This window comes from Ovis canadensis, chromosome 6 (genome assembly GCF_042477335.2).
Source record: "Ovis canadensis isolate MfBH-ARS-UI-01 breed Bighorn chromosome 6, ARS-UI_OviCan_v2, whole genome shotgun sequence".
Classification (NCBI taxonomy): Eukaryota; Metazoa; Chordata; class Mammalia; order Artiodactyla; family Bovidae; genus Ovis; species Ovis canadensis.
The window spans coordinates 110,685,708-110,829,886 of record NC_091250.1 but is presented as its reverse complement, the minus strand read 5'-3'; the positions used below and the strand labels follow the sequence as shown (position 1 = coordinate 110,829,886).

The following is a 144,179-nucleotide window of genomic DNA, read 5'->3' as shown; positions in this document are numbered from 1 at the left end:
TGCATGTTAAAGTCAGAAGCAGGAGAAAGGCATAGTTTTCAAAGATAAAAATAGCACAAAAAAGGTTGCTGAGTCATTTAAACTAAAAATATACTCCTATCTGTTTATCCTATCAGTTCAGTTCAGTCACTCAATCGTGTCCGACTCTTTGCGACCCCATGAATTGCAGCATGCCGGGCCTCCCTGTCCATCACCAACTCCTGGAGTTTACCCAAACTCATGTCCATCAAGTCGGTGATGTTTATCCCATAGTGGGCATTAAAGAAAAATATTTATTATTATTATTTTTTTTACTTTACAATACTGTATTGGTTTTGCCATACATTGACATGAATCCACCACAGGTGTACATGAGTTCCCAACCCATCTGAAAAAAATAAAATAAAATAAAATTTAGTGCATAAAAAAAAGAAAAATATTTTAAATTCTCTAAATTAGTGTCCAAGATAATCAATTCACAAAGCACTTTTTATCCATCTCTAAACTTCTTGTCTACCAAGAATGTCAACATTTTAATTTGCCAAAAGTTGATCAGGCTTTTCTACACATGTTGTGAAGGAAGACAACAATTATTCATATAATTGCATAATTGTTTGGTTGAAATAAAGAGATGAATCAAGTTCCTCCTTACTTGCATACTGTAACATTGCTACACTGCTGGATTCCTTTACATAAGCTGGGGGTGTGTTCACTGCAGATGGTACATCTGACTTTAGAGCAGGTGGTGTAGCAGGCCTGGTCCAGAGCATCCTGATGCTTAGCACCTGGACAGTTTCCAGCCACAGATTGGACTTTGAGTTTTTGAGGAGATTGTCAGGGAGATTGATAGTGTGAGCCATATTGGAATTACCTATGATAAATGACACAATTTCCTCCAATCTTCTCAAAAGACAAGCTGTGAATCACAAGATTGTTCCCTTGATGAGTATCTCCTTCCATGTGGAAGTTGCCTGAACACATTCACACCCAGACTGGGTCAGGTGAACAAATCAGGGCACCTAAGCTTCACTGACTCACTACTGGCATGTGGAAACCAACTAACCGAGTACAATCCAAGATTTTCAGACCTGAAGGATATTTGTGGTAAAAATTCTGTGATTTAATTTGGCAGCTGTTACCTCTTTCATCCTCAGCACTGTGTCAGATTTTATTAGTTAGGTTAAGCTGGGCTGCAGTAACAAAGTCTGAGCTCTCAGTAGTTCAAAACAGTTTTAGAACTTATTATTTAACAGCTCGATGACATTGATGAAGTGTAGAAGGGGACAGTGGTAGAATCTGCTCTGAGTAGTCATTCAGATACACAGATTTTTCTATCTCACTGCCTCCAAACTTAACCAGTCCCCAGAATCATTGTGGAAGAAGAAACTGATAAATGATAATTAAATGTGGGATAGACTTAGAAATAATCTATCAGTTATACCATATTCATTGTATATATATAATTTTTTAGTCACTCAGTCATGTCCAATTCTTTGCAACTCCATGGACTGTAGCCTGCCAGCCTCCTCTATCCATGGGATTCTCCAGGCAAGAATACTGGAGTGGGTTGACATTCCCTTCTCCAGAGGATCTTCCTGATCCAGAAATCGAACCCGGGTGTCCTGCATTGCAGGCAAATTCTTTACCATCTGAGCCACCAAGGGAAGCCCACTATTCAACATACTACATGCCAGATTCTACTATTCATTAGACATTTAAGATACATTTAGAGGTAGACTTTCAAGATTCACTAATAAACAACAGAGCAAAAATCCCTGCGTTGGTGGAATGTTTATTTATTAGTAAGATGAAAGTCATACATCTAAGAAAGAAGTAAATTATATAGAATTATGGAAGTGTAGAAAAAAGAAAGAGTAGGATAGAGGTAGAGGATTGGGGGAGGCTGAGAGTTGCATTTTAGTCACAGTGGTGTGGGTAGACGTCTCTGCGTATCTCTTCCTCCCTTTCTGCGCTCCCTAAATTAGTTGAGAACATCACTGTCCACCATGACACTCACTGTTAAATTCATAGGTTGATAAAGCCCTGGGATCCGTTCCTTCTTTTGCATTCCATTTCCCCAAACCACAGCCTCCTTGCCTCTCATTCAAATTATTCAACAAACTCCTACAGTTTCTTTTTCTTCATTATTTCTCAATTATAAATTGTTCTTCGCCCTTAACCTGAGTTTTCACTACAAGTGACAAACATAGACAGGCCACTCCTTTGCTCAAAAACCTCTGTAATTTCTGTAATGTCTGCAGATCAACATTCTGACACTGAGTATGGGCCTCTGACGTCTCCCCAAGTCTGACACATGGCTAGGTGAGGCACCTCATTATCTAAAATTTTTGTCATGTAGATTGTGATTTAAGCCCACCAGACTAACAAAGCCCTACAGAAAGCATCGTCTTTGTCTTCTTTCAGACTGTTCAAATTTTGTGACTGATGATTCCATCTCTCTCCTCACCATACTTTCTGCTGTCAAAATCCCATCTATCTCTAAGGACAGCTCAAATTCCCCTTCATTAGGAAGAGTTTCCAGCTTCCTCTCAGTCATTCCAAATAAATGTTCCATTGTATGTCCTCCCATGGGATTTTGTTTAATCTTCTCTTTTGGCATCCAAGGTTTTATATTTTCATCCTGGACAATTCTGTCTATAATTATTACAGATTATGACAGATACTAGACTATAAGCATCCTCCAGACAGGAATGCTATCCTGCTTTTTTACCTGGCTCAATATTTTTTTACAGAGTGAACTCTCACTAAGCATTGAATTTATGTTATTTTCTTAAACTCTAGTTTAGAAAGAGTTTTTTTTCCTGGAGGTCAGTGTATTAGCAGTCTTATTCATAGAATTAACACGATGGATAAGAGCATTTTTAACAAGCATCTTTTAATAATTATAAACGCCAGATTTCATCAGAAGCCTAGAGCAAGTATTATCACTGTGAGACAAACTAAATGCTACATGTGTCAATATTTACACAAGCAGATTACAACAGTGTGGTCTCATCAGTTCAGCTATTGTGTCTTGTGAGCTTAACTAAATTTCAAACTCCATAAGGAACTGCATTTTCCCCTGAAGTTATTAAAGGGTAGATTTCTTTTAATTAAACTCATTTGCATGACTAAATTAGATTTAATTACTCTCATTCATTTCACTAATACCTTTCTTTGATTGGAGAAGGAGAACTTTTATAATTGATTAAAATAGGATGCTCTGGCCTTCTCTGTTGATCCTGGAGGATAGTTCTCATTTATTCTTTTAAAGGACCAGGGCGACAGAAATTTCTTTGATCTAGTTCTACTTCAAACATGCTCCTTGAACCTGGGGTGGACATAGGATCACACTGCTCCTCCATTTCTCCATCAAATTAGCACTGTAGTACCAATGTCAGTGATATCTGTTTTGGCCTCCAATGAAAACACAGATTGTGCTTTTGATGTGAAAGTCCTTGAAACATTTGTATAAATCCTGAACTATGAATATTGTTTAAAATATTAATATCATAAACTAAAGGTTTTCCTCTAAATTTTGACCCAAAAAAAAAAAAAAGAAATTTCTCATTACTTTTTGGGTAGTAGTCGTTGTTTTCATAATCTGATTGTTGAAATTTACCATCACATTCATTCATTCACTCATGCCTACATGAATTCACTCAACACAAATTCATTTTCACACACTATTCTAGACATTGTGATTATCCTTGGATAGAATTCAGCAAACCTGTAAGAAGTCCAATAGCTCTAATAAAGTATCCTCCTCCCTTAGGAGTTCTTAGAGAACAACAAAATAAACAAATACATTTCAATAGGTAATAGAATCACATAAATGGTTCACAGTTTTAAGGGGAACTTTTCAACTCCGCTTAAAGGTATTTAAAATAGATCCTGTGAGATAAGTTTAAGATGAGAAAGGAAGGTTATTCTAGGACAAAGGAATTCTGTGTTCAAAGATACTCAAGCAAGAATAGAATGACACATTTGGAAAACCTTAGCTTAGTTTGGCTTAAGTTTTGGATTTGAGTGTGAAGTGAGAGAGAACAAGTATGGAGGAAAACTACCATTTCTATTTATTAGAAAGATAATGAAGTAGCAATATGGAAAATAAACTAGATGGAGGTAAGCCCACTTAGGAGATTTTTAGTGTAAAAATAATATATTTCTGAAATGATGTAGTAGCAATAAATTTGCAGAAGAAAAATAAAATGTAAATATATTTCATGGGGTTTTATAAAACAGAACTGAAAAGTAGAAGTTTAAAATTTTCTATGTTTCTGCTTTGGATGATTCTTTAGGTACTGGTGGCACTACTGAAAACAATAAAAGAAACGCATTTTTGGGGAGGAGTATAAGGAATCCTGATTTAAGTTCTGGGCATGTGATTTTGAAATACTTAAACGGCAACCCACTCCAGTATTCTTGCCTGGAGAATCTCATGGACAGAGGAGCCTGGCAGGTTACAGTCCACGGGGTCGCAAGAGTCGGACATGACTTAGTGACTGAACCACCACCACCATATTCATGACAATAAATATATTGGCCTGGATCTTAGAATAATGATATAGAAGAAATATATAGATTTAGGAGTTCAAATGGAGGTTTTCTCTTTGCTTTAAATCTGTTTTTGTGTGTGTGTTCTTTACTTCATTAATTTTCCTACATCATTAATTCTGATTAGACTATCAATCAAGGGCATTGCCTACCCTCTCAAGGTTGAGGGTACATAACCCAAGCCAAGCCAACTAGAAAACAAAACTAAGTACTGGTATTAGTATTAGTATTAGTATTAGTATTAGTATTAGTATTAGTATTAGTAAGGATTCTGGGAGGAAGGACTTATGTTCTCTTCATCAGGCTCATTAGCTGTAAGAACAAAGTCTGGAGCAATTAATGGCCAGCTTTGTCCTCATATAGGTAGTCTGCAAGTGAAGCCGATGCAGAGGAGCGGGGGGGGAGGGAGAAAGGCTAACAAATAGAGAAAGACAGAAGTCTGTTGATATTTTTGAATTACTGGATCCAGCCCAGCCTTTAGGTAACGTTTGCTTGAATGTTTTAGTCATGTGAGCCCATAAAGTTGGAGTTTTATGTCTTATACTTGCTTCTGTTTTATTTCTGTGTTTGTATCCAAAAGAATCCTAACTATTTTGGGGGTTTACACCAAGGGAGTTGTAATTCATATTGTGGGAATGAGTGCCATAGCTCAGATCAGAACATCGCAGGTGAGAAGAGAAAAAGATCAAGGTAATATAATCAGCAGGAACGTGAAAATTAAAAACTAGGTGGAGGGGAAGAATTCCAAAAAGAGACTTGGGAAAGATTAAACAAGAGGCCAAGAAAAAAGGAGCTTAACAGAAGCCAAAGAAGTAAGGCGAGTGTCAAGAGTAACAAAATGGGGAGAGGAGAGGTCACCCTGGACAGTAAAGAGCAACATGTCTGTTGGATTTAGCAGTCTAAAGGTTTTAGGGGACTTTAGTATGAATTGTTTTCAGTACAGTGGTGGGTGCAAGACATTGAATGTGAAACTAAAGTCAGTGAACTGGATGTATCTCTCAAAAAGATTATCTGTAAAGGGCAGTGAGAAATTGAACCACGTACATGTGAACACAGGCTACAAAGACGGTTTCAAGTTGGGAGAGAAGGCACCTCTGCCTATGCTGAAAGAAAGCACAATTTTCTCCTGTTCTATATTGTTTAACCATGGTACTTTTTAGGAGTAGGACACTGCTACTAGCAGACTTACAGAGACTGAATACACATAAAATGCCACGTAGATAAGGACAGTCGATAAGTATGAATTAGAGGCTTGTTGGTTTCTTTCATTCACTTATATAAGTCTTAGAGGTTCCCATAGTCTGATACTTCATTTTTCTTTCTTGCTAAAAAGGAGAATAGCTTGCTTTCCAGCAAAACCTACATACTGAGCCATGGTGAGGCATACTTTCTGTCTTCCATCCATAACATAACACAAGTATGAGCTAATAGCTGACTCATTCATACATATTTAGAACAATACAGTTTATTTGAAAACTGTTTTATTACTAAACAGAACTGTATTTCCAACAGAAGGTTGTCATGATCCATTTTAGGATATCTGTGTTAGCTTGAGTTGAGATAACTTGATTTATTTCAATAAACTAAGCTCAAAGCTTTGCTTTATTAGTTGGTGACAGTTCTACTGATTAGATGTCATTTTTTTCACCCTTTTATTACAATGTACAAGTAACATTGAAAGAGCCACTTGGACATGCATACCTGTCAGTTTCATCTTTCTCTAAAGGTGTCAACAACAAATACAGAAAAGAAAATTTAGAAGGCAAAGAACAACACCGCTTCATATGTATTTGTGACCTCATGGACTGTAGTCACCAAGCTCCTCTGTCCATGGGATTTCCCAGGCAAGAATACTAGACTGGGTTGCCATTTCCTTCTCCAGGGAATCTTTCTGACCCAGGGATCGAGTCTGGGTTTCCTGCTCGGCAGGCAGATTCTTTACCATCTGAGCCACCAGGGAAGTCCTGTAAGTGGCTTATTATTCATTAAAAAAAGAAAGGTCCTCAAATCTCTCATTACCACAATGTTCTAACAGTCTTTTCTGACTCTGATGAAGACGCAGTGGGAGGTGAGCACCTTCCCTTCAGTCTGCATTTGGATATTGGGCTTGGGTGTATACAGTCATAAAAGGGAATGTGTCATGAAAAGAAATGGAAACAAACAAATCACAATACCAAAAGGAAGAAAAAAAATCCCTCAAATCACACTTTCACAGTCCTTTATTTATACTAGCACATTCTGGGAAAATCACTCAAAAACCTGTTGCTAATCATTTAAACCTTAGGCTGTCGACATTTCTCTGCTTTGCTAGCCAAACAGTCATGTGCAGCAGCTAGAGGGTTAAAAAGCCAGACTTCCTGTCCCAGACTGTAGCTTTGTGTGAGCAATGTGGAGGACTGCACCATCGCTGCAGAGGCTCCTGTTGAACATGAAGGGTCTATCCAGGCAAAAATATGTGCAGCCTTCTGGGCCAGATTTACTCTGTCGGGGCTTCTAAAGTTGGCTGTGCAGTGGACTAAGCTGTCCAGACCTGCTGTTCCACAAAGGCCAAGATTCTCCCTCTGTGTGCCTACTTCTCCAGCCAGCAGACCGTACAAAGCCTGCTTTGCCTGGGTCCAGACACCCTCCAGACCTCTGAGAAAGTCTTTGTGCTGTTTTTGGAAGTACAATATACAATCTAATAGAAATTAGATTCTTAGGATTAGGGTGGACCCAAACTGGAAATATTCTCAAAAGGAAATAAATGAAACAGAAAACGGAATTAGATAGTCTCTAAGATTTCGACTGGAGAAAACAAAAAATGTTTTTATTTTTATTAAAAAAAAAAAACTTACAGTAAGTCAATTGTACAACAAATCATGTCTCCAGCAGCCTACTGGCTGTGTTTTCATTGTATTATTTAAATGAAAGACTTTTGATATGCTGATTATAAGTGCTGTATTCAAAATCATGCCAAAGGAATGAGAAAATAACCCTCTTGAGATCCCCATCAACCGCTACCCTTGTACTTTGTCACCTAGAGTACAGAATTCTTGATTTTAATTTTCTCTACCTCTGTTCATTGGATTCACTGTCATTCATACTTGATTAACAGAATATGGACAAAAATACTGAAAACAGGTAATATTTTGTGGACAGTTATTAGCATTTTTTTAATCAAAAAAAATCAAACTTCAAATTCTGTTTGTTAAGAAATCTGTCCACACTACTTTCTTCTATAAAGTTTCTCACTGAAAGTATCTGGATTTTGAAAATTTTGTCTCTGACAGAACAAAAGGCAACAGAAATCTTTAAAAACAACAAGAGAAACTCCTGGTTTGTTTCACACATTGCCTATGCCTGAGGATGGTTCTCATCAATACCCATTGTGATGTAGTCATTGTGGCCAGAAACTTGAAGATAAACCTTGCACAAAACCAGTGAAACATTTGATTCATCTTCACCATCTGAACATCTGAACATCGTATCTTTTTTGCTCAGAAATCTTACTGACCTGATCTCACTGAGTCTCTTGCTGTCGTAATCAAAGCTCAGTGATCTAGTGGAGATAAAATCTGACCCAGGATTAACACAAACTACTGTTGGTCCTTGGAGTCAGACTCCAAATCTTAGATTCCATCATGTCCTTAATTATCCAATGTGTTTCCTGTGAAGAAAGGAGTACTGTTTAAAATGTTTGATAATCTGACAAGGCCATAAGGCTTAATGGAATTGATGATTACACACAGATGGACGATTAACTCTCGAGGTTTAACATTAAAAAAAAAAGAAGTAACTGTGCTGGATTGCTACTTAATGGAATTACACTGCCCATATGGAAAAGAACTATACCCTAAATATACCCAGAATGATGGAACAGGTGGCAGAATCTGGGCAAGACTGCTTGGAATGCACAAAAGCATTCTGAACTTGTAACTGCCAGAAAAGATTTCTGAAGGAAAAAAAAAGAGAGACAGGGAAATCTTTGCAACAATGTTAACTTTCCTACATTTTGGAAATAAAAATTGAAAAAATAATTAGAAGACTGAACTTCCAGTAGGTGCTTTTTTTGACCATTATTTTTCAGAAGCCTGCAAACTATGCTGTTTGTGACTGAGCTAAAGGTGGATTATTAATTAGTGCCAATATAAACTCAGTGAGGGCAGAAACCACATTTTCCTTGATAGCAGCTATATCCTACAGAAGATATTATTGGGGGAGTGAGATTGAAACTATTAATTATAGGAGGGATTGAGTGCTAATTTCTGGATTTTCTTTTATAATGATTAATGTCCCCAACTTCACAGATAAACAATAGCTGCATATGTGAAAATAATGGAGGGATATGAACACTAGTAAGCATTTACATATAAACAAGCAAATGATTTTGACTTCCTGGGTGGCTCAGACAGTAAAGCGTCTGTCTACAATGTGGGAGACTCGGGTTTGATCCCTGGGTAGGGAAGATCCGCTGGAGAAGGAAATGGCAATCCACTCCAATACTATTGCCTGGAAAATCCCATGGACAGAGGAGCCTGGTAGGCTACAGTCCATGGGGTTGCAAAGAGTTGGACGCGACTGAGCGACTTGACTTCACTTAACTTAAGCAAACGATAAGGGAGCATAATGTCAATTGATAAACAATTGCTGGGGACTTTCTTAGTGGTCCAGTGGTTACGAATCCTCCTTGAAATGAAGACGACATGAGTTCAATACCTGGTCTGGGAACTAAGATCCCACATGCCAAAGAGCAACCAAGCCCATGTGCTGCAACTACTGAGCTGCAGGCTACAACTTGAGAGTCCGTGTGATCCTGCATGCTGCAACTAAGACTCAATGCAGCCAAATACATTATAAATAAATACATAAATTTTATAAAGAACAATTGCTGATAGAAGCTGATTTATTTGTAAACTTTTTTGCTCCAACTCATGAGAAGATTTATTTTAAATATTAATAAGCTTTAAAATAAGAGAAAACTCTGTCTTCTGGGGCATACAGGGCATGTAGACAGAATGTAGTAGGCCTTAGTAGTGATAAACTTGGTAGATAAGCTGCATTGAGCAGTTAGTACATCCCAAGAATGAACTGCTTTATGTACATCATTTTATTTAATTCTTAATAAGATCTTTTTAAGTTTTTTCTCATTTTACAGATGAAGAATCTGACTGAGGGGCATTAAGTAAGCTTCCCAAAGTCACAGAACTGTGCTTGATAAAGTTGGGACTGAAAAAGAGATCTGTCTTGCTAGAGTCCATTCACATATAAGCATTCTGGCCAATGCCTGTTTACCATGATCTCTGCCTGCTTCTGTGCCTCACTTTTCTAGCTTTGCATGTCTGAGTATTCCTGGACTCCTCTTTGCACCTGATGTCTTCTATGAGACTTACATATCCAAACTGTTTGCAGGCTGATATTAGGACCCATAGAAAAAAACAAAGAGGGAAGAGAGCAAGAAGCACTACTCACCACAAAACGGTTAATTAAGAAATTAAAACTGGGCTTCCGTGGTGGCTCAGTGATAGAGAGTCCACCTGCCAATGCAGGAGACGCAGGTTCGTTCCCTGATCCAGGAAGATCCCATACGCCACAGAGCAGCTAAGCCCATGAGCCGCATCTATGGAGCCTGTGCTCTAGAGCCAGAACTAATGAACCCACGTGCTGCAACGACTGAAGCCCACAGGCCCTGAGCCCATGCTCCACAAGAAGAGAAGCCCCCGCAATGAGAAGCTGTTCACTACAGCTAGAGAGTAGCTCCCGCTTGCCACAGCTAGAGAAAAGCTACGTAGCAATGGAGACCCAGCACAGCTAAAAATTATCAAATAAAATTATATATGAAAAAGAAAGCAATACTAAAGATAAAATGAGGGTGAAGAAGTTACTCAGTACTTTATTTCTCCCGCACAAGTTTCTAATTTGTCATTTCTTCTTGAAATACTAAATTCTTAAAAAAAATTTTCTTAGTGTCCCTACTTGGTTGATGACTTGAACACATGCTTGTGATGCCCACTGGGAAATTTGATCAAACTCTATTTTGGGGGCTATTGGACAATTCTGAAAAAATTATGAAAGATTTGTCTTATTTAAATCAGTCATTGCATTTTATTACATAATTTCAATGATTAACACTTTCAGATATCTATTACAACTGTACCATAAAAATAGGACACTCTTATGTGTCCACACTAAAGATAATTTTGGTACAGCCACCCAGACCAACAGATTAGTGCGTGTGTAGACAAACCTGCTTCTAGCTGCTTGATCTTTAGCTTTCCATACATGGGGTGTTTGTTTTTTCAATATAGTTTGGTCTATGTATATTCAAAGTAAATTTCTTACAGTTTGTTCTCTACCCAAAGAAATGTTATTGATGAGAGATAAACTAAAACAGTGGAAAAAATTCTAGTCCAATGAGGCTACCTCCTTTCGGTTTTTAATGCTTTGCCAAGTCATTTCAGTCATCTGGCCCTTTGCAATCCCATGGACTATAGTCTGCCAGACTCTTCTGTCCATGAATCTCTCCAGTCAAGAACAGTGGAATGGGTTGCCCTGATCTTCTTGACCCAGGGATTGAACCAGCAATTCTTACATTTCCTGCACTGGCTGGCAGGTTCTTTCTGACTAGAGTTAACTTTTCTGCTAATTAGTTGTAAACTTTGATATTTTAAATGTTCTGGGTATCTGTTTTTCTCTTAAGATATTTATCCTGCTTACATTACAGGAATCCTGAAACAAATCAAAAAATGAGATATGTGAAATTGTTTGAAAATATAAGAACAGTACATGAGTTGGTGAAGATTGGGATCTGCACCTGTTTTCTCCAGAGAATCCTCTATAACACAGGTGATCAGTTGAGCTTTCTAAGTAATCAATGAATAAAACTGTTGCCAAAATAGATTTTAAGATCCTTGAAGGCAATAGGGCATGCTTTATAGCAGGGCCTCGAAGAATTCTGATTTTGATAAGAAAGCATTCAAAAAACAATAGAGTAGTATAAATGTAAAAGGGAGGGAATATATGTATTCCTGCATCTCACATGCTAGTAAAGTAGTGCCCAAAATTCTCCAAGCCAGGCTTCAGCAATACGTGAACTGTGAATTTCCAGATGTTCAAGCTGGTTTTAGAAAAGGCAGAGGAACCAGAGATCAAATTGCCAACATCCGCTGGATCACAGAAAAAGAAAGAGAGTTCCAGAAAAACATCTATTTCTGCTTTATTGACTATGCCAAAGCCTTTGACTGTGTGGATCACAATAAACTGTGGAAAATTCTGAAAGAGGTGGGAATAACAGACCACCTGATCTGCCTCTTGAGAAACCTATATGTAGATCAGGAAGCAACAGTTAGAACTGGACATGGAACAACAGACTGGTTCCAAATAGGAAAAGGAGTATGTCAAGGCTGTATATTGTCACCCTGCTTATTTAACTTATATGCAAAGTACATCATGAGAAATGCTGGGCTGGAAGAAGCACAAGCTGGAATCAAGATGCTGGGAGAAATATCAATAACTTCATATATGCAGATGATACCACCCTTATGGCAGAAAGTGAAGAGGAACTAAAAAGCCTCTTGATGAAAGTGAAAGAGGAGAGTGAAAAAGTTGGCTTAAAGCTCAACATTCGGAAAACCAAGATCATGGCATTTGGTCCCATCACTTCATGGGAAATAGATGGGGAAACAGTGGAAACAGTGTCAGACTTTGTTTTTCTGGGCTCCAAAATCGCTGCAGATGGTGATTGCAGCCATGAAATTAAAAGACGCTTCCTCCTTGGAAGGAAAGTTATGACCAACCTAGATAGCATATTGAAAAGCAGAGACATTACTTTGTCAACAAAGGTCCGTCTAGTCAAGGCTATGGTTTTTCCTGTGGTCATGTATGGATGTGAAAGTTGGACTGTAAAGAAAGCTGAGTGCCGAAGAATTGATGCTTTTGAACTGTGGTCTTGGAGAAGACTCTTGAGAGTCCCTTGGACTGCAAGGAGATCCAACTAGTCCATCCTAAAGGAGATCAGTCCTGGGTGTTCATTGGAGGGACTGATGCCAAAGCTGAAACTCCAGCACTTTGGCCACCTCATGTGAAGAGTTGACTCACTGGAAAAGACCCTGATGCTGGGAGGGATTGGGGGCAAGAGGAGAAGGGGATGACTGAGGATGAGATGGCTGGATGGCATCACCAACTCGATGGACATGAGTTTGAGTGAACTCCGGGAGTTGGTGATGGACAGGGAGGCCTGGCGTGCTGTGACTCATGGGGTGGCAAAGAGTCAGACACAACTGAATGACTGAACCGAACTGAACTGATGGCTGATGTTGAGGTTTAACAGAAAACGGCAAAATGCTGTAAAGCAATTATCCTTCAATAAAAAATAAATTTTAAAAATATACACAAAGATCAATAAACTGCAAATGAGAAGTAAACCACCACCACCACCACCCCAAAAAAAGAAAAAACAATTGAGTAGTGTAGAGAATGCTGAACTACAAATAATTTAGGGAGAAAATATGTATGTGACTTCTCTTCCAGCTGTACCATTAGCATAACAGCCTTTCTTGTTGTGGAGATATTTTCATGCAACATATAGTGCACTATTATCAAAGGATTACACATTATTCTTTACTTATATGACTGCTCATTTGTATTCTGTGCCTATATAAAATTCTTAAGTTGAATACCAATTATAGTGCTTTAAAAAAATTATAATAGTTTCTAGTTTTACATCAGGGTTTCTTCCAAGTCCCAACAAAGAACGTACTGCTAGTGTAATATGGAGTAAGGGAAATATGTTGATGGAAACTATTGTTGAATCACATCCTTATCTTTTTGATAAGTGATAATTATACTTTCAGTAAGGTATCTAAGTGTTAGTGGTGGTTTAGTCGCTAAGTTGTGTCCAACTCTTGTGATCCCATGGACTGTAGCTGTAAGGCTCCGCTGTACATGGGATTTTCCAGGCATTTTCTTCTCCAGGAGGATATCTAGAATCACTGCTTAATACCCTTAAATTATTTAATATGTAATAAAATTGGACATACTTTATTAAATATCTAAGAACACTGGAGTGGGTTACCATTTCCTTCTCCAGAGGATCTTCCTGACCCAGGGATCAAACCATGTCTCCTGCATCAGCAGGAAGATTCCCTATCACTGAACCAGGCAAGCCCCCTATTGTCTAGACAGGTACAAAAGAAATATCTTGACAGCAGGATCTCTATCTGAAGGCACAGTCTTCATCCTGAGAATTCCAACATGTTCTGTTATGTAGATCATACTCATTTTTCGTAGAGGACTAATCATGTTCTTGGAAATGACTCCAGTCACTCACGCCTTGGTCAATCCAAGTGTATAATACCCATTGCTCCTCCAAAGTCCAGACAGCAGAGAAAGAGTGGTGATGCTATTCAATGAGTGGACTTCAAAACCAGAGAAGCAAAAGTGGTTATTTCCTGGTTTTGTATCATCAAACAGAATGGGAAACTGCAGGCTTTGGAGAATATTTTTAAAATCCGTCAACAGTACAGGGAATTATAATCAATATCTTGTAATAACCTATAATGGAATAGAATCTGGAAAAGAATATATATGTATTATCATATATGATATGTATTAATATATACATATATTCTTTCCCAGATTCTATTCCATTATATAGGTTATGGGCTTCCCAAGTGGCCCAGTGGTAAAGTATCCACCTGCAATGCAGGAGGTGCACGTTTAATCCCTGGGTCTAGAAGATCCCGTAGAGAAGGAAATGGTGACCCACTCCAGTAATCTTGCCTGGGAAAATCCATGGACAGAGAAGCTTGGGCTACAGTCTGTGTGGTCGCAAAAGAGACGGACACCACTTAGAGACTAATGACAACAACAGAATGCATATATACAGCTGAATCACTTTGCTGTACACCTGAAACACTGCTTCCGTTTTTTAAAAATTGTTGAAACTATGCTTCAAAAAAAAATGTACATCAGCCAAGGAACAAAGGGTCAGGCAGGATGAACAAAGTTTAGGTTCCCTATATCTGCTGAATGTCCCCACATTAATCAGACATGGTTTTCTCATCAGAGCAGAGGGAAGAGCATTAGTACCATCCTGTCCACTCAGAACTCAATGTGGCAAATTAGGAACGTGTGCTGCGGGGAGACTCGGGGTGGAGAAAAAAGTAAAACATTAAACATATTGACTGAAAGGAGAATTTGCCTACACTGGGTGGGACCTGATCCTGCACCCTATTCTTTAATCTATCCCAGTTCTAGGTGGTAGATGGTGGAAATATCTTCTCCTTCCAGGGTAAATCCCACTTTATTCCCACCCACAAACCCCAGGTTCACAGCAGGACAGTTACTGCAGAACTCTTCAGAACTCTATTCAGAATAAATCAACATCTCTACTTCCTGAAAAAAAAGTAAACATACTGCTACTACTAATGCTTTTGAACCAATTCTCATGTAGTTTAGCCTTCAAAACCCAACAATGAGATGAATATGGACATGACATGTCAGATATTTCCTGTGTAGAACAAGACTTTCCTGACAGTAAAATTGCTTCAGATCATGTGCCACAAAAGCATCCTGGTCATGATTGCTCTGTCCTCATAAGACAACTATGGTTGATCGAAGCAGAAGAGCCATAATATTGTTAAAAACAAACATGATGGTCTGTACTTGTTTTCACACAGCCCCTCCCACATAAATGCTGCTTTCCACTGGGTAATTTTCTGCTTTCTCCCCTTCCTAGTTCTACTATCTTCCCTACACTCCAACACCATCAGCCCAACCATGTATTAGCTATCTCTACTTGCTTTGGTTCTAAATCTCCTAAGTACACTCTGAAATTGCATACTTATATATATGTTATGCATATGTACCTATAGTCCCTCTGTGCACTCACCACTGTTTCACACACACACACACACACACACACACACACACACACTAAAGACGAAGGAAGAAAGAATATCTCAAATCATGATAGGAAACTTCTTCAAGACAAAACTATGAAGATCAGGCCCAGAGAACCTAGCAAAACAAAGTGATTGCAATTTTCCTCTCCTTTGGAGGTTGGCAGCAGAGGAACCAGAGACCAAATTGCCAACATCCACTGGATCATGGAAAAAGCAAGAGAGTTTCAGAAAAACATCTATTTCTGCTTTATTGACTATGCCAAAGCCTTTGACTGTGTGGGTCACAATAAACTGTGGAAAATTCTGAAAGAGATGGGAATAACAGACCACCTGACCTGTCTCTTGAGAAACCTATATACAGATCAGGAAGCACCAGTTAGAACTGGACATGGAACAACAGACTGGTTCCAAATAGGAAAAGGAGTATGTCAAGGCTGTATATTGTCACCCTGCTTATTTAACTTATATGCAGAGTACATCATGAGAAATGCTGGGCTGGAAGAAGCACAAGCTGAAATCAAGATTGCCGGGAGAAATATCAATAACCTCAGATATGCAGATGACACCACCCTTATGGCAGAAAGTGAAGAAGAACTAAAGAGTGTCTTGATGAAAGTGAAAGAGGAGAGTGAAAAAGTTGGCTTAAAGCTCAACATTCATAAAACTAAGATTGTGGCATCTGGTCCCATCACTTCATGGGAAATAGATGGGGAAACAGTGGAAAGAGTGTCAGACTTTATTTTCTGGGCTCCAAAATCACTGTAGATAGTGACTGCAGCCATGAAATAAAAAGATGCTTACTCCTCAGAAGGAAAGTTATGACCAACCTAGATAGCATATTAAAAAGCAGAGACATTACTTTGCCAACAAAGGTCCCTCTAGTCAAGGCTATGGTTTTTCCAGTGGTCATGTGTGGATGTGAGAGTGGGACTTAAAAGAAAGCCGAGCACCAAAGAATTGATGCTTTTGAACTGTGGTGTTGGAGAAGACTCTTGAGAGTCCCTTGGACTGCAAGGAGATACAATAAGTCCATTCTAAAGGAAATCAGTCCTGGGTGTTCTTTGGAAGGAATGATGCCAAAGCTGAAACTCCAGTACTTTGGCCACCTCATGCGAAGAGTTGACTCATTAGAAAAGACTCTGATGCTGGGAGGGATTGGGGGCAGGAGGAAAAAGGGACAGCAGAGGATGAGATGGCTGGATTGCATCACCAACTCAATGGACATGAGTTTGAGTGAACTCTGGGAGATGGTGATGGACAGGGAGGCCTGGCATGCTGATTCATGGAGTTGCAAAGAGTTGGACATGACTGAGTGACTGAACTGAACTGAATTGAAATGAACCTGGAATTATGCTGGTAAAGTAATGCCCAAAATTCTCCAAGCCAGGTCTCAGCAATATGTGAACCGTGAACTTACAGATGTTTAAGCTGGTTTTAGAAAAGGCAGAGGAACCAGAGATCAAATTGCCAACATCCTCTGGATCATGGAAAAAGAAAGAGAGTTCCAGAAAAACATCTATTTCTGCTTTATTGACTATGCCAAAGCCTTTGACTGTGTGGATCACAATAAACTGTGGAGAATTCTGAAAGAGATGGCAATACCAGACCACCTGACCTGTTTCTTGAGAAACCTATATGTAGGTCAGGAGGCAACAGTTAGAACTGGACATGGAACAACAGACTGGTTCCAAACAGGGAAAGTAGTACGTCAAGGATGTATATTGTCACCCTGCTTACTTAACTTCTATGCAGAGTACATCATGAGAATTGCTGGGCTGAAAGAAGCACAAGCTGGAATCAAGATGCCAGGAGAAATATCAATAACCTCAGATATGAAGATGACACCACCCTTATGGCAGAAAGTGAAGAGGAACTAAAAAGCCTCTTGATGAAAGTGAAAGAGGAGAGTGAAAAGTTGACTTAAAGCTCAAGATTCAGAAAATGAGGATCATGGCATCTGGTCCCATTACTTCATGGGAAATAGATTGGGAAACAGTGTCAGACTTTGTTTTTTTGGGTTCCAAAATCACTGCAGATGGTGATTGCAGCCATGAAATTGAAAGACACTTACTTCTTGGAAGGAAAGTTATGACCAACCTAGATAGCATATTAAAAAGGAGAGATATTACTTTGCCAACAAAGGTCTGTCTGTTCAAGGCTATGATATTTCCAGGGTCATGTATGGATGTGAGTGTTGGACTGTAAAAAAAGCTAGCGCCAAAGAATTGATAGTTTTGAACTGTGGTCTTGGAGAAGACTCCTGAGAGTCCCCTGGACTGCAAGGAGATCCAATCAGTCCATTCTAAAGGAGATCAGGCCTGGGTGTTCTTTGGAAGGAATGATGCTAAAGCTGAAAATCCAGTACTTTGGCCACCTCATGTGAAGAGTTGGCTCATTGGAAAAGACTCTGATGCTGGGAGGGATTGGGGGCAGGAGGAGAAGGGGACAGCAGAGGATGAGATGACTGGTTGGCATCACCAACTCGATGGACACGAGTTTGAGTGAACTCCGGGAGTTGGTGATGGACAGAGAGGCCTGGCGTGCTGCGATTCATGGGGTGGCAAAGAGTTGGACATGATGAGCAACTGAACTGAACTAAACCGAACCTGAAACTAAACATTAATACTCTTTTTCTAATGGAAATCTTCGAGACAGTTTTTGTTCATATACACTTAGTCCTTTTTCTGTAGATGATTGTAGAATTATTTTAGGTGTATAAAAGTCACAGTCTGTGGAACCTCCTATGTTTGAATCCACAACGGCAATTTGAACTATAACCCTTCATCCAATAATCAATACCTATAAAATTCAAGCATGAGTTAATTCTAATTCTCGATTTCCCTCATCATGTGGCTCTAGTGGACACAGTGTTTCACAATAATTTGCCTGAGTCATATGTGCTATACCATTCATTTTAATCTGTGTGTTTTATTCTAAAACTCTGGGGAATATCTGGAGAGAATTGATGCAGAAGAACAAAGACTGTGAGTCCCATCATCTCTCTCGGGTTCACTTGTGGGCATGGTAAAGGTTTTATATTAAGAATATTAATTATTTTTAACTAATATACCATCAGAATTTCTTACTAGTCACATATCTTCCGGGAACAAATTACATAGAACTCAGCACAAGACTCTGGTACAGATTTTCATTGCTTTTATTATCACATGTTCCCTTGGTATCTAAACCCAAGACACTATGCAAAAGGTTTACTACTATCAGAAAGGTATTAAACAAATCACCATGCTGATATAATATCCCCTATGTGTAGCTATGTACCTGAAAACAGAACAGGATAGTCACACCAAGGCCCATGACATGCCAAAGAACAAGAAGCAGGTAAGGTCTCTCAACCCTACTCCAAGTTTGAACATACTACTTGAGAGGTGTTCATTTTATTTTTTAACTCTAAGTTATTCTGGGATTTATTTTGTCATTTTTTTGGCTCCTTTTTCTTAGTTAAATCATTTATTTGGAGATTTTAAAAAATTATTTTTCTCTGCCAGTTGTTGATTATTAAATTGTAGTTCTCAGCTTGCAAATGCAATAACAAATGTCTCCTAGCTGGAGTGAGATCACTAGAGTCCTTTTGAACGAATGTAAGGAAAATATACCACTACGGTAGAGCCAAAGTTGTGTAACTCCTAGACAGCTGAAGAAGTCTAATTCAGGATACAAAATAAACTAGAGATGGGTCTTGCGTTTCACGTTAAACCATTGAATGGTTAGATTAGAAATCCAGGAAACAGATTTGAAGAGTTGATGATTTCATCCATGTAAGTTTTCTTTCAAGATTTTAGTTCATGTTAGTTAAAAAAAGGAAAAAAACACTTATTTTTAATGTCCCTTAAAAATTGTTATTGTGCAAGTATTTGTTTATTAGGAAAATTGAGACTGTCACCCCAGATCTCATTCATTATTTTTCGTATAGCTCATCTCCTGATGTGAAACTATATTTAGGTCTGTCTAAACTCAATACTTTTCTATATTTACTTGTTTAATGTAATACTTATTGAGCATCTCTTTATGATATAAAATGTGCTAGAACACAGCATCTGCTTTGTATACTGTATGCTATATAAAGAGATAAATTACAGATATATGGGGAGATACATTTATAAAAAAACACAAACGAATATATAAAAATAAATACAATAAAGTGATAATACAGTGTAAGTATTAAGGGAATAGAGAGCTTATTTTTAAATGCCTTTCATTTTAATATACTTATCATGTTATTTAACAACCATTTATTTGTGAGCCTGGCAATAAAGTTGTCAAAATTCATAAATATTATGGAAACCAAAATAGAAATTACTCATAGATTCTATTTGGTAGTTGAAAATACATACTAGGTTGAATACCAGTTAATGTCCTATGCAAGGAAGTCACAAAAATATTTCTACCAAACAAATCTTAAAGAAGATCCAATCATTCATTTTTTTTCTTCTTAAACAAACTTGTCCTGTTAAAAGTTTTTTATGCTGTACTTTTTATTCTCTAATTTCAGATAATTCCTATTATTTCTTTCTCCAAATACAATTCTTTTCTTTTTTTATGAAATGCTTATTTTTTCTTTTGGATAATCTGAAAGCTAATGCAAGTGCTACACTAATAAAAACATTTCCAGATTTTCCCGTGAAATTCTCCACTACTGCTGTCCATACTGGGCTCTTCCCTGGTGGCTCAGATGGTAAAGCGTCTGCCTACAATGTGGGAGACCTGGGTTCGATCCCTGGGTTGGGAAGATCTCCTGGAGAAGGAAATGTAACCCACTCCAGTACTCTTGCCTGGAATATTGTCCTAATATAGTTCTCTGAGAAAAAATAAGAATAAAAAACAACCAATTCCAGAACATAGTATAAAAAGAAGGAGAGAGGTTGACTCTTTTGTACCATTTGTGGTAAAGTCTCTTTGCTAAAAAAAAGCTCTCTGAAAGTTGTTATTTCTAGTCCATCAGAAATATCCATCATTATATGATATTATTTCCTTTGAAAATTCCCAACTTCTTTATTATTTAGTGAAGATCCTATAGCCACTTAGCAATAAATTATATGACAAGCTATTAATAGCTTCATTCTGAACCCACCAAATAATTTCATGTCCTGTCACAATTCCATCATCTCTGACTCATTAAAAATGCAAATTTTAAACTGTTTGCAAGAAAAATATGCAATCCATTTTTAGCATGCCAGAGTGTTCAACAAGGTGCTGAAAAGCTAGAAATAGAATACTGATCAAAAATTCAACATAATATTTTCTTAAGCCACTACTAGATTCAATACACTATAAACACACATACACACAGAGGTGACTAAGAGGAGCCTAACACTCAAAGGTGGAGAAGATTTCAGAATGCTAGTATGGGATGTGTTTTTAAGATGGATGAAAACATAAAGCAGTGAATATTTTGGTGAAAAGAGACAAATGGTCTGAAAGGTCAGAAGAGAAAAGCAGTTAAAACTTTAGGACATAGATGATACTAGGATTTGGTCTTCCAGGGAAGGCAGTGGGTGAAGATTATTTCAGGCAGCAGAAATAAAATGAGCAACCAAAACAGAAAAGTGCAGATGCCTAATAAATATTTACTGAACCAAACAGTCCTGTGACAGTCAAATCTCTTTATTAAAAAAAAAAAAAAAAAAACTTTGGCAGTGAGTTGGACTTCCACACTTTAAAGTCTCCTAAAATTTTGCATGTTGAGTGCAATTTGTCACCTTTATATAAGTGATTTCTGCAGATGAAGTGGATGTTTATTCCATATCCACCCACCTGCTAAATCAGGGATCATTTTGAAATTGAGTATAAGGAAAAAGAAAAATAAAAGAGACCATGAAGCTGTCTTACATCTTGAAGTGCATTAAAATATAAAAAACAAAAAATAAGAACACACTCCAAATGACTCATCTGTTTTTCAGTATTCCACAACTCAGTGACAATAAACTGGCAGAATAATAATTTCACAGTGTCATCCTGGTGGAACATAGGATTCCCGTAAGAATACATTTCTATCTCCTTCAACATCACCATTAAAATGACTTGTTTCTGATTAATTAGGACCCAGTTTCTTCCTTCTTGGCACTGCATTTTTCCTCCTGTTCAGTCTATCTGGACAGGCTAGATCTGCGTGGGCACGCACCAGTTTGTGAGCTTCTGGATCAGAACTCAGTGGCTTTGCAACAGCGATAAACCTAACTTCTGGTAACTGTGAATTTGTGTTCCAAAGTGCCACAAACCACACGGTAAGATGCCACAAAAAGGAGCAATAACTAGGTCGTGTTTTTGGCAGTCTTCATGAAGCAGGAGTTCCAATGTTGGTTTGCCAGTGATTAAACAGAGCTGAGAAACATTTTTCCCCCTTATCTGCCTTTAACAGAACAACAACAAAAAGCTCAGATTAACTGATAGAGAGTGAAGAGAGAAAAAGCTCTTTGGAAAAAAAAAAAAAAAGGAGTTTAATTGCCAACTACCTAAAGTCCAATTATCTGCATCCTGTAAAAACAGAAGTCCAATAAGGGTACATGCCATAGGTATAGCCAGAATGATGTGTGTGTGCGTGTGTGTGTTGGGGAAAGAGTTTCGTTGGGTGAGGTGGAGGTGAGAGTCTTCTTTCATTTCTCCACAATCCTTCTATTGTGCAATTGCTGGCTGTCAGAGAAAGTGTCCAGAAGTATGCTATTTCTTAGGACTTATCGTTACATCTTAGTTAGGTAATTAGGAAAACACTTAAACACTTGCTATTTTGGAAAAGCAAAACAATATGCTAGGCTTAGTGGTATAACATTAAACTCTAGGAGAGGCTGAGCTTTTTCTGGGCAGAAATTACTCTCGGGAGCCTGATCAGAAGTTCAGCTTAGCATACCCCAAGCAGAACTGAGACTGCTGTTCAGATTTGTCCTGTGCGAAGACATCCACAACTTTTTAGTTCTGAATATATGCTTTCCAGTGAGTACATGATCCCCAATAATGAAACCATGAATATGCAAGGTGAAAAGCTAAGATAAAACTGGAGAAGAAACATTTGGGAGAAAGCATTAAGGAAGCTATTCAACATGCTTTGTAAAATGCCAGAATTATTACCTTTCTGGGTGTTTAGAAAAGAAATTATCTTAAAATATAACACTTCTTTCTCTCTTCATCCTAGTAAATCCAGTCAACAGGATTTAGCACTGGGAAGAAGCCCAGAAGTTTTGAGATTCTGTAAGAAAAAAAGGGTATTTTTAGAATTATGGTAACAGCTGCTAAGAAATGTATTTCTATTTTGTAGTAAGTCGAAGCTGCCTGACATAAATGTGTGGTAGAGAAAGATAACGTAGATAAGGCAAGTGAGGAGAATTATAGCAAAGTGAACACTATCTTTGGTTGTTGTTGAAAGAAAAATTGAGTACTAAAGATGGCATTTTATCAAAATAAAACTATAAATTGTATATCTACAAGCTAAAATTGGATAGCTAGCCCCTCTCAATCTCTCTCAACTTTCTCCTACCACCTTCTGTTTCTTATCCATTTTAAAAATCTTTTCCTAATGGAATCTTAGAGGACATAACATAATAGTTAATGGGAAAGATTGAAGGCAGGAGAAGGGAATGACAGAGTATGAGATGGTTGGATGGCATCACTGACTCGATGGACATGAGTTTGAACAAGCTGCTGAGTTGGTGACGAAAAGGGAAGCTTGGCGTGCTGCAGTCCATGGGGTCCCAGAGTTGGACATGACTGAGGGACTGAACTGAACTGACTGAACATAATAGTATAGATCTTATTAAAAATCACTTTCAAATGCCCTTAAATATGCTTCCACCCTGTCAAATATATAATATGCTATCAAATTTTCACATCAAAAATATCTCACTTAAATAGCCCATTTAAAGATATTTAAATAAAGCTCTGACTTGGTGAGTGAACAATTTTAAAAGTGACTAAATAAGGCAACTATTATTTTCTTGTGATACAATTTTTGTTTCAAGTTTATTATTAAAAAATAGAGCAAAAATAAGAAGAAACACATATATATGCAAATCCTTTCAAATATAGGTATAATACTTAAGATTTTGTTTCTCTTGTGACTGAATTTGTTGAAAAATCATAATATCACATATGTGGGAAATGGTTATCTATTATTGAACAGAATATTTGCATTATGTTTCTAAACCCTGGGCTTCTTTTACCCTTAGAATTGGTGGTGGAAGCCACACCTCCCAACAAAAGCATATGTGCTCTTTTCCTTCGGGGAATTTTATGTTTGATCTCAACTGGGAAACAACTTGGGATTGGCATCAAACTAGGCTACTGGGCATGTGGTTTGTAATCTAGGATTGTTACCGAAATTTAATGTGTTGGATGTCCCTTGTGGTCCAGTGGTTGGGACACCACACTTCCAAGACAGCAGGTGTGGGCTTAATCCCTGGTTGGAGGAATAACATCCTACGTGCTGCATGGTGTGGCCAAAAAATAAAATGAAAAACTAAAAGAAATTTAATGTATTTCATTAATTATACTAATAACATATTGTAGTGATGATTATTAAGAATTACTAAATGAACACTTGGGAGACTCAGGGTTTTAGAATGTTCAAGAAATCTCAAAAACGCTTTTAATTATTCTGTGGTTTAGGATAGCTCAGTTAGCCCTTAACTTTGCTTTCCTAGATTTTCTTGGAAATGTTCTGTAGTTTTCTCTGAAGCTAATACACACATATAGGAGTCAGCACACTATATTTCTCTCATTCATATTCTAGAAAACAGAACACATCTTTATCACCAACCAGCCCTCCTTCTACTCCCTTCCCAACTTAAATTCAGATGTTTATTCTCACTTTGTCTCTCACTGTCCTTCCTGTTGACTGGATGGTCCTCTTTCTTACTCCTAAATCCTTTCCCTTCATTGCCATGTACCACAGATACCTGGGGAAACATTCCTCAGAGGAGCCAAAAAGTTTCTTGCAATCTGTTCAACACGCAGCCCACCTTCAGCTCCCACGTAACAACCTATCCCAGATTTTACAATGTCACCTTTCTCCCCTATTGGCAACAGGAAAAAAAAGTAACTTAAAATAGCGCTGTTCACATATGACCATAAAATATGCCCAGGAACCACTCGAAAAAGAAATACTATGTCCAATCTGGTACCCTGGGGAAAGAAGATTATGGGGCATCTTTCTGCTCGTTTAGAGCTGGGACCAGGTATTACTTCTCCTTATATCAGCAGCATTTATCAAAAGGACTCACACAGCAGGAAATGGTATCATATCTGTGGCACTGAATTTAATTGTTTACATTTCAATTTGGAAATATAAATTGAGCATTTTTATGAGTCTAATTTTCCCAGTCAGTACTGTTTCTGAATTTCAAAACATTTTTTCCCCTAATGTGTTACATTCTGCTACAGAAACCACAAAGTATAAAATAAAAAGGGATGATCAGTTGATAGGCAATAATAGTCCTTTCATTAACAATCAGAATATCTTTCATATATTGAGTATTTCTATATGTCAGGCACTGTTCTCAGTGTTTAACATGTTTACCAAATTTAATCTCTAAAACAAAAATATATGGCAAATATTATTATAATCCATTTTAAAGATGAGTAAATTCAGACACAAAAAGGATAAAAAATTTGCCCAAGATTATACAGGCAGTAAGTGATTGGAGTGGCATTTGAATCAATGAAATCTAAATCTGAGTGTGAACAAGTTTCAAGTTTACATGACAAATTTTAGTTTCATATTAGATATTAACGTGTTTATTATCTCAAAAAGGTCACAAAGTTATATATTAAAACTTTATTATGTACTGTTCTGACTGCCATAATATTCACAAGGAAAATATAAGTAACTTAATAAGTATCTCTGAAATATTAAAAATAATAAATAATACATCTACAGGCACAGAATATTGATTTTCAAAGATATACTTTATGAATGAGATGGAGGTAAGAGGTAGGAAAAGAAAATTCTTGAAAACTTTGAAAACTGAAAGGTTGATTGGGGGATCACACTTATTTGAAAAGAGAAGATTGGAACAATGGCCACAATTTTTCCCCTCCCTGAATTGTGTCCCTCACAAAATAACCCACCACTCTTTCCATCAAGAGAACTCTATTTCTCCACCCTTTGTATCTGAGCTGTCCTCATAACTTCATTTGGCCAATAGAATGTGGAGGAAATTAGGGGCTAATTCTAAGACTAGGTTTCCAAGGGTTTTACCCATGATTCTGCTCTTGATTCTGCCTTCCAACCAGGCAAGTGCCATATGAGCAAGCCCTGGCTAGGCTGCTGGTTGTTAAGAGAGATGCAGCAGGGTGGTGTCATTGCTTTAGCCAATGATCAGCCAACTCCTGGAAGTCAATCCACCAAGCTAACCTGTCAGTTTAACATAGAAGTATGGGCAAAGCCAGTCAAGATCAACTAGGCCCAGCCCTGAATAGTACCACAGCCCACCCATCTGACCCACAAACTTTATGAAAAATAATAGATTGTTACTGTTTTAAGTATCTAAGTTTTAGATAGATTTGCTATACAGTAACAGATAACTGATACAGCACATACAATTGCTGTTGTTCAGTCAGGAAGTGGTGCCTGACTCTTTGACCTCATGGTCAGACCTCACAATCTGCCTGCCTGTAGCACGCCAGGCTTCCCTGTCCTTCACTGTCTCCTGGAGCTTGCTCAAACTCATGTCCATTGAGTCAGTGATGCCATCCAACCAACTCATCCTGTCACACCCTTCTCCTCTTACCCTCAATCTTTTTCAGCATCAGGGTTTTTTCCAATGAGTCGGCTCTTTGCATCAGTTGGCCAAAATAAAGGAGCTTCAGCTTTAGTATCAATCATTCCAATTACTTAGATATTAATGTGTGCTTAGTTGCTCAGTCATGCCCAACTCTGTGCAACCCCTTGGATTGTATCCCACCAGGCTCCTCTGTCCATGGGGATTCTCCAGGCAAGAATACTGGAGTGGGTTGCCATGTCCTCCTCCAGGGGATCTTTCCAACCCAGGGATCGAACACAAGTCTCCTACATTGCACACGGATTCTTTACCATCTGAGCCAACAGGGAAGCCCAAATCTGTGAATCACTGTGTGGTATGTGCTGTAGATATTAATAGTGTTGCTTTAATATACAAATGTGCTTGCTATTTATCTTGATGGACAAGATTTGATCTCACTCTTTTTTAACTGATAAAACTTTTCTAAAAATCATCAAAATAAAAAGAAAGTTCGCTTATATGACAAATTTCATCTTTGCTGTCTGTGGTGGTGGCTTTGCCTGTAATGATTTGTCATGCAATTTTATTTTCAAAGCTCAAAATTAATTATAAACATGAAACAAATCATGGTGTTAAGACATACATTAAGAGAACAAATTACAATCTCAAAATGAATAATTTACAGCTTGGAAAATTAATTGATTAAACACAAAGCACATAAAAATAATTGGAAAAACTGAGGAGTGAACAAACCAATGACAATGTTATCAACTAAACAAAAAGGAATATAAAATGAGCAAAACCACACTCAAAAAACTCAACAGTTATAATTAAACCATAAGACCCAAGTGGAGATAAGTTGAAATCCCAGTTTGGGGAGCATTATTATATTACAGGGATAGGCAGATGACACAAGAAATCAAATCTTGTCTCTTCAGCAAAGTCAATGGAAAAACCATAATGTGGGCCTGAAAATCAGTCATAAGTTTAAGAAATTCAGCTATGTAATAGACATTACACATTAAAGCATTAAAGCAAAACTACAAATATGTAAGCAATTTACTATGTGCTATGTGCTGTGGTGTGCTTAGTCGCTTCAGGCATGTCTGACTCTGTGCAACCCTATGGACTGTAGCCCACTAGGCTCTTCTGTCTGTGGGATTCTCCAGGCAAGAATACTGGAGTGGGTTGCCATGCCCCTCTCCAAGGAATCTTGATTCAGGGATTGAACCAGCATCTCCTGCAGCTCCTGCACTGCAGGTGGATTCTTTACCTCTGAGCCACTGGGGAAACCCAATATGTGTTCTATCTGTTACCTATTAGTTTCTATGCTATTCCATTCAATGTCTTTTCTTTTTTAACCTGGTTTTTGTTAAAGTCTGTATCTATAGAATTTGTTCAAGATATTCTTTATGACCCAGAAATAATAGGAAAAATTAAGCAAATAATGATATAACATCTTCACACTAAAGAGAATTTTGTTCTTAATCTTACATTTTAGAATTATTATTCGTTTGTTGATAACTTATCATTTTTTCTTTTGTATTTAAGTATAGTTGAGATGCATCTTCTCTAGTCTTAACACAAATATAGCCAATATTTTATAATAAATATCAGTGGAATATAATCTTTAAAAATTGTGAATCACTATTTTTATGTGCTGTGCTTAGTCACTCAGTCAAGCCCAACACTCTGTGACCCTTTGGATCATAGCCCACCAGGCACCTCTGTCCATGCGGATTCTCCAGGCAAGAATACTGGAGTGAGTTGTCATGTCCTCCTCCAGGGGATCTTCCCAATCCAGGGATTGAACCCAGGTCTCCTGCACTTCAGGTGGATTTTTTACCATCTGAGCTACCAGGGAAGCTCATGAATACTGGAGTGGGTAGCCTATCCCTTCTCTAGGAGATCTTGCTGATCCAGAAATTGAACTGGGGTCTCCTGCATTGCAGGCAGATCCTTTACCAGCTGAGCTACACTGGGAAACCCTACCTGTATCCTATATAATTGGAGTAGGAAATGACAACCTACTCCAATATTCTTGCCTGGAGAATCCCCATGGACAGAGAAGCCCAGTGGGCTACAGACCACGGGATCGCAAAGAGTCAGACACGACTGAAGAGACTGAGCATGCATGCATCCTACATAATATTGCATATCAACTCTGCTGCTGCTGCTGCTAAGTCACTTCAGTCGTGTCTGACTCTGTGCAACCCACCAGGCTCCCCCGTCCCTGGGATTCTCCAGGCAAGAACACTGGAGTGGGTTGCCATTTCCTTCTCCAATGCATGAAAGTGAAAAGTGAAAGTGAAGTCATTCAATCGAGTCTGACTCTTAGGGATCCCATGGACTGCAGCCCACCATGCTCCTCCGTCCATGGGATTTTCCAGGCAAGAGTACTGGAGTGGGGTGCCATTGCCTTCTCCAGCATATCAACTCTACTTAAAAAACAAAAATAAAAAAACAAAATAACCAACAGACATGATCAGTTTAGTTCAGTCGCTCAGTCATGTCCAACTCTTTGTGACCCTATGAACCACAGCAAGCCAGGCTTCCCTGTCTATCACCAACTCCCAGAGTCCGCCCAAATCCATGTCCATTGAGTCGGTGATGCCATCCAACCATCTCATCCTCTGTCATCCCCTTCTCCTCCTGCCCTCAATATTTCCCAGCATCAGGGTCTTTTCAAATGAGTCAGCTCTTTGCATCAGGTAGCCAAAGTATTGGAGTTTCAGCTTAACGTCAGTCCTTCCAATGAACACCCAGGACTGATCTCCTTTAGGATGGACTGGTTGGATCTCCTTGCAGTCCAAGGGACTCTCAAGGGTCTTCTCCAACACCATAGTTCAAAATCATCAGTTCTTCTGTGCTCAGCTTTCTTTATAGTCCAACTCTCACATCCATACATGACTACTGGAAGAAACCATAGCCTTGACTAGACAGACCTTTGTTGGCAAAGTAATGGCTCTGCTTTTTAATATGCTGTCTAGGTTGGTCATAACTTTCCTTCCAAGGAGGAAGTATCTTTTAATTTCATGGCTGCAGTCACCATATGCAGTGATTTGGAGCCCAGAAAAATAACGTCAGCCACTGTTGCCACTGTTTCCCCATCTATTTCCCATCAAGTGATGGGACCAGATGCCATGATCTTCGTTTTCTGAATGTTGAGCTTTAAGCCAACTTTTTCACTCTCCTCTTTCACTTTCATCAAAAGGCTTTTTAGTCCCTCTTCACTTTCTGCCATAAGGGTGGTGTCATCTGCATATCTGAGGTTATTTATATTTTTCCCAGCAATCTTAATTCCAGCTTGTGCTTCTTCGAGCCCAGCATTTCTCATGATGTAATCTGCATATAAGTTAAATAAGCAGGGTGACAATATACAGCCTTGACGTACTCCTTTTCCTATTTAGAACCAGTCTGTTGTTCCATGTCCAGTTCTGTTGCTTTCCTGACCTGCATACAGGTTTCTCAAGAGGCAGGTCAAGTGGCCTGGTATTTTCCACAGTTCATTGTGATCCACACAGTCAAAGGCTTTGGCATAGTCAATAAAGCAGAAATAAATATTTTTCTGGAACTCTCTTGCTTTTTCAATGATCCAACAGAAAAAACATGATAAGTACTAAATAAAAAGTAATAAGACTCAAAATGGTAAGATTAAAAACAAAATTCTCTCTGGTGTGAAAATCCTATATTGCTACTTGCTGCATAATTCTTAATATTTCTAAGTCTTAGACAATATCAACATGAAATATGCAGATGATGCCACTCTAAGGGCAGAAAGTGAAGAGTAACTAAAGAGCCTCTTGACGAGGGTGAAAAAGGAGAGTGCAAAAGCTGGCTTGTAACTCAACATTCAAAAAGCTAAGATCATGGCATCTGATCCCATCATTTCATTGCAAATAGAAAGAGGAAAATAGCAAATAGAAGTGACAGATTTTATTTTCTTGGGCTCCAAAATCCCTGTGGATGGTGACCAAAACCATAACATCATAAGACACTTGCTTCTTGGAAGAAAGGCTATGACAAACCTAGAGAGTTTATTAAAAAGCAGAGACATCACTTTGCCAACCAAGCTCTGTATAGCCAAAACTATGGTTTTTCTAGTAGTCATGTATGGATGTGAGAGTTGGACCATAAAGAAGCTTGGGCATCACAGAATTGATGCTTTTAAACTGTGGTGTTGGAGAAGACTCCTGAGACTTGAGAGTCTTGAGAGTCCCTTGGACAGAAAGGAGATCAAACCAGTAAATCCTAAATGAAATCAGCCCTGAATATTCATTGGAAGGACTGATGCTGAAATTGAAGCTCCAATACTTTGGCCACCTGATGCAAAGAGCTGACTCACTGGAAAAGATCCTGATGTGAGGAAAGATTGAAGGCAAAAGGATAAGGGGTGGCAGAGGATAAGACTGTTAGATGCATCACTGACTCAATGGACATGGTTTTGAGCAAACTCCAGGAAACAGTGGAAGACAGAGGAGCCTGAGATGCTGCAGTGTGTGTGTGTGTGAGTTGTTCAGTTATGTCTGACTCTTTGCAACCCAGTGAACTGTAGCCTGCTAGGCTCCTCCAAGCTTGGGAGTCTCCAAGCAAGAGTACTGGAGTGGGTTGCCAGTTCCTTCTCCAGGGGATCTTCCCGACCAAGGGATCAAACCTGGGTCACCCACACTGCAAGCAGATTCTTCACCATCTGAGCCACCAGGGAAACCATGATGTAGTATATGGGGTCGCAAAGCATCGGACATGACTTAGAGACCGAACAACAGCAACATGTTTCAAAGATTCACATTTAATACAAATAAAGCATTTTAAGTACCATAGTTTGTATAAAAAGATTCTTTTTAATTTTGTCTAAAATCAATATTACAAAATTGAAGTTAAGCTAAGTTTTCATCAGCTTGCCAATTAATTAAATCCTTCAATTCATAGTCAGGATTTGGCAGCTTTGTAGAAAAATTTTGCCAGTAATTCATCCATAAAATTTGAGTGGACCCAAAACAGATCCCAAGACCAGAACTTACACTAAGGTAGTTTATTTTGGACTGATCCAGGAAGCAAAATAGAAGGAATAGGAAAAGTGAGGAAGGAAGGATAAAATAAATCCATACATATATACTAACTAGCTTTTTGTCATCGTTGGCAACTGGGACTCAATCCTGCTGGGGACATGCTTAGGAACAATGTAAAGTATGGGGTCAAAAATTACAAAGAAAGTGATTACATTTTATAGAAATCCTAGACTCTTAGTCCCTATGGAAAAACTTGATAAACTCCAAGTACCATGTCAATTGAAATAAGCAGCAATAAGAAGACAAAGGAATTATAGGATTAGACAGCAGAACTAAGAAAAATGACCTACACATTCTACTAGGCTAGTTATTTGTGCATTTATTCATTCACTTTTCCACATTTTCCAAGTGCTGATTATGCTAGAGGACACTTGTTGAAGTTTTGATGGTCAAGTTAAACTTATTCTTACACAGTAGACCTATAAACACTTCTTTTATACTCTATTTAAAATTTATGCTATAATATGGATATTATTTAGTGAATATTTTTTGGCTGTGAGTTCTCATTAGGAACTCTGCTAAGAAGGCAATTTGGGGAGAAAAGGACAGTCCTTTTAACAAGTGGTGTTGATATAATTAGACATCCATAAACAAAAAGGAAAAAAAAAAAACCTTCAAATTTTACCTTATACCACACACACAAATTAACTAAAAACAAATTACGGACTTGAATGTAAAACTGCAAATGATAAAATTTTGAGAAGAAAAGTTAAAAATATTTGTGCCTTTGGTTTGTTTTTTGTGCTCAGTTGCTCAGGCATGTCCAACTCTGCAGCCCCATGGAATGTAGCCCCACAGGCTCCTTTGTCCATGCAATTTCCCAGGCAAGAATAGTGGAGTGGCATGCCATTTACCTTCTCCAGAGGATCTTCCCTAGCTAGGGATTGAACTCAGGTCTCCTAGCTGGCAGGTGGATTCTTTACCACTACAGGCATCAGAGAAACTTGACTTTGGGTAAATTTTTTCAATATTATGCAAAAAGAGTGATATAGAAAAATTTTAAATTGATATTTTGGATCTTATCACAATTAATAATTTCTGCTCTTGAGAAGACAGCTTTAGAAGAACAAAAAGCAAGCCAGAGACTGAAAGAAAATATTTGCAAAGCATATATATGATAAAAGAACATGCTTCCAGAATATATAAAGAACTCTCAAAACTCAACAATAAGACAACAATCCAATTTTAAAATGGGCAACAGATTTCACAGCCATATTACTAAAGAAAATATAAGAATGTCAAGAACATGAAAAGCTGTTCAAAATGATTAATCAGTAGAAAAATACAAATGACAGCAACGCTAAACTACCATCACGGGTTTCTCTGGTGGCTCAGCTGGTAAAAAGAATCCACCTGCAATATAGGATATCCCTGTTCAACTCCTGGGTCGGGAAGATCTGCTGAAGAAGGGATAGGCTACCCACTCCAGTATTCATGGGCATCCCTGGTGGCTCAGCTGGAAAAGAATCTGCCTGCAATGCAGGAGACCTGGGTTTGATCCCTGCTTTGGGAAGAGCCCCTGGAGAATGGAACAGCTACCCACTCCAGTATCCTAGTATTCTGACATGGAGAACTCCAAGGACAGTGTAGTCCATGGGGTTGCAAAGAGTCAGACACAACTGAAGGACTTTTATAAACTACCATCACACACCAATTAAAATGGCTAAAATTTTTCAAATTAATCATACTAAGTCTTGGAGAAGACATAGAAAAATTTGAACTTCCATACACTGCTGATGGAAATGTAAAATGGTAAAAATTACTTTGGAAAACAGTTTGTCAGTTTCTGAAAACATAACTACTATATGATCCAATCATGCCACTTCTAGGTATTTTCCAAGAGAATAGAAAGCATGCATCAATAGAAAGAACTGTACATAAGTGTTCATAGCAGCTTTATTTTTAATAGTCCAAAACTGGAAACCATTCAAGTACACATTGACAGACGAACAGATGGACAAAGTGTGGTATTTTCATGTAACAAAATGCTATTCAATAAAAAGGAATGAGCAATGATACGCAAAACAACATAGATAAATCTCAAAGTAATTATGCTGATTGAAGGAATACAGAAAAGACAAGAGCATCCACTGTATGTGTGTGTGTGCTAAGTTGCTTTAGTCAGGTCCAACTCTCTGCGACCCTATGGACTGCAGCCTGCAAGGCTCCCCTTTACATGGGATTCTCCAGGAAAAAAATACTAGAGTGGGTTGCCGTGCCCTCTTCCAGGGGATCTTCCTGACCCAGGGAACTAACCTGCATCTCTTGTGTCTCTTGCATTGGCAGGTGGGTTCTTTACCACTAGCACCACTTAGGAAGCCCACCCACTGTATGGTTCTGTTTATACAAAACTCTAGACATGATGTGATGTGCTTACTCACTCAGCTGTGTCCAGCTATTTGTAACCTCATGGACTGTAGCCCACCAAACTGCTCTGCCCATGGAATTCTCTAAGCAAGAATACTGGAGTGGATTGCCATTCTCTTCTCCAGGGGATCCTCCTGACCCAGGGAATGAACCTGGGTCTCATGCGTTGCGGGCAGATTCTTTACTGTCTGAGCCACCAGGGAAGCCCCAAAACTGTAGAAACAACAAACTGATCTGTAGCAATAAAGATTTTCTTGGTGGTTTCCTGGTGAGAAGGAGTGAGAAGAATGAAAAGAAAGGATTTGAAAGAGATACCAGGAAAATTTGAGAGTGATATGATACATTCTTATCTGGACTGTAATGATGGTTTCACAGATGTAAACATTTGTCAAAACTGTATCTTTAAAATATGGACAGTTCATTGCATGTTAGTCATACCTCAATAAAGCTGTTAAAAAAAAAAAAACTCTCTTCTAGTCTAGGTTATGTCAAACACATATGAAAATGAGTGACCTTACTAATCATAAGACTATTCACAAGCCCAAGCTGAGAAAATCTGATTGTGACTTGAATCTGTCTGCAGGGTGGAAAAACATATGCCCTGAGAAGAGGATATTCAATGACATAGTTAAAAAAAAAATCCAAAGTTAGAAGATAATAGTGGACTAGAGCTAACAGAATAGGTAGGAGGCCCCAAAGAAAAATAATGTCTATCAGAAACACACAGACATTGGCCCTGGTCTGATACTTAAAATCATGCTCTGGGCCATCTTTGACTGCTGCCTCCGGCTCTCACATTGCTGCTGTCAAAATGGTAAATATTGCCATTTCAAGAGAACAATTGTTTTGTTTTTTCCCCCAATGTACAAAGGAATATGTTGCAAATATGAAAGTGCCTAGATTTGCATAAAATGACTTCTTTGTTTTAGAATGTGAAGTGGGATTTGGTGAAAAAACATGTAAAGGTTATCGGAACTTGATCCCTGAGATGATTTTAAACACCACATTTGATAGCTCAGCTGTCAGATTGGGTGCTTCTTGTCCTATTTTCCAAAACCGGTAAGGTAAATCTATTTAAATGATTTACTGAAACACTGTGGTCAGCGGTTGCCTCCAGAGAAAGTGTTCATTTAACACTGGACTGTAAAAATTTAAAACCGATCCATGCTTCTTCCTGACGTATAGCTTCAACATCCATTTCTCTTTCAGCCAAAGCTCTTTCTTCAATTTAATCCTCCTTCAGACTCTTTTAAACAGAGTATTATACCATATTTTGCTGGTAAATCATGAAAAATGATAGAATCTCTACACTTCTTCAAGAGTCATTGTCACATTATACCCTCCAATAGGTAATATACCACTTGAGTCAGTAATTTCGACTATTTGTATGCATTTCAGGTTTGCCAATTACCCTTCCAAGCTGTAAATTGCCTATTTTGAGAGCATAATTTGATTTTTAATGTTTGTCTTAACAGCCTGATTTGTTTTGTCTTTTGATTTGTTTCACATTTTAGTAATTAATTTTAAGCTGACAATGTCTCTTCTAAAAGGAAGGTGGGGACTAAAAGCCTTTCAGAGCTCCAGCAGTTTGATACTAATGTAAATTTCTGTCTAGTGCCAAAGACCTTCAGCAAAAAATGTCAGGCTCTCTCTTTTCTTCTCTGGAAAGGAGTCATCCCTTCTTTTCCAGGAGATATGCCAGCTTGAGTTTCAAATACACACCGCACAAACCTCAAGTTTAAACACACATGAATAAGCAAAATTGGCCATACGAAATAGATTCAAAACAGAAGAGATATTTATGAGATCATCGGTCTAAAAATACAGACAGACATGTGTCTTGGGGTTAGGTAGATGTATTTGACCTCAGATGTCCTCTGAGGTCCATTCTCCATCTTTAGCCTACTGGCACAAACTGTATGGAGAAAGGCAATCATTCTGAGACATCTTGTAAAATTTTTCCTTAAAATTAATTGGGAAACAGCACTGTTGACTTAGATCTACAGGCTTTAATGCTCTCAGGGACATTTTGAGTTGTTTCTATGGGGTCCAATGAGTCTTTCCTTTTGATATATTTTTGAGATAAAGAATAACAATGAAGAAAAAAATAAAAAGGGTAAAAGTACAAGAAAGAGAAGGAAACAGCACTTGAGAGGAAAGGGTAAAATAAGTAAGGGATACTTAAGAATAGAAGTTGGAAAGAAAACTGAATAGTAAAACTTTCCATTACATGTGAGGAAAATGTGAGGGAAATTGCCCCTAAATTGTTTAATAATTCCCTAATGAAACCAAATGGCCAAATTTTGAAAAAGTTGGAATTCTGCCCTAACTTTTGCCAGAACATAGAAAAGCTTACATCTTATAACTGGCAGGTAAAAGAGGATTTGAATTGGAGTTCTTAAAGACATTTAATATCAATATGGTATATAATACATGTGTGAAAAACATGTAGAGTTTCATCCTGTTTACAATGCTAAAATATGAATAAACCATAAAGAAAGAGTGATGTCTGAATGTAATGGCTGTTCCAAAGAGGGAGCATTTTTAAAATTTCAAGTATAATTTAGAAGCATTGACAATGGAAATAGAAAAGTAATAAAATAGTCAGTGATCAGCCTAGAACACAAATGTTCCCTGAGAACTGCTTCTTGGATATTTAACACTTTACTTCAACTTACCAAAATGCAAACATCCCATAGAAAAAAAGATTTGTGTTTTAGGAGTTGAGAGTGAATTTGAGATATGTTAGAAACTAGCTTCTTTTTTCTTAAACTAAAATTTTTACTTTGAAATAACTGTAGATTCACATGTAGTTCCAAGAAATAATTTAGAAGAAATCACACTCACCTTTCCCTAGGTTTCCCAATGATAATATCTTGAAAAGTGAAAGTGAAGTCACTCAGTCCTGTCCGACTCTTTGCGACCCCATGGACTGTAGCCTACCAGGTTCCTCCGTCCATGTGTTGTTCCAGGCAAGAATGCTGGAGTGGGTTGCCATTTCCTTCTCCAGGAGATCTTCCCGGCCCAGGGATTGAATCTGCGTCTCCCACATTGTAGGCAGACGCTTTACCATCTGAGCCACCAGGGAAGCCTTCAATAATATGATAATGATATTCAGTGATAATATCTTGAAAAACTACAATGCAACATCACAACCAGGATACCGATATTGATGGAGTCAAGGCACTACAGAAACTTCCATCATCGCAGGATTCTTCATGTTGTACTTTCACACCCACGTCTCTCCCACCCAGTCCCCTCAATCCCTGGTAATCACCAATCTGCTCTATATTTCTCTAATTTTGTAATTTCAACAATAGCATATAAACAGTGTCATAAGATAAATTACATTGGCTTTATTTTAGGTCATCATTACTCTCTGGAGATGTATCAAGGTTATTATAATGTCATTGCTGAGTTGTATGCCATGGTACGGATGTACTACACCTTATTTAAGCATTCATCCATTGAAGGACATCTGGTTTTATGCATCCTGAATCAAGTTGTCATAAGCATCAGTGTACAGATTTTTATCCTAGTTTACATTTCCCTGGAATCAATAACCAGGAGTATAATTGCCAGGTTTTATGGCAATTGCATGCTTAGTTTTTGAGAAACTCTCAAACTTTTTTCCACAGTTGCTCTGCCACTTTATGTTTACACAAGTTTATCTAGTTTCTCTGTACCCCTGCCAGCATTTAGTGTTGTCACAATTTTTCATTTTAGCCATTCTAATTGGTTTGTGGGAATATGTCCCTGAGACTTTAATTTGCATTTCCCTAACAGCTAATACTTATTTGTCCCTGTACTTATTTGTCAACACTATATCCTCTTCAGGGAAATGACTGTTCATGTTTTTTTCCTGTTTTTATATAAACTTTTCTTGTTTCTGTATAAATTTTTCATGTCTCACTTTTGACTTTTGAGAATTCTTTACATGTTTTAGATGTAAGTCCTTCATGAGATAAATAGCTTTCAAATATTTCTCCTAGTCTTTACTTGTATTTTCATCCTTTGTTTCTCAGAATGGTCCTTGTCCCTCTTCTCCTAGTAAACAAACAGCTCTTGGAAGATACTTGCTAGGGATTGAATGTTTGTGCTCCCACACTCACCAAACTTGCAAGTGGAAATCTAATCCTCGTTGTGATGGTATTTGGAGGTGGGGGCCTGTGGGAAGTGATTAAGTCGTGAGGGTGGAGCCCTCATGAATAGGACTGTGCTGTGCTAAGTCACTTCAGTACTGTCCAACTCTTTGTGACACTATGGACTATAGCCTGCCAGGCTCCTCTGTCCATGGGGTTCTCCAAGCAAGAATACTGGAGTGGGTTGCCATGCCCTCCTCCAGGGGATCTTCCCAACCCAGGAATCAAACTTGCATCTCTTATGTCTCCTGCACTGGCAGGTAGATTCTTTATCACTAGTGCCATCTAAGAAGCTCATGTCAAAGTTAAACCAAAGCAAGTAATTAGCAGCATTTTTGAACCTACAAATGCTCTGCTATTTCTATATATCTGTATTTAGACATTTATTAAATTCCTTCATTTTAAGGGGAAAAAAAAAAGTCATGGTTCAACCTAGCAATTTGTAGAGGGCAAGATGCCCCCAACCTAACATTTGCTGATTATTCTGAGCACATCAGTGATTATATCTACATGGCCTTGTGGCCTCACAATACTTAAATGTAATAGAACTTCTAGAAGAGAATGTTTTAGAACTTCAGTCCATAAGGCTTCAGTTTAGGTGCTTGCTTTTAGCCTATAATTCCTGAGTATGAAAGGAAAATCTCTTTCTTGCTCTGAGGGAATCCATTTTCTTTCTTTCTTTGACATTTTGTTAAGAGATTTTAACTCAGCAGAGGAATATGCCTACCACTGATAGATATTATACTGAGTTAATCACATCTCTAGGACAAAACAAACAGTGTATCCAATTCTCAAATGTTCACACTCATTTCCATGTGTGTCATTGTAAGAGGAGAGAGTTTGTCAACACTAACTTCTTCCTAAACCTAGGATTCTCGTTTGCAGTTGATATTTGGGTTTGCAAGCTGTCTTCTTCCCTCAGCCCCCACCCTCCAACTCAGAACATGCCTGACATCAGACCCTTACTCTGGAGTCTTTTCCCACCTCATTCACCTGACAGCCTTCTCCACAACAGACATCTTATCAGACGTGACTGATTGCTGTAATCTGTACTCTGGGCAGCCATTAAGCAAATTACCTGAATCATTGCAAGGATTAGTCTCATTAACACATGATTAGCATCAAATTAAAATAATGAGTGTTTAACTTCTGATGTCTTCCAGTTGTTTGAACAGCTTGATCAGCCACACCAGGCTGGCAGGGAGGTGGGGGTGTCAAAGAGCCACAGGAAAAAAAAAAAGGGGGGGGGAGGATGCACTGTGCAAGACATCATACAACTAGCCAGCAAAATGAAGAGGATCAGACTCAAAGGATTTGTTTGAAAGGTTTCCTCTAAGCAGCAAAAATGCTGGGTCCAAGAGACGGTTTCTCTCTCTCTCATTCACACTGCCAGCCATTCCTGTGAAGCAAGGTTTTACATACTAATAGTGTACCACCTGACCCCATAAACATCCTGGATATCATTTCTGTCAGGCTTCTTTCTCCCAGAAAACATGCAGTTTTTCTTCTTCCCTTCCCAAATTCTATCAGACTCAAAAATATAAGCCCCAAAGTGCTGGAATTATTAGGAGAATGAAGCTCTGAGCACAATTCCCACATTTTTTCCCTTGGAAACAGGTAAACAAATATCAAAACAAGAGAAAGCTTGCATCATCTCTGGAAGCTATGAAAAGCATCACTCACATGTAAGGAATTTAAAGAATCTCTGCTGGATCTTACACTGACATGGAAGATTTGTCAGAAAGCTAGAGAACCAAGTCACTATTTTCCTCTTCATAGAAGATCAGCATTTGAGAAAAATAGTGGACGTGATACAATGTTGGGTCCTTCAGCTCCAAGACTAATGGCAAATTATCCATCAGGTAGATAGGCAAGACAGCCAGAGAACCTACACGGTCATCAGGCTTCCTGCATGAGCAGATGAATGAAATAAGCAAAGAGCTGCCATGATAAAGTCTTCTGCCATCCCCATGAAAAAGATTAACATGAGAAGGGCAATATTATGAAAGGACCTGAAGGAACCCAGAATATGTCACCCCAAAACATATGTCTTTAACATAAAAATTATTTTGAGCTGAAGGCAATTAAGAAATGGCAAATGCAGGAAAAGAATCCTCTACCCTCCCCCTTTTATGCCTAAGGACAGGATATAATTTTTCTTTCCTAGGGAGGACTTGACTGTTAGTCCAGAGATGACACCAGAGAAATGTGCAAACAAATCTTACTCCTTTTTTACTTTCTTCCAATATGGTTACCTTCCCATAGTCTGCCACCCTTAGAAAACTGAACCTCTGTCCTGTCATTTCTCTATAAATTTATTGTTCTTTGCTGAAGATTCTATATAAGACAGAACTCTAAGCCACGTCTTGGAGTTACTTATCTCTGCGGTACTCCCATGTGTTAATTGCATGGTACACATTAATGAACTTTTTTCTCTTGTTAATTAATCTTTCTGTTGTTGTTGTTATTTTTTGTTAATTAATTTTTGTTACATGGATGGTATGACTAGTAGACTAATATGTCATCCTTTCCTACAAATAATATAAAATCAGGAGAAGGTGTGAAAATTATTACTGCTAATGTAAACATCTGCAGTTAGGAATACTTTTCTTAGTCATTGGGCCCCATAATTCCATAACCATAAAGAGACAAAAAGCAGCATAAATTCAGATTAGACTTTTTCTTTCCAAAATTAAATGCTAAGAAAATTGCTTACAGAATTCTGAAGGGGGAGAGATTGAGATCATAAGTCTATAAATATTTTCAGATATGTTAGAATCACAATGTAACTCAAAATTCTTTGTGAAAAAAAAGTTACTTAAGTATATACTCAAATCAACTAAGAAATAAGTATAAATAAGAAAATCGTTATTTAGAATTCAAATAGTACTATCAAAATAAAGTACATAATATTAAACTAATAATTAATAAACTAGATTCAAAATCTGAGGTTAATATCAGCAAAACTATAATGTGAGGGATAGTTAGAAACCAGAAAATCATGGTAAATATATAATCTGAATCGGGGGGTATGAATAATAATAGTTACAGTTTGGGTATTTTCATTGATGATAAGAGAAAAATGGATTCAAGTAAGTTTTAAAACACTTGCTGCTGCTGCATGGCTTCAGTCGTGTCTAACTCTGTGCCACCCCACAGATGGCAGCCCACCAGGCTCCCCCATCCCTGGGATTCTCGAGGCAAGAACACGAGTGGGTTGCCATTTCCTTCTCCAATGCATTAAAGTGAAAAGTGAAAGTGAAGTCGCTCAGTCGTGTCCAACTCTTAGCGACCCCATGGACTGCAGCCCACCAGGCTCCTCCCTCCATGGAATTTTCCAGGCAAGAGTACTGGAGTGGGGTGCCATTGCCTTCTCCATTAAAACACTTAGAATTAAGCAAACCAGGCTTTCTGTGCACACTTCCCAAATCTCTATAGAAAAAATAAATTTAAATGTGGTATATACTTTAGACAGCAGGTGGAAAGGTGTGGTAGTGCTCAATTGACCAGCCATGTCTGACTCTCTGTGACCCTATGGACTGTAGGCCACCAGGCTCCTCTGTCTGTGGGATTTTCCAGGCAGGCAAGAATACTGGAGTGGATTGCCATTTCCTCCTCTAAGGGATCTGTCTGACCCAGGGATTCAACTGTGTCTCCTGTGTCTCCTGCATTGGCAGGCAGATTCTTTACCACTACACCAAAGGAAACAGAAGCAAAATTGAAATCTCTGACAAGGTAAGTAAAAATAGTAACATTGTCATAATTAATGTAAAAACCTTTAACAGCTCAATTAAAGGTAAAGACACTCAAACTGAAAGTTTTTTTTAGTCTTTTTAACAGAAAAGAATCAAAGGGTAAATGACATAGAAGTACTAAATGTTTTAAATTGCAAAAGTATACCATATAAATACAAAGAAATCAAGAATAGCAACAATAATATACAATAAAATTCAAGATAAAAATTTGCAGAATGGAAAATATAAAAGCTGACTATTAAGACAAAAATGAGTAAGAAGCAAAAAATTATTGTGAATGTTTAGAACAAATTAGGTGAGACATGATAAAAGTCTTTAATATTAAAATTTGAGTCAGGCAAATTAAATAAGTGTTAATATGTTCCAAAGGGACATTTCTGGAAATCACTGTCTCAACTACAATTTAACTAAGCTACAAATTAATTTTTAAAAATTTAAATGAAAATACAAAACCATTTCAAGATTTTTATTTTTTTTTAATTTAAATTTATTTGTGGCACATTCCTACCTAAAGAACTCTTAGATAGAAGAGGCATACAATGTAGACACTAAGCACAATTTAAAAAATAATGTTTCCTTTAATGAGATATAGCTAAGACTCTATTCATAGTAAAATTCTTAGTCATAAACGATTATAATATTGTTCAAAAGACTAGAAACAAATGGAAAATTCAACATGAAAAATTAGACAAATATTAAGACAAATCACGATAATTCAGTGGAGAAAGCAATGGCAACCCACTCCAGTACTCTTGCCTGGAAAATCCCATGGACGGAGGAGCCTGGAAAATCCCATGGCTGCAGTCCATGGGGTTGCGAAGAGTCGCACACGACTGAGCGACCTCACTTTCACTTTTCACTTTTCACTTTCATGCATTGGAGAAGGAAATGGCAACCCACTCCAGTGTTCTTGCCTGGAGAATCCCAGGGACAGGGGAGCCTGTTGGGCTGCCGTCTATGGGGTCACACAGAGTCGGACACGACTGAAGTGACTTAGCAGCAGCAGCAGCAGCAGCAGCAATAATGCAGAAACAAACATTTAACACTCAATACAGGTGAAATTTTTAAAACTCAAGAAAACTGAAATTTAAAAAACTAATAAAGATAAATAGTTTTAAAAGAAAGAAAAAGTAGACTTTATCAATAAACCCAAGAGCTATATTATTTAAGGGTCAATAAAGCAGGTTGATTTAATGCTATGAGAGAGAAGAGATAGAAGGAATATAACAATCCATAAAACAACTGCTATGAAAGTGTAAGGGTAATAAAAATTTAAAAATTAAAAAGATAACTTTTAAATAACTATTTGCCAGTAAATATAAATTTGTTGATAAAATAGATTATTTTCTAGAAAAAATATAAAAGAAAATTATTTCAAAGGAACAAAAGTAAGGAAATCAATATGTAGAGAAAAGAACAGAAATCGTATTCAGAAATTTACTCCAAATACTCAAACTTACTAGCAGTTAAAGAAGGTTAAATAAAAGCATGTTATATTATTTTCACCCACAAAATGTCAAAGCTCTTTTGTTCTGAATTGTTCAGTTCAGTTCAGTTCAGTCGCTCAGTCGTGTCAGACTCTTTCCGACCCCATGAATAGCACGCCAGGCCTCCCTGTCCATTACCAACTCCCAGAGTTCACTCAGACTCATGTCCATCGAGTCAGTGATGCCATCCAGCCATCTCATCCTCTGTCGTCCCCTTCTCCTCCTGCCCCCAATCCCTCCCAGCATCAGAGTATTTTCCAATGAGTCAACTCTTCGCATGAGGTGGCCAAAGTACTGGAGTTTCAGCTTTAGCATCACTCCTTCCAAAGAAATCCCAGGGCTGATCTCCTTCAGAATGGACTGGTTGGATCTCCTTGTAGTCCAAGGGACTCTCAAGAGTCTTCTCCAACACCACAGTTCAAAAGCACCAATTCTTCAGTGCTCAGTTTTCTTTATAGTCCAACTCTCACATCCATACATGACCACTGGAAAAACCATGTCTTGACCAGATGGACCTTTGTTGACAAAGTAATGTCTCTGCTTTTTAATATGCTGTCTAGGTTGGTCATAACTTTCCTTCCAAAGAGTAAGCGTCTTTTAATTTCATGGCCGCAATCACAAACTCAAAGGGACTAAAAAGAACACCATGCATGCACAGTTGGGGCAAATTATGGACCAAAGATGCAAAAAGACCAAAAAACCCAGCTGCCACTTCTGAAGATCCTGGAGCAAAAACAGGGTGTCACGAGCAAAAGCAGGTTACTGAGCACTTAACACCAGCAGCGGGGTGGGCAGAACATGTAAGCCACCTCTTTGGCTCAAACACTGGACACATCCCTAATCTCACCCTATGTAAGGAACAAGCTTGTCTCAGCCATCAAGCCAAGGGAAACTGTTGTTTGTTCTCGCTCCCCTCTGCTGCAGCAGGGGCCCCAATTAAGCCTTGCCTTCACTTCTTGTCTGGTTTCTAGTCAGTTTCTATCAATTCGGGGAGGCCAAGAACCCTAGTTGGTCTCAGATGTTTCCTGATTCTGATAAATCAGTTATTACTCTTCCAATCAGCTTGAGTTACAAATGCCCCTTATTTCTGTATACTGTTTTCCTTGTGGTTTTAGAGCAAGTTTCAAGAGAAAGGGATGTAAAATCACTTTCAAAATGGAGGTACCCTATTATTTAATAAATGAATCTCTAATGCACAGAAACAGTGATTCCATTTACCAAAATGCAATTAAATACAATGTTTCCAGTATATAGTACCTTTCTAGGAAGTGTTCAAGGCAGGTGATGTTTTAGGAATATTTGTGGTTGGGATTTTAAAGAATTTATCTTTTTTCCATAATGCCAACAGAGGAGAAGAATCAAAGCATAAAATTAGATGTCTCCAAAATTGTATGATTTGGGGCCATGTTAGCTGTAAATAGGTGACAGCTAACACACAGGCTGGTCACTGATCCATAGCCTAGATGGCTTTCTATGATTTAGCCATTATCTGTTATAGATCATAATATGTTCTGTCTTCATGAGAATCAAAAAATTTAAAAAAAAAACTTGATTAAAAAATACACAGCTGTTTTATAAAACCTCTTCATCTTAAAATACATTTAAGAAGCAAATTATTTTCTATCTTTTGTTCATAAATTGTGTCAAGATAAAGATTCCATTTTGCTTAAAGGAGAAAGATATGGGGTCAAATATGATGAGAGTAAAGTGCCTATCATGTTAATTCTTTCTGGTTTCTCTCACTTCCCTCTTTCTTTGGGAGTACTGATATTCAGTTGGTCATATTTTTAAGACTGCAAGTTTCTTTCAAGTTACCAAGTTAACATTCATAGTCATTCTAATTTTTATTCCAAAGCCATTCTACTCAGACCATTTGCAATTAACAGAAACTGTGGGAATAGTTTGATGATTTATATATCCCTTAAAATTGGAAAAAATAGCAAAGTTCCCTTTCAAATATGGAAAAAGACAGTCTTGTCTGTTTTATGTAATTATAGTCACATGGGCACATGTAAGCAAACAGGTAAAATATCTTTTAGTGGTAGAGTTTGCTGTTCTATTCATTTCCATTGGTGGGAACACTGAAACATCTTAATGTGAGAACAAAATTATATCGGTGAAAAGTAACAAACACTAACAAACAATGAAAACTCCATCTCTAAAAGATACAGCTGTTCTTTGGTCTTTAAAGATATTCAAGTTCAGTGAATATACATATATTTTAGTTCATTTTATGTGTTAGACATTGTGCTAAATGCTAGATATCCAAAGATTAGGAACCTAATCTTGATCTAGAGAATCAGGCAAACTGTATAAGATAAAGTATTAAGCCTTGGGAATGCTTTACTCATCTGGGGGGAGCCAGGAAACTTTTTGGATAAAGTGATCCAAATCATGTAAACTTGTGAAGGATAAGTGCTGGCCACATAAAGAAATAACAAAAAGGAATTCAAGAAAGAAGAAATTATGAACAAAACTATAGAGGTATTTAGCAATGGGAAGCAAATGAAACAAGAATTTTTATAAAATTATCTATTATATTTTATTTCACTGACCTAGTACTTATTATTTGCCTATTAAGTGTCAGATCTTGTACTAGGCAGTGAAAATCTAAGTGAATAGGATAAACTGTTCCTGCTGTCATGGGGCTTACTATATATCTAACTTGCTGCTGCTGCTGCTAAGTCACTTCAGTCGTGTCCAACTCTGTGCGACCCCATAGACAGCAGCCCAACAGGCTCCTCTGTCCCTGGGATTCCCCAGGCAAGAACACTGGAGTGGGTTGCCATTTCCTTCTCCAATGCATGAGAGTGAAAAGTGAAAGTGAAGTTGCTCAGTCGTGTCCAACTCTTAGCGACCCCATGGACTGCAGCCTACCAGGCTTCTCTGTCCATGGGATTTTCCAGGCAAGAGTACCCTGGCGAGTGTCCTAACCCTAACTTGCTGCTGCTGCTGCTGAGTCGCTTCAGTCGTGTACGACTCTGTGCAACCTCATAGACGGCAGCCCAACAGGCTCCTCTGTCCCTGGGATTCTCCAGGCAAGAATACTGGAGTGGGTTGCCATTTCCATCTCCAATGCATGAAAGTGAAAAGTGAAAGTGAAAGTGGAGCTTACCAGGCTCCTCCGTCTATGGGATTTTCCAGGCAAGAGTACTTAGGACATCTTTATTTTAAGGAATTTTAGTTTCTTGATTATTTTAACATTCACAAGTCTACTCTTTCAGGTATAAGTTAACATTTGTTTAATAAGGTAACATATTGAGGAGAGGATACAGTTATCATCATCACATAAGATTTAAAACATGATTTAATAATAGTTTTCACTACAAATTTTTTAACTTTTTATTTTGCATTGGGGTATAGCTGATTAACAATGTTGTGACAGTTTCAAGTGAATAATGAAGGGGCTCAGACACACATATACATGCATCCATTCTCCCCCAGACTTTACTCTCATCCATGCTGCCACACAACACTGAACACAGTTCCCTGTGCTAACTGTAGGTCCTTGTTGGCTATCCATTTAGAATATAGCAACGTGTCACTGCAGTTTTTACAAACTGATCTAATGAAAGGTTTGGCCCTGAGAAGAGAGAATACTCAGGAAACTTAGGAAGAATTGTTCTGTTTTCAATGAAATATCACACTTTCTCAACTCTAACTTCAAAAAAATCAATGTAAGTTATTTATTATAATTTATAATTAATTACTATAAATAATTATCTATAAGGACTAAAGAAATTCCTATATTGGAAAATCTCCTTTATTATCATTGTATCTTATTATCACTACAGAAATCAGCCAATTCTATAATAACCAATTTGGCAACAAATGTGATTATGAATATTTGGAAACAAATGGCAATTAGAATTGTAATAGTCACTGCTTTTGAGATAAATGTGAAAGCTGATAATGACAGATATTTTATAAATACATATTTATAAATCATATATTGATATGCATAAATCAACATAGAGCTTGTCCCTTCACATTTGTGAGTTCTAATTTCAAAATAGTTTCTGTGGAGCAAATTTATATAGCTTTTGTTTACAACAACTACACCAAATATCCTTAGGGTTTTTGTTTGACTAAGTCAAATCTGGTCTCTAGATCAAGTTTGGATGCTTTGTGGAAGAGATAAAAAAATAACTGCATGTGAATTGTAATACATAAATATCAATATAGATACTTTAGGAAAAAAATAAGTATATCAGATTAGAAAGAGATTTAATTTAACAATTGTTCAATTTAATTTAACAATTAAAGGTTAAATTGATTTCAGGTTTAAACTAACTTAGTAAAGGGAACAACCATCTTTAAAGTCACAAAATGTTGTTATAAAAGTCAAAAGTTGTTCCTCATCTCAACCTAATTTAAGGCAGCATTTATTCAGGCACATAGATGTTTTAAGTCACAAAACAGTAAGCCTCAAAGCAGAAAAAGGTATGGACTTTTTAACTACCATGCCATGTACAGCAAATGACTGTGTTCTAGGCGGTGTTGCTGTGATAAATATTCATGGAATGGAAGACACTGAAACCTGAGCTGTAAGCTCTCTTGCCACCAGCTGAGTTTTGATCTGTCTCCATTGTTTGGAAATGTACTTACAGCAAAATCCACAGAACTATGTCTAAAAAAGAAATGCAGTTCTGTCATCTGTCCACCCTCTGTCTTCCCTATTATATGGCACATATTTTCATATCATTTGTTTATTAGTTCTTCATCTGCTCTTCATCATCTCTTATGAATGCAAATGTCATATATTATGTGACTATATTCAATTTTACCTTGAAAAAATGTTCAGTGTTTATCAGACTAGCAGGTAAATGAGACCTCTGTGCTTTAGTTAAAGAGGTGTGATGTCATTACATAACCTGCAATCTAAAGTTACTTATGGACACGGCTTATTTTTTTTTTCACTGTTATCATTGTTCCTGATTTATCGTCTCTGTAAAAGCATACTAACATATTTATCACCCAGAAAGAAGCGTCCTGGCTGATTAGAGAACTGCAGAAACATTGTATAAAAAGTCAGTTCCCCAAATGCCTGAAAGTACATTTAAAATTTCGTTTTGTTCTGAAGAATTCAATAAAGAGTCTTGAGAAGAGGCCAAAATGAGTCAGCATAAAACTTGCTCAAAAAGCTCAAGAGCCTTCTGGTTAATTTTGGTGCCACAATGTGGCAAAACTATTTAACCATCTCTAAAACAGTTGAGCAACCTCAACAATATCAACATACAGTACATGATTTCTCTACCATGCAAGGTCACGTAATGCAACCTGCGTGAGTGCTCAGTGGCTCAGTAGTGTCTGACTCTTTGCGACCCCATGGACTATACCCTGCCAGGCTCCTCTGTCCATGGGTTCTCCAGGGGAGAATACTGGAGTGGGTTGCCGTTTCCTCCTCCAGGGAATCTTCCCAACCCAGAGATAGAACCCACGTCTCCTGCACTAGCAGGGGGATTCTTTACCACCTGGGTGGTGAGGTCACAAATCAAGACGTCAAGTTAAGATTTTAATTCCATAATCAAGCCTCCATCCAGCTCAGCAGGACACAGAGATCTATTTGAAAAAACTGAGCACACTTTCTGGGCTTCATTTCCTTTAGTCTAGAGTTTCCGAGAGCTGCCTCTGATTAGAGACAGCACGTAGAGGAACATCTGGAAAGTCCAGCTCAGAAACGGAAAGCAGAATTCTCTTTCTCCACTAATTCCATTTTTAATGTTAGATCACATTGTTTCAATTTTGAGTAAACGGAGGATTCAGTAAATAACTACAGATTCTTTATTCTTTTTTGACACATATTTCCCTATTATCACAGAAGAAAACAAGTCATGCCTAGTAAGACATGGTCTTCTCCCTTTGTTTCATATCTCAATTTTGTCAACCTGGCTCAGTTGTGAGTAATGATTCCGGAAGCTACTTGAAAGGCACCAAATGATTCCACAAAAGAATGTTATCCCTTACACATTTTGCTTTCTTGTTTTTCTCTTTGCTGAAAGACAGAGAATTGCTTCATTCTGAGTTCCATGCCCTGTTCTCTCCGAAGTTTCCCTTTCACCAACAGTCACTTCCAGCTGTTCCCCAAGAACTGAGTAAATCATAACTTGACCAAAAACTACATCAGTCTTCAGAGATATATCTCTATCCATCAGAAAGTAGAGATTTTGTTCTGAACCAAACATTCATTTATGAAAATCTCACTTTAAACATCACATTATGCAATCACATGTGCTCTCTTCATGCTCCAAGCTTCAAAGCAAGGCCCTGAGAAAAGCAAGGAACTTACTGAATGAAAGCATACAAAGAGGGTTAGAAAAAAATCTTTAAAAATAATTTTTAAGAGGAATAAAGTGAATTAGAAAAACCCAGTCAGTTTCTGGCATTTGATGTTTTTATATAATTTGTACATGATGGAGCCCAAATGTTATGTTATAATAGTTTAAGTGCTGCTATCACTTGGGCTGTTCAAACACTCAATTTGCATTTTTTAAAAATCTTGGATTCTAAATCTGGTGCTTATTAGTGACATTATCTAAAGTCCATTTGAATAATTTATACTTATTCCTACCACACCTGTTCAATTTGGTATGTTTTATTAACTAAAATATTAATTTTTCTAAAAATATAGAGTGTGTTTAGTATGGTGATGGAGAAGGCAATGGCACCCTATTCCGGTACTCTTGCCTGGAAACTCCCATGGACAGAGGAGCCAGGTGGGCTGCAGTCCATGGGGTCATGAAGAGTCAGACATGACTGAGGGACTTCACTTTCACTTTTCACTTTCATGCATTGGAGAAGGAAATGGCAACCCACTCCAGTGTTCCTGCCTGGAGCATCCCAGGGACGGGGGAGCCTGGTGGGCTGCCATCTATGGGGTCGCACAGAGTCGGACACGACTGAAGGACTCAGCAGCAGCAGAAGCAGCAGCAGCAGCAGCAGCAGCAGCAGCAGCAGCAGCAGCAGCAGCAGTATGGTGATGTTCTCAGCAGCAGCATTATTTACAATTGCCAAAAGTTGGAAACAACTCAAATGCCCATTGGTAGATAAACATACAAATAAAATGTGGTATATACATACAATAGAAATTATTTTCTTCAAGAAATGAAGTTCTGATCCATGCTACAGAATGGCTAGACTTTGAAGACATTATGCCAAGTAAAATAAGTCAGTCACCAAAGGACTAAATGTGATTGATTCCACTTATACAAGGTACCTCATAAGAGTGGTCAAACTCATAGAAACTGAAAGAAGAATGGTGGTTGCTGAGGTTAGGGGAGGGAAAAATGAGAAGTTATTCTTTTATGGGTACAGAGTTCCAATTTAAAAAAATGAAAGAGTTCTAGAGATGGATGGTGGTGATGGTTGCACAACAATGCAAACAAATTTGTTGCCGCTGAACTAGACACTTTAAATATGGTTACAGCGGTAAATTTTATGTTGTGTATATTTTGCCACAATTTTTGAAAGTGTGTTTAGTTTGATACAGGGAACCCAAAGCCGGTGCTTTGTGACAACCTAGAGGAATAGGGTGGGGAGGAAGGTTGGAGGGAGGCTTCAGAGGGAGGGGACGTATGTATAACTATGGCTGATTCATGTTGATGCATGGCAGAAACCATCACAATATCATAATTATCCTCCAATTAAAAATAAAATGACAATTTTTTAAAAGTGTGAATTTACTGTATGACTCAGGGAACTCAAACCAGGGCTCTGTAATAATCTAGAGGGGTGGGATGGGGAGGGAGCTGGGAGGGAGATTTAAGAGGGAGGGGACATATATATACCTATGGGTGATGCAAGCTGATGTTTGGCAGAAACCAACATGATACTGTAAAGCAATTATCCTTCAATTAAAAATAAGATTTTTTAAAGTTCATTTGGTTATTAATAGAGATTTATATTTTAAAACTCACTAATTCTAATAATAACATCTGTAGTTACATGTCACCCTTTAGCAAGATAGACAGTATATATTATCTTCTTTTCACAGATGGAGGGAAAGAGACACAGGATAATAAGCTCCATAAAACCTTAGAGGCCAGCAGAGTCTAGATAAGAATAGTTCTCTGACCCCTTTTTCTCTTCCCAGCATAAGAAATTATGCTTATAACCCAAAACATAAGACATTTTTTTTTGCGTGTGAAATTAAGTTGACCATATGTTCTTTCCTAACTCTTCCCTTTGGGCGACACCTTACCTCTAATGAATAATCCCTAATATGTCATGCATTAACTCAAAGGCAGGGCCCATTCCAACCTCTTCCCCATGCCCATCCCAGTCTCTTCCCCATGCCCATCCCAGTGTCCTGAAAATTCATCCATATCCTCTCCAACACTGAGATAAACCATGGATCTTTCCTGGTCTTTCACCCAATTTTGTCCATAATCCTCAAGGTAAACTAGCCTGGCCTCCTTCTGCCTAGAATTGATCTAATAAGTTAAATTGGGTTCAATTATGAATGAAAGATGACATTATAATGATTCTTTCCAGAAAAATGTACTTATTCTTTTTCCAGTGTTCTCAATCTTTAGATCTAAAGAGGCAATTAATTTGGGGATTCCCCACATCGAGGTAGTCCTTGGTAGGTAAAACTTTCTGAGCATAAGCAACATTTGGCATCACCTTTTAGATGTGTAACTTTCAACTCCACTAAACCTTAGGCTCAAAGTCCTTTACACACTGATCTCTTCCTTAGACTATAATGATCTCTTGTAGTTCATTCAATATCGTTATTGAGGACCCATAAAGACAAAGAGGGTCCATGCTGGGTAATGTGAAAGCTTCTCTGCCTCTTAGAATCTGACAACTGAAAGAGACAAGACACATGTAGTGAAATGAGAGCTATCAGTGTAAGGATACAGAGTAAGGATACAGAGTATTACCAGTTATCAGAAAGGAAAGTAATTATTTTTATGTAATAAATACAGAAAGAATTTATGAAGTAGGTAATTCTCAGATACCCTGCAGTCTCAAAATGTTATTGTGCTTTATATGTACTAAAGTACTTGTCTTAGTCCATCTGAAAGAAAGAAAATGAAAATCACTCAGTTGTGTCTGACTCTTTGCAACACCATGGACTACAGTCCATGGAATTCTCCAGGCCAGAATATTGGAGTGGGTAGCCTTTCACTTCTCCAGGAGATCTTCCTAACTCAGGGACTGAACCCAGGTCTCCCACATTGCAGATGGATATTTTACCAGTTGAGCCACAAGGGAAGCCCATCTTAGTCCATCTGAGCTGATGTAAAACAAATACCATAAACTGGATTATAAACAACAAATGTTTATTTCTCATAGTTCTGAAGGCTAGGAAGTCCAAGATCAAAGCACCAGGAGATTCAATGTCTGGTGAGAATCCGTTTCCTGGTTCATAGATGCGTCTCCCCTCCCAGTGTCCTCACATGGTGGAAGAGACAAGGGAGCTTTCTGGGGTCTCTTTTATAAGGGCACTAATCCCATTCCTAACAACTTGATCCTCATGACCTAATCACCTCTTCAAAGTCCCACATCCCTAATACGGACACACTGAGGATTAGATTTCAACATAACTTTGGGGAGATATAAAAGTCAGTTGTTCCAACAGCAGTACTTTATGTCAAGAATACTTATAAAAAATGAAGTTACATTTTTCTTCTTTTTAAATCTATCTATTTCTTAAAGATATACAGTTGATACTGGATGTTTTAAAATGCACCTTACTAATGGTTTCTTTTGCATTTCTTTAGTCACAAGGAACATGGAACATCTTTTTATAATTGATAATCCTTTTATAATTGATAATCCTTTTTATCTTCCTTTTTAGTGAACTATCCAGTAAAGTCCTTTTCTAAGTTTTTTTAAGAGGAAAGAGAATCTGGAAGCTGCAGGGAATTCACTAGAAATCTAACTGACATCTGTTCAGTGAATGTCCCAGCTTTATGCTAACAAATCCAAGAACTGACTGATCTTAGAGAAATTCCAAAAAAATTTGTAGAATTTTGCATCTATTTATGTACCGACCTGGGGATGACAATTCTTAGTTTGAAGTAGGACTCTGAGAGGAAGTGATGAGTCTTTGGAGGAGAGAAAGGAAAGAGGAATGGAGAAGGAAATCAGAAAAGTGAAGACGGAGTGAGGAAAATATGAAAGACAGGATAAAAAGAGCAGGGGGATAGGGAGAAAGGACACGTTCATGAAGAAGAGAAGGGAAGAAAGAAAAGTATACTCTGAAATAAGTTCTGTTCCACTAGAGTAGTGATGTTAATAATGTATAAAATTATTTTAGGTATAGTTTTTGTGAATTTTGCTTTACAGGCTATCTGCAGAAATATAGGAAGTTTTAGTATATACTCAAAATGTACATCTTTTCTTCTAAGGTATCTGCAAACACAGTTTTCTTGGATGTTTAATTGTTATCTCTTTTTTATTTGGCACAGAATCATGAATAAGCAAATACAATTTAGATCCCTTAAGGTAACTCACTTTAATATCCTTCATCAGATTCCTTTTATGTTCCTGTATTCACATCCTTATGGATGGAGTTAAAGGACAACTCATATTGTGCTCCGGCCAAGAACAAAGACTGTGCTAAAAAAAAAAAAAATTCTGGTGTTTTATTATAACTAGTGTGAGCATATTTTGAATTAAAGTAGGAATTTAGTCATTTTTATATAATTTACAAAGCTTACTAAGTTTCATAAACTTTTGATCATTTTAATTATTCATCTTTATTTGGTGGCTTTTTTCTACTTGCTGTATTTAGTATTTCTGTGTAAGTGCAGTAACAGAAGCAGCAGCAGCATGAGGTCTACACTTTATCCACCTGTGCTTTGCACAAACCCAAGACTATTCCAAGAACAACACATTCCTGAAATTTTAGAACAAAATTAACTGGTTATTAGGCTATAACTTCAAAAGAGAAGATAATTAGCATCCTGGAAAAAGAAAAGTAAGTTCATAAATTTAGAACAAGAAAAATTTTAATTGGCAAAATTTAAAAAAATTGAGGATTTTGAAAGAATTCTTTTTAGAGAAAGAAGGAATTAACTTATTAATCTAGGAATTAAATTATCAACCTTTACCAAACAGAGGCAAGAGAAGGTAACAGTTTTTCTGTGTGATAATGTTGGTAAGATTTGTGAAAGTATGAAGTGATTTAGAAGTCTCACGGAAAGAACTGAGAAATCACGGTCATATTAAAGATGACAAAGGCAGGTGATCTGTCTAGTAAAGTATTTTTCAGATATTATTTCAATATTTTGGAAATAGGTTACTGTGTTGATGAACAAAGAATGTTGGTGGCAAGTTCACACATCAGTGTTTTGGTTGACTGTTCTGACCTCCTTGAAACATAAAGCTTTTTTTGCTTTAACTTGAAAAGTTAAATGCTTTTCTTTGCCTTCTTTTCAAACTAACTCCCACTGGCCAACATCCAGGATTCTGTGTACTACTGAAAGGTCATATGGCAATGCTCCAGCCTGCAAACCTGTCAATATATGTTAATATATGTTCCTGCAAGTGAGATGATTAAGAAAGGATTGTTCTTCAAGCAGATATATTTAGGAACATAACAGAATTGTATTATTACAGATTCAATTGAAAGGGGAAAAGCGCAAAATAGAGAAGTATCTTGGAGGCAGTTTATTGTTTATATATTTATAGGCAACTTATTCTCCTTTCACTTTTAAAAAAGGTATAGCACATATATTATTTAAACCAAGGCTTTCATGAGTCATCTCATAAAAATATATCATCTCCTTAATAAATAATTCATTTCCTTTTAACTGAAAAGCTGCTTAAGCTCTATTTTATGACAAAAAATAATTTGAAATGATTGTGGTGTATGTGTCCTCTAACAGAAAACCCATGGCTTGATACTGACTTTTGAATTTCAAAGAGACTTAACCTGAACAACTAATTTAGAAGATTAGTATACATTTATCAAAAGATATTGTTTACTAGAACATTTGAGAGATCCACTCTTACCATGGAGAAGTAAGACAGTAGGGATAAAACTCAGAACTTTGTTGTTATGCCTTTTGCATCTGTCACTAAATAAATACAGGCTTTAGTTATTTCATCTGTAAACTATAGGAGCTGAACAAATAATTATGTCCCAAATGAGTTCCATGCACAGCTCTGTATATGAAAGTCTGATGAAGCAGCCTTCTTTATGACATACAATATATGTCAACATTAATCATTCAGAAAAAAATCATTCAGAAAAAAAGACAAGCAGAACTTTGCTTACCCATAAAATTCTCTTCAAGGAAGGCTACAAACATCTTAAAAATATGTTTTGATAACAACAAACAGAAAGGAAACTTTTGGTATTTTTTTACCTTTGAAATTTATAATTTAGTTGTTATACAACCAAAATATCTAATTCCTGATATGTAAATGCTCGTATGTAAAATCCAAATAAATTATGTCAAAATTAACTCCAGTTATATATTCTAGTTTTGATCATTCAAACTTGGAGGTTTCTGACATAATGCATTCCTAGAATAGCTCAGTAGTGACTGGAGCCAGGCATAAACACACATCTACTTAAAACCAGTCATTTTTAAATAATCAAATGCATTTTAATGTTCTACTTTTTTAAACAACAAAATGAAGACATTTTGTTTATAGTCCCAAGATCAGACATTAAATTTTATATAATTAATAATAACGAAAGGTTTTCTTCAAAAAAAAACTCACTAGATATTCAAATCCTTTCTTAAATGCTGACAACTTGCCCTTGGTGAGTGTGTTGTTCATACATGAATCAAAATTCTCCACCAGACATTTATACTACTGGGTCTTAATTACAGAACACAAATTCCACTGAGAAGAGATCTCTGGGTGCTAAAAGCTAATCAGATAATCCCAGAAAGTCCCTCTAACTGCCATTTAACATTTAATCATGTGTTAACCATAAATTAAGCATTCAGGCTCTGGCAGCCTCAGAATGGTTTGGAGGTGCAGGCTTGGTATTTACAATTTTGACCTGCCACCAGGCAGTCCAGCCCACTTACAGAAAATGAAAGCCTAAGCAGTTGACTCTTAAATGTTGGCTAGTGCAAATTTAAATTAGTCTTTCAGATACTGATGGATTGTAAGTTTCTCTACATTTTCATTCTGCATCTTTCAATGATTCTACCTTTCTTCCTAATCTATTAAGAAATGAATCGCCAGTCTATGTTCAATGCAGGATACAGGATGCTTGGGGTTGGTGCACAGGAATGATCCAGAGAGATGATATGGGGTGGGCCGTGGGAGGGGGGTTCATGTTTGGGAACTCATGTACACCTGTGGTAGATTCATGTCAATGTATGGCAAAACCAATACAGTATTGTAAAGTAAAGTAAAAATAAAAATTTAATAAAAAAAAGAAATTTATCTATTAAACAACTCATCAAAAACAAAATAAAAATCAAAAAATAAAAATAAAAATAAAAACTACCCTACTCATATTCCATGCTTGTTGTGTCCTGAACTAGGCTAAAACACTCATCCTGTCAAGAAGCAACAGTTAGAATTGGACATGGAACAACAGACTGCTTCTAAATTGGGAAAGGAGTATGTCAAAGCTGTATGTTGTTACCCTGTTTGTTTAACTTATATGCAGAGTACATCAGGAGAAATGCTGGGCTGGACGAAGCACAAACTGGAATCAAGACTGCCAGGAAAAATATCAATAACCTCAGATATGTAGATGACACCACCCTTATGGCAGAAAGTGAAGAGCAATTAAAGAGTCTCTTGATGACGAGAGTGAAAAAGTTGGCTTTAAGCTCAACATTCAAAAAACAAAGATTATGGCATCCAGCCCCACCATTTCATGGCAAATAGCTGGGGAAACAGTGGAAACAGTGACAGACTTTATTTTCTTGGGTTCCAAAATCACTGTGGAAGTTGACTGCACCCATGAAACTAAAAGACGCTTGCTCCTTGGAAGAAAAGCTATTTCCAATCTAGACAGCACATTAAAAAGCAGAGACATTACTTTGCCAACAAAGGTTCGTCTAATCAAGGCTATGGTTTTTCCAGTAGTCATATATGGATGCGAGAGCTGGACAATAAAAAAGGTTGAGCACAGAAGAATTGATGCCTTTGAATTGTGATGCTGGAGAAGACTCTTGGAAGTCCCTTGGATAGCAAGATCAAACCAACCAGTCCTAAAAGAAATCAACACTGCATATTCATTGGACTGATGCTGAAGCTACAATACTTTGGCCACCTAATGGGAAGAGCCAACTCATTGGAAAAGACCCTGATGCTGAGAAAGATTGAAGGCAGGTGGAAAAAGGGAAAACAGAGGATGAAATGGTTGGATAGCATCACTGACTCAGTAGTCATGAGTTTGAGCAAATTCTAGGAGATAGTGAAGGACAGGGAAGCCTAACATGCTGCAGTCCATGGGTTTGCAAAGAGTCGGACACAACTGAGCGACTGACCAACAACAATGCTGTGTGACAAGGGGTTTCATAATGAGTTGAACTCTTAGTTTCCATGTATCATGGCAAGCTAGTTGGTTATCTTAGAAAATAGCTCAGGAAATATTAAATTTTCCCCTTACCTTGAGACAATCTCACATTTAAGAATATTGTGGTAACCTAATTTTTATGATACCTGTATATTCTAAAAGACTCCCTTATTTATTGGTAAATGAATTTTATCTTTTAAATTGCAATCTGTGGGTACTTTTTGTTTTATTAGAGTAACAGCTGCTTGGGGTTACAGAATAAGACAGCTGAAGGATGTTAAGGGCTTCCCTAGTGGCTTGGTCCCTAAAGAATCTGCCTGCAATGCAAGAGACACAGGTTTGATCCTTGGGTTGGGAAGATCCCCTGGAGAAGAAAATGGCATCCCACTCCAGTATTCTCGCCTGAAAAATCCCATGGACAGAGGAGCCGGTACCTCTAAAATCAACAAAGTTACTTTTCAGAGACACAGAGCTCAGTACTTATGCACTGACTACTTATCATTCCAATCTATCAATACATGCTTCCTCTTTCTCATCCTCACACTACCTGAGTGATCATCTATCTCACTCCAGTGTTATTACGAAATTATCATTTTTGGTTTGTTTTGCTTGTTTCTTTAAATATACGTTTCTTAACCTTCCCATCAGGGCCTAGAAACTTACTGTCTCTTGCATGAATTATAGCCACAGGTCCTTCAATGTTCATAAGGCCAAGGTCTCCCATCTCTGCTGCTGCTGCTAAGTCGCTTCAGTCATGTCCAACTCTGTGTGACCCCACAGACAGCAGCCCACCAGGCTCCCCCATCCCTGGGATTCTCCAAGCAAGAACATTGGAGTGGAGTGCCATTTCCTTCTCCAATGCATGAAAGTAAAAAGTGAAAGTGAAGTCGCCCAGTCATGTCTGACTCTTAGCAATCCCATGGACTGCAGCCCACCAGGCTGCCCATGGGATTTTCCAGGCAAGAGAACTGGAGTGGAGTGCCATTGCCTTCTCCTTCTCCCATCTCTAACTTAGCTATTTACAGCATGGCCAGGTTATTCTTTAAACAATTTTTTCATCATGCCATTCTCATAGTCAAAAGGTTAAAGTCTTAGTGACTATTATACATTACACACAGCTTATACATAGGAAATACACTCAGATGTAACTAGGTACCATCTTCAGTTATTCCTACCTTCCACCAACCAGCCCAGTTGCTGTTCTTAACTGTTATCTCCTCGACATTATGCACATCTCTGAGCCTTAGACCAAAACAGATTATTTCTCACCTCTCTTCCTACCTCAGCAGGAGATTTGAAGTTACCAGGCATGACTCAGGTCAAAGTTCTCCCCTTACAAACTTACCTACATTGACTACAATTATTTGCTTTCAAAGATGATCCTCTGCCTGTTTATTGAGACACTATGGACTATAATCCCTCCAGGCTCCTCTGTCTGTGGGATTCTCCAGGCAAGAATACTGGAGTGGGTTGCTGTGCCCTCCTCCAGGGGTCTTTCCAACCCAGGGATTAAACCCACATCTTGTGCAGCTCCTGCATTGCAGGCAGATTCTTTACCTCTGAGCCCCGAAGGAAGCACATCAATTCTATCCAATTGGCCCATCCAATTCTATCCTACTCTAAGAAAGCCTTTCCTTGTTCCAATCTCCTGATTCTCCTTCATCAGTCAGGCTTCTTAAGACAGGTGTCCACACACCTGTATCCACTTGCTTATTGGATATTTGTTTCTAAACATTGGGATCTGGTTTCTGCAGCAGTATTCCACTCAAACTCTTCTAAACGCTGTCTTGCAAAAGGTCACCAATTTTGGTAACCAGATTTGTAAAATGCCCACCCCCAATGGGCTTCCTGCATAGCTCCGTTGGTAAAGAATCTACCAGCAATGCTGGAGACCTGGGTTCAATGCCTGGGTCGGGAAGATCCCCTGGAGAAGGAAATGGCAACCCACTCCAATATTCTTGCCTGGAGAATCCCATGGACAGAGGAGCCTGGAAGGCCACGGTCCACAGGGTCGCAAAAGTTAGACACGACTTAGCACTGTCTTTCTTTCTTTTCACCCCTAATGATCACCACCTTCTGGTATTGGTGCCCTGTGTGATCCCCTCCCCCTAGGGTGACATTGTGCTACCCAATAGGATACTGCGAAGGTAACAGGATGTCAATTCCCTCATTAGGTTTCAAAAGCCTGTGTTTTCTGTCTTGCTAGCAAACTCTCCATATTGCTGCTATGGCCCCCATGATTTGAAGAAACAAACTGCAATGTTAAAGAAGCCCATGTGGCAAGGAACTGACAGCAGCTTCTGGCTAACAGTCAGAAAAGAGGTGAGGTCCTCATTCCAATAACCCATGAAGAACTAGATCCTGCCGACAACCATGTGAGTTTGGAAGCGAATTCTTCCCCAGCTGAACTTTCATATGAAACTCAGTCCTGGTCGACACCTTGACAGAAACCTTGTTAGCCTCTACGAAGAAAATCCAGAGAAGCCGAGCTCATATTCCTGAGCCATAAAAACTGTGAGAAGATATTTGGGTTACTCTAAGTTGATTTTTCACTGTCATTCTGTTAGGTTCTCTTTCTTCATCTCCAAACACCTTGAATGTCTTCCACTAGATTCCCTTTTGTAGACACAATAAATTGAGACAATGCTTATTTAAGAGCTTATTTTCTGTTCTCTTCTCCTCTTACTCTATGTCTTCTCTACTTAGGATTCACACCCCTATTATTTGCACTAACAGTTTCATTCTGAATCCAAAACTCATGTATCTAATTGCTTACTAGAATCTCTGCTTCAAACACAGCATGTGCAAAATGAAATGCATTATTATCCCGTGACAATTTCTCTTCTTTAAGAACCATAACTGACTAGTCATCTAAGGCTGGACAATTCTGTCTCTTGTATCCAAACTTTGTCCAGCATTCTTATTATCTCTGTCCTAGTTACAGCCCACATTACCTCCTGCTTTAATTACTTCATTACCTCCTGACCAAATTCCTGCTTCCATAATTATCCTCTAAATGTCATTCTTAGGAGAGTGAATTATCTCAAAGACGAACCTGATCATGTTGCAGCACTGTCTAAAATTCTTCAATGACTCTGAGCACTTACAGGTTAAAAAAAAAAATACTAATAACTTTCTTAAAAGAAAGACCCCCCCCCCCGCCGCCCTTGTATATTCTCCAGTTTTGTCTCTTCAAATTATTTTCCTTCTTCTACTCCTGGCCCCTGCCCTTGACACTATCCAATTATTTGTGGTTGCCTGAACACAGTTTATTTCAGGACAAACAATCCTCTCTGCTATAAGTTCCATTCTCCCCAAACCCAAAAAGCTCCTTGACTATCCACATTTGCTACCATTTCTATTCAGTTTAGTTCAAGTAAGTAAACACGTGTGGATCAATTTCCTTAGGCCAGGCATGGAAACTTCTTCTGGAGAAACTAATAATCTAATAAAGCATGGTAAAATCAAAAATTCCATGGCAACACCATGTCCAGAATTCTGTGAGAAGGGCCACTGGCCCATTTAAAGGATTCAGGGAAGATGTTCTGGAAGTGGCCTGTCAAAAGTAAGACATGAATGAGTGAGATGACTAGCATACTTCATGAAGTTTACTTTTAAATTTTTTCTCCTTACACATCTCTCTTGGCACCCCACTCCAGTACTCTTGCCTGGAAAATCCCATGGACGGAGGAGCCTGGTAGGCTGCAGTCCATGGGGTCGCTGAGAGTCGGACACAACTGAGTGACTTCACTTTCGCTTTTCACTTTCATGCATTGGAGAAGGAAATGGCAACCCACTCCAGTGTTCTTGCCTGGAGAATCCCAGAGACAGTGGGCTCCCGTCTATGGGATCGCACAGAGTCAGACACGACTAAAGCGACTTAGCAGCAGCAGCACACATCTCTCTCTTCTATCTTCCAAAAATTAGTTGAATGCTCATTATATACTATATCCTCTTCCTTTAACACACTTCTATTGCTGCATTTTGTACTGCCAAATACCTTTCATATGAATCACTATATTCTTTATTTGATGCTTTTGAAAACTGGAACTAAATCTGTGTCATTTCTTTAGCTCCAGTGATCAGCATGATTTTGGTCATTTTATAGATGCTCAAATTCTTCTCTTGTTTAAAGTCAGGTTTATTGAAGTATAATTTATATATAGTAAAATGAAATTTATATACAGTAAAATGCATGCAAATTAACTGTACAATTCAATGAGTTTAATAGTTGCTTCTTGATTAAATTAATTTTGTAAGCCTTTGTCATCTGTGATTTTATAGATAATATTCTATGCATCAAAGAATAAGCCCAAATTATGTCTCATATCATTGTTTGTATATTGTATGGTTTGAATAAATAGTTTTAAAATAAATTAATAAGCCCACAAAAATGCTTCCACGCTATCACTTCATTGTTAGCAAAAGAACAGAAATAATAAAACTTCCATATCTGAAGTAAAAATTGCAGCATTGTCACAGTATACCATAAGCATCTTAAATGCTCAAAAACAGTTTTCCTTGTCTCAGAATAAAGATTAATCAAAAATATTTAAAAGTTATACTTTCTAGCATTTTAATTATATGTAGTAATCCATAAGCTGGTTCAGAATCAAAATATCACTTACCTTCTGCTAATCACAATTTTAAAAATTATTCACAAGTAGACAATTACCTGTGCCAAAAATCACCTACAAAAATTTGGGCTGGGTTTTTGCCAATCAATCTGCCAATTAATTACCCTACAAGGACTGGCTGGCCCTGGATCAAGGAAAGCCTCGGTGATATGCAAGACCACTCCTATCAGAGAGGAGACAGGAAATAAAATGACAAGACTCTTAGATCAAAGAAAGCTAGTGGGAGAGGAAAAGCTACTTCTTGAATGTTTCTTAGAGTCTCAAAAATTTCTAAAGAGTCTAGTCCCACCTGAATAATGAGAATTGGCACACAGACTCATCCTGCAGATGGATCAGGCTAACGTCATCTGAAAGGGAAGCAGAGACCGTAGCTGCCACACAGGTGTTTGGTACTGGGTTTGCCCTCAAACAGAAGGCAGTCTTGGGTAATGGTGGCAGAAGGAAAAAAATGAACAAGTGACATAAATCATAATTTTTCAAAGTGATATGTGTGTCAATTTCCATTCAAGATAAACGAACACTGGAAACCATTATACCCTGGGGTTGATCATTATTTGATTTTGCAATTCAGTTTTGTTATAGTGGAAGTTTTGAGAAAAAAAAATGGTATGACACTTTGATTTTATGCAGTGTGTATTTGGGGGAAAAAAGACCAAAGTGGTTCATTTTGTCTGTTTCTCTTGCAATATCATTATGTTCTCTCAGTCTTGGACAGAAGTACTATTGATTTGCGTTGTTCATGTTTAAGACCCATCTTTCCCAGAGCCTTGACATCTAAGCATTCCCATGATAGTTTGAAAAGGCATTTCATTTTAATATAGTCATTGGAAATCAGAAATAATTCAACAACTAAATCCAACGTACCCCAGGATAAGAACTAGAAGGGTTCCCAGGTGGCTAAGTGGTAAAGAATCTGCCCACAGGAGACACAGGAGACTCGGAGATGTGGGTTTGATTCCTGGGTCAGCAAGATCCCCTGGAGTAGGAAATGGCAACCCACTCCAGTATTCCTGACTAGAAAATTCCATGGACAGAGGAGCCTGGCAGGCTACAGTCCATGGGGTTACAAAGAGTCAACAATAACTGAGCATGCACACACACTCAGGATTGTTTCCTTTACACAGCTCAAGCGAACAAGAGCCAAAATAGAGCCATCTGTTATTAGGAGTTCAGGATTAACAGGTACACAATACTATGTATAAAATAGATAAACGACAAAGACCTATAGTACCAGGAACTATATTCAACATATTGTAATAACCTATTACGGGAGAGAATCTAAAAAAGAATATATATATTAATATGTTCAGTTCAGTTCAGTCGCTCAGTCGTATCCGACTCTTTGCGACCCCATGAATCGCAGCACGCCAGGCCTCCTTGTCCATCACCAACTCCCGGAGTTCACTCAAACTCATGTCCATCGAGTCAGTGATGTCATCCAGCCATCTCATCCTCTGTCGTCCCCTTCTCCTGCCCCCAATCCCTCACAGCATTAGGGTCTTTTCTAATGAGTCAGCTCTTCCCATCAGGTGGCCAAAGTATTGGAGTTTCAGCTTCAGCATCAGTCCTTCCAATGAACACTCAGGACCGATCTCCTTTAGGATGGACTGGTTGGACCTCCTTGCAGTCCAAGGGACTCTCAAGAGTCTTCACCAATACCACATTTCAAAAGCAGCAATTCTTCAGTGCTCAACTTTTTTCACAGTCCAACTCTCACGTCCATACATGACCACTGGAAAAACCATAGTATGTATAATGAAATCACTTTGCTGTACACCTGAAACTAATACAGCATTGTAAATCAATTACACGTCAACAATAACAACAAAAATAATAGCTAAAAAGAACAAAATGTGGGCAAGTCAGTCCATAGATAAACAAGAGAGGATGAGAGAAATCAAATCCCACACACAACTGAAATGCTCTTCATATCATGTTGCAGAACAATGAAGGAAACCACAGATTCAAATATCTCAGCTCAGGCCAAAGCAAGCACCAGGATTAAGGCACTGGTAAGAAACCCAGTGAAAGTTCAGTCCAAGAATCTTTATTTACTTCTGTGAGGAAAGCAACCGTCTTCAATCACAAATGTTAAGTGGAAAACCACAGGTAGCATGAGATCGAGCCAGTGACTACGGAGACAATCCAAACAAAAGCAGGAACTGACAAACTGGAGCAGAAAACACTAATTCTGTTGATCAGGGAAGAAACAGTGGTATAGAAGCAGAAAAACACTCAGCCCAAGGTAACACCTGGGCTTCCCAAAGTGTCTGCCCGCCAATGCAGGAGACATGAGGCATGGGTTTGATTCCTTTTGTCCAGAAGATTCCCTGGAGGAGGGCATGGCAACACACTCCAGTATTTTTGCCTGGAGAATCCCATGGACAGAGGAGTCTGGCAGGCTACAGTCCATGGGGTTGCAAAGAATCAGACATGACTAAAGCAACTTAGCATGCACAAAGTAACACAACACAACTTTGTTATGCAAAGTAACACAGTTCCGTTCAGTTCAGCTGTACAGTCATGTCAGACTCTTTGCGACCCCATGAATCGCAGCACGCCAGGTCTCCCTGTCCATCACCATCTCCCGGAGTTTACCCAGACTCAACATCCTTCAAGTCAGTGATGCCATCCAGCCATCTCATCCTCTGTCATCCCCTTTTCCTCCTGCCCCCAATCCCTCCCAGCAAGAGAGTCTTTTCCAATGAATCAACTCTTTGTATGAGGTGGCCAAAGGACTGGAGTTTCAGCTTTAGCAAAGTAACACAACACACCCACGAAAGCTGAGAGAAGACCTTTCAGCGTTCTGTCCAGAGATCACACCACCTTACTTGAACCATGCTTTCCCAATAAAAAAGACTCTTTCTTTTTTTTTTTTATTTTAGAAAAAGTTGAAAGTCAGATTTCAATGAGAATTTCTTCATGACTAAGGACAACTGCCCTCCTCTGTCATAAATAGAAATGTGCATTTAGGTGAAATGGGACTGAGAATTTATTTGATGGCAGTTTTAAGCACTATTTCTTGAAATTGTTACTGTCTTCTGATGTAGTTTGAGGAAGATATATTGAAGCTATAAGCTCTGACACTTGGGTGATTAGCAGCCATTACAGGCTGTTTGGGAGCATTCATAAGGGATCTTATTTCACCAAAAAACAATCTGCAAAGAAAATCACTAATAAGGATGATCTATGACTGAATACATTGTCATCTGACAAAAAATAGCCTCGTACTGACATTTCCACTCAATGATTTATTTTAAAAGTTTCAAGATCCTTTAAAATCCATATCTCTTTTATATTTTAAAACACCAGATAGCATTGGAGCAAACAGACTCCATAAAAATATCTGACTTTGAAATTGAATAATTTTATTTGGAATTTTAACTCTTCAGCAAAAGAAAGTCAGTAAAATTTAGTAATACATGAGCAAATCTCACCCGTGTCTTTCTCGTATAGTCACATATACTGCTTTTGAAAATAACATTATTCCAGTGCTGTAAAATAAATGGAGGGATCAGAGTGGGAAATTTTTTAATAATTTAATTTTAAAATATTTTATTTAAAAATAAAAATGAAAGTATTAGTTTCTTTATTTCTAGAATTGCATTATAGGTAACATTAAGCTATCTCCCAAAGGAGGCTATTTCTCCCATCCTCTCTCATCTTTTGGAGAAGGCAATGGCAACCCACTCCAGTACTTTTGCCTGGAAAATCCCATGGATGGAGGAGCCTGGTAGGCTCCAGTCCATGGGGTCGCTAAGAGTCACACGACTGAGTGACTTCACTTTCACTTTTCACTTTCACGCATTGGAGAAGGAAATGGCAACCCACTCCAGTGTTCTTGCCTGGAGAATCCCAGGGACGGCGGAGCCTGGTGGGCTGCCATCTATGGGGTCACACAGAGTCAGACACGACTGCAGCGCCTTAGCAGCAGCAGCTCTCATCTTTTCCTTCTTACCTATAAAGTCCATCAGACATCTAAATGTATCTATAAAGCATAGATATCTACAGAGCCTACCAAACACCATCAGCATCTCACCCTTAGATTTTCTGTCTGAGGGTTCTCTGCTGTCTTTTAAGAGACAATAGCTACACCTGTGATTCTAAATGCTTTTCTCCTAGAATAATAGAAAGCCTCAAAACCACATAGCAGATTGAAAGTGTCAAGGAATTAACCCTTCTACCAGAAACCTTAACTAAAGACTCTTGGGAGCTGGCATGTAACTACCTCAGCTCCCTTGTCCATGGGTGGACTAATTTTGATGCACAGGTTTTGAAGTTTTCTAAAGGCTGCCTGTGGGATTAGTTCCAAATGCCTACTGTGTTAGTTGGCTGAATTATGCATCTTTTATTTTATCCATTTCCTTATTGGTATAACACATACTTTCTGAGTAGGATCAGAGCACTCAGTGCTGGTCTCAGGGTCTGCTTCTGGGAAAATCCAAACTAAGACAATCAGTTTGAGGGAAATAATAATTATAAGAAATGTGTGTGGGGGCTACTGCTTTTGATAATGTTGTTCAGTCACTAAGTTGTGAACTGCAGAACCGTGCAGCTTGCAACTCCATGAACTGCAGAACACCAGACTTCCCTGTCCTTCACTATCTCTGAAGTTTGCTCAAATTCATGTCCATTGAGTCAGTGATGCCATCCAACCATCTCATCCCCTGTTGCTCCCTTCTCCTTTTGCTTTCAACCTTTCCCAGCATCAAGGCGTCTTCCAATGAACGGGCTCTTTGCATCAGGTGGCCAAAGTATTGGAGCTTTAGCATCAGTATCAGTCCTTCCAATGAATATTCAGACTTGATTTCCTTTAGGATTGACTGGTTTGATCTCCTTGAAGTCCAGGGGATTCTCAAGAGTCTTTTCCAACACCACAGTTCAAAGGCATCATTTCTTCGATGCTCAGCCTTCTTTATGTTCCAACTCTCAAATCCCTACACGACTACTGGAAAAACCATAGCTTTCACTATACAGACCTTTGTCAGCAAAGTGATGGCTCTGCTTTTAAATACACTATCTAGGTTTGTCATAGCTTTCCTTCTAAGGGGCAAGCATTTTTTAAATTTTGGAGCCCAAGAGAATAAAATCTGTCACTACTTCTATTTGCCATGAACTGATGATACTAGATGCCATGATCTCAGTGTTTTGAATACTGAGTTTCAAGCCAGCTTCCTTGCTCTCCTCTTTCAGGCTCTTCAAGAGGCTCTTTAGTTCCTCTTCACTTTCTGCCATTAGAGTGGTATTGCCTGCACACTCAACACTAAAATATGTAAGAACCAACAAACGAAGTTGGATTGGTCCCATGTCATTATTACTCCCATTGTCTCACCTGCAGAATTTGTTTCTTGCACCCAAAGCTCAGGTACTGTCTGCTTAGAGATTTAGGTTCCTGGAAATATTCCTTCTTCTGGAATCACAAGGAAGGGTTCCATTTAACATCAGTTCAGTTGCTCAATTGTGTCCGACTCTTTGCAATCCCATGGACTGCAGCATGCCAGGATTCCCTGTCCATCACCAACTCCCTGAGCTTGCTGAAACTCATGTCCATCGAATCAGTGATGCCATCCAACCATCTCATCCTCTGCCATCCCCTTCTCCTCCTGCTTCCAATCTTTTCCAGCATCATGGTCTTTTCCAATGAGTCAGTTCTTTGCATCAGCTGGCCAAAGTATCAGAGCTTCAAGGAAGCTTCTAATTATTTGGGTCACTCTGGGCTCCATTAGCTGGTAGTGGGCTGGCAGGCAAAGAATGGAATTGCTGTATTTGTGGGGATAATCTGCATGAGTTATCATAACAAGCTAGGTCTGCTGCTACACAATGGAAACAAGGAGGAGTACAATCAAAATATAAGTGCTTTTAAAACATTTTGCTGTTTCATGCCCAGTGATTACAGTAAAAGTAACTGTAGCAACCAAAGCCAGATGAGGATTAACAAAAAGAACTTTGAGAATACAAATTGGGGTTTATTCCTCCAAGCCAGTAACTCTGACCCACTAAAGTGCTGGCCTGGGGTAAGAAAACCTTTGATGGCACTTGAAGAGGAAGATAATAATACCAATTACATATTCAGGGTCAGACACAACAGTGGAAATAACAACTTCATTTGCTAACTCTGAATATTTCGAGCAGTTGGGAAATGATATTCTTCTTGAAGGACTGGATTACACTTCAGGATGTGGACTTGAAGGACTGGACTTCAATGGTGGAAACAAGGAGGTCATCCTGATTGTAGACAAGATTCAGATGCTATTAGAGGGCGAGCAGAACTAAGTGGCTCAGGAAACAGACTGTACCAGACTCACTACTTCATTGAACACTGGCCTTGCATTCTGGCTAGGGCCATGCTAAGGAGAGCTCTGGGGAAAAACAGAGGGCAATTGTTAATAGTTTCAGAAAGAACGAAGTGGCTGGGTCAAAGCAGAAATGATGCTCAGATGTGGATGTGTCTGGTGGTGAAAGAAAAGTCTGATGCTGTAAAGAACAATATTGCATAGAAACCAGGAATGTTAGGTTTGTGAACCAAGGTAAATTGGATGTGGTCATGCAGGAAATGACAAGAGTAAAAATCTACATCTTAGGAATCAGTGAACTAAAATGGACAGGAATGGACAAATTTAATTCAGATGACCATTGTCTCTACTACTGTGGGCAAGAATCCCTTTGAAATGGAGTAGGTCTCATAGTCAACAAAAGATTCTGAAATGCAGTCCTTGGGTACAATCTCAAAAATGACAGAATGATCTCAGTTCATCTCCAAGGCAAGTAATTCAACACCACAGTAATCCGAGTCTATGCCCCAACCACTGATACCAAAGAAGCTGAAATTGATTAGTTCTATGAAGACCTACAAGACCTTCTAGAACTAACACCAAAAAAAGATGTCCTTTTCATCATAGGGGATTGGAATGCACTCATTTCACATGCTAATAAGGTTATGCTCAAAATTCTTTAAGCTAGGTTTCAGCAGTATGTGAACCGAGAACTTGCAGATGTACAAGATGGGCTTGCAAAAGGCAGAGGAACCAGAGATAGAATTGCCAACATTTATTGGATCAAAGAGAAAGCAAGGGAATTCCAAAACATCGACTTCATTGACTATGTGAAAGCCTTTGACTATGTGTATCACAAAATAATGTGGAAAATTCTTAAAGAGATGGGAATACCAGACCACCTTACCTGTCTTCTGAGAACCTTACATGGAACAACTGACTGGTTCAAAATTGGGAAAGAAGTATGACAAGGCGATGTACTGTCACCCTGTTTATTTAACTTATATGTTGAGTGAAGGTGAAGGTGAAGTCGCTCAGTCGTGTCCGATTCTTTGCAACCCCATGGATTGTAACCTACTAGGCTTCTCCATCCATGGGATTCTCCAGGCAAGAATACTGGAGTGGATTGCCATTTCCTTCTCCAGGGGATCTTCCCGGCCCAGGGATCGAACCCGAGTCTCCCACATTGGAGGCAGACGCTCATGCAAAATGCTGAGCTAGATGATCAGGAATCAAGATGATCAGGAAAAATATCAATAACCACAGATATGCAGATGATGCCATTCTAAAGGCAGAAAGTGAAGAGGAACTAAAGAACCTCTTGATGAGGGTGAAAGAGGAGAGTGAAAGAGCTGGCTTAAAACTCAACATTCAAAAAACTCAGATTATGGCATCCAGTCCCATGAATTCATTGCAAATAGAAGGGAAAAAGTGGAAGGAGTGACAGATTTTATTTTCTTTGGTTCCAAAATCACTACAGACAGTGACTGCAGCCACAAAATAAAAGACATTTGCTCCTGGGAAGGAAAGCTATGACAAACCTGTGTGTTATGCTTAGTCGCTCAGTAGTGTCTGACTCTTTGCGACCCCATGGACTGTGGCCCACCAGGCTCCTCTGTCCACGGGGACTCTCCAGGCAAGAATACTGGAGTGGGTTGCCATGCCCTCCTCCAGGGGATCTTCCTAACCCAGAGATCGAACCCAGGTTTCCTGCATTGCAGGAGGGTTCTTTAATGTCTGAGCCACCAGGGACAGCATATTAAAAAGCAGAGACATCACTTTGTTGATAAAGGTCCATATAGTCAAAGCTATCATTTTTCTGGTAGTCATGTAGGGATGTGAGAGTTGGACCATAAAGAAGGACGAGCACCAAAGAATTAATGCTTTGGAATTATGGGGCTGGAGAAGACTCTTGAGAGTCCCTTGGACTCAAGGAGATCACACCAGTATATCCTAAAGAAATCAACCCTGAGTATTCATTGGGAGGAACTGATGCTGAAGCTGAAGCTCCAATACTTAGGCTACCTGATTCAAACAGGCAACTCAGAGGAAAAGACCCTGATGCTGGAAAAGATTGAGTGAAGGAAGAGAAGGGGGCAACAGAAGATGAGACAGTTAGATATCATCACCGACTCAATGGATGTGAATTTGAACAAACTCCAGGAGATACTGAAGGACAGGGAAGCCCGGCGTGCTGCAGTCCATGGGGTGGCAAAGTGTCAGACACAACTTAGCGACTGAACAAGAAGAAGAAGAATGTCTCACTCTATTTCCACAGTCTTGGAGTCAGATAGCTGTGGCCTCTGCCACAATTATAAACCAAAGGCCATGCCACAGAGGCAGATCCTTGTCTCAGTGGCTGGTAGACACACATTTGTCTCTTACTCAGAACATGGCAATATGAACTTACCTATGTATGTGTGTAGATCAATGTAACATTTTATTTGTTTGTTTTTACTCCGGGTATCAGTTCACAAAAGTTTAAAAGCCATTCATCTGTTATACACCAGGTCTCAAACAGGAGAGAAGGATCAGAATCACGGCAACCATTTCAAGTTCTACTTCCTTCCATATACCTCTTGTCTCCTAGTTTACTTATCCATTAAAATTCTTGCTATAGCACTTGGTAATTACAGATTGTGATAATGCAGGCTGAAGTAGCTTCTGTTTAGAAGTATAAATGAAAATAACTGTGCTAAAAGAAAGACACTACTGATGAGCCTATGTACAGGGCAGCAGAGAGAGCATAGACATAAAGAACAGACTTTTGTACACAGTGGGAGAAGGAGAGGGTGGGATGTTTTAATTGACTAGCATTGAAGCATATACATTACCACATGTAAAACAGCCAGGGGGAGTTTGATGTATGATGCAGGGAATCCAAAGCTGGTGCTCTGTGCCAACCTGGAGGGATGGGATGGGGAGGGAAGAGGGAGAGGGGTTTAGGAGGGAGGAGCCCTAAGTATGCTTATGGTCGATTCATGTTGATGTAGGGAAGTCATCACATTTACAATATTGTAAAGTAATTATCCTCCAATTAAACAAATATGTTTTCTAAATTGTGCTAGAGCTTATTTTACTCTTTTTTTTTCAAAATTTTCTTTAAGGTTGTTTTCATATTACTTCTATAATAGACATAAGAACAAAAAATTAAAGGATGATAAAAGGTCCGTCTAGTCAAGGCTATGGTTTTTCCAGTGGTCATGTATGGATGTGAGAGTTGGACTATAAGGAAAGCTGAGCACAGAAGAATTGATGCTTTTGAACTGTGGTGTTGGAGAAGACTCTTGAGAGTCCCTTGGACTGCAAGGAGATCCAACCAGTCCATCCTAAAGGAGATCAGTCCTGGGTGTTCATTGGAAGGACTGATGTTGAAGCTGAAACTCCAATACTTTGGCCACCTGCTGCGAAGAGCTGACTCATTTGAAAAGACCTGGATGCTGGGAAAGATTGAGGGCAGGAGGAGAAGGGGACAAGAAGGATGAGATGATTGGATGACTCAATGGACATGGGTTTGGGTGGACTCTGGGAGTTGGCGACTGACAGGGAGGCCTGGTGTGCTGCAGTTCGTGGGGTTGCAAAGAGTCGGACATGACTGAGCAACTGGAATGAACTGAACTGAACTGAACTGAACTGAAACAGTGCTGAAAGAGAATACATAAAGACAGTACAGTCTACAGGTTATAAGTCAGAAGTTGGGGCTGCTTTATGTAATTGAAGCTATGACCCCAAAGCATAACTTCCAATGGAGATAGGTTCAGGGAGAATTGAGCCAGGAGAGGCGCTGCTCTGTTGATGGTGCCTCTTATGCCCCAGATTCTTATGACTTCTGCTCCACAACTTCCTCCCTGGAATTCCCCTTTCTACAAATGGGAATGGTTCAGGTGCCTCACAGAAACCAGAGAGGCGAGTAGATGGTTGGAGTTCTCTATCTAGCACTACCAGCTGGGACACAATGAGGTTAAATAGAGCAGGAAAACAAATATGTCCAAACAATCAAGGGGTGTGTGTGTTTAGTCACTAAGTCATGTCTGACTCTTTTGCAATTACATGGATTGTAGCCTGCAAGGCTCTTCTGTCCATGGGACTCTCCAGGCAAGAATACTGGAGTGGGTTGCCATTTCCTCCTCCAGGAGATATTCCCAGCCCATGGATTGAACCCACGTCTCCTGCATTGGCAGGCAGATTCTTTACCACTGAGCCACTTTGAAAGCCCATCAAGTGGTATCTGGGTCCATTAAAGCATTGATCTTCATTGTAAAGACAGGGAAGCCCCAAAGACTTTGTAGTCTGGAGAAAAGAGAACTGTGTCAGATAGCGTGAGTATGTTTGAGTCTGAAAAGGCAATTTGATTCTCTAGCTATCCTCACTTCCTCTGCTAATTACAGGATTATAAAGAATATTTTAAAAGACAAAGGAGAGATTCTGAAGAAAATAATAGAAATGTAGTTTTATTATCACTATAGATCCATACTTTCTACAATTAAAAAAAAGGCCTAGATACCACTAGATTCAGGGTGGTATATCTGATTGCCTTACACATTTATTCTTGAGTTTATTTTCATCCCTCCCAACCTCCCTTACTCTCTTGCTTCCTTCTCTTCTAGTTCTTCCCACTGAATGAAAACAGAAAAAGCATATTTCCCACCGACTTATGTGATTTGTTTCTATCATACTCTTTCTCCATTAGTAACATTTATTCTTAAAGCAAGAAGGAGAAGGACAGAGACAAAACAAAAGATTCAAAAGCAAGCAAAAAACAGACCTCATTCCTGCCACTTCCTTTTTGGGAATGTTGGGGAGCAGAGCCTATTTCCTTTTCAAGGTCATTCAATGTCTGTTATCCTTGGCTTGCAGCATGATAGCCTCCTGCTCCCTGGTGCTTTTTTTAAGTTTAAATTAGTTTCCAATAAAGATGCTCAAGCACCTTGCAGAAGGAAAGCATTGTTTTTAATACACTTGTAACTAATGCTTCTGGTCCTTGGGGAGTTTCAGAGGACCTCTAAGGCGATAGTTCTCTACCCAGGAGCAAAGAAGCCATTACAGCTTGTACTGGAAGATTTAATAGGTGTCATAATTTATCATGTAAACTGAAAAGTGTTTCTTAATTAAGTGCGTACGTTAATGAATTTTTTAATTTGATCCCTGTAAGTACCTTGCTATACTAATTGCAATATTCTACACATTAGTCATCCGCTGTTGCCCTTGGCTATTTTCTACCCTGAGAGGAAGAGAAAGAGAGCTTTTCAGTTAAAGTTCATTTAACTCTTTCCACCCAACAAATTAAATTTAGTCTTACTCACACAGAAGTGACAGCTGTGGTTCAATTTCACTGAACTTTCAGAGTTCTTATATGTAGGGGCCAGTTTAAATTCTGTTAGTTTTCAAATAACAGGAAGCTGGGGTCACTGCTCAGGAACCAAGGCCCTGCCCTTTCCCAGGGGGGGCACTCTCTTTGGTTCTGCCAAGTTTGAAGAGGTGATAAGAGCTTAGATGAATAGAGAGGCCATATTTTCTTCTGCTTTACTGTGAGTCCTCTACAGTATAATTAATGAAGGACTGGAATTTGTACAGTAATTCCCAAACTCAGAAAAATTGAGGTGAAAAAAATTGGGGCATATCTACTCAATTAGACATTTATCAATGATATATGAAGCGTTATTTGTAATACTAAGAAAAGTTCTTATGATATAATGTGAAGTCCAAAAGCAAAATATAACATGGTACAATATTATTACAACTATGAAAAACAAACCAGAAATATTTACAGGGAAAGCTATTTGGCAAATAATATGTTTCATCATTAGAGTGATTATCTTCTGGTGATATGGTTATGGCTAATTTATGTTCATATTTGTCAAAAAGTTAACAGAAAACCCCAAGTTACAGGTATTATTAAAGAAGAATAAAAAACAACAAACCTCCAGTAATTGACTTTTCTCTTTAAGTGAAACTATTGGTTTATTCAGGAGGAAATAAGCATATTGTAAGAAATTTTATTTGGTTTTCATGAATTTAGAGACACACTTTTCTCTTTTATGTGACATCTATGATAGCGGATTTACAATGCTGGGCTTCATAAGACTATCAATACATTAACAACATGAATAAAATTATCATTTAATTGATACAGGTATTAATGCCTTAGAGTTTATGCATCTATAGTTGACAAAGAACTCTTGCACTCCAGAGACCTCAGCTTGAATCCTTGCTTATATATATTTAGTAATGGGATTTTTATAAAAGGTATTTAAATTGGAGCTCTGCTAATATGTTAAATGAACAAAACTGCCAGATGAAATGCAGGATGCTGAATTAAATTTGAATTTCAGATAAACAACAAATGATTTTTAATGTAAGTATGTTGCATTATGTCCTAAATCTAGCAACCCTACAAATGAAGAAATTAGAATAAACTAGACCTCTTTGTTTAATATCTATGTTACTAATCCAGAATTTTACTATTCAGGGGTTGGGACAGAGTTATCTAAGAATAAAAAATTCTTACTCCAAGTGATTGCCCATAAGGACTGAGAAATCTAGGATTAGGAAATTACCCTTCTAGAGCAGTACCACTCATACTTCAGTGTGTCTGAAAATCAGTCACTTGTTTCTGTGTAAATTCCCATTTGTGAGGTAGGGCTGGGAGTTGAGGTTTTACATTTCTTCTAAGCTCCAGGGTGATGCTGATGCTGCTAGTCCTTGAACCAAATCTCAAGCAGCAAGAGAGTTTACATGATTCCTGATGTTTCTGTAGGCTTCCTATTTCCTGATTCTATGAATATTTTTTTACATGTATTACATCATTTTAAAATTTCATTTTCAAGCAAGTGACGCATTTTCTGTAATGTAATTCTTGCCTAGTGGATTGGAACTCAGATAATTAAGTATGGTATCACAATGTCAGGCTTCTCAGGTGGTGCTACTGGTAAAGAATTTGCCTGTCAATACAAGAGCCATAAGAGACACTGGTTTGATTCCTGGGTTGGGAAGATCCCCTGGAGGAGGACATGGCAACCTACTCCAGTATTCTTGCCTGGACAATCCCCAGTGACAGAAGAACCTGGTGGGCTACAGTCCATGGGGTCACTAAGAGTCAGACATGACTGAAGCGACTTAGCACGCACACACATATGCATCATAATGCCAGATTTGCACTATTTTTCTTTTTCGACAAGAATGGTCAGTTCTTAACAATATTAAGTCCATCAGAAACTTCAGAACTATATACTATTGTCACTTAAGAGATTTGTTTCTTATCCATTTATTCATTTAATGAGTACTTAACTGAATCTCTACTACGTCCGAGCACTGTTGATCAACAAGAGAAACCCCTCACAGAAGTCTACACGCTTATTCAAGCTGGGAACTGGTCTGTGTTTCTGATCTTGTAATCCCATTACTCTTTCCCATCATCTTGATGCTCATCCTTCTCCCTCCTCAGAGCCTTTGTGTGGGAACTGGATCTTTTTATGGTTGGCTCCTTCTCATCACTGAAATCTCAGGTCATAATGTCAGTTCTTTATAGAGGGTGTCTCTGACTTTTCTATCAAAAGTTGATCCCACACCCCTCATTACTTATTTCTTGATATTAACATGCTTTGTGATCTGAAATTCTATTAACCTATTTATGTGCATGTATCCATTAATCCATGTACGCTTGTGTGTATCATTTCCTGTATCTCACTCTGCTAGCATGTGACACAAGCAGTGACCTTGTGTGCTCTGCACCTGTGATACCTCACGAATACTTGTGGATTTGATGAGTTCCTTTTCTTTAACGTAAGCCCAAATCAACTGAAATTTACATTTATGCAAACAGAAATAAAATCTTCAGTAACAAAAAGGCAACTTTTGTGAGAGTTTTGTTTCCTTACACAAATCAATCTGGAACAATCAGTAAGCATCTAATTCATTGCCTCACATTGGGAACTTGAATACATATTATTATTAGGACCACATACAAATATAATTTATATTACATTGGCCTTCCATATTTCTAATGCCATTCTAATTATCTTCTGTGATATTTTTCTAAATATTTCTAGACAGTGAGAAAGTTTCAATGTAAGCTAACATAGAGGTAAAAATGTTTTTCTTTATACCAAAACAACTGGAACTAGATGTGGTAGAACAGAAGAATAGAGAGAGAAAGAGCAAGGGACAACAGAGAGAGATAAAGACAGTAGTCCATGTGTATAATGGACTTTTGGACTCAGAGGGAGAGGGAGAGGGTGGGATGATTTGGGAGAATGACATTCTAACATGTATACTATCATGTGAATTGAATCGCCAGTCTATGTCTGACGCAGGATGCAGCATGCTTGGGGCTGGTGCATGGGTATGACCCAGAAAGATGTTATGGGGTGGGTGGTGGGAGGGGGGTTCATGTTTGGGAATGCATGTAAGAATTAAATATTTTAAAATTTAAAAAATAAAAAACTAAAAAAAAAAAAAGACAGTAGTCCAACATCATGGACAACTCTCATTTTTAAATGGCAAGAATGAAAAAGTATAAAAAACAGTCTCAGTAAGTGCAGAAAAACCATGCATGCCCTACTTTTCATTTGGGAGTTGGCTCAACAGTTACATATATGTTTTACAGAATGTAAAAAGTCACCTTAAGCTTTTTCATGTTATACTTTTGGACATTAATGAGTATTTCTGGAGTTAAGGCTAAGGGTTTCATAATTAACGGACTACACTAGAAGATTCCCTCATTATAATTTAGGCTGTAATATATGGCAGTTGGACTTCTAATTTACTCCCATTGTCACTTAATCAGAGTCTCAAATCCTGACCAGCAAGCTCCAGAAGCTATTGGCCTAATTATTGACCAGGCCACCAAGACTCACAAGTGAATTAGCCAGCATACTCTGGAAAGCTGAAACCTCCATTATCAGTGTCTTCCAACTGTACTCTGAATACATTATTGATTCTTTTCACTGGAAGTTCTCCTGACAAGCTTATGTGTGCAATTAAGTGGATTACATGGAACGTGTTAAATAGCCTAAGAACTTCTTAGGCTGGAAAGTCTTCGAGCATCAGCACTGATTCACTCACTCCACTTGCCCATTCACAGTCAGAACATAGGAAATTAACAGCAACCCATACAACACCCTGTACTTTGTGGGAGAGAAGCATTTTGTGTGGGTGGCTAGCTCTTGCCCTGAGAAAAATTCAAACAGTTTTGCCTATAACTGTCTGCCATAATAGATGTCTGCCACAATAGTCTGATGCTATTGTCTACTGTACTAGAATATATAAAAAAAGCATGCACCAACTTAATCCTTACTATTTTTGTTTTCATTTTAAAAGCTTATATGATCCAGCTATTTGATATTCAGCATAGTGCCTCCTCAAAAATCTTTTTTCTCTCTGCTTTCTAAATACTTTCACCCATTTCTATAATCACACAGTATATACCAGTAGACCAAAGTAATTAGGCAATTTCAACAGTAGAAATAAATGAGGAGAGCCTTAGTTGAGAGTTCTGATATGATACTGTTGAAAGTTTTGTTCTCAGACCCTCTTATCTGTACCAGAAAGCAACCAACTAATTGATCGATCACATTAAATTAAATTAAAATGAAATGAAAATAACAGCCTGACCTGTGTGGTTAATTAACCCCCTACACACCACCCACACACACACAGTAGTAACAATAGGTCTTAATTAAGACCTATTAAATATAGTCAAGTTCAAGGATTATCTGAAGAAAGCCTCACTGATAAACATAGGTAGGTCTTTAACAGGATCCATATAAAATGTAAGATCTTTCAGCATTTTTAGGAACAATAACAATGTTGAGGAAAATAGAACTCTGATGCATACCCTAAGCTGTTGTTGTTATTAAATGTAAATATAAGGCAGAAAAGAAGCCATTTCGAATATAATAAATTAGCTACTAGTGCTATTCACTGCTACTCTTTTTACAAGTTTCGGTGAAAGAGTAAAAAACATAGTAGCTGGCTGACGACACTCCTTAGGGAAAAAAAAGAAGACCTGAGAACAATCTTATAACTTCTTTTAGTTTACCTTTAGTTATAAGTGAACTAGCATGATGTATGATGAAAAACCAAGAAGATATTAGAATGAGAAATAATTAACAGTATTTTGTTGTTCTTTTTTAGTGTCAAAGTCATGTCTGACTCTTTTAAGAGTAGTACTGTCCCCATGGACTGTAGCCCATCAGGCTCCTCTGTCCATGGGATCCTCCAGGAATGGGTTGCCATGCTCTCCTCCAGGGGATCTTCCCAACCCAGAGATTGAACCCAGGACTCTTACAGCTCCTGCATTGGCAGGTGGGTTCCTCACCAGTCACCACCTGGGAAGTCCTCATCCCTTTGGAATGTAATCATAAGGAAAGATAGGTCTCCTATCTGTCATCTTTGTGGGAGGGCAGAAATGTATGAGTACTAACTAGCAAGCATGGATGACCTGAACACTTTGACCAACTGCCTCCCTTAATATTCGCCAGGACTTTTCCATTAGCTTACCCCCACACTTATAAACTTTTCTGCTTTTTGTTCCAAAGGAGTTGAATTCAATCTCTCTCTTCTGTTGAGATATGTTTGACCCTTACCGCAATCATCATGGTCTTCAATAAAGTCATCCTTGCCTATTTAACTCCATGCAGTGCCATTTTTCTTTAAAAGTACCCTGAAGAACATCTTTCAAACTTACATTTTGCAGAAGGGTGATAAAATCAGATTTTAAGGCTCTGAATAAAACTGGTTTGACTTAATTAGTGTAAAATATATTTCATAATATTAGAACAAAATATTTCACTCCTGAAAGATATTTCCATTGTATAAAATTTAAAAACTCAGGATAGCACAATCAAAAAATGTAGTTGAGAGCAAGATGTCCTGAGAAAATTTGACATTATGGGATTCTTTGCATAAATTTTCAAACACACTCAAGAATCTGATCTTCTGCAAAGCTGCAACAAAGGATACATGCTGAACTTTATTAATAAGGATTTTACTTACCAAAATATTAATATTTACTATTCAGTATTAGTAAATATCCTATCTAGAAGTTATTTTCTCTTCTTTACTTCTCATTGACAAAAAAACTCAGTACTTTCACTTTGTGCCTATGTTACTCTACTTTTGATTTATCGTCCCCTTCCACTGTAGCACTATAATCAAAATCCTGTAAGTATACCAATACCACATGGATAATATAGCCACTTCTAGCATATTGCTCCCAATACATTTATTCCAAACTTTCCAAATGTAGATAATATATAAGCTCTACAATTTGTGGTACAGAAAAAATTCTCATATTTATTTTGCATATGCAAAACTTCCTGGCTTTCTTGGGGACTCTGACATGAAATTAACAATTGAGTCATATTTGCTGTGGTGCCAACAGAAGAACAAGTTAGACCTGCCATCAAGAGAAGAATTCCACTACATGCCAAGTAGTTAGAAATCCTTGCTTTCCCATGTGGAAGTGAAAATTTCCCTTTGCTTACTATAAATAAAGGGTCCAAGTTTATTTTAGACATTAGTGGGTATTCATGGTCCTTCTTCATGCACCTCAACTTCACTGTTTCAATTTTCAATTTTTAGCCAGAAGAAGCTCTGACCACTTTCTTCTGGTGCCAAGAATTGAGAGATGGATCAAGTCTCAATTCTCCCCTAGCAAACATTTTCAGAATGCATACATTTCTCTTTCTCCTACCTTTTACCATTTTTAGGGAACAAGGGAGGATTATCTGTTCTGCTTCCATTGGCTTCTGAATCCCCAAATTTCTCCATTGTGGAGACTTGATAAGGGTACTCATCTCTAGCGTAGATCCAGTCACATTCCTGCTGTGAAGCCACAAACTGACAGACCTACACATTATACCCACACACCACACACACCTCGTGCCATCCTTTCTTTATTGTCAAACTGACCACTGCTCTCTAAATGGAGGAGAAAGAAGAGGGAAGCTATAAACAGAAACAGATATTAGGAAAGTCACTAGCCAGGTAGGGTGAAGCTATACTTTTTGTTTCAATTAAAAGAAAGAGATCAAGGTACTAACCACACAAGGACTGAAGGGATCTCAATATACCCTGAATCTATAAATATTTAAGCAGATTTCCTCCTCCCTGACTCCTCAATAACACATGCCCATGTCTCCTCTAGCTCATAGGAGCCGATTCCTTCCCATGGCTTCAGAGGGCCCGAAGTCTCTATGTGGTGATTAGTAGACTCCGTGCAGTCCTGGGCCTGACTCCAATCACTTTCTCCTTGAAAATTGCTGAACCTTGATGCGGTAGCACAGCACCAAGTAGGCCTTGTCACTGGGGCTTGGTCCTCATTACAGCCCTGAGACTTCAGGAGACTGTTTGAGAGGCTGGAACATCTTCCTTGCGGGTGGCTAATTAGTGTTTCCCCAGGGCTTCTGCTCTGTGAATACTTAAGGGTAATCATCACTAGCTAACTGCATGGGGAGTGTAGCTAAGCAATTTTACCAAGTCAACTGACAACAGCTTGAAGTAATATTAGCCCTGTTACGAGAAGACAAGTGCTCTCCACCCAACGAAGACAGAGACTGGCACCACTCAATAAATCACTGCAGCATCCCCGAAAGCTTAGCATCAGTTCTAAGCCATTAATTTCAGCGAGGTCTTTTGACAGGATATTTTGAGAGCAAGAGAGCATGCATTGAAGGTATGCTCTTTCTTGAGCTAACTTACAAAAAGCAAACTATCCTAGTTACCAACCTAGCAACCCATTTAGGTACAAGGGTAATCAAATAAATCTTTTGACATTTTTATCATCAAAGTGTCTTATCACTCAGGATATGGAGAATAATTTTCTTTTAAATATGAATATAGTGCAAATATCATCATAGAATTATTAAAGTTTCAGAGACAGGTATCTGAACACTTGGATAAGACTAGATACACACAAAATTTCCCTGTTGGCCAAACACCAGATAATGTTTCCAAAATTGCCATTTGATTACAAAACAAGTTCATCCAAAAAACTGAAAGAGAAATGTAACAGGAAAAAAAATTATAAAAATTATATTAAGAATGTGGCTAAGAATGAGAGTGATATTACAAAGGCAATGGCCAATCAGAATCTTGCTTTTCAGTAGTACCTTTTGTTTCACAAATAATTTTTTCTGTCAACAGGTACTCTTATAGTACTAGGATATAAAACTTTTCAGGTATTATCATAATAGGTATATTTTTTCCAAGAGGTGCCATGACAACCTTCTTTATAAAATAGCTAGCTTTTATTTTACAAAACTTTTGACGAGAGTGAACATTTTCTATATCATGAAATGGTTGATAATTTTGGTGGAGAATTAGAGATTTGTAAAGAAATCAGAGAAAAACTATACCATATGACCCAGAAATCCCACTTCTGGGCATATATCTGGAGAACACCATAATTCCAAAAGATACTGGCACCCCCAATGTTCTATGTTCCAATAGTTGCAATGCTGCAACTATAACAGCCAAGACATGGAAGTAACCTAAACATCCATCAACAGAAGTAACAGAGAAGGATAAAGATGTGGTGTACACAAGCACACACACACACAAAATGGACTATTACTAAGGCATAAAAAAGACATGGAAACAACCTAAATGTCTACCAACAGAGGAATGGATAATGTGTACATACACATGTATACACACACACACACACACACACCAGACTATTAGCCATAGGAAAAGAACGAAACAATGCTATTTGCAGAAACGTGGCTGAACCTAGAGATTATCATACTGAGTGAAGTCAGACAGAGAAAGATAAATATCATTTGATATCGCTTAGATATGGAATCTATTAAAAATGATACAAATGACCTTAAATAAAAAACAGAAACAGATTTGCAGATCTTGAAATCAAACTTATGGTAACAAAGGGAAAACATGGGGGAAAGTGACTAACTGGGTGGTTGGGCTTGGCATATGCACACAGTGTGTGTGCGTGTGTGTTTGGCGGGGGGGGGGGGGGTTGTTGTGTTCTCAGTTGCTCAGTCATGCCTGATTCTTTGCAACTTCATGGAGTGTAATCTGCCAGGCTCCTCTGTCCATGCAATTGTCCAAGCAAGAATATTGGAATGTGTTGCCATTAGGGGATCTTCCCAACCCAGAGACCAAACTCACATCTCTTATGTCTCCTGCATTGCAGGCAGATTCTTTACCACTGAGCTAACAGGGAAGCCCTGTATGCACAATACTATGCATAAAATAGATAACTAATAAGGATTTACAGTATAACACATGGAACTCTACTCAATATCCTATAATAATCTGTGTGGAGGGAGAGTCTGGGAAGGAATGGATATGTGTGAGTGTATCTGAGTGTCTGATTCACTTTGCTGTATACCTGAAACAGCACACTGTAAGTCACTGTAAGTCAACTATTCTCCAATAAAAATTTTAAGGAACAAAATAAGAGACACAAGATCCAAATTAATCAATCAATCCATTTTAAAAGAGGATAAGAGATGCTACCTTCAGAGACACAAAAAGCACTAAGTACATGTCAAAATAATTTGCAACTGTTTTCATTTCAGGAAAGGTATGATGAACCTGTAGCTATTTTTTAAAGTGATTTAGGATATTCCAAATAATGGAAAAATGCTTTTAAAATAAAATGACTTTGAAATAGTAGGTTCTGAAATTTAAAATGCCATCAGTTTCAAATACCAAATAAAAATAAATAAGATGTTAGCATTCCAAGGAGTCTAAGAGCAGAAGAAACCATGACTTTAGTTCCAAATTTTAAAATATTAATGCAATGAAGCAGGGCTGGAACAAAGGTGAAGTAATTAGCCAAATCTAGTGGAGGTGATGGAATTCCAGTTGAGCTATTTCAAATCCTGAAAGATGATGCTGTGAACGTGCTGCACTCAATATGCCAGCAAATTTGGAAATCTCAGCAGTGGCCACAGGACTGGAAAAGGTCAGTTTTCATTTCAATCCCAAAGAAAGGCAATGTCAAAGAATGCTCAAACTACCACACAATTGCACTCATCTCACACGCTAGTAAAATGATGCTCAAAATTCTCCAAGCCAATCTTCAGCAATACATGAACCGTGAACTTCCTGATGTTCAAGCTGGTTTTAGAAAAGGCAGAGGAGCCAGAGATCAAATTGCCAACATCCGCTGGATCATGGAAAAAGCAAGAGAATTCCAGAAAAACATCTATTTCTGCTTTATTGACTATGCCAAAGCCTTTGACTGTGTGGATCACAATCAACTGTGGAAAATTCTGGAAGAGATGGGAATACCAGACCACCTGACCTGCCTCTTGAGAAATCTGTATGCAGGTCAGGAAGCAACAGTTAGAACTGGACATGGAACAACAGACTGGTTCCAAATAGGGAAAGGAGTACGTCAAGGCTGTATATTGTCACCCTGCTTATTTAACTTTTATGCAGAATACATCATGAGAAACTCTGGGCTGGAAGAAGCACAAGCTGGAATCAAGATTGCAGGAAGAACTATCAATAACCTCAGATATGCTGATGACACCACCCTTATGGCAGAAAGTGAAGAGGAACTAAAAAGCCTCTTGATGAAAGTGAAAGAGGAGAGTGAAAAAGTTGGCTTAAAGCTCAACATTCAGAAAACGAAGATCATGGCATCTGGTCACATCACTTCATGGAAATAGATGGGGAAACAGTGGAAACAGTGGAAACAGTGTCAGACTTTATTTTGGGGGGTTCCAAAATCAGTGCAGTTGGTGATTGCAGCCATGAAATTAAAAGACACTTACTCCTTGGAAGGAAAGTTATAACCAACCTAGACAGCATATTCAAAAGCTGAGACATTACTTTGCCAACAAAGGTCCATCTAGTCAAGGCTATGGTTTTTCCTGTGGTCATGTATGGATGTGAGAGTTGGACTGTGAAGAAAGCTGAACACCAAAGAATTGATGCTTTTGAACTGTGGTGTCAGAGGAGACTCTTGAGAGTCCCTTGGACTGCAAGGAGGTCCATCCAGTCCATCCTAAAGGAGATCAGTCCTGGGTGTTCATTGGAAGGACTGATGCTAAAGCTGAAACTCCAATAATTTGGCCACCTCATGCAAAGAGTTGACTCATTAGAAAAGACCCTGATGCTGGGAGGGACTGGGGGCAGGAGGAGAAGGGGACGACAGAGGATGAGATGGCTGGATGGCATCACCGACTCGATGGACATGAGTTTGAGTGAACTCCAGGAGTTGGTGATGGACAGGGAGGCCTGGTGTGCTGCGGTTCATGGGGTCGCAAGGAGTCAGACACGACTGAGTGATTGAACTGAATTGAACTGAACTGAAGCAATATATAATAACTGAAGGGTGAAAGTAGTATGACTTTGAAAGCAATATAGCATGAACACAGCACTGAGATTATTAAGCAGCTTTGATGAACTGAAGATATCCATAAGTAAGATAAAATTAAGTTTTATGTTAAATCATATGGTATCTTAAGTTTATATATTAAGTCATCTTAAGACCATAAAATTCTTGAATACATACTTATCAAAAAATCATTTTCCCAATTAAATGGTGGTTCCAAATTGCATTGTATATAAATTAAAATAGAAAAATAAATTTTAAATATAAGCACATTCTTGTTATTCTAATAAAATGTATTTACAATTACTCTTTAATCTGTTATCTGTTTTTCGCATTTTTTTTCTTTTCAGGAGGAAAAATAGTTTTGAAGTTTTCATTTGTTCTTATATTTTTGTAAAGATTTCCGACAACATTTTCTTTACTATAAAGAAAATTTAAACTAAAGATAAATTCAAATTTGGATACTAGTATCCACACACCTCTTGATTCTTTGGCCATCTGAGTGTTCAAGAAGCTTCCAATACAATTGTTTACCTCTCGGATCTCTGCCATCATCACCAATAGTGCAGAATGGGTACAATGTGTGTTAGAGAAGTGCAGGCCCCTGCAATTAATGCTTTTGCTCTACCTAGATATTCTGGAAACTTGCCCATTTTTTCAGAAATATGTGACTTAGATAAAAATAGTGATAGCATCTTAGACTTTTTTCAATTCACTACAAATCTTCATCACTATTAAATTCACAAGATGAAAATGACTAAGTATATATAATGCTCACTCATTTTCCATCTTAATTTTTGCTTTAATTCCATTAAATTTTCCACTAATTTGATGGTGTCAGAACTTTCATTTTAGGCGGGTGAGTTTACGCAGATATATTTGCTGAAGATGCATTTTATAACTACGCAAGGTAGACTGACATATGTGATAAAAAAATCAATAAAACTCAAAATATCAATTTAATTGAGAGTTTTACATAGTAACTATTATTTTATTGCGGGATCAGTTGCTTGTTTCATTACATATTACCCAATAAGCTAAGGATACACTGATCTCATTAAAAACTTATGTCTTAAAAGATTTCCTTTATTATTTCAAATATTTAGTTTAAAAATTGAATACTTTTCAGGAATAAACTATGATTCACCAGTATAAATATTTAATATATTTTATTTTTTGCTCTGATTTCCAGAAACTCCAGAAATTTTCTTTTAATCACAGATGAAAGACTTGGCTGCACTTTTAATAGAAACTGTTGTCTTATAAGAAACACATTATTTTCAACTGTGAATTTCACATAAATTTAATTTTTTCTCTATTTTGAGTGAACAGATGATAATTCGGCAGCAGATTTTACCCAAAAAGCAATAATTTAAGTGCATTTCACCTCTTCTAAGATTTTTTAAATTTTCTAGAATTTTTATCCCAATTATAAATTCCTTATATTTTATTTCTTTTTATCTACAACTGAATTTTTGCTTGAAGCGAGACAATGTCTTATCCTTTAGGCATATATTTCCATTTTGCTCGGACAGTCCCAGATTATACCATACTGTCTAGGCATCCAGCCAGGTTAGTATCTTTCCTGAAGTTTATACTTTCAAAAATAAGTAGTTATTAATAGATGCATAAAATGAAGCAAGATGGCTTATAATTCTAGCTCTTGCTATGACAGTTTGTGAGAGGCATGTTCAGCAACACTATGGTTAAATCTAAAAGATGTACAGTAGTAACTAGAATCTGCACTATTTTCTACATGCAATATAAAAAAGAGCTCCCTTTCAAGGACAATATAATGACCACTCACAGAAAAAGAGTTTAAGTTGAGACTCTAACACCAGGGACAGCTAATGCCTTCTGGTCTTAGATAGTAGTGGGAAGAGTGTTTGACATGGCTGCAACAGATATGTGCTCAGTTAGCATTCTATCCAGCTGTTCTGTGGCCCACATCACAACTTCACTTCCAGTATTCTTGCCTGGAAAATCCCATGGATGGAGGAGCCTGGTAGGCTACAGTCCATGGGATCACAGAGAGTCGGACACAACTGAGCAACTTCACTTTCTTTCTTTCTTTTCTTGGGAACATAGCAATGTCACTGAAAACCATAAGAAACAAATCTTGTTTATCTAAATAGCTGTCTATTTCTTCAAAATAACCTATAGGAATATATATATATAAATTGAGGGAAAATAATGATATTCCACTAACTGATCTATGAATTGGATACTTCCCTCCATTTATTTGGAAACCAGCAGAGACTGTTGTACAACTTACATTGCTATATACACACTACCTTCAACCTTTTCTCTGCTGGAAGATATAAATCCTTAAGGGCAAATAACACACCACTCCAGCACAATGAATAGTTCACACTTAATAAGCACAAACTTCTGCGTTGAACTCCAAACTTTGCTACTTATTAGCTGTATCTCTTTGGGCAAATTACTTAAACTTTCTGTGTTCTGGTTTTCATAGTGTAAAAGGGGGATAATGAAAACATCATAAAGGTGTTTTGAGGGTTAAATGTGTTAATCTACATGAAGCTTTTAGACTACTGTCTGACACAGAATAAGCCCACAACATAAGACAATTGTTATTCTTGCTAGTATTTTTATTATAAGAATAATAATTACTAAATACTTAATCCTTCCTTCAGTTTACAGGTGTGGCAACATTTTAACCATCCTAGAGATATTTATCTTAGGAATCTTAAAAAAATGTTAAAAGAGGTATTTCTTAACACTGATGTGATAACAGCTTTAGATCTCTTTCATTATGTCCTAATGTCTTAAAAGTGACAAAGAAACTGTTTACAAAAGCTCTCTTGGTAACTCATATTGAAAAAGATGAAGATTATCATTTAAAATCACAATTCACACTTCCCTGCCTTTCAGTCATCACTAAAATAAAATCCTTCCTTTAATGTATTAAATGCATTTTGCTAGAACCGTACACCAGATCCAGCTGGATAACACATATTTCCTCTCTTAAGTCATATGCCCTTAAAGAGGCCCATTCAGCTTGAGATAAAATAATATCTATGTTAATAAAGACTAATAGATGCAAAAGCATTGGGAAGAAATGACGAACATCTGAAAAGTTGCCAAAACCAAAAATCCTGCCTTGAGTAAAGAGAAACCAGTGAATTTGTAAACACAGAAGTTGTCAACATTACTCCATACTGCTTTGTAAATTGTAAAACGCCTGTGAGGAAGTTGTGCCAAAAGCAAGCATTTCAAAGTAACAGTTTACATTGTGTCTCTCCATGCATTGACTGTATTTACTGTATCATGCAAGTAAGTATCCCAGAAATACCAGTGGGCTACATTCTCCCAGCTGTACCTCTCCCTATGTGAAAGAGCTTATACTTTTTTCTTGTCAGGGTACTTTAAGGAGAACATTACAAAAAATGACCATCCAAGTGAGTTGAATGACATTACGTCTATAAATGAATGCATGAAGGGACTGAAGAATTTTCCCAAGAATTAGCAGGAGAAAGGAACTAATTTAGAATATTGCTCAAAAGGGGGGCAGAACTCTAAATATTTACTTGTTGTGTAAATGTATTAGAATTCCTTTTATCAGATTTGTTTAATGTAGGGAATTCCACATTAAGATATGTCTAATGTACATTTCCCTATGGGTTTTAATATCAGTGCCTTTAGTGTGCTTAGTGGAAAGAAGAATCACAAAGGATATCTGAACTTGAATAAGTCCCTAGAACTTCTCTGAGCCTCTGTTAATTCATTTTTGCAATAAGAATGATAATGCTTCCATTAGCATCTTCATAAAGAAATCATCAGCTTGGGCCAAGAAGTGCAGGTATGTGAGAAGTAAGAATGCAGATGCAGAAACTCATAATCATGAGTTTTCTTCCAAATATAAGAGGAAAAATCAAGAATAAATATCTTCTAATAGGCAAATTTTAAAATTACTCATTCATTTTCCTAAAATTTATTCTGAAATAAAAAAGTTTACTAGAAATTACTGTGTGTGTGTTAGTCACTCAGATGTGTCCAACTCTTTGCAACCCCATGAACTGTATAGCCCACCAGGCCACTCTGTCAATGGAATTCTCCAGGCAAGAAGACTGAATTAGATTGCCATTCCTTTCTCCAGGGGATCTTTCTAAGCCAGGGATCGAACCTGGGTCTCCCGCATTGCAGGCGGATTCTTTACCGTCTGAGCTACCAGGGAAGCCCATACAGAATCTACTAATGGCATCTATATTTTCAGATATCCCAAAGCATAAACTAATCAATATCATGTTAAGTGACTACTTATATCATAGAAATATATTTTTAATTCATTTATCCAGTAAATATTAGTTAAATACCTTTGGAGAGCCACTTTAATTAGATGACTAAGAACCTGGGCTCTGAAACCAGATTGCCCAGGTTCCAATATAAGCTCCCTCTATCTACTGTGTGATCCTGACTGAACAAATTATATAACCTCTCTGTGTCTCAGTTTCTTCTTCTATAACCTGGGGATAATAATAGTACTTGCCTCAATAATAACAGTTACCTCAAAATTATTACACTATTATATATATATATATATATATTTATATTTTTATATATATATATATATTATAATATAAGAAAAGGAAGAGTTAAGAATGACCCAGAACTTTCTGAGTGATTCTAGCCATGACTGTGCCAAAAAAAAGAAGAAAGAGCATCAGGTTTAGAAAGAATATAAATCTTTGGATATATTGAACTTAAAAGTAGATCATACTAATTAGAAAGTACAACAGGCAGGCAGTTATATTATGCTTGATCTTGGGCAAGATCTGGGTTGTAGTTACAGCTTTGTAAGCATATGAATACCAATTAGAAACCCTGAGATTTGAGAAAATCACCCAGTAAATACATGATATGACATGAGAAGTGAGGACAGATAAAACCTTAAGCATTTTTAGATGAGGAAATACTCAAGAAAGAGAGGGAAAAAATCAGCTGAGAAATCAGAAAACTGCAATGTGCTGGAAACCAGGGATCAGAAACTCTCAAAAAGAGTAAGCAATTAACAAGACTGAATGCTCCAGAGAGATAAAATAATACAGACTGGGGAGTGTGAGTGGATTTGTGAATCAAGACATCATTATTGATCTTTCCAAGAGCATTTTCAGAAGACCAGTTAAAGGAGAAAATAAGAGTAAAATAAAAAGATTAAAATAGTGAAACAGTAAGACTACTTGGGGGCTGGATTTCAAGGAAAAGGGGAGGTTTAGAACAGTATTAACAAAAGGTGGCACAGGATTGAAGGGACTGCTTTTTTTCATTTTAGGTTGAGAGAGGATTGAATTTTTTAGAGGTTGAAGTGGTGGTGGTAAACATTTAGTGATACTTTGAAGATATCTAAACTATATTAAATACACTAAATGCTAGGCCCTGCACCAAGTGTTTACATGTAGGATTTTAGTTAATGCTTACAAAAATTCTATGAACAGTTATTTTTGCCGAGAACGATGCTAAGAGTGATAAAGATGAAAAGAAACTGCTAACGGTTACAGAATCAGTAAAAGTAAAGTTAGAATCAGAGTCTAGCTGGCCAAATTTAAAAGTTCCTGTTCACTACTCTGTAATGTCTTAGAAGGGTGACAGAGATTGACATTATCAGTGGGATTGATAGTAAAGGAGTAGGTGGGATGGGAAGAGATCAAGAGGAGGGGTGAAATGGGTACCTACGAGAGCTCATTTTCTGAGACTAGCAGGTATAAAGAAAGGCAGATTTTGGAAATACATACGCTTGTAGCTCTCAAGCAGGAACTAAGAAAAGACACTTTCTTTTTATCCAAATTTTTTCAATAAAGTGACAGAACACAGTCCATGGCTGGGAGAAAAGGCATGAGTGCTGAGTACAGACTAGATGAAGATCTGCTAAAATGCTGAGACTTGACCAAGTTCAAGTGTAAGAAAGACTAATGGTATTCTATTCATATTGTCAGACAACTGGAATCAAAATATCACAAAAATTTTAGTTAGGCAAAAATTCATAACTTTTCTAAAATATATATGTATTATACATATTATTCATATATGTGTATACAAAAGCTTTTCTACTACACTTGAAAAAGGTTTGAGAAAGAACATCAAAAAGATAGAAGAGATGGAGAAATTAGAACACATAAACTAAATGAAATGGGAGCGCTGAATATGAAATAGAAAAAGTGAAACAAACTAGATAAAAGTAAAAGATCATCATATAGTCCAGTTGTTTTTAAACATGACTTCTCATTAGAAACATACCTGGAGCTCTGGAGGAAAAAAGCAATACCTGGGCAATAGAATGCCAGATTTCTAATTTTAAAAAATACATATGCAACAAACAACAAAGGTTTACTGTACAGCACAGGGAACTATAATCAATATCTTGTAATAACCTATCAGTTCAGTTCAGTCGCTCAGTTGTGTCCGACTCTTTGAGACCCCATGGACTATAGCACGCCAGGCCTCCCTGTCATCACCAATTCCGGAGCTTACTCAAGCTCATGTCCATAGAGTCAGTGATACCATCCAACCTGTGTCGTCCTCTTCTCCTGTGTTGTCCCCTTCATTCTGTGTCGTCCCCTTCTCCTGCTGCCCTCAATCTTTCCCAGCATCAGGATCTTTTCCAATGAGTCTGTTCTTTGCATCAGGGGGCCAAAGTATTCGAGTTTCAGCTTCAGCATCAGTTCTTCCAGTGAATACTCAGGACTGATTTCCTTTATGATGGACTGGTTGTACCTCCTTGTAGCCCAAGGGACTCTCAAGTGTCTTCTCCAACACCACAGTTCAAAAGCACCAATTCTTCGGTGCTCAGCTTTCTTTATAGTCCAACTCGCACATCCATACATGACTACTGGAAAAACCATAGCCTTGACTAGATGGACCTTTGGTGGCAAAGTAATGTCTCTGCTTTTTAATATGCTGTCTAGGTAATAACCTATAATGGAAAATAATTTCAAAAATAATATGTGTATATGTAAAACTGAATCACCTTGCTATGCACTGAAAACATGTAAGTCAACTATACTTCAATAAAATACATACATTAAGGAAAAAAATTCATGGCCTTAAAAGCAAATACTAATCAGTATGGCTGTATGATTTCCACCAGTATGATTTCTGAGTGGGTATAAAGCAGAGGCATCTCCTGCACTGCAGGCGAATTCTTTACCACTGAGCCACTGGGGAAGCCCCAACAGACTAGTTCCAAATTGGAAAAGGAGTACGCCAAGGCTGTATATTGTCACCTTATTTATGTAACTTACATACAGAGTACATCATGAGAAATGCTGGGCTGGATGAAGCACAATCTGCAATCAAGATCGCCGGGAGAAATATCAATAACCTCAGATATGCAGATGACACCACCTTTATGGCAGAAAGTGAGGAGGAACCAAAAAGCCTCTTGATGAAAGTGAAAGAGGAGAGTAAAAAACTTGGCTTAAAACTCAACATTCAGAAAACTAAGGTCACGGCATCATTTCCCATCAGTTCATGGTAAATAGATAAGGAAAGAATGGAAACATTAGTCACGTCAGTCAAAATCACTCAGTTGTGTCCAACTCTTGCAACCCCACGGACTGCAGCCCGCAAAGTTCCTCTGTCCATAGGATTCTCCAGGCAAGAATACTGGAGTGGGTTGCCATTTCCTTCTCCAAAGGTGATCAGCTTAAGTCAGGTTTAAATCCCTTGTGAGTTTACCGATGGCATTTTGTTGATGCTGATCATCACAATTCTTTCTCTGAACTACCATACTATAATGCCCTTTAATTCTTTTTTTTTTTTTTAAGGAGGCAGGTGTTTCAGAGAGGTTTTTTTTTTTTTTTCGGCTCCAAAATCACTGCAGATGGTGACTATGCCATGAAATTAAAAGACACCTGTTTCTTGTAAGAAAAGCTATGACCAAACTAGACAGCACATTAAAAAGCAGTGACACTACTTTGTCGACAAAGGTCCATCTAGTCAAGGCTATGGTTTTTCCAGTAGTCATATAAGGATGTGAGAGTTGGACTATAAAGAAAGCTGAGTACCGAAGAATTGATGTTTTTGAACTGTGGTGTTGGAGAAAACTCTTGAGAGTCCCTTGGGCTGCAAGGAGATCCAACCAGTTCATCCTAAAGGAAATCAGTCCTGAATGTTCATTGGAAGGACTCATGCTGAAGCTGAAACTCTAAAACTTTGTCCACCTGATGTGAAGAACTGACTCATCAGAAAAGACCCTGATGCTGGGAAAGATTGAGGTGAGAGGAGAAGGGGACGACAGAGGATGAACTGGTTCGATGGCATCACCAACTCTATGGACATGAGCTTGAGTAAGCTCCGTATTTGGTGATGGACAGGGAGGCCTGGCGTGCTGCAGTCCATGGGGTCCCCAAGAGTCAGACACGACTGAGCGACTGAACTGAACTGATAAAGCAGAGGTGGGCAGACTTTTTCTGTGATTAGCCAAATAGCAAAGACAGGGCCTAGGTGGGTTATCTGGTCTCTTTTACAGTTACTCAACTTTGCTTTTTTATGTGGAATCACCCGTGGACAACTTGCCAATTTAAAATCATGGCTGTGTTCCAATAAAGCTTTATTGTGGAGACCTATTTAAGAATTGAAGATTCATTATTCACAGCTCTGCCTTTGATTCAGTGGGCCTTTCCTACTATACAGGCTTATAGTTTAAAGTCTTGTCTTGCCATAACTTGCTCATTCACAAATTTTGTGTACTTGTAAATAATGATCATGATGCTCACAATAATAATAATTGTTGTGGTTTCCCTTTTTATAACCAGATTCAATGATAGATACATCAGGGCTATTTAATCCCCATTACTCTGCTTTGATATGTCTTTCTGAAAACAGTTATATCTCCTCCAGCTCTTTGCACATACTCTCTCTCACTGATACCAGTGGCCCCCAAGCAGTTCTCACCATAATCCTAGCACCCTTCAGTAACCCTCCACTTCTGGACTCTGGGAATGATACCCTTTTGAGCTTTCTCTTTCACCCTGGGGATGGTAACAATTTCCTATTTTTGCCAACTCTGAACTTTTCTCACCATCCTCTGTTAGGTTTTCTGCTCATCTATCATGTCATTAATTATTTATATTAAATTCAATGTGTCTTAGGGCTTCTCTGGTGGCTCAGATTGTATTGTAAAGAATCTGCCTGTAAAGCAGGATTGATCCCTGGGTCGGGAAGATCTCCTGGAGAAGCAATCCACTCCAGTATTGTTGCCAGGAGAATCCCATGGACAGAGGAGCCTGGTGGGCTACAATCCATGAGATCACAAAGAGCAGGACACGACTGAGTGACTAACACTGTCAAGGTATTTTAAATATCTAATGTGGCTCTGTTTTCTTAACTGAAGACAGATTGATACAGCCGTGAAAGTATAGTTTAGATTTTCAGTCATATGATTCAGGCTGGAGAGGAAAGAGAGAAACAAAAGGGGGTCTGTTTGACTTTGAGAACATACAGAAATCACAGTAATTACAGTCTTCATGGGGTCAAATAATGGAGCCATGAAGAATAAAGGACAGGTGAGCTGTTGACAATAGAAAGTTTCAGTAAGAAAGTGAGATAGCTGAGGTTTTGTTTCGCAATGATGAAATGTAATTTAACATTTTCTATCAAACTTAATTAAGGAAATTTTGAAGTGAGGAAACTAACTCAAGCGGTTAGAGCAAATAAAACAAAACTGCTTCTTTGCAAAGTCAATTTTAAATGAACACTAAAATTATTCTCCAGCTTTATCAAATTGCCATTTAAAACATATTGAAAAGGAAGCTGCTACCTGCTCCTACCAGATGTTCTGCAAATATTCAGCATCACTTGATATGTATTAAGTCACTATGTAAAAACAGCACTGGATCTCAAACATATTTCTCTTGCCAGTTTTTTAAATTGAAAACAAATTTTGTCTATCAAGATTACTCTGATTACTTTTAATTAGCTTTCTTAAGGCTGAACAATTTTCTGTTTTGTTTTAAAACTCCTATAGCATATCACTTGTTGTTCAGTTGCTAAGTCATGTATGACTCTTTGCGACCCCATGGACTGCAGCACGCCAGGCTTCCCTGTCCTTCACCATCTCCCAGAGTATGCTCAAACTCTTGTTCATTGAATAAGTGATGCCATCCAACCATCTTGTACTCTTGTGTCCCCTTCTCCTCCTGCCTGCAACCTTTCCTAGCATCAGGGTCATTTCCAATGAGTCAGTTCTTCGCATCAGGTGCCCAAAGTATTGGAGCTTCAGTTTCAGCATCAGTCCTTAGATACCTCTAATAGAGTCTAAAATCAGAACTGCAGATCTGATTTTTCTCATTCTTCAATAGAAAGGTCTATTAGCAGTTTCACACTGATTGACAGGTCCCACAGTCACACCAGTTATTCAGTTAAAAGAGAGACTCTCACTCTTGAGTTCACTGAAATATTTGCCAAGCTGCATTTTATTTATTTGTCTTTATTGGCCTCTCTACAGTATTAGACAAAGTAGATGATCTGCTTTTCACTGGGCTTTCGGAATACCACACCGTCTTGGTTTTCCCCCTAACTTTTAAAATTCACATTCTAGCTCTTTCTCTTGTCCCAAACCTATCCATATTAGAGTCCCAGGGTTCAATCTTTGGATCATTTCTTTCCCCCATCTCCATTCACTCTCTAGAAGATCTCATCTAATTTCAAGACTTGATATACCATCTGTGCACCTCTTAACAGGCCAAAGCACATTTTCATCCTATCCCTCCCTTCTCAGCATCATACTCATAAACCCAGCTGCCTATTTTCATATCTAACTAATACCTGAAAGTCAACATGTCTAGAATGAAGCTACCACAACTGCTTACTTGAAGCCTACCCTTCCTCTCTTGACAACTCCACCCTTCTAGTTTCTCAGCCCCAAATTCTAAGTCATCCTTGGTTCCTCTCTTTTCCCTCATAGTTCACATCTAATCCATTAACATATCCTACCACCTCTACCTTCAAAATACATCCAAAGCTCAACCACATCCTATCACCTCAACCAAGGTGAGTTTTTTTTTTTCAAATTTTATTGAAGTGTAATTGATTTACAGTGTTTTGTTAATTTCAGCAAAGTGACTGTTACATATATATATATATACACATACACACACATATATATATATGAGTTTTCCCCTCATATTATATATCATCTCAAGTGAACTTACAATTTGCCTTTTATGTTTATTGTTATTCAAAGTTGTCTGTTTTGTTTCCTGACATATTTCAAATGCCTGTGGTAGGCTCATAGTCCATACATGTGAGTGGAAGGAAAAGATTTATTTCAAGATTTACAAAAGTGACCATGCAGAAAAGGGGGTAAAATAATAGAAAAGATCTATTAACTTAGAATATGCATTCAAAATCTCATGTACCTTCTGATATTAAGATGAGACAAGATGGCAATTTCTCTGAACCCTAGACTAAGCATTCCCATCTGGGTGTGTGTGTGCTCAGTTGCTCAGGCATGTCCCTCTCTTGGCGACCCTCTGGACTGTAGCCAACCAGGCTCCTCTGCTCATGGGATTTTTCAGGCAAGAATACTGGAGTGGGTTGCCATTTCCTCCTCCAGGAGTTCTTCCTGACCCAGGGATAGAACCTGTGTCTCCTGCGTCTCCTACATTGGCAGATGGATTCCTTACCATGTCACCCTGCTGATTTAACTTCTATGCAGAGTACATCATGAGAAACGCTGGGCTGGAAGAAACACAAGCTGGAATCAAGATTGCCGGGAGAAATATCAATAACCTCAGACATGCAGATGACACCACCCTTATGGCAGAAAGTGAAGAGGAGCTAAAAAAGCCTCTTGATGAAAGTGAAAGAGGAGAGTGAAAAAGTTGGCTTAAAACTCAACATTCAGAAAACGAAGATCATAGCATCTCGTCCCATCACTTCATGGGAAATAGATGGGGAAACAGTAGAAACAGCATCAGACTTTATTTTTTGGGGCTCCAAAATCACTGCAAATGGTGACTGCAGCCATGAAATTAAAAGACATTTACTCCTTGGAAGAAAAGTTATGACCAACCTAGATAGCATATTCAAAAGCAGAGACATTACTTTGCCGACTAAGGTCCGGCTAGTCAAGTTTTTCCTGTGGTCATGTATGGATGTGAGAGTTGGACTGTGAAGAAGGCTGAGCACTGAAGAATTGATGCTTTTGAACTGTGGTATTGGAGAAGACTCTTGACGGTCCCTTGGACTGCAAGGAGATCCAACCAGTCCATTCTGAAGGAGATCAGCCCTGGGATTTCTTTGGAAGGAATGATGCTAAAGCTGAAACTCCAGTACTTTGGCCACCTCATGTGAAGAGTTGACTCATTGGAAAAGACTCTGATGCTGGGAGGGATTGGGGGCAGGAGGAGAAGGGGATGACCCAGGATGAGATGGCTGGACGGCATCACTGGCTCGATGGACATGAGTTTGAGTGAACTCCGGGAGATGGTGATGGACAAGGAGGCTTGGCGTGCTGTGATTCATGGGGTCGCAAACAGTCAGACATGATTGAGCGACTGAACTGAACTGAACTGAACTGTACCACCTGGGAAGCCTGAGAATTCTCATCTACATAATCATAAAATGAAATACATCTTCCCTCAAAACAGGAGTCAAACAGAAAAAAAAATGCTTGTGTTTTATTGGCTGTGTTGTACAGGATGGTAAAGATAATGGAAAAATTATAGAAAAGATAGCAAGATTATAAATATGAATTGGTAATAATGCCAGTATTATGAGTTTTCTTAACTGCAACTATTCACTAGATAAACTTATTGATCATTAATGATATGCAAGCTACAATATTAAAAAACTATATGAAATAAAAAGACTACAGGCCCTGATCTTAAAAACTGCATACTGAGTATATAAATAGTTGCTCATATAGATGGAAAAGTTCTAAGTCACAGAGACCAATATTAAGAAGAGGAGAGAATAACTTGGGAGACTTCAAAGAGAATTTAAGCAAGGCTTTACACAGTGTTTAGAATTTAGAAATGCACAGGTTGTGGGGTGGGAGCGGGGAATGGATCTTCCAGGCAAAGAAGAAAAGAAATATTTTTGAAGAAATCACAAGAATGAAATAAAGCAAGTCTTGTCTGGGCAGTCGTGGGTAGATTTATATAACAGTCACTAACCATAAATATAAATATGTGAATCTGCCTTCATTAATTTGAAGGGCCTTTTTGAATCACTTTATAATGTTCTATGTTTTAGCACATTGCCAAGCTTAGGCTTTTCTGGCCTCAGATTCCCTCCTTCCCTTCCTACTGTTTTGTCTGTAATGCAGGACAGAGCCCAGCAAGCTGTAATTGCCAGGCTCCTGTCCAGGGTTGCCCATTAAGGGGCCCTGGCAGAAAAACGGAGAGTAAGAAGAAGGGAGGCAACCGAGTATTCTTCTCTCTCTCTCTGTCTCGAGCACTGTCTCTGGCAGCACCCATTCTTCTTTGGGGGCTTCATTGTTTCCAGGCTGTATGTGGTTCCAGCTTCTACCAGCCCATTCCTGTCTCTGCCAGTATTCCTTCTTCCCTTTGCCCTTCTATTCTAGGCTTATACAGAGTTTTATACTTTTTCTTTTTTGAAAAAAAGTTACATGTTTATTTTTTAAAAATTTATCAGCCATATAGTTGATGCAAACATTATACATTACAGGTGTACAGTACAGTCATTCACAACTTCTAAAGTCATGTTTCATTTACAGTTATTATAAAATATTGCCTATATTCCCTGTGTTATACAATATATCTTCATAGCATATTTTATACTCAATAGTTTACACCTCTTACTCTTCTACCCCTATATTGTCCCTCCCTCCTTCCCTTCCCCCACTGGTGATGCTGTTCTCTATATCTATGAGTCTGCCTCATCTTTGTTTTACTCACTAGTTTGCTGTACTTTTTAGATTTCACATATAAGTGATATCATACAGTACTTGTCTTTCTCTGTCTGATTTACTTTACTTAGCCTAATGCCCTCTAAGTTCATCCATATCACTAAAAATGGCAAAACTTCGTTTCTTTTTATGGCTGAGTAATATTCCATTGTATATATGTACCAAAATTTGTTTATCCATTCTTCTGCTGAAGGACACTTAGGTTGTTCCCATATCTTGGCTACTGTAAATAATGCTGCTATAAACACTGGGGTAAATCTATCATTTTGAATTCGTGTTTTTTGTTCTTTCCATGAGTGGAACTGTTGTGTCACAGAGTAGTTCTACTTTTGGCTTTTGGAGAAACCTCCATACTGTCTTCCACAGTGGCTCCACCAATTTACATTCCCACCAGCAGTGTGCGAGGGGTTCCATTTTTTACACCCTTGCCAATATTTGTTATCTGTGGTCTTTTTGATGATAGACATTCTGATGGATGTGAGGTGATGTCTCACTGTGGTTTTGAGTTGCATTTCTCTAATGATCAGTGATACTGAGCATTTTTTCATGTGCTTGTTGGCTATGTGTATTTACTCTTTGAAAAAATATCAATTCAGTTATTCTTCCCATTTTTTGATCAGGTTGTTTTTTTGATGTTGAGTTGTATGATTTGTTTATACATATTGAATATTAACCCTTTATTGGTCATCAGTTCAGTTCAGTTGCTCAGTCGTGTCCAACTCTTTGCGACCCCATGGACTGCAGCATGCCAAGCCTTGCTGTCCATCACCAACTCCCAGAGTTTACTCAAACCCATGTCCATTGAGTCGGTGATGCCATCCAACCATCTCATCCTCTGCTGTCCCCTTCTCCTCCTGCCTTCAATCTTTCCCAGCATCAGGGTCTTTTCAAATGAGTCAGTTCTTCACATCAGGTGGGCAAAATATTGGCGTTTCAGCTTCAGCATCAGTCCTTCCAATGAATATTCAGGACTGATTTCCTTTAGGATGGACTGGTTGGATCTCCTTGCAGCTCAAGGGACTCTCAAGAGTCTTCTCCAACACCACAGTTCAAAAGCATCAGTTCTTTGGCACTCAGCTTTCTTTATAGTCCAACTCTCATATCCATACATGACTATTGGAAAAACCATAGCTTTGACTAGACGGACCTTTGTTGGTCATATCATTTGCAAATATTTTCTCCAATTCAGTAGCTGATTGGAGATTTTTTTTCATGGCTGATTTCCTTCGCTATGCAAAAAATTTAAAGTCTAATTAGCTGCATTTCTTCAGTTTTACTTTTATCTCCTTTGGTTTAGGAGACAGAGCCAAAAAAAAAAAAAATCAAAAAACATCACTATGTTTTATGTCAAACAGTGTTCTGCTCATGGTTTCCTTGAGGAATTTTATAGTATCCAGTCTTACATTTAGGTCATGAATCCATTTTGAGTTTATTTTTGAATATGGTATTAGAGAATTCCTAATTTCATTATTTTAGAGAATAGTTAAAACCTTTCCTTCTCCGTGGGGGCAGCCAAGCAGAGCTACCCACATCCGAGTTCAGGGGCAGTGGCCAAGAGTGTCAAGCTTCAAAGGCACAGGAGGGCCAAGAGGAGCTATTCCACATTCAAGGTCAGGAGAGGTGGCTGTGAGGAGATACCCCTCATCAAAGGTAAGGAGCAACAGCTACACTTTGCTGGAGCAGCCCTGAAGAGATATCCCATGTCCAATGTAAGAGAAACCCAAGTAAGATGGTAGGTGTTGCGAGAGGCATCAGAGGGCAGACACACAAACCATAATCACAGAAAACTAGTCAATCTGATCACATGGACCACAGCCTGGTCTAACTCAATGAAACTAAGCCATGCCCTATGGGGCCACCCAAGACGGTCATGGTGGAGAGGTCTGACAGAATGTGGTCCACTGGAGAAGGGAATGGCAAACCACTTCAGTATTCTTGCCTTGAGAACCCCATGAACAGTATGAAAAGGCAAAATGATAGGATACTGAAAGAGGAACTCCCCAGGTCAGTAGGGAGCCCAATATGCTACTGGAGATCAGTGGAGAAATAACTCCAGAAAGAATGAAGGGATGGAGCCAAAGCAAAAACAATACCCAGTTGTGGATGTGACTGGTGAAAGAAGCAAGGTCTGATGCTGTAAAGAGCAATATTGCATAGGAACCAAGAATGTTAGGTCCATGAATCAAGGCAAATTGGAAGTGGTCAAACAAGAGATGCCAAGAGTGAACATCAATATTCTAGTAATCAGTGAACTAAAATGGACTAGAATGGGCGAATTTAACTCAGATGACCATTATATCTACTACTATGGGCAGGAATCCCTTAGAAGAAATGGAGTAGCCAGCATGGTCAACAAAAGAGTCCAAAATGCAGTACTTGGATGCAATCTCAAAAATGACAGAATGATCTCTGTTCATTTCCAAGACAAACCATTCAGTATCACCGCAATCCAAGTCCATGCCCCAACCAGTAACGCTGAAGAAGCTGAAGTTGAACGGTTCTATGAAGACTTACAAGAACTTTTAGAACTAAAACCCAAAAAATATGTCCTTTTCATTATAAGGGACTGGAATGCAAAAGTAGGAAGTCAAGAAACACCTGGGGTAACAGGCAAACTTGGCCTTGGAATATGGAATTCAGCAGGGCAAAGGGTAATAGAGTTTGGCCAAGAGAACACACTGGTCATAGCAAACAACTTCTTCCAACAAAACAAGAGAAGACTCTACACATGGACATCACCAGATGGTCAACACCAAAATCAGATTGATTATATTCTTTGCAGACAAAGATGGAGAAGCTCTATACAGTCAGCAAAAACAAGACCAGGAGCTAACTGTGGCTCAGATCATGAGCTCCTAATTGCCAAATTCAGACTTAAATTGAAGAAAGTAGAGAAAACCACTAGACCATTCAGGTATGACCTAAATCAAATCCCTTATGATTATACAGTGGAATGAGAAACAGATTTAACGGACTGAATCTGATAGAGTACCTGATGAACTATGGACGGAGGTTCATGACATTATATAGGAGACAGGGATCAAGATCATCCCCATGGAAAAGAAATGCAAAAAAGCAAAATGGCTGTCTGAGGAGGCTGTGAAAACAAGAGAAATGAAAAACAAAGGAGAAAAGGAAAGATATAAGCATTTGAATGCAGAGTTCCAAAGAATAGCAAGGAGAGATAAGAAAGCCTTCCTCAGCAATCAATGCAAAGAAATAGAGGAAAACAACAGAATGGGAAAGACTAGAGCTCTCTTCAAGAAAATTAGAGATACCAAGGGAACATTTCATGCAAAGATGGACTCGATAAAGGACAGAAATGGTATGGACCTCACAGAAGCAGAAGATATTAAGAAGAGGTGGCAAGAATACACAGTAGAACTGTACAAAAAAGATCTTCATGACCAAGATAAGCATGATGGTGTGATCACTCACCTAGAGCCAGATCCTGGAATGTGAAGTCAAATGGGCCTTAGAAACCATCACTATGAACAAAGCTAGTGGAAGTGATGGAATTCCAGTGGAGCTATTTCAAATCCTGGAAGATGATGCTGTGAAAGTGCTGCACTCAATATGCCAGCAAATTTGGAAAACTCAGCAGTGGCCACAGGACTGGAAAAGGTCCGTTTTCATTCCAATCCCAAAGAAAGGCAATGCCAAAGAATGCTCAAACTACCACACAATTGCATTCATCTCACACGCTAGTAAAGTAATGTTCAAAATTCTCCAAGCCAGGCTTTAGCAATACGTGAACCGTGAACTTCCAGATGTTCAAGCTGGTTTTAGAAAAGGCAGAGGAACCAGAGATCAAATTGCCAACATCTGCTGGATCATGGAAAAAGCAAGAGAGTTCCAGAAAAACATCTATTTCTGCTTTATTGACTATGCCAAAGCCTTTGACTGTGTGGATCACAATAAACTGTGGAAAATTCTGAAAGAGTTGGGAATACCAGACCACTCGACCTTCCTCTTGAGAAACCTATATGCAAGTCAGGCAGGAACAGTTAGAACTGGACATTGAACAACAGACTGGTTCCAAATAGCAAAAGGAGTACGCCAAGGCTGTAAATTGTCACCCTGCTTATTTAACTTCTATGCAGAGTACATCATGAGAAACGCTGGGCTGGAAGAAGCACAAGCTGGAATCAAGATTGCTAGGAGAAATATCAATAACCTCAGATGTGCAGACAACACCACTCTTATGGCAGAAAGTGAAGAGGAACTAAAAAGCCTCTTGGTGAAAGTGAAAGAGGAGAGTGAAAAAGTTGGCTTAAAGCTCAACATTCAGAAAACGAAGATCATGGCATCTGGTCTCACCACTTCATGGGAAATAGATGGGGAAACAGTGGAAACAGTGTCAGACTTTATTTTTGGGGGCTCCAAAATCACTGTAGATGGTGACTGCAGCCATGAAATTGAAAGACATTTACTCCTTGGAAGGAAAGTTATGACCAACCTAGATAGCATATTCAAAAGCAGAGACATTACTTTGCCAACAAAGGTCCATCTAGTCAAAGCTATGATTTTCCCAGTGGTCGTGTATGGATATGAGAATTGGACTGTGCAGACAGTTGAGCACCGAAGAATTGATGCTTTTGAACTGTGGTGTTGGAGAAGACTCTTGAGAGTCCCTTGGACTGCAAGAAGATCCAACCAGTCCATTCTAAAGGAGATCAGTCCTGGCTGTTCTTTGGAAGGACTGATGCTAAAGCTGAAACTCCAATACTTTGGCCACCTCATGCAAAGAGTTGGCTCATTGGAAAAGACTCTGATGCTGGGAGGGATTGAGGGCAGGAGGAGAAGGGGACGACAGAGGATGAGATGGCTGGATGGCATCACCGACTTGATGGACATATCCTTGGGTGAACCCCGGGAGTTGATGATGGACAGAGAGGCCTGGCGTGCTGCAATTCATGGGGCATGCTGCAAAGAGTCGGACATGACTGAGCGACTGAACTGAACTGAACTGATCCTTCTCAAAATATTCAATAGATTGCAGATGAAGGAACACTTCTGAACACGTTCTATATGATCAGCATTACCCTGATACCAAAATCAGACAAAGATATCTCAGATACAAACAAAATTACAGGGCAGCATCACTGATGAACACATATACAAAAAGCTTCAACAAAATATTATCAAACTTCATCCAACATTATATTAAAAGACCATATGTAGGGAACAAGGTATAAAGAAGGTTGAGAAGTGCTTGCAAACGAGACTCTCAACCAGGGCTGAACATTCTTGCAAACGAGATGTTCTGCCCAGTGTAGGGAACTAGGTTTAAGGAAGGTTGAGAAGTGCTTGCAAACGAGACTCTCAACCTGAGCTGAACATTCTTGCAAACGAGATGTTCAGCTAAGAATCCTGTTTGTTCCCGTGGGAAAAGAACATTGCTTGCACACAAGGATGTTTCTCTGATTCCTCAAAAGGAACAGACCCTGGGGCAAAACGGATTCTAAGTTGATAAGGAAGTTCCCCAAAACAAAGTCTTAGCTGCAGTAAATAAGTCAAGGTAAAGGTTATCTCGCCCTGCGCCTGCGCACTGTATAGTCTCTGAATCATAGTGCTTGGCAGCTTGCCCTGTAGGTTGTTGTGCAAGAGATATAAAATAAAGCAGCTGTAAAAAGCAAGTGTTAAAATTTAAAGATTTAAACCACTCTGCAGTGTTGGTGTTTCATTCCGTCGCCAGCAACCATACACTATAATCAAATGGGTTTATCCCAGGGATGCAAGGATTTTTCAATATCTGCACATAAATCTGTGTAATATACCACATTAGGAAACTAAAGAATAAAAACCACATGATCATTTCAATACTTGGAGAAAAAGTTTTGCACAAAATTCAATGATTATTTATAATAAAAACTCTCCAGAAAGTGGGCATAAAAGAAACACATCTCAACATAAAGCCCATATATGATAAACACACAGCTAACATAATGTGTTGCTGTTTTTCAGTCGCTCAGTTGTTTCTGACTCTTTGTGACCCCATGGACTGCAGCACGCCAGGTTTCCCTGTCCTTCACTATCCCCTGAAGTTTGCTGAAACTCATGCCCAACATAATACTCAAGAGTGAAATAGTTGAAAGCATTTCCTCTAAGATCAGGAACAAGACAAGGATGCCCACTCTCACCATTTTTATTCACCATAATTTTGGAATTTCTAGCCATAGTAGTCAGAGAAGAAATAAAAGCAATCCAAATTGAAAAGGAAGAAGTAAAACTGTCACTGTTTGCAGATAACACGATACTATACATAGAAAGTTCTAAAGATGCCCCCAGAAAACTACTAGAGTTCATCAATAAACTTGATAAAGTTGTAGAATATAAAATTAACATGTAGAAATCTGTTACATTTCTGCACACTAACAATGAAATAACAGACTAAGCCTCAAAGTTATAGTAATCAAAGCAGTATGGTGCTGGCCCAAAAACAGACACGCAGATCAATGGAACAGAATAGAGAACCCAGAAATAAACCCACAAACACATGGTCAGTCAGTATAAGAAAAAGGAAGCAAGAATATACAAAGGAATTTCCTACTTTTTAATCCTTGGTTTGCCTCACTATCTTGTTTGGGTTTGCAACCTTTCTATCATCTTTGGAATCAATGTCTTGTTTCAAATTCCCTCTACTGCAAATAACCAAAGTGGTCTTCATTTTCCTGTTTAGACCCTGACCCTGACTCACTCAGTAATTGCTATTTTAGTAGCTGTTATGCTTCCAATGTGGCTTAGTGAAAAAGAATCTTCCTGCCAATGCAGGGGACTCAGGAGACGGGGGTTCTATCTCTGTGTTGGGAAGATCCCATGGAGAAGGAAATGGCAACCTACTCCAGTATTTTTGCCTGGAAAATCCCATGTACTGAGAAGCCTGGCAGGCTACAATCCACAGGGTTACAAAGACTCAGACACAACTGAGCATACACACATATGGGTTTGTGCCCCCTCCCCAATTCATACGTTGAAGTCCCAATCCACAGTACATTAGAATGTGATTCTATTTGGAATTATACTATATGAATGTGTGGTACTCGGTAGGGCATACTGCATCTGGTTACTGAAAAGCCATGGCCTCTTTCTTATTTGCAGGCAATCTCCTTATACACACCCAGGAGAGGTATAGTGGAAAGAGAAAATAAAAACAGTAGTTAGCCTTTCATAGTTCTTATTCTGTAGACATACCTCCACCTGAAAGAAGAAATTGGAAATATTTGACTTGGAAGACAGGAGAGCTAAGATAAAAATGGGAAAGAAAAATAGCAAGAAAAACACAAAACCCAGTCACTTCTCCCACCACTATATTCAGCTTTAGCCACTTATTAACACTTACTACAATTGGCAATTCACCTTCCTTCATTTACTCAGTTTTTGCCCGCTTCACCACCAGAACCTCACAAGGACAAGGACCGTGTCTGTCTAGTTCACAATTTTATCCCAAGGCTATCCCAGCAATTATTAAATAGTTGATACCTGGTAAACAGTTCTTGAATAATGAAGGAAGGGAAAATAATTGCAAAAGCATAAACTATTATTCTTATGTGCAAGGCACTACTAAAACTATAGAATGACTCAAACAATCTTGTCCTCTTAGGTAGCTTACACTGTAATCAAAGAAAAAGAATGGACAGTGCTATATCAAGAGTCACTGCATGCCTCAGAAGTTCAGAGAAGGAAGAGCAAAGAGTATTTATTGACAGATGGAATTTCTAAGGATGTGCAGAAACAGCCAGCAAAAACAGAAAAGAAACCAGTCCAGTATTGGACTATCTTTCAGAAAGATAAACACTGCATGGTTCCACCAATACGAGTTATCAAATACAGTCAAACTCATAGAAGCAAAGAACAGGATGGTGGTTTCCAGGGGCTGAGAGGGAAGTGTGGAGTTGGATCAGTGTGTATAAAAGTTCAGTTATGCAAAATGAGTAAGCTCTACAGATCTAAGTTACAACATTGTGCCTGACGATAACAATACAGCACTTTACACTTAAAAATCTGCTAAGAAGGTAGATATCACATTAAGTGTTCTTATCACAATAAAGAGAGAGGAGAGAAACACGAGAATGCTTCATCAGCATCAACCTCTGAATGTTTTCCATACTGCAAAACCATCGGAGTTTCTCTAATATGCTATTTCATGTCAAAGTCTGGCTGTCACAGTGAAAGAGCTATACTTTCAACACTCTCTGTGAAATCAGGGGTCAGCAGGATGCCTACCAGGCACTTCAATGATGACCACCTGCAATACCCTCTAGGATACCACTGAGTTCCTGGCCTCCGTGGGTCTATGAGCCTGTCTGATGAAAAGGTATCTCATGGCACCCGGTGCTCTGAAGTGTGCTATTCCTGTCCCCTCAGGCTGACTGGAGTGCCCATCTGCCTTGGATTTCAACAACTGCAAAGCAGCCCAGCATGCAGGGAATGAAATATCTACTGGGTAAGGGAGACTGTCAGTTCTGAAAATGCTTGTCAGTTTGTACTGCCTCTGAGGGTCTGAGGTAATTTTTATGCATTGTGGTAAAATAGTCACAGCCTAAGTCTAAACATTTGGCAACTTTCTAGACAGTATAATTAAGTATCATTCACTATGATTTCCTGGTTTTATCTACCTTTTTAGATGACTATCACAGGAAAGATTATTCACTCTCCTTCTTGGTGGCTCTTTTTTATTAGATTTTCAGTTAATAAAGCAATAGAGCAGTAAGTATGTTTCCTACTATCGATATTATTTATTAATGATAAATATGTTTCAGTAAGTATGTATTAAAATGATAAATATATGAGCTAAGCATGTATTTTCCATGTAATAAATGCATGACTCTATCTAAATATCAGTTCTAACAATAATTTGGGAGAACATCAGTAACTGGTTTAATCATTTCACATACTTAGTTGGCAAATTCATTTCATTCTAAACATTAAGGCAAGGTAACACATGAAGAGATATATAGTTTCTACTTGACATTATAAAACATATTTCTCTGGTAGTTTTCAGGTCCATAAAATTAGACTTATTTGTTTCTCCCAAGCCAAATAAGATTTGGTAAAATGATGGATTCTGGTCTACTGAAGAATGCTTGTCCAGGTAAGATTTAAATACTTTGGAAGAGTTAAACTGCTGGATCAGCTCCATGACCAGCTGAGAATTTATTAAGTACATGGTCCAACTTTTTAATAATATATTTTCAGGCCATGATAAGAATGAATCCAAGAGCCTTGGAAGAGCAGTGAACTATTCTGATGTCCAGGCCAGGGTGTCCTTTAGACATTCCAATTGCTCCAGAAGGACCCTAAACAGTGTCTTGCTCTACCTGTGTCTCCATAGGCACAGACAGCCCCTGGGGCAGCACCCTAAAGTTTGTTGGAGACTTTCAGGATAAACACAGGATAATGTTAATGCCAAAAACTCATTCCCTTAAACCTGATAAAACCTGAGTAACCAATTATCAATCAATAAAATGATACTTATTAAATGCTCTATATATGCTTTCAAACTGTGGTGCTGAAGAAGACTCTTGAGAGTCTCTTGGACTGCAAGGAGATCAAGCCACTCAATCCTAAAGGAAATCAACCCTGAATATTCATTGGAAGGACTGGTGCTGAAGCTGAAGCTCCAATACTTTGGCCACCTGGTATGAAGAGCCAACTCATTGGGAAAGATGCTGATGCTGGGAAAAATTGAGGGCAGAAGGAGAAGGGGGCAACAGAGGATGAAATAGTTGGATGGCATCACCAACTCGATGAATTTGAGCAAACTGTGGGAGATGGTGAAGGACAGGGAAACCTGACGTGCTACAGTTCATGGGGGTCGCAAAGTGTCAAGCATGACTTAGTGACTAAGCAACAATAATCCAGCATATATTGATGACCATAATAGAGAGACAGGGGGCTATCTTCCTGAGGCTTATAGTTCAAAGAAATAGCATACAGAAAACAATTAAGTCAAGAGCAACGGCTGTTAGAAAAAGAGAAGTATAAGGTACAGGGGACTAAACTAAGGCTAAGGGGTCAGAAAGGTTTCCATGAAGAAGAAAAATGAGTTGACCTTTTGGTAGGTGGTATAGGAGAGAAGGAAAGATGTCCAGGAAAGTGAACCAGCATGTGATTCAAGACCAGTGGAGAGAATTAAGTGGATTCTGTGTCCAGATCATCTAACTGAAATAACAGAAATTGTATCATTTTTAAGAAACATTTCTGAGGGATAAAAGTCTCCATTCAGGAGACACGCTGATGACTTAAGTGAGGAGGCAGTCTACACCTAAGTCAGGAATGCAGGGTAACATTTACCTTTAGTGACAGACTATTACCTAACAGACAAGTCCACAACCACCTCCCTCTCAACGAAGCAGATCTCTCTCCAAATGCCATCACAACTGAATGGATAAAAGCTGGCAACCCAAATTCACACATTACCTTCCAGGGTCATTCAGGTTTTCTGAGGAAATATGTATGACCAACGACTTCCCAGGTGGAGCGAATGGTAAAGAACCTGCCTGCCAGTGCAGGAAAGGTAAGAGACACGGGTTCTATCCCTATATTAGGAAGATCCCTGGAGGAGGAAATGGCAACCTGCTCTGGTATTCCTGCCTGGAGAATCCCATGGACAGAGGAGCCTTCCAGGCTATAGTCCATGGGGGTCGCACAGAGTTGGACACGACTGAAGCAACTTAGCACACACATTTATGACCAAAGTGACTGCTCACTGTACACCGTTTTCTATTAACTTAAAAAAAATAAAGTTTCACTGGACAACATATTCTAAATCTTTAAATTTTAGAAGGGACAAGTTCCTTTTTAGAGTTCCTAAATTTTATCCCTAAGGAAAAAGGGGCCTAGGAAATAATTTAACTTGAAAAATACCCTAAAGCTAGTTGGAGTTAGAGCTGGAACCAAAATCCTGATTTTTATTCTAATTTTCTTTACACAATTACATATAGATGTTCTTAAAATTATCTCTATATATTGCCGCTCTCTAGCAAAAGTGATAACAACCGGATATAAACAACCAACCATACCTAGAGAAAAACTCTTGGTCGAGTTAATCTTGGGCAAAATTCTTGGTCAAGAATTCTATTATATGACAAGTATAACTTTGAAAATAGTGAGACTGAGATCATTGGATTAGTAATGCTACCAACAATGTGGATTTGAGTCACAGATTTGCAGTGATGGTGAACAATGACTGTAAGAGGCTAGACAGCACACAGCCACAGCAAAAGGTGTGTAAACACACAGTCGCTCTAACAATGGCTCAGCAATAATAACGCCAATTTGCTCAAGTTTAGTTTGACCTCAAGCCTCTGCAGCTTCTTTATTTTGTTGACATATGTAAACATGCACAGAAAAAGTGCAAGAAAACTTTGCCATCGTGGTGCTTTAATACATTTGTTCTCTTGCAAAATATGTATAGGCATCACACATAAAATCCGCTCTGACAGTACGTAGCAGAACATTTTACTGATCAAAGGCCGATTCAGATGCCCATTAGACGTTCAAGAGAAGGTCACGGCCTCTGATTCTCCTCTCGGGCAGCACTCTGCCACCTCTGTGCCTTTCATAGAAAGGTTTGCAAAGCTGTGGGTCTTATGCAAGTGTCATCATCAAAACAACCAATTTCTTGCCTACATCTCTTTCTCCAACCAGGTAACATCCAGAAGAACATGGTAGATGATAAGTGGACAGAATCAAATAAGTTATTCATTCCATTTGCATGAAAGACTCTTGCTCACTTAGTAAGCAACAATCAATGACAGTCAGGCTTTAAAATGAAACACTTTCTTCCCTTCAACTCTGTCACGTATACACACATCCCAAGTGAAGATTTAATGTCTATTTTCTTTTTTTTTCCAAAAAAAAAAAAAAAAAGATGTGGTGGGCAAGACGGAGAATCTTTCACATTCTACATTTCCAGAGAAAGTATCCAACACGACTTGCCATGATAACTAAATTTATTATTAACTGTGTATTTCATGATGTTAGTGACAATATGTTAATGTGATTTTTCACGTCCTCCTGCAGTGAACAGATGGCTCCTTTTACTTTACTTTCCACATCAAGTGTGATTATTTCTTGGTGCCAAAAGCCACCTGCCGCTCCTCGGTCTCCAGTCTAATTTTTTATGTTGGTAAAACACAGCAGGACTTGTTATCAGTTGGATGGCATCTTAATAAAAGGAGACATGCCAACATATTGACATCATGTTCAAGGGGAAATTTCAGCCCCTTCAAACCCTTAACCCCCTTCCACTATCCCCTTTCAAAAAGTGAGGAAGAAAAAGGAAAAAAAAAATAGAGGCAAAGACCCCACCAGTTTCAAGATGTTTGATTACAATTGTTGGGCCTACAGCCAGGTTGCTGAATTGGCCTCCCTTTGTTCCTAAACCCAAGCACCTCACTCAGGGCTCTGATCTTTCATCCTGTGTAATGATAATTAGCCATAACATATTCCAAAGTCAAATGTAAGCAGGAATACATTAACATTGAGATCAGTGTCAGGGCAATTTTCACTGGGAAAATGACAAAGAACTCACACACATACACATACACACAATCAAAAATTTCAAAATTCAAGCATTCATACAATCACTTTCATAGCTGTGAATATTAAACCCACTGGCTTGTCTGTTATGAGTGCTTACCTAGAATGCCAAGACCTCCTAATGTGGATGCAGTGACTCCCATAGCCCGTGCTTAACAGGGAAAACATGAGTAATAAACCACGGTAGCCTTCTTTAATTTTTCCATTCTTTCTTAGAACAAAGAGGTATAGTATGTTAGGTGATCCGTGGTCCAAGAAGAGGTCTTCCAGGCGATTGGATGGTGTGGCTCTCAACAGCTGGTCCAGCACATTTGGGAACAGCATGTAGAAAAATGCGTCAGTGTTTTGAAGATTACCAACTGTGATGATGCATTAGTTATGACACAACCTAAAAAATGTTAAATTTCCTAGCCACAATCGATATAATTCAGTGTCCTTACCATCAGGGTGCACACTCTCAAATGCAAGATGAGATACATGCAAATTCGGTAAAACCAAAATTTCCAAAATGGATTCTCATTCATTAGAGACCGAAAAGAGTACTCTTCAATGAGCACTCTTCAATGCCTGTTATTTCCTGTTAAAACCAAACAAAGCGTTAAACCTGCAGCTGGCTTCCTAAGATTTACAAGGTTTATAAAAAGCAGAAGAAAGTTCCTACGATAAAAGTGCTAATATTTTAACAAAAAAATGATTCACAATTAACAGTTGCCTCAAGACAAACAACTATACGTAGATTATGCCACTACAGAATCTCTCAGATTAACATAAACTTGGCATTGACTCTTTTATTTCTTTCAACTATCCCTCCAAACAAAGAACCTGTATGAAACAGATCTCTATTAACTGTTTCTGCAGCTTTTTATTTATACTACATTTCCTTAATATTTTGTTTGGAGATCCAACCAGTCCATTCTGAAGATCAGCCCTGGGATTTCTTTGGAAGGAATGATGCTAAAGCTGAAGCTCCAGTACTTTGGCCACCTCATGCAAAGAGTTGACTCATTGGAAAAGACTCATGCTGGGAGGGATTGGGGGCAGGAGGAGAAGGGGACGACAGAGGATGAGATGGCTGGATGGCATCACTGACTCAATGGACGTGAGTCTGAGTGAACTCCGGGAGTTGGTGATGGACAGGGAGGCCTGGTGTGCTGCAATTCATGGGGTCGCAAAGAGTCGGACACGACTGAGCGACTGAACTGAACTGACTGAATATTTTGTTACGGTGGTGGTTTAGTTGATAAGTCATATCCAACTCTTGGGACCCCGTGGACTATATTCTGCCAGGCTCCTCTGTCCATGGGATTCTCCAGGCAAGAAAACTAGAGTGGGTTGTCATTTCCTTCTCTAGGGGATCTTCCCGACCCAGGAATTGAACCCAGATCTCTTGCATTGCAGACAGATACTTTACCAACTGAGCTAAGAGGGAAAATTAATACTTTGTTATTAAAAATGGCAAACATAGAAAAGTTGAGAGAATCAACACCCTTTTGTCTACCACACAGATTCTACAATTAATATGTTACAATACTTATTTTACTATATATTTTTTCATTTACCTGTTCTTTTATCTATTCATCAATCTATTATGTTAGATTTCAAAATGAATAACCAATAACCATCCAGCAACCAAAATTAAAATTAACTTGAGTTTATGCTAAGTAAAGTGAGAACCATAAATAGTGGTACTCATTAAGTCATTCAATAAGTATTTCTTGAGTTTTTGCTCAGGGTCAGGCACTGTTCTAAATGCTGAAGATACATGATTGAATAAAATAGCCAAAATACCTGCCCTCATTGAACTTATAATTTAGTGGGCTTGACAGGGGAAGAATAATAATTAAATGAATGGCTCTCTAAAAAAGATTTGTACAAAGGAAGATATGCCAACATAGACAAGTAGTCCAGATTATTCTTAACTTAGACATTGTAATAAGGTTAGGAAGAATGTTTCCTATGTCACTATAATATTATCTAAAACAGAGCTCATACATAGCAGCCTCTTGTAAGATAGCTGTCATATTACAAATAAATTTTAAATTTTACAGCATGGACATCATTTAAAAGATTTTATATTAAGAAGTAACTGAACTATAGAAGTGGAGAAGGAGAAGGCATCCAACTCCAGTATTCTTGCCTGGAGAATTCCACGGGTAGAGGAGCCTGGCAGGGACTGCAAAGAGTTGGACATGACTGAAGTGACTGAGCATGCACTATTGAAGAGTGACCTTAAAGGTAAATAAATAATAATAGGAAGTCAGCTCATTTAGCAACTTTAATTGTAACAATCTTACATCAAAAGACTTTTCCAAGACATATCTGGTTTGGGGGGACTATTCTAAATAGTATGTCCACCATTACAGGAGTTGCATTTGTATGAAATATGATGCAAAGTGAAATAATTTCCTAGTAAAGTATAACATCCTCAAAAATAAGGTTGTGCCAATGATCATTTCAGAGGTGTTTAAATTAAAATGTAGGGAGGCTATTACAGACTAATAATCAAGTTTTTATGTTTTGAATGAAAAAATACTGGAGTTAGTTTAAGCAAACAAAAAGCATTGCTAGTCAGCTTTGGTTAAGCCCATCAATAGTTTATAACTACTCTAAGAAAGTTAAATCAATCTGGTCAACTTTCATTTCTAAACTAATTTGAGATACTTATTATCTGATTATTTAGTGGCTGTCATGTATTAACAGTGGAACTAGTATGCAAACAAAGTTCTTTACAGACAGAACTGATGACTTTATGTATGTATGTTACTTAAACACAAAACGCTTAAAGTATTCCACGCTCAAAAACTGATATGACTGGGATATTTGTGTGTATATACTGAAGTGGTAGGAGAGAGAAAAAGTAGAGAAGAAACTTTGGGTCAAAATTTTTTTTTATTGAATGTATTAATCTACATACAGAAGGTCTACTATTGCCAAATATTTAGGAAGAAAAAATTTTAATTTTTAATCTGTTCCATGTGAATTAAAACACTGTATGGTAAATAAGCATACTAGTAAGTGTTCTCTACATTTTTGCTTAGAAAAGCTCTGGTTGATTTTTAAAACTTAACAAAGATATCAGGAAAATCTGTACCACCTTCTGATTATTTCAATCCCCTACCATTCAAATGAAGTCTGGTTGCTAATTTTGTTTTTCTGATTTCCTTAAAAGAGTTCACTTAAAAGAAAAATGTGATCCAGTTAAAATAGTAAAATAACAATATTGCTGCTGATTTTTATGGTATTTTCTATTATTTCTATTGGATTCACTATGAATAAATGAGTTGCATCCTTGAGCTAACTTAAAAGTATAGCCTATGGCCCAATGCAAAAAACTGTCATTCATGGATTGAAAGTGACGTTGCTCAGTTGTGTCTGACTGTTTGTGACTCTATGGATTGTAGCCCCACAGGATCCTCTGTCAGTGGGATTTTCCAGGCAAGAATACGGGAGTGGGTTCTCATTTTCTTCTCCAGGGGATCTTCCTGATCGAGGGATCGAACTTAGGTCTCCTGCACTGCAGGCAGACTCTCTAGCCTCTGAGCCACCAGGGACTGGACATTTCATAAATTTAAATTAATGAACATATAAATATTTATTCACCAACTTTACAATTGATCTGAAACTTTAGCTTCTATTAAGTGGACTTCCACTCTTGTAATGATGGTGTAATAAAGATTAATCTTCATTTATCATTTGAAACAATTTAAAATGAATAAAATACTTGATAACAGTTTGTATAAGTCAAAAATTACATAACAGCAGTTTATGAGATGCTGACTACCAGGCCACGAAGGATAGTGATCTCTGAGAGGCAAGAAACAAATAGCATGAATACTATGACTTCCCCAGCCTAGTTACTCGAGAGAAATTTGAGAACATACCACTGGGAAGAGAAACCCAGGTGAAGCTCAGTGTAAACTCCGCAGTAAGGAGATATAGCTGAGCATTCAGAGAGACAAAGGCAGTTAGAGTTGCAGGACATGGTACTGGAAAGAAAAGAGTTACACAGGAAGAGCACTCTGGAGACCTTCAGTGTGTCCCCTTTGAGTATTCAGTTGAGTATTGATCAGTGCACATGTATATAAAGAAGCATATTAAAAGACTAAAGGCAACAGTATCCAGCATTTACCCATGACTGGGAATAGGGACTATTTCCACCAACCAAAAAAATATCATTTTTCATGGGCCTTGGCTAGAGTACCCTGAAAGATCTTATCAGAGGTAAGGGGAATAACTAGCCCCAGATTAAGTACTGTCCTACTCCACCTATTAATAGCAAACCTAAAAGACACAATTCAAAAGAATCAAACTGTTTCCATGTAACTTAACTGCATCCCAAAACAAAGCTCGAGACCTATAGGAACACAGACATAACCAGCAAACCAACCAATCCAATCCAAACAATTCACAATGTTTGGCACCTAATCAAAAATTATCAAGCATGCAAAGAAGCAGAGAAATACAAGATATAAGGGGATAAAAATTAATCAGTCAAAATTGAACCAGAACTTACACAGATGTTAGGATTAGCAGAAACTGAAATTAAATTTATTCTAACTGTATTCCATGTGTTCAAAAATCTAACTAAGTATTTTTAAAAATCCAACTGAACTTCTAGGGATGAAAACTACAGTGTGTGAGGTGAAAAATACACTTGATGAATTAGCAGCAGATTAAACAAGAGAAGAAAAGACTAGTAAATTTGAAAACATAGCAGTGGAAACTCTCTAAAATGAACCACAGAAAGAGAACATAATTATAATAGTGAGCAGAGCATCAGTAAACTCTGGAATAACACCAATGTATGTCATGGGAGTCCCTAAAGCAGAGAAGAAAGGGAAAATAAAGCATATTTATAGAAATAATGGCCCAAAGTTTTCCAAATTTGATGAAATCCATAATCCCATAGACCCAAGTAGTTCAATGAGCCACAAGCACAGAAAATAAGAAAACTATACTAAGTAATATCATCATAAAACTGACCAAAACCACTGATAAAGAAAAAAAAAACTCTTAAAGACAGTAAGAGAAGAACTGTGCTTAGTCACTCCAGCTGTGTCCACTCTTTGCAATGCAGTGGACTGTAGCCCGCCAGGTTCCTCTGTCCATGGGGATTCTCCAAGCAAGAATACTGGAGTGGGTTGCCATTTTCTACTCCAGGGGATCTTCCTGACCTAGCGATAGAATCCGAGTCTCCTGCACAGCAGGCGGATTGTTTACCACCGGAGCTAGGAGGAAGCCCAAATATATTTGGTTGGATTGGTCTTGTGGCCTGCAGCATCTCTCGCTGTGGCCCATGGGCTTCAGACATTTAAAAAATAAGTTTAACAATGAACTTTACACCTGAAACAACACGAAAGAGGGTGGAGCAACAGATTCAAGGCACTGAAACTTAAGAAAAAAAAAAGTAGCTAAGAATTCTATACCCATAGGAAATATCTTTAAATAGTAGATTAAATCCTCTTTAGATATTCAAAAATAATTTTAAAAATGTATTTCCAATAAACCCACACGACAAGAAATAATGAAGGAACTCTTACAGGCAGAAAGAAAATGGTAACAGAAATGCGGACCCGTGCAATACAGTAATGAGCATAAGTACAATAATTCTGTGGGTAAATATCTTACTCTTCAAAGTTTAAATCTCCTTAAAAGATCAGTCCTGGGTGTTCTTTGGAAGGAGTGATGCTAAAGCTGAAACTCCAATACTTTGGCCACCTCATGCGAAGAGTTGACTCATTGGAAAAGACTCTGATGCTGGGAGGGATTGAGGGCAGGCGGAGAAGGGGACGACAGAGGATGAGATGGCTGGATGGCATCACCGACTCGATGGACATGAGTTTGAGTGAACTCCAGGAGTTGGTGATGGACAGGGAGGCCTGGCGTGCTGCGATTCATGGGGTCACAAAGAGTCGGACACGACTGAGCGACTGAACTGAACTGAAAAGATAATTGAGAGGCTGGTGGTGGAGCCTGGGCCAAAGGAATCAAGTGAGAAGAGGCAGCGCTGCTTTAAGTGCAAAGGTATCCTTGAGCAGCGGGCAGTCAATGGCGCCAGCGCCTTATGATGAGCCTGACGCTGTTGACGTCCTGCGTGCCCCTCCCCAACCAACACCTCCATCACCAGGGAAACGAGAAACGGCACCAGAGCCTCTGAGCTGACCCACTGGTTTCATGGCAGCTCCGAAGACAGCAGCTGGGGGGCCGTTGGTGGGGGCAGTGGTCCAGGGTACGGACTACTCTAATTTTGTGGTTTTCAATTCAAAAACATCAGAAGTACTTAGTCACCATCGAGTGGGATTAACCCAAGAGTTCCCAAAAGAAGGATGGATAGAACAAGACCCTAAGCAAATTCTTCAGTCTGTTAATGAATGTATAGAGAAAACATGTGAGAAACTTCAAGAACTGAATATCGATATATCCAACATAAAGGCTATTGGTGTCAGCAATCAAAGGGAAACCACTGTGGTCTGGGACAAATTAACCGGTGAGCCACTCTATAATGCTGTGATGTGGCTTGATGTAAGAACCCAGTCTACTGTTGAGACTCTTAGTAAAAAAATTCCAGGAAATAATAACTTCGTCAAGTCCAAGACAGGTCTTCCACTCAGCACTTACTTCAGCGCAGTGAAACTTCGTTGGATTCTTGACAATGTGAGAAAAGCTCAAAAGGCTGTTGAAGAAGGCAGAGCTCTTTTCGGTACTGTTGATTCATGGCTTATCTGGAGTCTGACGGGAGGAGTTGATGGAGGTATCCATTGCACAGATGTAACAAATGCCAGTAGGACGATGCTATTCAACATCCATTCTTTAGAGTGGGATAAAGAGCTGTGTGATTTTTTTGAAATTCCAATGGACATTCTTCCAAATATCTGGAGTTCTTCTGAGATCTATGGGCGAATGAAAACTGGGGCCCTGGAAGGTGTGCCAATATCTGGATGCTTGGGGGACCAGTCTGCTGCATTAGTAGGACAAATGTGCTTCCAGGAAGGACAAGCCAAAAACACGTATGGGACAGGCTGCTTCTTACTATATAATACAGGTCATAAATGCGTGTTTTCTGAATGTGGCCTCCTGACCACAGTGGCTTACAAGCTAGGCAAAAACAAGCCCGTTTTTTATGCACTGGAAGGTTCTGTGGCCATAGGCGGTGCTGTTATTCACTGGCTGAGAGACAATCTTGGAATTATAAAAACCTCAGAAGAAAGTGAAAAACTTGCTAAAGAAGCAGGTACTTCTTATGGCTGCTACTTCATCCCAGCCTTTTCAGGGTTATATGCACCTTATTGGGAGCCCACTGCAAGAGGGATCATCTGTGGGCTCACTCAGTTCACCAATAAGAGTCATATTGCTTTTGCCGCATTGGAAGCTATTTGTTTCCAAACCCGAGAGATTCTGGATGCCATGAACCGTGACTGTGGAATTCCACTCAGTCATTTGCAGGTGGATGGAGAAATGACGAGCAACAAAGTTCTTATGCAACTACAAGCAGACATTCTGCATATTCCAGTAATAAAAGCCTCCATGCCTGAAACAATGGCCCTGGGAGCTGCCATGGCAGCCGGAGCTGCAGAAGGGGTGAACGTCTGGAGCCTTAAGCCCGAGGACTTGTCAACCATCATCATGGAACGGTTTGAACCACAGATCAAAGCCACAGAAAGTGAAATTCGTTATTCTACATGGAAGAAAGCTGTGATGAAGTCAATGGGTTGGGTTACAGGTCAGCCTTCTGAAAGTAGTGAATCTAATAACTTCTCTAGTCTGCCCTTGGGTTTTTTTATAGTGACTAGCATGATAATGTTAATTGGAGCAAGATATATCTCAAGTATATTTTCATAATACCAAGCATGGACTCTCAAGATGTGAGCTTTTCACAAAATGAAACAAAGCCAGCAATTCTGCCTCTTAGTGTGATGACACTATAACAGACTCTGACTTCATTTACTGAACACTTAACTTCATGGCTTACAAGAACCCTAGAAGTAGACCTTTGGCTGGAAATAAATAAAATTACACCAGAAAATGCTGCAGAAATATTTGGTGTGTTTTTTAACATCGGCAGTTAAGGTCAGACCAACCACTAGGAATCAACCCCTCCACTGTCATAAAATCTTACTTCACTCCCTCTAAATACAGAATACTGAGATTCAGTCTGTGGAATTTTTCATCATACATTTTCTAACCCTTAGGACTAGGATTTGGCTCTCTGTGCTACATACACTTGCTTAAGAGGTGTAAATACCCTGTTAAAACTGAGGGACATCTTGTAACTGTTGCTGTTTATAATGGATCCCAAAGTCCTCTTTTGCACATATTAGGGAAACTACAATACCTTTACTGAATGTTTAAGGGAAACATTAGTTTTTATAATAGAAATGTAGCATTCTCATAGCCTAGATGTTTTCCTAAAAGATATTTGTCAAAATTCTTCAGACATTTTACATGCCTCACCAATTACACTACTTTTCTATGTAGATCGTATAGGGAGAAGGGCATGCTTTTTCTTTTCATATCTCCATTTTATGTACTCTACTTGGTGGCTCAGAGGTTAAAGCATCTACCCGCAATGTGGGAGACCTGAGTTCGATCCCTGGGTTGGGAAGATCCCCTGGAGAAGGAAATGGCAACCCACTCCAGTATTCTTGCCTGGAGAATCCCATGGACAGAGGAGCCTGGTGGACTACAGTCCACGGGGTCACAAAGAGTCGGACGCAACTGAGTGACTTCACTTTCACTTATATTCTTCATATAGAGAACCCACTGATGAAGTTTATAAGAAGGATAGTCTTATGTGGACCACCACAATAAATATTTTAGGGTAAATATATATACACATATATTTAGAGCAATGAATACACATACTATTATCAGTAGAAATTTTTTTTAAAAACTGGTATTTATTATTTTAGTATGTGTTTTATATTGATATAAAACAGTATATTATGGTTTCAACAATATTTCTTACAATTACCTTTTAATTTAATTGCCTTAGCTAGATATACGTCAGAAACAAAAGGGGAAAATTTTTGTTTTCCATTGTAGATTTATCCACTTTTTCTTTTCAGTTCTAGTGGATAAAATCTACTGTGGATAAATCTACTGTGGAATACTACAGTAAGCATTATTTTCTAGCAGAAAAGAAAGAATGGATTGTTCAAACAAAACTAATAATATACTATGGAGTTAAGCATATATAAAATAAAAATAGCAATCAAGTTGGAAGTAGATAAATGGAAATGTAAAATATTGTAAGGTTTGTATACTATACGAGAAGTAATATAATATCATTTGAAGTTACACTGTTAATATTCTAAATCCTAAAATAACAAAACAAAAAATTAAATTTAGTGCATAGGCCAGAACTATAAAAATATTCATTTGACCCAAAAGAAGGCAAAAAAGAGATGAAAAAGGAGAAAAGAAAAGATAGAAAAGTGAAAAATAATAACAGGAAAATATATTTAAACCTAACCATACCAATAAATGGTCTAAACACCTCAATTAGAAAGCAAGATTGTCTTATAAAGAAGACTCAAATACATACCGCCTCCAAAAAACATATTTCTTAAAAAGAGGAACAAAATAGTCAAAAAAGAAAAAGGATTTTAAAAATACACCATACTCATATGAATGGAAAGGAAGCTGAAGTGATTATTAATAACAAAGTAAATTTCAAAGCAAAAAGTATTACCAGTGATAGACAAAGTCATTTTGCAGTGATAAAAGGTCAATTCATTAAAGATATATAACAATCCTAAATATTTATATACCTAATAAAGCTTCAAAATACATAAAGCAAAATCTGATAGAACTGAAATAAAAAGTGGATAAATCTATAATTATAGTAAGAGATTTCAATATCTCTTCATCATTTGACAGAACAAGTAGAAAAGCCAATGATTTGAACAATACTATAGATTGTTCAAATTATACTATCAAATAATTTGACATTCATATACCAAAACACCCTACAGTAAGAGAATACATATTCATTTCAAGAGCCTATGAAATATTTACCAAGACATATCTTATTTAGGCCATCAACCAAGCTTCAATAAATTTAAAAGGATTTCACATAAAGTACGCCGTGTGAGAACAGTGGAATTATAAATCAATAAAATGTTTTTCTAAATGTCCAAATATTTGGACACTAAGTTGAAAACTTTTAAATAATCCCCAAGTTGAAAAGACAAAGAAGAAAAATAAAAAATATTTGGAACATAATGAAAATGAAGATACACCATAACACAATTTGACATATCACTAAAGCAGCACTTAGAAATTTCTAGGACTAAAGGCCTAGAAGAGAGACAAAGTTTCAAATCAGTGACCTCAGCTTCAATCTTAAGAAACTGGAAATAGAATAACAAATTCAATATAAAGTCTAAGAAAATAAAATAGAGTACGATAATCAGTGGTATAGAAAATAGAAGGCAGGAGGCACAGGGAGGATCGGAATGAAGAGTGGGCAGAAGCGGGTAGGAGAAATCATTAACAGGGTCACAAAGCAAAACAGGAAGGAGTGAGTATGTTCATTTATTAATTATGGTGACATAAAAGTGACTGTCAAAATTGAACACTGTAAATATGTGCAGATTATTAAACATCAAATATACCTCAAAAAGAGTTTTAAAAAGGAGAAAGAATTACCTCAAATTCTGAAGGAATAGAACCAAAGTTTGCTCAGTTCGCTGATCTTGGGTGTTTTCTATTAAGCATACTGATGTATCCTCTGCTTCTATAGTCTGCTGGCATCCGGTGTGCCACTTCCTGTCTCTAGAAGGTCTATCAGCTTTATTTGAAGTCATTTGTGTGATTTGGCTGGAGAAGTACATGATAATGTCTAGTATCATTTAAACCAAATTAATTTCCCATTTCATTTATCTGTTCATAATTCTGTCTGGGACTTGCTGCAAATGACCTTATGAAAAGTCACAAACAAAGATGCCGTAAGAAAATCAGGCTAAAAGTCCTCAAACTCAGTATCTCATTCTTTCTCACTTCTGAGTGTTATACTCATGTGGTTATCAGCTTTTTTTTTTTTAGTACCTTTGGCTTTATAAGTCTCATTTTCATAATTTAACCTATTATGGTATTGATAAATTATAGTACTTTGTCCCAAGGCTATTAAGGAGCTTCTGTATATTCTATCATAAAATTAGCTAATGAATAATTTCTCTATATTGCCACTAAGCAGAACTACATGGTTAAATTATGATGATGGAGTCTCATCACATGCATGTTATGAAACAGCAAGTCATCATTTAATGTCAGGTATATGTGTGAGTGGGAGAGCAGGAGCTCAAACACTAACCAGGAGAATGAAAAACATCTAATTCTGATACTATTTTCCAAAGGCACAGGTTGTGAGGGCTACCCTGTGGCTCAGTGGTAAAGAATCTGCCTGCCAGCATCTAGAGACAGGAAGATCCCCTGGAGGAGGAAATGGCAACCCACTCCAGCAGTCTTGCCTGGAGAACCCCATGGACAGAGGAGCCTGGCAGGTTACAGTCCATGAGTTTTCAAGAGTCAGACATGAATTAGAGACTGAACAACAACAACAGTTTGTGAATTAAAACAAGTAAGTCATAGCTGAGAGGGGCAGGGCTAGGTAAGGAAGAGAGAGAAGAAACAAAGAAGGCCATAAGGGAAAGGGATTTTAAAGGTATCCAAAGGGAAACTCCCTTGGTGGCTCAGAAGGTAAAGAATCTGCCCACAATGCAAAAGACACAGGTTTGAGCCTTGGGTCGGGAAGATCCCCTGGAGAAGGAAGTGGCTACCCACTCTAGTTATTTTTGCCTGGAAAATCCCATGGTCAGAGGAGCCTGGCAGGCTACAGTCCATGGGGTCGCAAAGAGTCAGACGTGACTGAGTGACCAATACTTTCAAAGAGAAACAAGCTTTACTATTAAATCTAACTGGAGACATCCTGTGTCGTACCCATGTACAAGCAGCTCTAGGAGTGACAGCAATGTACATCAGACTTAGAGGGAGAAGCATCTTCCTCTCCTCACCTGGCAATAATTCTAATTATTATCTGTGACTAATATCTGGTGCTTTTATGATTGTTTTGATATTGATACCCATAAACTCAAAGGGAAGCTATTGATTCACTCACTGGTAAGTATCTCAATACATCAGTATAAACGTTATATTAAACAATCTCTATTTAGGTGGAACATTATAAACCTACTCTATGATTGTTAGATATGGAAAATGTGTTTCCGTGCTGTTTTCTTTTTATTCAGAACTAATAAGATTCCTGAGAGTAATTTTGCAGCAAAGTCTAGAGTAAATACAATACCATCTCACACAGCCATCTACTTTATCCTCCCACTGAAATGACAGTTCTATAGTCCATTCTGATGGTTTCAATCAAAACAAAATAAACAAACTTAGTAAAGTTAATATTTAAATATCACTCCATAGTTTCCATCAACAATCTTTACAGCCTGATTTATTTGAGCCTTGGAGAAACTGCGTGGGATCCGTGTCTGCTATGTGTTTAGCATATATGACAGTTTGTTATTATATCAGCTCTCAATAAATTGATTTATTTTACAAAAAGAAAAGAAAGGAAGGCCTTGAGCCTTGGGGGGAGGGGAACAGTAGAGGGTAATAAGATTGTTAATAACCTTATATTAAGCTATCTATGAGTTTGATTATGCTAAATTCTTCCGTTGTGTCCGACTCTTTGCATACCTATAGACTGTAGCCTACCAGGCTCCTCTCTTCATGAGATTCTCCAGGCAAGAATACTGGAGTGGGTTGCCACGCTCTCCTCCAGGAGATCTTCTAGACCCAGGGATCGAACCCACCTCTTACGTCTCCTATACTGGCAGGCAGATTTTTTTACCACTAGTGCCACCTGGGAAGCCCATCTATGAGTTAAGTTCATTGTAAACAATCCACAAATCTTTCTTATGTTCAGTTATTATAGGATGTTTTCAAGTGTCACAGGAAATCCAAGCTTAAAAAGTATTTGCAAAACCAAAAACAGTGAAAAGACAGTTTATGTCTACACTGAAAGTGAAAATGTTAGTCACTCGGCTATGCTCCACTGTTTGCAATCCCATGGACTGTAGCCCCCCAGGTTCCTAGGTCCATGGGTTTCTTCAGGCCAGAATACTGGAGTGCGTTGCTATTCCCTTCTCCGGGGGATCTTCCAGACCCAGGAATTAAACTCAGGTCTCCTGCATGTCAGGCAGATTCTTTACCATCTGAGCCACCAGGAAAGATATGTCTTTACTAGGAGCTTCAAAAAAGAGCTGGGCAAAAAACAAGATAACAATGTTCTAATGATTGCAGCTGAAGATAGTTCTGAACCTGAAGTAGGCAATCCGCTTAACTGCATATCCCTGTTTCTACTTTTGTATGGCTTTAACAAAGTGACCAGAGCAGGGGATGAATAGACATCTTGGAACAAGAAACTCTAATTAGTGTGTTTCTCTTTCTGTCTCTGTCTCTCATTGCAAGATAAGGTTTGTCCGACCTCAAGCATATTTTACCAAATGAACTGACCACTTCTTCCCAGGTCTCTTTCAAATAGGCCACAGATACTACGGGCTATGGGTTTCCCGGGTGGCTCAGTTGGTAAAGAATCTGCCTTTAGTGCAGGAGACCCGGATTCAGTTCCTGGGTCGGGAAGATCCCCTGGAGAAGTAAATGGAAAGCCACTCCAGAATTCTTGCCTGGAAAATCCCATGGACAGAGGAGCCTAGCAGGCTACAGTCCATGGGGTCACAAGAGTAGGACATGACTTAGCAACTAAACCACCATCACCACCATATGCCATTATCTCAGCTTCACGGTTGAGAATAATGAGATAAAGAATAAGAAAATCACTTTCCCAATCCAAAAAGGGTATAGCTCTAGAATTTAGGAGATAATTCATCAGCAGAATATGATTACTTGCCTAGAATTTACTATTTTCAAAAACAATGTTCCCAGTGAAAACTCCAAGACCACTCGTATGATGTAAAGCCTGTGGGTGGACAGGGCTTGAGGGAGCACCTAGCTCAACATCTTTTAATATAAAAGAAATGAAAAATTTAAATAACTTACTAGATGCCATTTAAAAGACAGTGGGAATAAAATTACAATCTAACTTTTATACTCTAATGTTCCTTTAGCTTTATCCAACTGGTAAGGCTTTACTTGAACTTTGTCTACTTCAAACAACTCTGTTATGACTTTTTATAAAATGGAAAGTAAAGCTAATAATAACTTATGAATTTCTTATAAACATAGCAAATAATATGATACATACTCACATGCTCATACACACATATCTTGTTTATGGCCACTTAAGCTAGGCACATTCTGGAAAATTCTGAACTGTAATAAAACACATTTGTTATTCTTCATTTGCTATTTGCTATTTCTGAAAAAAAAATGTTTGCAGATTCTTTGGGGAGCCATTCCCTTACTCACTAAATTGGGAGTGAACTGGAAGAGGTACCATTTCTTTTTAGGTACAGAGTGTGCTACTCACCTCCAAACAACTGACATACATTCAGATTTACCTAATTCATCCCTTCATTTCAGGGAGCAATGTGAATTTCTTTTCCTTCCACTTTCTCTTCCTTCTTCCTTTCTTCACCCTCCTCTGTCTTTTTCTTTTTCCTGAAACAAATCCATTGAGTCATATCAATATGGTATTTACTGCTCATATTCACAAACATCAAAAGGACAGCAATCTGTTTAATATCCTGCAGATGAACATGCGCTAAAAAGTGGTACTGGCAATTAGGCACTCACTGCCCACTGGGCACCAGGCAGCAATGCGCTAAAGATCTGGCCTGTGGTTCCATAGAGAAGAATGGAATTTCATTACAACTGTATCAAAAATAAATCATGTACCAAATGTTTGCCTGGATGAGTACTTAGAACATCATTTTTCTTTCATTCATCCCCTCACAGCTTCTACACTTCAGCTCTATTGCTGTCAATACATTCTTTGCCTGTTTATATGTCTGTTCCTCTTCCATTTGTCACTATAAGTTCACTACAGTCTCACCTTCTCATACTAGCCCCAGTGTGTGTGTGTGTGTGTGTGTGTGTGTGTGTGTGTGTGTATACATACATATATATATATGAACTATACCAGGCCTACAAATAAAAAGAACATGGACAAAAAGGGTATAAACCTTTACAAAATAGTTTCTACAGCATTTCCTCAGGTTTTGTTTTGTCATGTCATTAGAGAATGGAAACATTTACTTTGCATTTTCTGGATGTTAGAGATGGCTATAGGAAGATAACCCAAGGCTTACAGAGAAAAGGGTTTCCCAGATGGTGCTAGTGGTAAAGATCCTGCCTGCCAAAGCAGAAGACAGACCTAAGAGACATGGGTTCCATCCCTGGATGGGGAAGAGGCTTCGAAGGAGGGCACAGCAACCCACTCCAGTATTGTTATCAGGGGAATCCCATGGACAGAGGAGTCTGACAGGCTATAGTCCATGGGATCACAAAGAGTCAGATACAACCGAAGCAACTTGGCATGCATGCAGAGAGAAAAACCTTTAAATTTAAAAAGGGTCCCTAATGAATTTCAGCTAGAGATTAGAGATATTGTATGTCAGGGCCCTAATTTTAAATATTTAGAAACTGGGTTCCAGAGGAGGTGACAATCCAAGGTTTCAGGGCTGTTCTGGACCTAGAAATGTCAGAATTAGAATCTAGGCAAAATTTCTTCTATATGTATGCCAAATTTTCTTGGAATATTTCAATTTTAAACATAAAAACTGTTGGTTTTCTCTAGATCATATATAAAAATATTTAGAAATGCAGTGGTAATTGCTTAGTATGTTCCCATCAACATTCAGAATTCCCAGGGAACCACCTCATTGGAACTGATTTTAAAAGGCCTCTTCTCTCAGTTTGTTCCTTCACACTCCTTCAGTTGAGGCATGATCACTAACAGTGCCAGATTAATGAAACACAAGCTGGAATCAAGATTGCCAGGAGAAACATCAATAACCTCAGATATTCAGTGACACCACCCTTATGGCAGAAAGTGAAGAGGAACCAAAGAGCCTCTTGATGAAAGTGAAAGAGGAGAGTTAAAAAGCTGGCTTAAATCTCAACACTCAAAAAAAAAAAAAAAAATGAACATCATGGCATCTGGTCCCATCACTTTATGGCAAATAGATGGGGAAATAAGGGAAACAGTGACAACTTTATTTTCTTGGGCTCCATATTCACTGCAGATGGTCCTTGGAAGAAAAGCTATGACCAACCTACAACATCGTATTAAAAAGTAGAAACGTCACTTTGCTGACAGAGGTCTGTAAAGTCAAAGTTATGCTTTTCCCAGTAGTCATGTATGGATGTGAGAGCTGGACCATAAAGAAAGCTGAGCACCGAAGAATTGATGCCTTTGAACTATTGATGCCTTTGAACTGTGGTGTTGGAGAAGACTCTTGAGAGTCCTTTGGACTGCAAGGAGATCCAACTAGTCCATCTAATGGAAATCAATCTTGAATGTTCATTGGTGGGACTGATGCTAAAGCTGAATCTCCAATACTTTGGCCACCTGATGCAAATAACTAACTCATTTGAAAAGACTCTGATGCTGGGAAAGATTGAAAGTGGGAGAAGAAGGGGATGACAGAGGATGAGAAGGTTGGATGGCATCACTGACTCAAGTGAGTTTGAGCAAGCTCTGGGAGTCAATGATGGACAGGGAAGCCTAGTATGCTGCAGTCCACGTGGTAGCAAAGAGTTGGACATGACTGAGCAACTGAACTAACTAAACCTCACTTTTGGGCTTCCCAGGTGGCACTAGTGGTAAAGAACATGCCTGCCAATGCAGGAGATATAAGTGACCTGGGTTCAGTTGCTGGGTCAGGAAGATCCCCTGGAGGGGGGCATGGCTACTCACTCCAGTATTCTTGCCTGAAGAATCCCATGGACAGAGGAGCCTGGCAGGGTACAGTTCATGGTGTCATAAAGAGTCGGGCACAACTGAAGTGACTCAGCTTCACGCAACCTAACTTTTCTTGTCCCGTCTCTCAAATTTACCCTCTACATTTTCACTGTGGTTCTTCCTGTTCCTTTCCCACCTCTATCTCGGATTTTACATAATTTATTGTTTCTTTTCCAGCACCCCAGACCTTTTGGAAAGCTTCCCACACCAACCCCCATAAGGAGCCACCTGGTCTTCTTACCTCCAGGGAGGAGCTATTCAGAGGCACAAAGAGGAAAGAGAAGCAGACCTCCAGCTCCTTGTTCTCTCAGTAACCCCCTGGCTGTTCTTAGGAACGTTCCTTGAGCTTCTTCCTCTAGCTCAATATCAACCAATGTTTATGGGCTCTGATCTTTGACCTTGCCACACGGGTTCCTAATAACTGTGTATCCAGATCGTCAAGGCAACAATTCAGGTCTCAAGGGCCCTTCAAATTCTGCCGCGACCTTGTTCACCAGCTGCTCACGTCTGATTTCCAGCTATGTAGGTATTCTTGCCTAGAGAATCCCAGGGATGGGGGAGCCTGGTGGGCTGCCGTCTCTGGGGTCGCACAGAGTCGGACACGACTGAAGCAACTTAGCAGCAGCAGCAACAGCATTCCTATTTGCATCTCCAAAGACCAGAGTCTAGACAAGTCAACTCTCATTTCAGAGATGGTCTGGGGTTTTGGAACCGTGTAGAAGTCACCCACCAGGCTGGACCCACAGCACTCCTGATTCTAGGCTACTGTTTGAAATGGATGGATTAGACCTCAGAGCCCCTGGCTTGGTGCCCTCTGGTGCCAGCAAGGGCCACGTGACTCCTCAGACCTTTGCTGCCGCTTGGGCTTTTCAGTGCCACCCTGTGGCCATGGTGTCAACAAAGCTACAGTTCAGTTCAGTTGCTCAGTTGTGTCTGACTCTTTGCAAACCCATGGACTGCTCCCTGTCCATCACGTGCTACTGGAGATTGCTCAAGCTCATGTTCACCGAGTAGGTGATGCCATCCAACCATCTCATCCTCTGTTCTCCTCCTGCCTTCAATCTTTCCTAGCATCAGGGTCTTTTCCAATGAGTCAGTTCTTCACATCAGGTGGCCAAAGTATTGGAGTTTCAGCTTCAACATCAGCCCTTCCAATGAACATTCAGGACTGATTTCCTTAGGATGAACTGGTTGGATCTCCTTGCAGTCCAAGGGACTCTCAAGAGTCTTCTCCAACACCACAGTTCAAAAACATCAATTCTGCGCTCAACTTTCTTTATAGTCCAACTCTCACATCCATACGTGACTACTGGAGAAACCACAGCCTTGACTAGACAGACCTTTGTTGAAAAAGTAATGTCTCTGCTTTTTAATATACTGTCTAGGTTGGTCATAGCTTTTCTTCCAAGAAGAAAGGGTCTTTTAATTTCATGGCTACAGTCACCATCTGCAGTGATTTTGGAGCCTAAGAAAATGAAATCTGCCACTGTTTCCATTGTTTCCTCATCTATTTGCCCTGAAGTGATGGGATCAGATGCCATGAACTTAGTTTTTCGAATGTTGAGTTTTAGCCAGCTTTTTCAGTCTCCTCTTTCACTTTCACCAAGAGGTTCTTCAGTTCCTCTTCACTTTCTACCATAAGGGTTGTGTCATCTGCATATCTGAGCTACATGTCTCTTGAAAACAAAAATCTGTCCATTTTACCTTATCGCTTTAAATGTGCTCATTGCAATCATTTCACAGCTGAACTAAGTAGCCTAGCATTTAAGGTTTGAATACCTATGTTCTGTCTTCTACTTGTTCTTCTAATTTCACTTCACTTGTCTTATCTTTTCACTGACCATGTAACTTGATCGGTTTTCCTGGAAGCTGTCAAATTAAAGAGAAATCTCTGCACTTTTTCTAGGCATAAAAAAATTAGAGGTGTAAAATAAGACTGTTTATGGTGTTTTCCCCTTTACAAAATGCATATCATTCTTTCATCTTAAAAAGATGTTATCTTCATTATTTAAGGATGATAAAAGGGATTCTTGGTGAGATTTAAAGGTCTGAGAAGTATGGTCATTAACCTCTCTTAGAAATCAATTGGAGAAGGCAATGGCACCCCACTCCAGTACTCTTGCCTGGAAAATCCCATGGATGGAGGAGCCTGGGGCTGCAGTCCATGGGGTCGCGAAGAGTCGGACATGACTGAGCAACTTCACTTTGACTTTTCACTTTCATGCATTGGAGAAGGAAATGGCATCCCACTCCAGTGTTTTTGCCTAGAGAATCCCAGGGATGTGGGAGCCTGGTGGGCTGCCATCTATGGGGTCGCACAGAGTCAGACACGACTGAAGTGACTTAGCAGCAGCAGCAGAAATCAATTATTTCATTATGATTTTTCAAAAACTTCTAAATATCTAGTTATTTCCATTTTAAATCATACTAGTCTGTGTATTGCTTTTCATTAATTCATTTCACTTAACCCTACTGCATTATTCTAAAAATAACTCTACTGTCAGATTTATCAACTTTCCTTAACTTAGAAAAAAGTCCTTAGAAGCTTCCCAGATGATGCTAGTGGTAAAGAATCAGCCTGCCAATGGAGGAGATTTCAGAGAAGGGTTTGATCCCCTGGAAAAGGAAATGGCAACCTGCTCCAGCATTCTTGCCTGGAAAATTCCATGGACAGAGAAGCTTAGCAGGCTACAGTCAATGGGGTTGCAATGACTGACCAACTGAGCACTCACACACAGTTTGACATTTAGTTTGATATATAATAGTTCTTTCATATGTGAGTTTCTTCTAATCCTTATTTTCTCACTGATCACAACAGAAGTTTCTAAATAAGGGGAGCTTATCCTTATAGTAATAATCTCATAAAAATCAGATTGCCAGCCTAAGTTTGGTCATATAACTCAGCTAATCAGTGACTAAATCTATATTTATTAAGTTCCTCCTATGCTAGGTATCTTAAGAAATGTAAAAGTGGGAACTGTATGGTATTTGCTTTCCAAGATTTTAAAATCTGTTATTGGCAGTATGTCATATTCAGAAATGGCCATGAAGTATGGCAATGTTTGAAAAGTACTATTTAGTGAATGAATGAAAGTGCAAATGAATGGACTGCATATGCAGTAGGTGATACAGAAGGGAAAGGACACTTGTATTTGAAATTAAAAGAAAAATAATTATGGCAGGATCAGCCTCCTAAGATGTGAACCAGACTTCTAAGATGGATAGAATGCCAAAGATAAGGATGAAGGTGAGATGAAAATAAACCCACTTGTGGGAAATGATATAAGTAATGGCATCAGAGACAAGCCTCACAGTTTTTAAGCTTATCTGTTTAAACAGAGCATGATAATGTTAGAAAGAAGAAGGAAACAAAAGCTGGAGCCAGATTTTGAAGAACCTTGAATATCATGCTAAGAACCTAGGTCTTTTTTTCACACTTTGGGAACTAGAGGTTCACAGAAGGTTTATATCGAGGTAAATACCATGATAAAACTCTCATGTCTATCCCTCCTAGACTGCTAACTCTCATCATTGGAAGTGTGCGTGGAGTACATGTAGTAGCAGTAAGGGCGTGGACTTCTGGCTTCAGATCACTTACCGTGTGACCCTTGCCAAGTTAATCAACCTTTCTATACTTCTGTTTCTTCAACTCTAAACTGAAGACGAGGATGAGGATGGTGATAATGATAATGATAGTTCTGAGGAATAAAAGAGTTGTTTGAGGAGCAAATGAATTAGTATATGCAAAGAGCTTAGATCAATTTTTAGAAGTGCGAAGTCCCACTTGTGATTACTCACTTAGTGGTATCCAACTCTTTGTGACCCATGGACTGTAGCCTACCAGGCTCCTCTGTCCATGGTGATTCTCCAGGGAAGACTACTGGAAACGATTGCCATGCCTTTCTCCAGGGGATCTTCCTAAACCAGGGATCAAACCCAGGTCTGCTGCATTGTGGCTGGATTCTTTACCATCTGAAACACCGGGGAAACCATGAATACTGGAGCAGATAGCCTGTCCCTTCTCCACGGGATCTTCCCAACCCAAGAATCAAATCAGGTTCTCCTGAATTGCATATGGATTCCTTACCAGATGAGCTACCTGGAAAGTCCCACTTAAGAGTTTGCTATTAGTACTGTCAGTATCAGATCAGTTCAGTTGCTCAGTCATGTCCAACTCTTCGCAGCCCCATGAACTGCAGCACGCCAGGCCTTCCTGTTCTTCACCAACTCCCAGAGTCCACCCAAACTCATGCCCATTGAGTTGGTGATGTCATCCAACCATTTCATTCTCTGTCGTCCCCTTCTCTGCCTGCCATCAATATTTCCCAGCATCAGGGTCTTTTCCAACGAGTCAGCTCGTCACATCAGGTGGCCAAAGTATTGGAGTTTCAGCTTCAACATCAGTCCTTCCAATGAATACCTAGGACTGATCTCCTTAAGGATGGACTGGTTGGATCTACTTGCAATCCAAGGGACTCTCAAGAGTCTTCTCTAACACCATAGTTCAAAAGCATCAATTCTTCAGCACTCAACCTTCTTCACAGTCCAACTCTCACATCCATACATGACCACTGGAAAAACCATAGCCTTGATTAGACTGACCTTTGTTGGCAAAGCAATACCTCTATTTTTTAATATGCTGTCTAGGTTGGTCATAACATTTCTTCCAAGGAGTAAGTGTCTTTTAATTTCATGGCTATAATCACAATCTGCAGTGATCTTGGAGCCCAGAAAACTAAAGTCTGACACTGTTTCCACTGTTTCCCCATCTATTTCCCATGAAGTGATGGGACAAGATGCCATGATCTTAGTTTTCTGAATGTTGAGCTTTAGCCAACTTTTTCACTCTCCTCTTTCACTTTCATCAAGAGGCTCTTTAGTTCTTCTTCACTTTCTGCCATAAGGGTTTTGTCACCTGCATATCTGAGGTTATTCATATTTCTCCCGGCAATCTAGATTCCAGCTTGTGTTTCTTCCAGTCCAGCGTTTCTCATGATGTACTCTGCATAGAAGTTAAATAAGCAGGGTGACAATATACAGCCTTGATGTACTCCTTTTCCTATTTGGAACCAGTCTGTTGTTCCATGTCCAGTTCTAATTGTTGCTTCCTGACCTGCATACAGATTTCTCAAGAGGCAGGTCAGGTGGTCTGGTATTGCCATCTCTTTCAGAATTTTCCACAGTTTATTGTGATCCACACAGTCAAAGGCTTTGGCATCGTCAATAAAGCAGAAATAGATGTTTTACTGGAACTCTCTTGCTTTTTCCATGATCCAGCAGATGTTGGGCAATTTGATCTCTGGTCCCTCTGCCTTTTCTAAAGCCAACTTGAACATCTGGAAGTTCACAGTTCATGTATTACTGAAGCCTGTCTTGGAGAATTTTGAGCATTACTTTACTAGCATGTGAGATGAGTGCAATTGTATGGTAGTGTGAGCATTCTTTGGCATTGCCTTTCTTTGGGATTGGAATGAAAACTGACCTTTTCCAGTCCTGTGGCCACCGCTGAGTTTTCCAAATTTGCTGGCATATTGAGTGCAGCACTTTCACAGCACCATCTTCCAGGATTTGAAATAGCTCAACTGGAATTCCATCACCTCCACTAACTTTGTTCATAATGATGCTTCCTAAGGCCCACTTGACTTCACATTCCAGGATGTCTGGCTCTAGGTGAGTGATCACACCATTGTTATTATCTTGGTCGTGAAGATCTTTTTGGCTGCCTGGGGAGGCATTACAAATAGATATGAAAAGAAGAGAGGTGAAAAACAAAGGAGAAAAGGAAAGATATAAGCATCTGAATGCAGAGTTCCAAAGAATAGCAAGAAGAGATAAGAAAGCCTTCCTCAGCAATCAATGCAAAGAAATAGAAGAAAAGAACAGAATAGGAAAGACTAGAGATCTCTTCAAGAAAATTAGAGATACCAAGGGAACATTTCATGCAAAGATGGGCTCAATAAAGGACAGAAATGGTATGGACCTAACAGAAGCAGAAGATATTAGGAAGAGGTGGCAAGAATACACAGAAGAATGGTACAAAAAAGATATTCATGACCAAGATAATCACAATGGTGTGATCACTCCTCTAGAGCCAGACATCCTGGAATGTGAAGTCAAGTGGGCCTTAGAAAGCATCACTATGAACAAAGCTAGAGGAGGTAATGGAATTCCAGTTGAGCTCTTTCAAATCCTGAAAGATGATGCTGTGAAAGTGTTGCACTCAATATGCCAGCAAATTTGGAAAACTCAGCGGTGGCCACAGGACTGGAAAAGGTCAGTTTTCATTCCAATCCCAAAGAAAGGCAATGCCAAAGAATGCACTCATCTCACAGGCTAGTAAAGTAATGCTCAAAATTCTCAAAGCCAGGCTTCAGTAATACGTGAACCGTGAACTTCCAGATGTTCAGGCTGGTTTTAGAAAAGGCAGAGGAACCAGAGATCAGATTGCCAACATCTGCTGGATCATGGAAAAAGCAAGAGGGTTCCATGAAAACATCTATTTCTGCTTTATTGACTATGCCAAAGCCTTTGACTGTGTGGATCACAATAAACTGTGGAAAATTCTGAAAGAGATGGCAATACCAGACCACCTGACCTGCCTCTTGAGAAATCTGTATGCAGGTCAGGAATGGAACAACAGACTGGTTCCAAATAGAAAAAGAAGTACATCAAGGCTGTATATTGTCACCCTGCTTATTTAACTTCTATGCAGAGTACATCATGAGAAACGCTGGACTGGAAGAAACACAAGCTGAAATCAAGATTGCTGGGAGAAACATCAACAACCTCAGATATGCAAATAACACCACCCTTATGGCAGAAAGTGAAGAGGAGCTAAAAAGCCTCTTGATGAAAGTGAAAGAGGAGAGTGAAAAAGTTGGCTTAAAGCTCAACATTCAGAAAACGAAGATCATGGCATCCGGTCCCATCACTTCATGGGAAATAGATCGGGAAACAGTGGAAACAGTGTCAGACTGTATTTTTGGGGGCTCCAAAATCACTGCAGATAGTGACTGCAGCCATGAAATTAAAAGACGCTTACTCCTTGGAAGAAATGTTATGACCAACCTAGATAGTATATTCAAAAGCAGAGACATTACTTTGCCAACTAAGGTCCATCTAGTCAAGGTTATGGTTTTTCCAGTGGTCATGTATGGATGTGAGAGTTGGACTGTGAAGAAGGCTGAGCACAGAAGAATTGATGCTTTGAGCTGTGGTGTTAGAGAAAACTCTTGAGAGTCCCTTGGATTGCAAGGAGATCCAACCAGTCCATTCTGAAGAAGATCAGCCCAGGGTTTTATTTGGAAGGAATGATGCTAAAGCTGAAACTCCAGTACTTTGGCCACCTCATGCAAAGAGCTGACTCATTGGAAAAGACTGATGGTGGGAGGGATTGGGGGCAGGAGGAGAAGGGGACGACAAAGAATGAGATGGCTGGATGGCATCACGGATTCGATGGACGTGAGTCTGAGTGAACTTCAGGAGATGGTGATGGACAGGGAGGCCTGGCGTGCTGCAGTTAATGGGGTCACAAAGAGTTGGACACGACTGAACGACTGAACTGATCTGAACTGAACTGAGGAATGCTTTCTTATCTCTCCTTTATATTCTTTAGAACTCTGCATTCAAATGGGTATATCTTTCCTTTTCTCGTTTGCTTTTCGCTGCCCATCTTTACAGCTGTTTGTAAGGCCTCCTCAGACAGCCATTTTGCTTTTTTGCATTTCTTTTTCTTAGGGATCGTCTTTATTCCTGTCTCCTGTACAGTGTCACGAACCTCCATCCATAGTTCATTAGGCACTGTGTCTATCAGATCTAGTCCCTTAAATCCATTTTTCACTTCCACTGTATCAGTTCAATTCAGTTCAGTTCAGTTGCTCAGTTGTGTTCGACTCTTTGCGACCCCATGAATCGCAGCACGCCAGGCCTCCCTGTCTATCACCAACTCCCAGAGTTCACTCAAACTCATGTCCATCAAGTCAGTGATACCAGTCAGCCATCTCATTCTCTGTCATACCCTTCCCCTCCTACCCCCAATCCCTCCCAGCATCAGGGTCTTTTCCAATAAGCCAACTCTTCGCATAAGGTGGCCAAAGTATTGAAGTTTCAGCTTTAGCATCAGTCCTTCCAAGAAGACCCAGGACTGATCTCCTTTAGAATGGACTGCTTGAATTTCCTGCAGTCCAAGAGATTCTCAAGAGTCTTCTCCAACACCACAGTTCAAAAGCATCAATTCTTCGGTGCTCAGCTTTCTTCACAGTCCAACTTTCACAACCATACATGACCACTGGAAAAACCATAGCCTTGAGTAGACAGACCTTTGTTGGTAATGTCTCTGCTTTTCAATATGCTATCTAGGTTGGTCATAACTTTTCTGTTTTTTTTTATTTTAGTTTTTTATTTTTTTAAGTTTTAATATCTTTAATTTTTACATGCATTCCCAAACATGAACCCCCTCCCACCTCCCTCCCCATAACATCTCTCTGGGTCATCCCCATGCACCAGCCCCATAACTTTTCTTCCAAGGAGTAAGCGTCTTTTAATTTCATGGCTGCAGTCACCATCTGCAGTGATTTTGGAGCCCCCCAAAATAAAGTCTGACACTGTTTCTACTGTTTCCCCATCTATTTCCCATAAAATGATGGGATAGATTCCATGATCTTCGTTTTCTGAATGTGACTTTTAAGCCAACTGTATAACTGTTGCCAAATAGGACAGAAGAGTTGGGTGATTCTTTGGTTTTTATGCCTTTAAAATTAAATCTCAAGAGTCCCTAAAAAGGGAAAGACTAATCATAAACCAGCACAGGTTTAATTATGTGTATTATAAGCATGGGCTTATAAATTAAGTATTATTTGGCAACCTAGATGATAGCCCTATTTGTCCTTTGTGTGATAAGAGGATGTGAAAAGTGCAACTAAAGAATGGAAAGAGATGTTATATAATCAAGATTTCTAGATTATGAGAATACATTTAAAAAGATTCTTACATTGGACTTGGCAATAATTTCTTGGCTATAACACCAAATGCATAGGGAAAAAAAGAAAAAATTAATTGAGACTTATCAAAATTGAAAACTTCTTGTATCAAATGACACTATCAAGAGAGTGAAAAGATAATACATAAAATGGAAGAAAATATTTGAAAATAATATATCTGATAAGGAATTAATATCTGGAATATATAAAACTGCTACTGCTGCTAAGTCACTTCAGTCGCGTTCGACTCTGTGTGACCCCACAGACAGCAGCCCACTAGGCTCCCCCATCCCTGGGATTCTCCAAGCAAGAACACTGGAGTGGGTTGCCATTTCCTTCTCCAGTGCATGAAAGTGAAAAGTGAAAGTGAAGTCACTCCGTAGTGTCCAACTCTTCGCGACCCCATGGACTGCAGCCTAGCAGGCTCCTCCATCCATGCGATATAAAACTACCACTTAATACAAACAAAACCCAAAAAAAACAACCCAATTAAAAATTGGGCTTAACAGACAGTTATCCAGAAAAGATATACAAATGGCCAACGAGCACATGAAAAGGTGCTCAACACTGCTATCATTAGGGAAATGAAAATGAAAACTGAGAAATATATCATTTCACACCCGTTAAGATGGCTGTAATCAAGGAAAAAGAAAAAGAAGAAGTATTGGCAGGGATGTAGAAAAACTGGAACATTTATACACTGCTGGTAGGAATGTCAAATGGTGCAGGTGCTGTGGAAAACAGTATGATGTTTCCTCAAACAATCAAACATAAAATTACTGTATGATCCAACAATGCCAACTGTAGGAATATACCCAAAAGAATCTCTGAAAGCAGAGACTTGAATAGATGGATGCACACCAGTGTTCATAGCAGCAGTGTTCACAGTGCCTGAAGGAGGAGACAACCTAAATGTCCAGTGGCAGAAGATGCATAAGCAAATGCAGTATGTCCATGCGGTGGAGTATCATTCAGTGCAAATGGGGATGGGATTCTGACACATGCTACAGTATAGATGAAACTTGAAAACATTATGCTAAGTGAAATAAGTGAGACCCAAAATTGAAAATACTGAATGGCTCTACACGACCCAGATAATCATGATGTTGTGATCACTAATCTAGAGCCAGACATCTTGGAATGTGAAGTCAAGTGGGCCTTAGAAAGCATCACTACGAACAAAGCTGGTGGAGGTGATGGAATTCCAGTTGAGCTGTTTCAAATCCTGAAAGATGATGCTGTGAAAGTGTTTCATTCAATATGCCAGCAAATTTGGAAAACTCAGCAGTGGCCACAGGACTGGAAAAGGTCAGTTTTCATTCCAATTTCAAAGAAAGGCAATGCCAAAGAATGCTCAAACTACCACACAATTGCACTCATTTCACATGCTAGTAAAGTAATGCTCAAAATTCTCCAAGACAGGCTTCAGTAATACGTGAACCGTGAACACCCTGACGTTCAAGCTGCTTTTAGAAATGGCAGAGGAACCAGAGATCAAATTGCCAACATCTGCTGGATCATGGAAAAAGCAAGAGAGTTCCAGGAAAACATCTATTTCTGCTTTATTGACTATGCCAAAGCCCCTTGACTATGTGGATCACAATGAACTGTAGAAAATTCTTCAAGAGATGGCAATACCAGACCACCTGACCTGCCTCTTGAGAAATCTGTATGCAGGTCAGGAAGCAACAGTTACAGCTGGACATGGAACAACAGACTGGTTCCAAATAGGAAAAGGAGTAAGTCAAGGCTGTATATTGTCACCCTGCTTATTTAACTTCTATGCAGAGTACATCATGAGAAACACTGGACTGGAAGAAACACAAGCTGGAATCAAGGTTGCTGGGAGAAATATCAATCACCTCAGATATGCAGATGACACCACCCTTATGGCAGAAAGTGAGAGGAGCTAAAAAGCCTCTTGATGAAAGTGAAAGAGGAGAGTGAAAAAGTTGGCTTAAAGCTCAACATTCAGAAAAAGAAGATCATGGCATCCGGTCCCATCACTTCATGGGAAATAGATCGGGAAACAGTGGATACAGTGTCAGACTTTATTTTGGGGGGCTCCAAAATCACTGCAGATGGTGACTGCAGCCATGAAATTAAAAGACGCTTACTCCTTGGAGAAAAGTTATGACCAACCTAGATAGTATATTCAAAAGCAGAGACATTACTTTGCCGACTAAGGTCCATCTAGTCAAGGCTATGGTTTTTCCAGTGGTCATGTATGGATGTGAGAATTGGACTATGAAGAAGGCTGAGCGCCGAAGAATTGATGCTTTTGAACTGCAGTGTTGGAGAAGACTCTTGAGAGTCCCTTGGACTACAAGAAGATCCAACCAGTCCATTCTGAAGGAGATCAGCCCTGGGATTTCTTTGGAAGGAATGATGCTAAAGCTGAAACTCCAATAATTTGGCCACCTCATGTGAAGAGTTGACTCATTGGAAAAGACTCTGATGCTGGGAGGGATTGGGGGCAGGAGGAGGAGGGGACAACCGAGGATGAGATGGCTGGATGGCATCACGGACTCAATGGATGTGAGTCTGAGTGAACTCCGGGAGCTGGTGATGGACAGGGAGGCCTGGCATGCTGCGATTCATGGGGTTGCAAAGAGTCGGACACGACTGAGCAACTGAACTGAACTGAACTGATATATATTACAGTTATACATATATATTTATGTACATATATTCATTTTCATTATTGTTTATTACAAAATATTGAATGACGTTCCCTTTGTTACAGAGTTCCCTTTGTTATAGAACCTTGTTGTTTAGCTATTTATATGTAGTAGTTTGTGTCTGTTAATCCCAAACTCCTTCCCTCACTACGACCATCCCCTTTGATAGGAAACGTCCCCATAAGTTTGTTTTCTATGTCTGCAAGTCTGTTTCTGTTTTGTAAATAAGTTCATTTGTATCATTTTTGAGATCCCAAGACAGATATATGATATCTTTCTTTCTCTATCTGACTCCCTTTACTTAGAATGACAATTTATTGGTCCATCCATGTTGCTGCAAATGGCAATGTTTCATTCTTCCTTATAGCTGAGTAATATTGCATTGTGTATACGAACTGCTTCTTCTTTACTATTCATCTGTCAATGGACACTTGGGTTGCTTCCATGTCTAGGCTATTGCAAATAGTGATGCTATGAACATTCCCCACTGTTCCTGTATGTTTTCTAATTAGAGTTTTCTCTAGACATATGCTCAGGAATGATATTGCAGGATCATGTGGTAACTCTATTTTTACTTCTTTAAGAAACCTCCATACTGTTCTGCATAGTGGCTACAGCTGCCCTGAAAACTTTTGAAACCAATAAACTATAGACCAAGTGAACTTCTCTCCCCACTCCTGTGTTACATTGGCATATTCCTTTAGTTGCATTGCTATGAGACTATGCCTGATTATGAAAAATCAGAGAACAAAGGAGGACAATTGAATGGTCCATGGTTGGATCCTCATTAGCATGTACCCAAAAGCAATACTAGAGCATAGGGTTCATTATGCTGGCTCAAAGATTCTTTGTCTTCTTTTCTAGGAAAACATATCCTAATAGTGAAGAACTTGCATTTTATGTACTGAAAGATACATTCTAAAACTAGTTAGCTTGTATGCCTTTAAACATGGTGTATTATCCATAAAGCAATGGTTCAAAAGGTCAATATTCTCTGCATAATAAATCTGAACAATATGCATTTTAGTTTTCAGAATCTTTAAGACTCTGAAGAGAGATTTCTCACCAAAGAGAGATTTAGGTCCTTCTCTCTGACCCTCTGTTCCCTTTCTCACAGCTCCTGAAAAGTTGGGCATGACCCCAAGTGTGGCTCTGAGTTTGTTGCTTTGCAAAGATACCCATCTGTTCCTTTCATTGTCTTCCTAGTCATATCTGACTGGGTTTGGGATGTTCAAATTCATTTCTGTTATTTTCAACACTACAGAGCCAAGAGCTCTTTGGACAAGTAACTGCATTTCAAGCTTCTGCCTTATGTGTCCTCAAAAGAATTGCCCTTGTCTGAATACAGAACCTTTATAATGAGAGAAAATGTAGAAAACTCTGCCAGGAAAAAAAAAATGCATTTGATATTAGACCTGCTATCAAAATGGACATTTTTAAAGATGAATTCCAGCCAACAGAAAACAAAACATGTCAAATTTCCAACAAATATGGCATTTTAATCTTGACCTTTCCTAATGTGCTGATATTTCAGAGGTTATTATTTTTCATGTATGTTTTAAACATAATATATAAACTATATGAAAAGACATTTTTCCTGTTGATTCTCTTCTAGAATGTAATCACAGGGCCAGTTTTAAAATATGCAACAGAAAAATTTGTTGAACTGGATGTTTTTTTGTTTAGATGCCCTAAATGAGTAAGCAGAGACATGAAATTTATTGTTTTTATTCCCAAATATATTCTGGCCCATCTTGAAGTATAGCTTGGTTCTGAGTTTCTACCTCTTAAAGCAGAAATATTATAGAAGTACAGTTTTTGACGATAACATAATAATATGCTCACTCAGTCATATCCCACTGTTTATGACCCCATGGACTGTAGCCCATTAGGTTTCTCTGTCCATGGGATTCTCCAGGCAAGAATACTGGAGTGGGTTGCCATTTCCTTCTCCAGGGCGTATTCCCTACCCAGGGATTGAACCTGGGTTTCCTGCATTGCAGGTGGATACTTTACCAACTGAGCCACCAGGGAGACTGCATAATTTTTAAGTACTTCTGTTTCTCCAAATAGAAAATTCTACAGGATCTCCAATAAATCCAAATAGCCACAGTATAGAAGACTTCAGATACTGCTGTGACCTCACTAGATTCACTGAATCTAACTGTCATGCACTGAGCATCCAGTGTGTGCCAGGTACCATGTCCACTATGCAGTGGGAGCACGAAGATGAATAAGATACTTTACTTTTGCAGAACGCATTATCGTGCAGCACAAGCAAATAAGTGTAAAAGTGTGGTAGCTATTTCCCCTGAGGCTACATCAGACTGCTCTGGTATAGTATTCTCAGATGCTCAGTTGTGTTTTTGCGATCCCTGGACTATAGCCCACCAGGCTCTTCTGTCCATGGACTTCTCCAGGCAAGAATACTGGAGTGGGTTGCCATTTCTTTCTCCAGGGGATCTTCCTGACCCAGGGATCAAACCCAGGTCTCCCGCATTGCAGGCGTATTCTTTACCAACTGAACCACCAGGGAAACCACATCAGACTGGGGATAAAATCAAAGGTACAGTAATTCAAGTAACTGTCATTTCTTGAAGATGTCTAATGAAAAGCCGACTCCCCAATCCCTTAGCCTCTGGTCATCACAGGGCTACTCCAGGCTTCAGGCTGAAGTTACTGTCTTAGAGCAAAACATGATTAGGAGTGTTGATTCACAACAATGCCATTGCTTTGCCCACTGCTTTTTTTTTTTAATTGGTGTATAACTGCTTTACAGTGTTGTATTAGTTTCTGCAGTACAACAAAGTGAATCAGCTATTTGTATACATAAATCCCTCCCACTTAGACCACCCTCATACCCCCACATCCTACCCCTCTAGGTCACCACAGAGCATTGAGCTGAGCTCCCTATGCTACTCAACTAGCTACCTGTTTTGGAGGCTGGGACAGATTGGGAGACTAGAATTGACATATATACACTGCCCACTGTTCTTTACACAATCTCAGTTGTACCCTTTCTTCTGTAGGTAAGTAGTCTCTGTACTATATGGGACTACTCCTGAGCCTCAACTCATGGGAAGGACATCTGCTTCCTGGGTTTTCCATCCTTTGCTTTTGGGCTCTGAAATTCCTTCTCAACAGGGCAAGAAAGAGACTTGAAGTGAGATACTTGCACATCCCTCGGGTCTACTAAAATGGAAGGCGGCACCTCATCTCCATCTCTCCACAATTCCTAATACTTGATAGGAGCACTCCATCCCAAGTAGATGCAACAGCAATTGCTCAGTGATGTGAACAAATAAATCCAGGTTTACCTAAGCCTAAGTTGAAATTCTATCACATGCAGCTGAAAAGAACCCTGGCTATTAATAGGTGTTCCTTCCCAGGCTGAATTTTGGCCACCTCTTTGGAGTTCTCCTAAAATGTTGTACATGCCTCTAGGAGCAACTAATAAATTCCATCTTAATTATGTGCTTGATTGCTTCTTTTGTCTACTAGACTCCAAGCTTCTTTAAGGTAGGAGCTCTCTCATTTTTTCCCCCTTTTTGTTCACTGGTAGTAGAGATTTCTGCTTTATTAACTATGCCAAAGCCTTTGACAGTGTGGATCACAATAAACTGTGGAAAATTCTGAAAGAGATGGCAATACCAGACCACCTGACCTGCCTCTTGAGAAACCTGTATGCAGGTCAGGAAGCAACAGTTAGAACTGGACATAGAACAACAGACTGGTTCCAAATAGGAAAAGGAGTACATCAAGGCTGTATATCGTCACTCTGCTTATTTAACTTATATGCACAGTACATCATGAGAAACGCTGGACTGGAAGAAACACAAGCTGGAATCAAGATTGCTGGGAGAAATGTCAATAACCTCAGATATGCAGATAACACCACCTTTATGGCAGAAAGTGAAGAAGAACTAAAGAGCCTCTTGATGAAAGTGAAAGAGGAGAGTGAAAAAGTTGGCTTAAAGGTCAACATTCAGAAAACTAAGACCATGGCATCTGGCCCCATCACTTCATGGGAAATAGATGGGGAAACAGTGGCTGAATTTATTTTGGGGGGCTCCAAAATCACTGCAAATGGTGACTGCAGCCATGAAATTAAAAGACACTTAGTCCTTGGAAAGAAAGTTATGACCAACCTAGACAGCATATTAAAAAGCAGAGACATTACTTCTCCAACAAAGGTTCATCTGGTCAAAGCTATGGTTTTTCCAGTGGTCATGTATGGATGTGAGAGTTGGACTATAAAGAAAGCTGAGTGCCAAAGAATTGATGCTTTTGAACTGTGGTGTTGGAGCAGACTCTTGAGAGTCCCTTGGACTGCAAGGAGATCCAACCAATCTGTCCTAAAGGAGATCAGTCCTGGGGGGTCTTCATCGGAAGGACTGAGGTTGAAGGTGAAACTCAAATACTTTGGCCACCTGATGCAAAGAGCTGACTCATTGGAATAGACCCTGATGCTGGGAAAGATTGAGGGCAGGTGGAGAAGGGATGACAGATAATGAGGTGTTTGGATGGCATCA

The 144,179-nt window shown here is 38.7% G+C and overlaps 1 protein-coding gene across 1 annotated transcript; it reads left to right on the top strand.

Annotated features, from left to right (window-relative positions):
• Positions 1-117,232: 117,232 nt before the first annotated feature.
• Positions 117,233-118,897, top strand: GK2 (glycerol kinase 2). Its single transcript, XM_069595043.1, has one exon. It carries the CDS (start codon positions 117,233-117,235, stop codon positions 118,895-118,897), a length of 1,665 nt encoding a protein of 554 aa, XP_069451144.1.
• The last annotated feature ends 25,282 nt before the right edge of the window (positions 118,898-144,179 follow it).

Excerpts from the sequence above, each read along its gene's own strand:
- GK2 (XM_069595043.1), top strand. The coding sequence starts at position 117,233 with ATGGCAGCTCCGAAGACAGCAGCTGGGGGGCCGTTGGTGGGGGCAGTG.